At 37.5% G+C, this 121,896-nt stretch overlaps 7 protein-coding genes across 20 annotated transcripts; 5 read left to right on the forward strand and 2 right to left on the reverse strand.

The window, feature by feature from the left end:
* Window positions 1-5,804: 5,804 nt before the first annotated feature.
* On the reverse strand, window positions 5,805-11,093 carry Opa1 (Opa1 mitochondrial dynamin like GTPase). 4 transcript variants are annotated; one of them, XM_066745547.1, is made up of 13 exons: window positions 10,701-11,093; window positions 10,225-10,468; window positions 10,020-10,161; window positions 9,823-9,951; window positions 9,559-9,603; window positions 9,163-9,180; window positions 8,924-9,081; window positions 8,679-8,842; window positions 8,336-8,600; window positions 8,064-8,255; window positions 7,799-7,983; window positions 6,495-7,723; window positions 5,805-6,415 (listed from the first exon to the last, which is right to left on the reverse strand). In XM_066745547.1, the coding sequence occupies exons 1-13, from the start codon at window positions 10,727-10,729 to the stop codon at window positions 6,351-6,353; spliced, it is 2,865 nt and encodes a 954-aa protein (XP_066601644.1). In that variant the 5' UTR covers window positions 10,730-11,093; the 3' UTR covers window positions 5,805-6,350. The 4 variants fall into 4 exon arrangements, with proteins under 4 accessions (XP_066601644.1, XP_066601641.1, XP_066601642.1 ...); XM_066745544.1 differs by having other exon boundaries at window positions 9,163-9,249; XM_066745545.1 differs by lacking the exon at window positions 9,559-9,603 and having other exon boundaries at window positions 9,163-9,249; window positions 10,701-11,092.
* Window positions 11,094-13,809: 2,716 nt separating this feature from the next.
* Window positions 13,810-23,080, forward strand: SCAP (SREBP cleavage activating protein). 2 transcript variants are annotated; one of them, XM_066745575.1, is made up of 11 exons: window positions 13,810-14,357; window positions 14,955-15,131; window positions 15,208-15,441; window positions 15,523-16,936; window positions 17,283-17,556; window positions 17,736-18,775; window positions 18,862-19,021; window positions 19,090-19,273; window positions 19,373-19,512; window positions 19,584-19,795; window positions 19,877-23,080. In XM_066745575.1, the coding sequence occupies exons 2-11, from the start codon at window positions 15,016-15,018 to the stop codon at window positions 20,054-20,056; spliced, it is 3,954 nt and encodes a 1,317-aa protein (XP_066601672.1). In that variant the 5' UTR covers window positions 13,810-14,357; window positions 14,955-15,015; the 3' UTR covers window positions 20,057-23,080. The 2 variants fall into 2 exon arrangements, with proteins under 2 accessions (XP_066601672.1, XP_066601673.1); XM_066745576.1 differs by lacking the exons at window positions 19,373-19,512; window positions 19,584-19,795; window positions 19,877-23,080 and having other exon boundaries at window positions 19,077-19,181.
* Window positions 23,081-24,344: 1,264 nt separating this feature from the next.
* Window positions 24,345-31,451, forward strand: LOC136784693 (facilitated trehalose transporter Tret1-like). Its single transcript, XM_066745549.1, has 5 exons — window positions 24,345-24,913; window positions 28,688-28,911; window positions 28,998-29,411; window positions 29,764-30,338; window positions 30,396-31,451. Exons 1-5 carry the CDS (start codon window positions 24,879-24,881, stop codon window positions 30,717-30,719), a joined length of 1,572 nt encoding a protein of 523 aa, XP_066601646.1. The 5' UTR covers window positions 24,345-24,878; the 3' UTR covers window positions 30,720-31,451.
* A 499-nt stretch (window positions 31,452-31,950) lies between these two features.
* Rab3 (RAS oncogene family member Rab3) lies at window positions 31,951-45,733 on the forward strand. 6 transcript variants are annotated; one of them, XM_066745571.1, is made up of 5 exons: window positions 31,951-32,131; window positions 33,748-33,818; window positions 39,281-39,502; window positions 40,193-40,483; window positions 41,105-45,733. In XM_066745571.1, exons 3-5 carry the CDS (start codon window positions 39,281-39,283, stop codon window positions 41,258-41,260), a joined length of 669 nt encoding a protein of 222 aa, XP_066601668.1. In that variant the 5' UTR covers window positions 31,951-32,131; window positions 33,748-33,818; the 3' UTR covers window positions 41,261-45,733. The 6 variants fall into 6 exon arrangements, with proteins under 6 accessions (XP_066601668.1, XP_066601667.1, XP_066601669.1 ...); XM_066745570.1 differs by lacking the exon at window positions 33,748-33,818 and having other exon boundaries at window positions 31,955-32,131; XM_066745572.1 differs by lacking the exons at window positions 31,951-32,131; window positions 33,748-33,818 and adding an exon at window positions 32,561-32,872.
* A 4,620-nt stretch (window positions 45,734-50,353) lies between these two features.
* Stacl (Stac-like) lies at window positions 50,354-110,996 on the forward strand. Of its 5 annotated transcripts, XM_066745579.1 has the most exons (16): window positions 50,354-50,717; window positions 69,921-70,429; window positions 71,218-71,446; window positions 84,563-84,819; window positions 84,906-85,143; window positions 85,378-85,535; window positions 85,820-86,073; window positions 86,303-86,414; window positions 95,526-95,683; window positions 95,892-95,945; window positions 96,148-96,419; window positions 98,316-98,474; window positions 108,382-108,552; window positions 109,557-109,806; window positions 110,169-110,349; window positions 110,850-110,996. In XM_066745579.1, exons 2-16 carry the CDS (start codon window positions 70,250-70,252, stop codon window positions 110,994-110,996), a joined length of 2,820 nt encoding a protein of 939 aa, XP_066601676.1. In that variant the 5' UTR covers window positions 50,354-50,717; window positions 69,921-70,249. The 5 variants fall into 5 exon arrangements, with proteins under 5 accessions (XP_066601676.1, XP_066601679.1, XP_066601677.1 ...); XM_066745582.1 differs by lacking the exon at window positions 98,316-98,474; XM_066745580.1 differs by lacking the exon at window positions 95,892-95,945.
* A 60-nt stretch (window positions 110,997-111,056) lies between these two features.
* LOC136784716 (uncharacterized) lies at window positions 111,057-114,746 on the forward strand. The gene has a single exon (XM_066745586.1). The coding sequence runs from the start codon at window positions 111,057-111,059 to the stop codon at window positions 111,669-111,671; it is 615 nt and encodes a 204-aa protein (XP_066601683.1). The 3' UTR covers window positions 111,672-114,746.
* Window positions 114,747-114,883: 137 nt separating this feature from the next.
* Window positions 114,884-119,836, reverse strand: LOC136784715 (chitinase-like protein Idgf4). Its single transcript, XM_066745585.1, has 6 exons — window positions 119,769-119,836; window positions 118,590-118,719; window positions 118,215-118,468; window positions 117,803-118,106; window positions 117,098-117,260; window positions 114,884-116,816 (listed from the first exon to the last, which is right to left on the reverse strand). The coding sequence occupies exons 2-6, from the start codon at window positions 118,708-118,710 to the stop codon at window positions 116,354-116,356; spliced, it is 1,305 nt and encodes a 434-aa protein (XP_066601682.1). The 5' UTR covers window positions 118,711-118,719; window positions 119,769-119,836; the 3' UTR covers window positions 114,884-116,353.
* Between the last annotated feature and the right edge of the window lie 2,060 nt (window positions 119,837-121,896).

Consider the following 121,896-nt stretch of genomic DNA (forward strand, 5'->3'; position numbering starts at 1 on the left):
GGATAAACAGCGACGAAAAGAGTTTTGGGGGGGGGGGGGGGTTGGAAAGGGGTGGCGAAATGGAGAGTAAATTTCTTGTTTCGGATCACCCGATAGCGAAGTGCATGCGAAAAAGGGGCGGGGGTCTGATAACGTCAAGTGGCGAGAGTGTGAACTCGCACCCTCCTCCTGCCATCTAGTGTACTCTCACCTCCACCCCACCCACGCTTCCAACCCTCTCCACCCCGTAACGCCGCCCCCACCCCCTTCACCAAGTCAGCTACTATATTCACCCCCGCCACCCGCAGCTGCCTCATTGGGATTCTCGCAGCGGGAGATGGATGCGCACTCGTGCAGCGAAATGAGCAGAAAAAGAGACCTGGACACTTCACTCCGCAACCAGCGAGAAAATCACCGCTGAAACCCTCCAACCCCTTCGTAACGACAAAAATCATCAAGGCAAAAACCACAACGAGATAAAATCATCAACTGCGATCTTCTCGGTGAGAACTCTTCGTTCGTTATCGTTGTTGCAAACGAGCAATTTTAAAAGCTCAAACTGATTCTTCGATCCTACTAATATCGAATGATGAAACGTGAACAAACGTAGCGAAACATAATCATAGGTATTTTATGGTTTGAATCAGTATTTCGAGGCGTTTAAGTATGGAAATGCAGAAAATTCACTCGCGACCTGTAGCCCCGCCCCCTACAGGTTGCGAGTGAAAAAATCGTTAGGATGAGAAATTTTCTATTTCCTTTGTTCGTTGATAGTGGAAATTATGTCGAGGACTGAAAAGGAGTGAATTTTGTTCGTTGAGATATTTCGTGGACACCCGTTAGACCGAGTATAGCGCGAGTTTGATGTGGGCGTGAAAGACGTTTCTCACGAAGACGATGTGGGGCGTCGAAGTATTGTCGGCGACGCCAGGCGTCGCCGGATCCTGCCGCAACCAGCCGTTTCGTGACACGAGGCTCCGTTGACGGTTGCTCGGGGGTATTTGGGGGTGGCTGAGGGGAGTCTGGGTGCGCCAAGGGTTTCAGAGGGTTGAAGCAGCCAAGGCGCGCGGCTCATTTAAGCTTAGAAACCGTCTCTGCCGGGTTGAATTTCTGCGTGCCGCACGCGCTACTTGCCGCGCTACTCTAACGGGTGTCCTAAAAACTTTCACCAAACGGAAAATATCCAACTCCTTCTTGTTAATCATCCATCGTCCATCTTCTTCTTATTTCAACGCTGCTTCAAATTTAATAATTCCGTATTCCGAATAACGTCTAAACGAATCATCGATCGAACTTTTTATTTAGTTTTTATAAATACAAAGATAAACGTTTTTTTATCAATTTTGTGCATAAAGTTTCGTTTTTTTAAGAGTGGAACGTGAAATATATTTTAAGCTCATTTGTATGGTTCGGAGCAGTCATTCGATGAATAATTTAACGTAATATAATTAGAAAAGATGCTAACATAATGACACTCGTAACGAATGAGTTATTATTGCATGGATTCGCGGCGAGGTGAGATAGCAAATGTGAATATTGAAATTTTCTTAGAACCACCCTTCGAAAGACTCATTTTGAGAGAACCCCCTTGAAATCTAGAAAGGGTATGGGGATTCTGTTTATTGAATTTCGGCGATCCATTATTTGTGGGTTGCTGAATTCAAGCTCCAGCGAGTAATAAATCGAGTGGATCGAGAATTGCAGGGTATGGAGGAGCGAAGGGTTGGTTCACTACTTGCTATAAAGTGTATAAGTAACGCTCAAGCTCTCCCGCTCGAGAATTAACTATTCTCTTTGAAAATTGACGAGAAATATTAAAATATTCATTTCTCAATATTTTTTAATAACCTGCATTGACATAACAGCTATCTTACCTGGCAATCTACTAAAAAAAACCCTATTGGCATAAGAATGCATTCCCCATAGTCTTTTTGGTGCTAATCAAGAAAATAATCATGTAATTGAAAAAAAAATTATTAATCTCTACATTCATCAAGAAAAAAATACAATCTTCAGATAAAATTTAAATATTTTTATTATATTCCTCAATCGCAGATAAATTCTAACAAAGGAATACATTGGGAATAAAAATTCAATACATAAAACTTACTTAATTAGGCAAGATTTGGCGCTTATAAAATTGCACGTTTTTTAATTTACCACGTAAAACGAACGTGGTGGATAAAGCGTCGAGGCTTTGTTCATTTTTCCAAAACAAGTTATACGAGTGAGTTTCGGTGTACAGATCTCGCGTATATACTTGTACATTGTATCTATAACAGGTATACATGGGGTTAAAATGCATACACATACATAAGATATAGGTACAGATAAATGTCGACGACAACACGTCCCCCAGGATGTTCTACTTAACCCAGAAAATGGTGAAGCCGGAGTCGACCGGTATCGTCGCTCCTGCGCTTCAATATTCGTACTCTTCGTGTGTTTGTTGGACGTCCGTGTACATCTGTACATGTTTCCCTGTCTGTGGAAAAGTAGAGCGAGGCACGGAGTGGCGCGTGACACTTGCTCGTAGCTCTGATAGAACCCCCTTGCTACTGCTGCCAGCCACCCCTATCACCACTAAAGCGCATAACATTAATCTCTCTTTCTCTCTCTCTCTCTTTCTCTTTCTATATATATATATATATATATGTGTGTGTGTGTGTGTGTGTGTGTGTATCGCATTAATTAGTTTAAAATTATAAATTAGAGCACCAAATAATAATAATACAGAAAATTTTATTGGATTTATTTTAAAAAATAAAAGTCTTCCTGGGAGGTTTGCGCTTTGTCAATGTTCCGAGGAGGTTGGAAAGGGGATGGAGGTTGTCGACGATATAATTAGAAAAGTTAGCCGTCGGTACAGGGACGCGTGCCGTTCGAGAGTAACAAACATCGGACGCAGGATAGTGGCCACTGGGGATAGAGAGGGTGTGAGATGAATGAGAGAGACGAAGAGAGAAAAATACAGAGAGAAGGAGGGTGGATAAATGGACGAGTTGTGAGTTATCAGGGGTGGGCAGACTCCCTCAAGGGGGAAGGAGGATCCTTTCACGGGGAAGGGTGGGAGTGATCGATATGCCGCCATTGCGCACACCAACTCCACTATTTATCGCTGCCTGCATGTATATATATATATATAACCTTATTTTAATTCACATTAACACATGGCAATTATCCCTACGCACTTTAAAAACTAACGCACTGACAATAGCCGCAAGTCTCTAAAATTAATTAAACGTGTGTCGTACAATTTTAATGTTTCTTATAGTTTTAACAAAGGTCGAAGATAACAAAAAAGAATTTACAAAGAAAGCTTTTGAAGGATCTAGCGAAGAAACCACGTTATTCTCGCTTTAAATTATTTAAAAAACGAGACTTACTCCGCGCGTTGCGTGTTTCCATGTGATAAACAAAAAATAGTGTACAGGATCAGTTGCGTAGGACCAATGCGCTACGACATGGAAAGTTACATCGCGTTGCTTGTAAAAGATTTATCAGCTGTACACATCGATGCGTGCGGAAGTTTGTAGTTTGCATCGAATGCACACGCGCGCGCAGCCCAATTTGCGCGTGCCGATAATACGAATAGATAGATAATAGATAAGGTCGCCATTACCGGCGCACGTGGCCTCTAACCAAATCGACTTCTCCCTATCGATATCATCCTAAAATATCATTAACAATAATCTCGCTACTGCATAGAATTTCTACAATCTTTGACAATATTGACATAATAAATTTCCCATGTATAACATATTTAGTGGAAATTTCGCAAATTGTGTATTTTTTATCCGCAGAGAATTTACAGAAGACGCAATTTTGACGAAACACGACAAAGCTCGTTATGCGTTTCGTTGATAAAAACAAAATTATTTGGATGAAAGATGTCGCAGAGGCGAATTCGGTGGGTTCGCCGCAGATTTTACTGTTCGACGCGCGACTGGAACGATCGAGGGTGGTTTAAGAGGGGGGTGGAAGGAGGGGGGAGACCGTGAGGGTGGTAGCGTATGGTAATGGCGCGTAATACGATCTGATTGCATTTATGATGAATGGGGGTCGCTAGGAAGGGGCCAGGCGCGTGTCGGACTCATGGAAATTCTGCTTGCGGTTTAATGCCATTTCCCCATACCCTTAAAATGCCACTCAACGATTTTAACTCCCTCCTTTTACCCCTTTCTCCACCAACTACTTCTCCAATCACTCGTTCATTCTTCAACCAGTTACGTCATACAAAATTCTAACAGCAGACTCCCTAGCATATAGTATTGATTTTTTTCAATCATACTTTGTCATACCTTATTGATTGGAATGAAAGAAATAATGGATAGGAATACTTTGAAATACAGGAATTTGTACGAGAAGAAAATTCTTGAAGAATAATTAACGAGATAGATTGAAGTTTCGTTGAAGTTTCTGCCTTTCGAATTCTTGGCACGGTTCATGTGAGCTGCTTGGTTAAATAAAAGGGGTTGACGTTGCGTGCAGTGGTTCGCGTAACGCGTTGCAAGCCGCACGTTAGTCACGCGTGTATTCAAACACTCAGCAAAGTGTGTGTATATATATATATATATATATATATATATATATATATATATGATAAATCGTGTACGTGTGGATGGAGAAAATCAGTTCCTGGGCGTCTCCGGAGAGTGATTGAGTGGATTGGCTTGACGCGCGCGAAACTCCTCGCCTCCAAGTCACCCACTGCGATGTATACCGGGTGACCCATCTCTTCCACAAGAATAACCAGATTCTTGAAGCGAAATATCCTCACAGTGAAAAATCACATTCGACGTTACCGTTGCACGATCCAAGCCATTCTTCTTTACTCGTAGGGAAATGACTGAGATGCGTTCGTTGAGAAGCTGAAATAAAAATATTGTGTTAGAGCTATCGTTGTTGAGCTACATTTGTTAAGATTAAAGATATTGATTAAAAATGTGGAAATTCGATAAAAAGTAGGCAGCCAGTTGTGAAAAGAAGGGGACCATTCGGGGTTGACAGTGAAAATAATCGATTACTTATGGCCTTTTAATCCCACTGCGGAGCTCTCAAAAGAGGAGAATACGAGGGGCGTACGATCGCATGACCGACTCCTTTGACTTTGGTGCATTTGCAAATCCCAAAGTAGGTCTCCCTTCTGAAGGGGACTGCGAGCTCTTTCCACTGGCAATCCATAATTTTTTCATACCGTTTGGCAAATCCAAAATATCCTTATGATGATACGACGATCGTACCTTGAAATAGAAGTAAAAAATTTAAATTTGAGCACATTGATAATAATCGAAGAAAAGAAGCTTTGGAAAAATACTTTTTAGTGAAAATATTACCATGGAGAAAAATTGGGAAGCTTCGAAATTGAATTTGCATTCTGCGTGGCTAGGCCTGGACAGGACTTCGGCAAATATGACATAACGTGTACCATTTCCAGTGGTTTATTTTCTGGTTGGATCGCTTTGCTGCAGCACTTTGGTCCCTTTTTCTCTTGCCCTTCTCTCGTAGCTGCATGGCGCCACTCTCTATCCCCTGGAGAATTAATGTACTCGTGGCTCGCTCCCTTGGTCGCAGTTACCCCTTAATACACTTTCTGCTGTCCACTTGCTCTTTGTCTTTCCACTTCACACCCTGTTTCTCTCTTACTCTTTGCCTCTCAAGCAAATGCTAATTTGACTATTATTCTTAATTTTGTACCTTAATTTGTGTTTCAAACATACTCTCACACATAATGATCTTCCCTTAAAGATATTCTTATTTTATAAAAAAAAAACTGTATCGATACCTCTATTATTTATATCGTTGTTAATAAAGAACACCATGAGTCAACAATGAAGATTTTATTGTACCAATATCTTTCATTGATAACAATAATAATTGTAGAGAATCGCTGAGAAAGTAAAATTAATAGATCTATACGCAGTTTAGCTTAAAATAATAAGTTATAAATACAACGTTCGATTAGATTATTGATATTACTGAACGTTATCGATAGTGCTTTAGACAGTATAAAACTGTAGTCCGGTACTCAGTACGGATAGTTTTACATTATACAATTATCTACATGATTACATTAAGAGTTGGACTAGGAAACTCTCTTTCACTGAAGATTCTTTGGAAAATAATTTAACTATATGTATCACGGGCACAAAGTGTAGTTGGTAAATCAATTAAACGGCTGCGTGAAATGTATACTCAGTCGAATCTTCGTCCTATTTAACAAATTAAAAATTCTCTTCTTTCACTGCACACACACATCACATGCACATTCTTATCGGTTTCATCCAAACACACGCTTGACCATGAACAGCTTATCTGTGGATGAGGATAGCTGTTGCGTTATCATTTTTGCTTGTACACCTTTAAAAATCTCATTTCTCTTTGTTCAATGCTTGAATGAATTCCTCCAACTTTTCTTGAATCTGCCTTACACGTTCTAAATAATAAAATTAAAGGAATCAATCAATTTGAGCAAATCGATCAATAACGATGACATAGTTTTGTAAAATACTTACTAAGTTCTTCGGCCAGTGTAACTCGTCTGCCAGTCAGCAAATTTTGTTTAATCTCACTATCTTGACTGTAATCTTCGAGGACCTCTTTTATCTCTTTATCCAGCCTCCGAGCTTCGCGATTCATAATTTGTTGCCTGAGCGCGTTCGCTGTTACTTTCATCATCTGCTGAATTCTCCAGAAAAGAACGACGTCGTTGCACTCCATTTCGTTTTCGTGTCCAGTGTGATATAAATAGAATCCCTTTTTGCAGTCGTAGGCTCTCGCCAAACTCTGATGCAAAAAGAATCTTCTATAAACAGGATGCCAAGTAGTACGAATGAACTCGTTATCGACTTCCAAGCCGCTACGTTGCAAATTTTTCCTAATTGCTGTAAGCTCATCCTGAGTTAAAGTAGGCGCGTGTTTCCTGTCCGCATAAAGAATCTTGTCCAATTCGTTTTTGACAGCCGACCTCTTCTGCTGTTCTTCAGTCTGATACTTCCAATACATCCACCTCTCCCTCCTACTTGGACCAAACATATCACTCAAAATATGTTCGGTACTTTGAAGTTTATCCTTCACCGAGGCCTCCAGGAATTTCACTGCCTGATCCCAATCGCGTTTGTCGTTCACACTTCTGTCTTCTAGAATGTTCAACTGAATGACCCTCAACATTTCCGAAGCTTTTTCTTCCCAGGAATGCCTCCTCATTGCTTCACTCACCACCGCATTCTTCAGGTTATCGAAAATATCATCATGATCAGGACTTAATCTTGCTTGCGTCATGAATTTTTGAAATTCTTTCTGCAAGCATTCCCAACCGCTTTCGACGCTTTTGGCTGGCAATTGTTGCTCAGCCCATTGCCTCATTTTAATATCAACCGTTGTGTTAAATGTACTTGGATTACCACTTTGAGCAGCTGGTAAATAAATATTTTCAAATACGTGCATGCTGACTTTATCCCACATTCGCTCCATCAGCACCTCCTCCCAGTGTCTCGGAGATACCTGAGACAAATTTACAATCTCGTCCAAAATTTCTCCCCGTGCCTTCTCGAACAACTCATCCCTGTCTAACTCTCTCAGTCTTGGAAAATTATTCTTCCACTCCGTTTCTAAATTAAATCGCGTTGCTTTAAAAGCATCTGCTTGTTGCTCCACTGTCTCTCGTACCATTTTCCAAAAGCACTCAGCTACCGCCATGCTTAAATTTCGTGTAGTTACTTGACCTGACATCGCCAAACCGTCTCTACAAGTAAAGATAAAAATTAAATCGTGTTTTAAATGTTTTTTTTTATCATTATATCATTCGGTGTCTGCTTACTTGAATAGTTTTGAGTTTCTAAAGAATCTTTCTTCATAGTCTTTAATAGTTTGTATGCTGTCATCCTGTCTACCTCGTCCAGTAACTACAGCGAAATAGCCTAAAGCTTTCATAGGGAACAATTTTCCTGATAAAATTTTCTTTAAACGGTCGGGGTTGGCCAAGTTTTCTTCAGCCATATCAACCTGTAAATTTACCAAAATAAATTGTGCAAATAGACCTATGTGTGATGTTTTACAATAATTTTTAATAAAATCTTCTATACCTTCGTTAAAACGAAGATGGTTCTTTTGCCCGAGGGATCCATTTGAGCTACAAGGTCGGTCACGTTGCTTCTTTCAGCATCGACCGAGCCGTCTTGGATGCATAAGATAATCGCATTAGGATTACTCATGTACTGCTGAGACATTTGCTTAATAGCATCACGAGTGTCTTCAGCCATATCAACCGTGACTGTCTGTTTCAAGGCACATCAAAACATACTTACATACAATTTTCAACAAGTTTATGTAGCAGTGCGGCTTCTTTTATACTTACGCTAATAATTCCAGGCAAGTCGACTAGGACCATGCGCTGCAATCCAGGTCCCTTCACCGTCATCGAAATGACGTCTTGACTAACAGTTTTTCCATTCTTTACACTATTTTTCATTCGCAACTCAACTTCGCGTCTAAGCTCGGCTAATTCTGATTCCTTCGTCAAGTCGAATTCTCGAGAGCTGTCTTTAAATTGAGCTATATGGTAAGGTCCCTCACTCAGGGTTACCTTCACCGGAGCTCTCGTCATCATTTCACCGCCACCCCTGATTTATCAAAACAAGAATAAGCATGAAAAAATATGTACATGTATATTGACATAATATTATCACAAAAAGATATACCGTGGGAATATCCTAGCTTGTGCGATCATTTCAAGCACAGATGTTTTACCAGAACTTTGATCACCTACGACAACTACTCGCGGTAAATGATCTGCCGTAGAATAAGCACTATCGTAATCATTAAGTTCATCAAGAACATCGCTATACATATCGATTAATGATTTCTGTAATAATAAAAGTACAAACCATGATTAAAATTACCTAAATTTCCTACAATTATTAATTATTAACAATGAATAATTTACTTTAATTTTTTTACTGCTAAGCTTTTGATTTCCTTTTAGCAGCATTTGTTTTCTCAATTCTTTGTTCTCTCTTTCAAGTCTTTCCAATTCGCGCTGATACTTTAACTGAATTTGCATAACCTCATCATGCATGGCATCCAAACGCTGTTTAGACGATTCTGTTGAATATTCATTTTACCATAGATTTTTAATGTTTCAATAATTTGAAGAATAGAAAATAAATCTTTAAGCATACATACGAGCTTTTTTACGTTCTTCTTCAATGTTATCATTAACAAGTGGTCGAGCATATACAACAGAATTGTTTGTTATATCCTCTTTTGCTTCTATTTGAAAGAAAAAAAAAATAAATAAATAAAAGTTACTCATATAATAAAATAATAATGTGACATTCAAAAACACAGAATGCAATTAAAAAAATGAACAAGTAGTATATACTGAGAAAAGGTCTGTCCCATTCAGAATTTAATACTAATAATAAGAAAACATCCAATTTATAAAAATTAAAAAAAAAAGAAAACAAAAATAAAACAAAACAAAAGGAATAATGTGTTGTAATTGATACAGAAATGCTTTAATATAATCTGGAGTGTAAAATGCTGAATGGTCAGACTATTTTTGCATATTTTACACACCTGTATATATTTGCTTTACAATCGCAGAAATCGCTTCAACGATACCTGAACAGAACAGACCAAAATCACATATTTCTCTGAACACTAATATAGAAATTGTATTACATGCGTTAAAAGTATAATGAAATTTAATAAAATTAAAGTGTTTTCTTCAAAATTAAACATAAAAATGATTACAAAAGCTAAACACAATAGAGCTTGGAAAATTTCAAGTGTTAATACGGAAAAAAGCTCACTTTTCTATATCAAACAATAAATAATTACGTTTTGAAGAATAGCTTCCCCTCTCATCTTCATTAGTTTCTGCTGCTCTTATAGCATCCTGTAACCTCTGATTAAACCATGCTTTATACTCTAGATATTTAGCTTCTCCAATCTCTTTAAGTCTTGGATCTGAAAAAATTTATTAAATAAGTTATTCCTATTTAAAATAAATTCACAAATTTCTGTAAATTTCTTACCAATTTCAATCTTGTCAGAAACAGTATTTTTCATATTTAACAACCTAATACGTATATCTTCTAACTGTTTATCACTGGGCAGGTAATCATTTAACCATCCTAAACCTATGTCTGGTAGACTTTCTTTCCATTCTGCATATTTCTGTAATAATAATATGTTAATAAAACAGTAAGCAAGTTGAGAGAAGGTTTTATCCCAAATCACCCGTTGTGCGGTAACTCCCCCGCTGACTGCTCCTCCTAATACAATGTATCGAATTTTTAAAACTCCTCTTAATGCTCTCGCTACAACCATACCATAGGACCGATTTGGATTGACGAAATATCGTAATTGCGGCGAAGCCAAAAGTGGCCTGCATACTCGACCAATCTTTCCTGACATCAAATTGCGAGAAGTAATTATTGATACAGGATACCTTGACTTTGATGATACAAGGAAAACACTGGACCTAAAAATATATTTTTTACAATCAATAGATCAATTTTAACAACTTATATACAAAAGCTTTAACAAAATGGAACACCGCGGCATAACCTACAAAATTTGTAATCTGTAAAACGGGAGTAGTTTTACCATTGTGAAAATAAATCATAAAAAAATTAAGCGAAATAAATATTTAATTTTCTAATTTTCTAATTTTTTAAATAATTTTAATTTTCAATTAAATATCAAAAACTTACACCATTCTCCCACATAAAATTTGCTTCATATTCGCTGCTCTTTCTCTGCTCTTCTATCACAAAATAAAATACAAAAAACTACTTAACGTACATAAGTTACATTAAAATCAATTATTGTATACAACTAAAACTATTATAAAATCGAGCAAACTTAACGTTTGAGGTTATTTAGATCATTATTATTATGCTCCAATTTATTATATACCTACGAGAGAAGAGAATGACCGAAAAAACCACCATTCACCAGTTTGACCAACCCAAGACCAAGTCCCTAAAATATGTATGTATTTTCTCTAGGGCCAGACTTTCCAATGAGAGCATAGCACGCCTTATACATATAACCTTTCGACTGCCGAGTGCTCGTCGTTGATTGGCTGACAATGGTGATGTTCAGAAACTACTTCGTCGACATACCCGCTTATACACAAGTGACGTCACATTTGAATCAAACAAAATGTCGGACAGCTCTTTTTTTCTGTTACGTTTTACCTTTCAGCCCCCTCGCCGCCCCCGCCCTTTGTGGGACCTACCTTAGCGACTTGTTAAAAATCTGTTTTGCTATCAGTTCGTAAAGAAGCCTAACTGCTTTTATCGACTGTGTTGTCTGTGTTTGATTCGTACACATTAAAATTCTCAAGATCACTACCAAGTCTCACCAATGACCCGAATAATTATCAAGCATTCCGATTTACGTGATAAGAATCTAACAACTGGCAGTACTACTAGTATTATCCGATTTTTCAGAGGTTTAACGGTTAGAATGAAATATATTGACGTGCGAAAATAAGCTGCGTAATATCAGTGAGCTTGACACTTAGCGAACTTAGTGGTCAAGGTTATTACTGATGCAGAAATGTACTCCAACTCAGATAATTGAACATTGGATGCTGCAAACATTTTTATTTTTATTTATGCGTTTACGCACGTTTTATCCTGGTATAGATGGGTGCGGTCGTCAATTGCATGTAAATGTGAACGAATCATTATGGAAATTAAATTGATGTGCTAATTGACTGGTAAAGTTTTTTCTACCTATACGAATATATAACATTTACTATTTAAACTCAGCTGGCAAGTAAAGCAGATAAAAATGTGTTTAATATCATTTATATTTACTTCTAATTTAAATTCAATATACTATATGTATACCCTATGTAAAATTAGTACAATTTGTTTTTAGGTTATTCGTATAATTTATACATAACTAGTATAGTGGTAATGAGATTGGGGGAGGAGGGCAGAGCACTATAATTCTTGAAGTTAACGGTGTGTACTGTGTACAAAGGAATTTCGCTGTTTAGTTCCAGCACGGATGCTTGACCCCTGCGCGGCATTGACTATCTCACAGCAGCCTAATTTCCATTTATTACGCAATTGATGCAATTAGATACGTCAAACGGCGGGATAATGGGGCATAAAAGATCGGCGGACTCCGGCGAAGTCAAGCTGAACCGACAACTTCATCATACAAGCATCGGAACACGCACGGCCTTTGCAATTTTGACCTTGCACCTTTCAGCACATAATCGCACAACCTCCTGTTTTTCAATTAATTAGGAGAAACTCGCGCAAAGAACGATATCGAATTCTACAACAACATTTCGTCCATTCACTAAGCATAACCTGGTGATTTCTCATTAGGATAATCTACGATGCAAGAGAAATCTAACCATTCGTAAGTTCAAGTGCTCAATGATCTTGAAATTTTCAAAATGGAATAACATGAGTCTGATACGAGATGATCTCTGTCAACAGTCACTTATTTCAAAGAAAACATTTGTTTACTTAGATGGTTTTTTCTACTTAAGACGAGTGTCTTGTTCCATTCCATGTGTTGCTACACACATATGTACATACATGTTTACATATATAGCTTTACGTTATCACAGCAAGACGTTATTACTCGCTCTAAGGACAAGATCAAGCATGAAGTTTTCCATCCTCTCGATATTCTTTACATAGATCTATGATAAAACGTTTTAGAACTCGACGTATGTGTGAGTTCAATAACCTTTGCTGGTAGATTAATATATAGCTAACTCTGAAGAGCAGAGATTCCGGTCAAATCACGAGATGATCTAATAATTTTCAATGATTTCACGTGCAACCCCGATCGAATAGATTAGATTTCTGGCCAATGTGAATAAATTTTTCAATCTAGCAAATATATTGATTCATACTCGATGTAATGCGGATAGGTGTACCCGTTGAGAGCGTGGGACAACTTATCGGCGATAATTAAAAAACTGGTTTTTCTTTTTTTTCTTGTCAATCAGAGAGACACATTTAGTAATACTTTCACGCCTCTCCGTCTGTAACGTGTATAAATATCTATTGGATCTATTCTAACAACCGGATGTACGTATTTTCTTTACTTGAAAACTGGTTTGGAAATTTCGCTTATGATACTTTTTAAAATATTTGCATATAAGATATTTACGAGAAACGATTAAAATAGACAATTATCGACTTCAGCAAATTTTAAGAAATATTGGGTGAAAATGACCTGTTGGAGTATCACAATAGCAATTAAAACAAAAGTATACAACGTGGTTTGTGGGAAATGTATAATAATTGATCGTTTATCAGTGTGCAATAATTATAAATAGCAGAATTATGTCAAGTTATTAAGCAATTGGCAGAAATCAATTCGGCAAGTTGAAAAATGCGACACGATCGCTGTATTTAATAATCATATGTGCTACTTTAATTACTTTCTACGCGAAACTTTACGTTGCATGTGGTCTTGAAAATTATAACCTTTCTTGATCCTTGCAACGTCCTAAATATAAATTCGAACATGCAACTGTTTTATTTATCTGAAATAATCAAATTATAACAGCGTATATGATATTTAGTTGTGTTAAAAAAATTATATAAAAAAAATTATTAGTATCTCGGCAAAATATTTTTAATCCTTTTTTAAAAGATTATCTCAATTTGTTAATACTTCGGAGTGAATCTTCACAATTAAAGGAAAATTTTTGTTGTTGCTCCAAAATCATGAGAATTGATCGGTCAGGTAGAACGCGACATTTATCTCTTGTATATTACGTCTCCGATCATAATATGTGTCTTTGATAAATGAAATGCATGAGTGTGGGTGAGCATGTGCGTATTCAGTAATTCAGTCAGTCAGAACTCAGAGTCACTATTCACACTAACTAGCCAGTGCTCAGTGGTCTGGAATATTAGGATATGGTTCGGTTATGCAGAAATTTTTCTCTTTTTACCACGTGTGTGTCGAGCACACGTAGGCGGTGGATGTACCTGCCGATTGGTCGTTTCGCGAAGGCTCGTCCAGCCGTTTAAAAATAAATTAATGCTCGTCTGCGAGTTAAATTAAATCGGGCAGTGCACTCGAGACTCACACTAGGGTTTTCGTTGTCGTTTACGACACATCTACGTACTACAATCGCCCTGCACCTTACGTTGCTGTAGCGTAAAAAATACGCGAGGAACTTACATGCTAACACGGCATAAAACGTCTAACCGATTCTTGTGTGGATGTGCAATTTGTTCTTAGAAGTGCAAACCTAACCTGCAAACCGAGTCAGCCACACGTATATTTACACTAGCCGGCCTACAAATCGTCAGTGAATACGCACGTCTCCCCTCTTCTTCCCTTCTCTTTCTATTTTAATGCTGAAAAAACCGGTAAGCTACTCAGGTTCAATGATTTCTTTCGAATATTTCCCCCTCCCTATTAGCATTTTCGTCGTCTCTCTCTCTCTCTCTTTCTCCTTTTCATTTTTCTAACGTGCAATTTGTAAATCCCTTATTTTCTGTGTTAATATTATTATTAAAGGGATTTTCGATAAATATAACGCATTCTTTGATTGTTGACATTTCCAATGATTTACACACGCGCGCGTTTCTGCTTCTATTACTAATACTATGATATGTGTTCACCTTGTTTTAATATTAATTTTTTTATTTTCGTATTGCATCATCTATTTGTGTGTATCTATTCAACACAAGATTAAATCAGAATAGCTTGGCGAGTACTGCAAAAGGCATAATATGTATACATACCTTAATTATCAAAATTCCTAAAAATATAAGCTGAAACAAATTGTGCAATGCCATTGATAATTTAAGACAAACATATATCATTCTTTTTTGGATGTTCTTAAAGTGCAAAAGAATGATTCAAAACACATAAAGAGTATAGAATTCTTTAACACCCTTGTTTTAGCAGTTGCATTTCTGCTTCGTTTTAAATTCTTGTTTTAGAAATATGATATATTTCAGGTAGCTATTGAGAACTTATTACATGCTATGAGAGATGTTGACCAATTGGCCTTAAGGTGAAATGTCCCGCAGCTTACCTGACAGAGTGGCAGGGCTTTATTATGCCCATGGCCTGTTTTGCTCGTCTCATCCTATAGCTGCCATTACATTTGCTATTTCTGTTGTTTTACTATGCTGGTTTGTAATTTACTTATTCTCTTAATTTGTATTTTTGTAAATTAATTTGTTTTATGGTAATTTACTTTTGTTGCAGCTATCCCCTTGTAAATTTGCCCATGCCAGGCAATGCTCCAATGACTATGATAAACAACACTATTTTGCCAGCAAATGGTTCAGAAAGTCAAGCATTATACGTACAGCAAGTGGTCTTACGGACCGGAGTTATTCCATGGGCAGAAGATTTAACATTGGTTGATGCCTTTAGAGGACCATTATATGAAGTTTTTAATTTACTTGAAATCATACAAAATTATCAGCATCCAGAATCGTAAGTATATATTGAGAATGAAAAGAATAACAAACAGTGACTGTAAAATGAAATTTATTTATAAATAACAACTATTTTCAGATTGAAAACACTTGGACAAGTTTGTTTGCATATTGAAGCTGTCAAAAAAAGGAATGGGAAAAAACCAGAGATTTTACCAGAATATAATTGCCTAGTGCTCTCCCCTGCAAATCTTTGGCAACAAAGTACAGAGTTATTTGGGAAGGATACTAATCTGATTGGAACCATTTTTTCTTATCAGAACCTTCAGAAGGGCAAATTAAGTCTAGCGGAAGTGATGTTTGGAATGAGTCTGAAAGAGACTGGAGTCAAAAGATATCCCATTCGAGTTCGTCAAAGAATTCTGCAATATGCAGTTACAATTTTTCTCAAGGATTATGATCCTGAGTTTGTGAAAGGATTAAAAAATCGATTGGAAGCTTATTATTCCCTCAACCAAAACAAGGGTAGTGATTCTGCTTCTACAATTATAGATGAAACACTGCATATAATTTATCCTGGTGAAATCAATTACAGTGACTTCTTTCCTTTATTGATGACATTTCTTGTTTTGTTTTTTTACGTTTACTTCTCAGTAAGAAAAATTGAGTTAATTAAGTCAAAGATGGGAATGGCATTCAGTGCCAGTGTGACAGTAATAGCTTCATTGTCCATGACTGTTGGAGTATGTTTCTTTTTTGGCTTGACTCTCAGTCTTAGTGGAAAAGAAGTGTTTCCTTATCTAGTAGTAATAGTGGGTCTTGAAAATGTTTTGGTTCTAACAAAAAGCGTAGTGAGCACCCCGCCTCATTTAGATGTAAAGATTCGTGTGGCTCAAGGCCTTTCTAAAGAGGGCTGGTCTATAACGAAAAATCTACTAACCGAAGTGACCATTCTTACAATTGGATTATTCACTTTTGTTCCCGCCATTCAGGAATTTTGCATTTTCGCGATCGTTGGTCTTCTCAACGATTTCTTCATGCAAATGGTATTTTTCTCCACAATCCTCGCGATCGACATTAAAAGAACCGAGCTTTCTAATGAAACTTCTAAGTTCCACTTACCAAACATTCCATCAAATCGAAAACAACAATTCACGACTACTATAACGAATAGGAAGCCAAACATCTTTAGATCCAAATCTCATCCAAGACTGAATGGACTAACAGGACCCACCAATGTAATAGCACCAACCACACAGAACACTCATACACTGGTAAAGATACCAAAGAGGTTGAGGCTTGTTCATTTCTGGGCACGAACCAGGATTTTTCAACGAGCATTCATGGTCTGGATGGTCGTTTGGATTAGCATGATTATTTACAATTCCGGCTTTATCGAGCATTTCATTCACTTAAGCGATACTCTGAAATCAGATCCTGATATCGATGGATACACTATCAACCGACCTTTAAATAATTATATCGAAATGAATACTATGGAACCTGTCACCATGACTTCCGCTACAATCGCTCCAGAACATTTGACCAATCAGGTAAATATGAATTTATTATTAGTCTCTACTTAGCTATTTAAAGTTAGACCAGACTAATACGTAATTTGTCATTGAACTTTCATTCATTGCTTTTATTATGACTAGAAATCAGACAATCTGTAGTTGTTAACATCAAGAATGACAAAGACTTCCTATCAGAAACGGTGAATAATATTTAGGACATATATCGAACGCTTTATACTCATATCAGAACCAATGTTTTGTGTAACAAACAGCCAATATTTATAAACGAGCCCCTGATTTGATAATATTAATTAATAGTTTGAGCAATTATTTAGAAGCTGATAGAATGCAAGTAATTAAGGATGATATCTTTCTTTTTTAGAATGATGCAGCGAACAATATGACAGAGGAATTAAATAAATTACGGCCGGTGGATTTTCCACCTTGGAATCGATTGTCACTATATCACTGGTCTTCGATATTGTCAATATACAATATTTCTGTGGCTGGCGAGCGAATTATAATTTTGCCAACTATTAAATTATCACACGCTGTTAGTCCCCTGCTGGTGAAACAAATAAGTAATCCAAAGGATATACAGCAATTTCAATGGCAAAGTTTTGCCACTGCTGCACTTGACCCTCTGGACTTTTCAGGTTTGTGCATAACTTATGCTAATCCTGTTAATCAAATCTGTTCTATACTCTATTTCGTTTCTACTGAGTTTTCACGGTCTCCCGATGCACTCTATTTCTATCGAGTATTTGAAATACAAAAATTGTTGTGTGTGTTTATGCTATAATGAGATTAATTTAATTTTAATTTGATATTTTAGACATGGAAATTCCAACGAGATCAGATAGTCGTACGTTTAATACAAACGTACCATTTGTGCCATCCAGTCCAATGGAGATCTTCCTAGCTGCGGTTTTGTGTTTAATCAGCGTTATTGTGGTAGCCTACATGGTAGTAGTATTGTATCGGTGCATCTGCTCAAGAAACTATGCGGAATGGCGAGCCAGTTGGTTCCAGCAGGAGAAATATCATGAATCTGTGACCCAACTGGTTCTGGAAGCTCTTCCTTTGGTTCTCGCAGGTCATACACAAGAAATCGAATGCATCGCGACTGATGGCAATACGGTCGCCAGCACTTGCCTTGCTGGACACATAAGAATTTGGGATTCTTTGACGGGGGAGCAATTAGCTCATATAGATCGTAAACAATTTTTCAGCAGTCCCCAGAAAGACATGAATCGACCGATTTTGGATAACGACGAATTTATGTCCGATTATGAGAGTGGCTCTCCTCCATCTAGAGGAGAAATGGAGGCTAATAATTCTTTGGGAATGTATACAACGACAACGCAAAGAAAATCACCAGGATTTTATAACTTGCATGTAAGGAATAGCAAACGACATTCTACTGGTAATTCTATCGATTACGACTACCAAATTAACGAATCGTGCTCCGAGAAAAGAAAATTCTTGAGAAGAAGTTTGGACAATGCTTACGACCTTCCGGATTTAAAACCTGCTATCAATTTCAAGTTTTCTACCGTCAAGTACTCACCGCTTCAGAAGAATTACGATCAGGGATTCGATTTTGGTGATAAATATAGGCGGTTATTAGATGATCATAATCGGAGTATTGATGAAATGCAGAGATCTGAGAGTGGTGAAACTCTAAGCGTATTCTGTGGAAGAATGACACACACTTCCACCGATAGTATGACATCACTGAGTACAGACAAGACTGTACAAATGTCGCATACCATTTCACCAATATGGTGTATGGATTATCAAGAGAATCTGATTGTTGTGGGATGCGCCAATGGGAGTTTAGAATTTTGGGAAGGAACGACTGGTAGATTTAAGGTAATACACAAGGCATCATTCGCTTATCTTCATTTCAATTTCAACCTTAGTCTCATAACTTCATTAAATCAATCTCGATTGTTCAGTGTTTATTCGACGATGGATCAGGATTAGGAATCTCATCAGTAAAATTTGTTGGCAGTAGAGTTCTAGCTGCTAAATTAAATGGAGCTCTCGATTTTCTTCAGTTGGAAAGCTACAGCGAAGGACAACAAATCGATTGGGGATTTACTTCGTATAGAAGAAGTACGTGATTTAATGAAATGCTTTTAAAATTTCTTTATATAATTTTTAATCATAGCAATTATTTTTAGCTCATGTTAGGACAGGCAGTGCAGGCTCTCCGATGGATCTAAATAATATCACGCAGGCAGAGGAAGATCTACGATGCATGAAAATAGGCTCGCATCGAGCGCATCAGCAGGCCATAACTGTTTTAGATAGTGAAGGTGGGCGTGTGCTAACTGGCAGTCAGGATCACACGTTGAAAGTGTACAGGTCAGTGAATTAACTATTTCCTTTCTATAATATCCATAGATTAATTTAAGTTGAAATCAGCTCTATTATAAATTCGATTAAACGCGTTTCACTTAACAGACTAGAAGACCAGCTGCCATTATATACACTCCATGGACACTGTGGACCAATTTCTTGTCTTTTTATTGACCGAATTAGCCCCATGACATCTGGCAGTGGATCTCAAGATGGCCAATTATGCGTTTGGGATCTTCTTACAGGTAAGTATATCTAAGAGCTTGAAAAATTGACAATTGTATGTATTTGTATATTAAAGTTGATCCGATTACAGGAACGTGCATGTACAGTATCCAGGCTCACGACGGTGCCGTGGCAGCTATCACGTGCTCAGTCTCTTATGTAATTAGCATTGGAACTGATGAAAGACTCTGCGTCTGGGAAAGGTTTCAGGGACATTTATTGCACGCCCTTCCTGCACATAGGGCCTCTTACAGTTTACAGCTAGTCATGCTGACGCATCATTTGCTCATCACGAGCAATCAGGTTCGTATGCAATATTATAATTTATAATAATTATATACTTTTAATGGTAAACTGTTTATTTTTTAACATCTTTTTTTGCAGGGTTCATTAATAGTTTGGGACGTGAGGACTGGTGAGCCTGTTCGTGAAGTGCGGCTAGGCCACAAAGATAGTTGTATTTTTGTAAAGCAAATGGTAGCTTTAAGGGACAGTGTTGTGTGTGATTTTGGTCGGCAGCTGCGAATAATCAGATTTCCACTGGTCTCTGATAAGATGGATTAATTTTCATCTACATCCGTGTACATAATTTACATTCTCCCCCAACCCATCGTAAACACTAGAATTTATTCACCTTTAATAATGAAGTTTAGTTTCATTTCCAATCCTTCTATTGCAGAACTCTAAGCACACAATCATGGCTGAGTAAAATACTGTCGTCACATTGTAATTATTGTGAATGAAGAATGAATGAGAAAAGGGGTGTTTGTGTAGGATGTAGTATAGTACATAAAAAATTACACAGTGGCATTATATTTTACAAATCCACGAGTGAGATATAAGTGGATTCTGTTGTTGAATAGTATTCAGTATACTTAATTAGATATATTTCATGAATATATTTAACAACAGGCGCTGAATATTTATGATAAATGGTATTTCGTCCAATTTTATCAAGTAGCTTACTTTTGTTTTAAGGGACGTAGATTTTTATACGTCACAGATAACTCTTATTTTTATAGATGTCATAAGATTATCTCGATAAAATTTAAATCCCTTGACATTTCAGCCTGTCGTGTGACATTTGTATTATCGCGAAGCTATATGAGAGACTCACTTTTTTATCAACTTCTATTAGCAACCTAAAGAAGCTTCTAAAAAAATCCTGTAAATTACTTTTCGGAAAGTATTTCTGTATAGATATGTTGTTTTTTGCTAAATGTATTTTCACGGGTTGTTTAATGAAAATGATTTGAAACTCGAAAATAAATAAGATAATTTAAATAACGAGTGGCAAGCTTAGGCGCTTGCTGTGAATTCCGATTCGCCTTGTAGTTCTTTAGAGAAAGTTTAAAGATGGGAAAAGAATACACGCTATTTCTTAAAAATTCTTAACAAATAATAAATATGCTTTAGGCTCTACCTCTTCAAAAAGTCTAGATTTTATACGACAGATTGGAGAAATTAATCTGATTAAAAAAGTACTAATGTTTATGCGTATTTCTTACCTATTGAAAGAAAGAAATATAATTTCATAATAATGAAAGTTCATTTTGTATGGAAGAAAGTTTGAATAGTGCCTTTGACGTCCGTCTGATGCTTTATGTAATCTAAATAATGAAAAGACTATTGATCTCAATGTTTTGTTAAACGGTAGTAATATCAAACAATAGTTAGTTATTTACTACCGTGAAATGTTAATTATATAAATATTTGAATGTGAGGCATTATATATATATATATATATATATATAAAGGTATGGCCATACATGACCTTACTGGGTCCCAGTTGAGTAGTTTCTATTGCTTTTTGTTTCGGTCGAGGTCACGAACAACTGAAATCTGGCTCGACTCAGACGTGGCATGGTCATGCGTGGGTAGGCTCTAAGAAAGTGTTGCAGGTCTTGAGTGTAGAAAATAAATTTTGGACTAAAATCTGCGTTCTCTTATTGATGTAAATATTTTATAGCATTTAACTTAGTTACATTCATTGTCGGTTATATTCACTGGATCAAGATGCAATAAGAATGTGTTTAGGGAGAAGAAGGGGGATGCTATTTATCTTTGTCAACACTAATACGCATATATATTTTAAACATATAATATATACGTGTGTACAGTAGCGTTGATAGTGCTTCTCTAGACGTACCTAGTGATTATTGCTAATGTAACTCAGTGCGGATGATTTAACGAAAAGAAAACGTCATTAGAGACTGATACACTAATAAAAAAAAAAAATTAAGACCTGCATCACTTTAATACACAGGGCCTGCTGCTTAAAACGCCCCAAAGCATGCATGTGAGAATACATTTGTTAACCTTTCTTTGTAACTATTAAAGATATGACAATGTACGTAAGATGTTTTTGCATATAAATAGTAAGACATTTTTAAAATATCCAAAATGCTAAAGTATATAATATCTGTATAGTTACTGAGATACATGTATTCTTGTATCGGTGTTCTGAGTCGTTTTAAATGCTGGACCCTGTATAACGTTGCCCCTAGAGTAACATATCGAGTTGGATTTTGTTTTTCTTTCGGGTAGATTTAACTTATATTAGCCAGTCTACTCATTGTTGCAATAATTTCTGTTTAATTTCTTAATGGGTTTTTGGAATTATGAGCTAGCTTTTGTCAGGCTGTTTGACATAATGTAACACAATCACATATTTTAAACAAGAACAAATTTTGTAAGAAGATAGAGAGTGCTTTATTTCCTTTTATTGCGCATTTTAATTGTTACAATTAACAGGATTATTATTTTACACTATTTATATTAAATTTGTAGTATCAATTTTCTGAAAAGAAAAAAAGCATTATCAATATACAAATGTTGAAGATCTTTGGCTAAGGTATGATAAATGGAGAGCTTTTTAATACTACAATTTGATTTATTTATCAAAGAAACGTCAAATCAATCAGTTTAATCGCTATGTTGTCGTAACAAAGTTTTAATCATTAGACTCGATTCTGACCTAATTTTCTTCTTTTTCTTACTTTTCGCGAATTCAAGCGAAGCATGTACCATGTAATTAAACTGTAGCTCTTAGAACAATAATTAATTAGTAATTCCTCTGTAGACTGAGAATAATATTGAAAAATATTTTATTTTCTGACGTCCTATTTACGACTATCAGAATATCGAGGCGATCATTGAGATGCCGAGAATAGAATTTATAGTATATTTTTTCTGAACCAAAGTGAACCTCATCGGTCCTCGATGTATCGTTAAAGAAACGCTAGTAATTAGTAAGAATGATGCATACGATTATTTACCGTCGTTATTAATTTATTGTTATCAGCAGTTTATTGTTAATTGACGATAACAGTTAATTGGTATAGCAAAGAAGAATTTGTCACTTATTGTCATTCATTATTAGACTGTTAATGTTGTATTGTTATTAGTAATAATGATAGGTAAAATTGATAGATCAAAATGTGCTGAAAAAAAGTGTAAGTGCTTTTAGAAATGCCGTTGACTGGCAAACGATTATTTAAAAATCTGCGTGATTTTTATATTTATTTAATTTAATTGTATAAACATGTCGTATATCAAAGCTATCGTTCTTAATAAATTGTCATGTTTAATAAATCTTTGCAGATTTGTTTTTCTTTTATTCGTCCGATTACACGAATATTTACTGATTATCTTGAGATAATTTTTATAGTGTTTTAATTTTGTAATCTATATAAATATGTCGTATTACATAACTCTCACTTCGAAATTAATCTGTCGAGGTAAAACGTTTTATTAATGAAGACTTCTGCATGAGATTAAAATGCAGTGCACAGACGTGCATTTTACTGGTGTTGCAAAATAAGAATAGAGTTAGGTCTTTAAAGGCAATTTATATTATATTAAAAATGTAAAATTAACAAATTCGCGTAAGTTTACAGATATATATTTTAAATTGCCAGTTATATGTATTTATAGTAAATAATTTTTTTTTGTCAAAATAATAGTTTTAGTAAATTATTTGTGGAAGTACTTTTTACAGAAAAAATTGGCGATACAAATTCGACATAACTTATTATTCTTTCTGTTAATAAACATTAAAATTACCATCCCTATCAAATAAACTTCACACGTCATTTTGAACAATTGAATATTTTTATTAAAATTTCTGTTTTTATTTATCATCTCGTATTTAACAGTATTGGTATATCAAAAAATGATTAAGACCAAACTAACTCAACACTCTTCTCCTAATTATCCCGTGGAAATTGTCCACAATGTAGATACGGTTGAAGCGAAAGTGTATTTGCCCATTTCTCGAGAGATTTTCTTATCCACAATCGAAGGAAAATTTTGCTTGGAAATTTTGTACTTGTCAGAAGATAATAGCTTTGGGAAGGATGAGGTAAAAATTTGATAATTATGTTTCAAGAATGACGAAATCGATGACGCATGTAAAACCGAAGAAAATAACAAGGGTCTGCTATAAATTTTAAGGGTGATATGACGACGAAGGGTAGAATGAATTCTAAAAAAAATAGTTAGTACACTTTCAATACTTAAATTCTCACACGTTCCATTTCGTCAGTCTAAATTTTCAAGCAAAGTTCATCGTCTCTCCCAAATCACTTAAATCCATTAAAAAAAAAAGAGGACTATCGGATAATAGAGCTAAAAATCATTAAGACGATTAAGAATAAGTATCACCTGGAAAAAATAAGTGGAGCATGAAAAATAGTGGAGACTTTTATAGATCACTATGGTAGTAGAATAATTGCTGAAAATGGATTATGAGAGGGGGCTGAGGGTATTAAAAGTGGGGGGCAGGCCGAAAGTAATATCGGTTGTCGAGTTATGGAAGGAAGGTCCAGTCACGCTTGGTTCCTCGCAACAACAACACAAGAACAGTCGAGGAACAACACGGAATATCAAAAACGAACGAAACATCAAGCGATCGACTCGCCAAAAATTTAAATACCAGCACGCGAAGCTCGTTAAAAAAATTACAACGATCGGAAAATTAATCCGACGATAAAAGAAAAAATCAATTAAAAATTAAAGACCATACCGACCTTTGGTTTCTAAGGTAAAAAGAGAGTTTCGAAAAATTAATAAAATAAACCAAGTTTTGTATGCGTTTGGAAATGGCGCCTTGGAGAAAGTTAGAAATTAAATAAAATTGTCACGCTTTGAAAACTGGCCGTACTCTCCGGGAGTTTTTAAAAAGTTTGAGACTAGCGAGAGGTTTGCTTGTATTACGCGTGCAAAGGACGCACTTTCGCTTCCTGGAACATTCTGTGAGTGGCTGGAGGTGATATCGAATCTAAGAAAACGAGATGCACCGGGTGAGCTAAAGCTAAAAGTGGACCGTATCGAACTGTGCTGCGAATAGTATATCAGGTGCCAAAAGAGCAATCGGTGCAAGAAGATGGAACGCAGAGAGGCTGCTGACAACGTCACGATGTAAGTTAATTCCTACTGAAAAAATATTGTTTAAAAACTCCAACTTGCTCATTCGAATAAATATTTTTCAATTATCTTCACTTTCCTTTTATTCAATTTGAACAATAAAATTTTTCAATGTGATTAAAAAGTTAATTAAAAACATATATCGCTAAACTGCATTGGCGTTATGATTCAGAGAGTTACAATGTAATTTTTACAAATTTCCAAAAATTACGAAATGCTTTGTAGTGGTTATTTAACATGAGGAAACTGTCAACTTGTCAATGTGAAAAAACATAATTTATTAACGCAGTTCTTATCACAACTCGTTGCACCGTGTATAAACATTTATTTATACCAGAGATCGTTCGCATAAATTTTGAAGCTCGATTTTCAGAAATATGTTGTCTATAATTAAAATAATCCGATGTTATTCCTAAAGGGATTAATATTTGCATAACAGACTCCAATTGTTTTTCCCTCTCCCAGTCGATTCCAATTTTTCCTATTGAGGATTAATGAAATTTATTGGTTAATCCTGCAACATTGTCGCCACTCCACTTATCATAACGATTAATTAAAAGTATTAAAATTTCTTTGGCAATATTTTCACAAGAACTGTGCCAAAATAAACCTGTTATTAAAGCCAACAGACTCTCATTAACATTTAACATATTGCTTGCTGTTTTTAAATAGGAGAAAGGAATGATAATGAATTTTTTCTAACTGCTCTCGACGCTCCTAGAAAGAAAACTTCCTGTTCAAGGATGTCAGTAACCTGCGCAGAGAGAGAGAGAGAGAGAGAGAGAGAGAGAAGTAATAATAAAATAAACACATGTGCACTTAAGGCTATCCTTGCCAATAATTGATAAATCAGAAAAGTAATCGTGTGAATAAACAGTTTCTTGCATAGCTCCTATCAAGCTATATTTAAGTGTAATTTATGAAGAGGAATTTCCATCATTGGCTTCCTGTAACGAGAACAATTGCAATTTGCAAGACCCTCGACGTCTAATTGCAATTTTCACTCATAAAATGGAGAGGTAAGGCAGCTGTAAAAATAATACATTTTACAGTATAAATATCTCGCCCTTGGTAAGAAAAAAATTATATTTAATGGTTTTATAATTCTTGAAATAAAACAGTGATGGTCGTTAACGAAAACAGTAATCACAGGTTGCACATTTTTTTCGTTTTTAAATCGGTGTAATTCTCAAAATAATTTTTATTTCATTTTCAGTGTGAAAACACATGATCGTAAAATATTCCACTAGAATTGCTACATATGCTGCACACACAAAAATTTCTATACGTATTTCGTATGGAAGATTGAATCTCTAACACAACATTGAGTAATCGTTGTATTCATCAGAGTTCGGATGAAGAAAGTCATACACTATTATTGACGTATAAATTGTTTAAGTTTGGCTATAATTTTTAACTAATTTACCTCCATAAAAACTAAACTACAAAAATATTAAAGGTAAAATTCTATAAATTGCATTGAAATTGCATACATGCATTGCACGTACGTGTATTTATAACTGAAAACAAAAATAAAAAATGGGAATTGGAAAACGAGTATATATATGACAAATTATCATGGAACTAATGATACACAAAGATCTAATAAGGATTCATAGCATAGATTTACGTCGTCGAGGCCATCGAACGTAAATAATGCCCAGAGGTATTTTTCTATTCCGTTCACAATCAGTCACGAATTACCACAGTCACACGTCTAAGCCTAGTGACATTCCCTTACCGAATCGGTTATTTCATGGCGAATATATCGCCTATGGCAAATCCATTACATTCTCATCTCTATGCATTGGTGTCGGTATTTAAAAACCTATTTTAAATTCATCCCACTTTTAACCAATGCTATTATTTTATGCAATCAATCAAAGCCCGAGAATTCATCGAGTTAACTCAAAACCGAAGGCTGACAATTTTCCTAAATTTATGAAAATTGCGTTATTATAGAATCAAGAGGCACGGTAGTGTCTCGATGTCAAGTATACATATATATATATATGTATATACCATGAAGGAACTACTCTGCTTATACAATAAATTTAAGCCCCTTAATCTCAAAATAAATTTCAATCGGTTTTATTTAACGATTCACAGATTTACATGATTTTGACTATTAATTGTTATTTCACGTATGTCAGGAATAATTTTTTGAATAACAAAATTATGTCAAACTTGTTTTTTGAAATTGATAATATGAGTTAGAAATGATCACAGATTAGAAATATTTACGTTAATAGAATATAAGTACTTATCAATATTGAGGAAAGGATGCGTTATCTGCAAATCGTAACAATTAAATAAAAAATTATTAATCCATTAAATCTTAGTTGGATCAGTTTGAGGACGTTTCCAATTTAGCTCTTCCAAGCAATAATCTTAATCATCACCGATACTATCCCACTTTGTATGGTTATGCTACGCTCGTTGCGAAAACTAATTGCTTGCCTCTCCATTTTGCAAACAAACTCATTTTCCACACGAGTGGGAAATCTTCGCTATTGCAATTTGTACAAAATTTTCTTAAAACACATTGTGCGTGACTCTTCAAACTGGCAACATTTTTTTTAAACTGTATTATCTACAAACATTAATATCTGTCAAAGAGCATTTTTTATAACGAGTTACGCAATATAAGCTAAAAATCCTCGAAAGCAGGTGTTAAGAAACAAAAATTCTATATCGATAACACTGCAACATTGTAGCGATTCGACGAAAACCTTTCGATCAATGTTGCATCGAGTGATGATTCTCCCTCACAAAATTATTGCTAAATTATATTACCTCGTTAATTTTTTTATCGTGCAGACTCGAGGTTAAAGAAAAAATATATTTTCTGCAAAAGAATGATTTGTCTGAATATATTTGAGAACGAATTAGAGTTCTCGAGAGACAAGATAAATGGAGAACGAAATTAGGTGATTGATTTCAATTGAAGTCCTTCATTCATTCTCTCGACAGACCCAATTCACGTTGTCTCTCGCGCTCCTTTTGTGAGATTCACCATTTTTTCCGGTCGACACTCGTGAAAGGGCCTTGCGTCAGCCAATTACACTTACGCAATCTGCACAATCTCCCATACTGATTCTCGCCAACCGGTTCCAGCAACGGATTTTCATTAAACTTTCATACGTTTTCCTCGCTACACTCGACTGACCTCTATTCAAATTGCAGGAGCTGGATATTTGGATGATTCTATCGAATGACTCGCGTTGATCGAGCCTCGTTAATTAATTAATTAATATATATATATATATATATATATAATTATCTAATATAAAAATAATAAAAAATTATTTCCACACTTTTTGTAATTCTATTCATGAACCCATTTCTTAGGATTCTTCGTTGCTCCAATCTCTCTTTTATTATACGTTCATCGTTTCGTTATTAAATAATTCCTTGAGACGAATGCAGCTAGCGTGTCTCCGGAGTTTTTGCCGTTGCTGAAATTTTCAACGATGACCTTCGATCTTATTTTGTGACCGTTTCGCGTGCTTGTTTAGGATTTCCCAGTGGTGCTTTCAAAATATTCTCACGAGCTTATCATTTGCCCATCGACGATGCTAGAAATCATGAAGATCCAGACGCAATTATAGTCTCATGCATGCATAAAATTGAAACTATTCTATTTCAGAAAAATTCGAACATTGTAGTGTCAAAAAATCTACGCTGAATAAAAATATTAATAAACTTGGAAAAAAACACTTAATAAATAAACAATTCTTTAACGAATGCCGGTGAAAATGATTGCAGAAACGGCGAAAAAATCTCGACGCTTGAGCAAAATGGCCATTCGGAAACTCAGAAGAGGGTGTCGAAGCTACGTCAGGCGTTACCACAATGTTGCGCGGTGGGGGCAAAGAATCTATTGCTGCTCACTTTTGGTTCCACCCTGGGCTTCTCCACGATTTTGATTCCCGAATTGACGAAGGAGAACGCCGAGCCGAAAGTCAGCATGGAGGAGCTAACGTGGATCAGTAAGGACATTAATTCTTGAAGAGATTAAACCTGAAGAGTATACAGAAGACGTTTTTTCCAACACTGAGAATTCTCTCAATTTTAGGCAGTTTAAACTTGTTCCTGGTTCCCATTGGTTGTTTCGTGAGCGGACCTATCTCGCAGCTTCTGGGTCGCAGGAAGACGATGATGCTGGCTAATATACCCTTCGTGGTTGCCTGGGTGATGTTCCACTACGCCAGCTCTTCAGGGATGCTTTTCGCAGCTCTGGCCTTGACTGGAGTAACGGGGGGTCTGCTGGAAGCCCCTGTGATGACGTACGTGGCTGAAGTGACGCAACCGCATCTACGCGGAATGCTCTCGGCCACCTCGACGATGGCCGTGATCCTGGGGGTCTTCACGCAAATGTTGGGAGGAAAGCTTGCGACCTGGAGGACCGTGGCCATGGTCAATCTCGCTTACCCCATTCTTTGCTTCCTGGCACTGGTCATGGTACCAGAGAGTCCTCACTGGCTCGCGGGTGAGTTTTAAAATTATGATTCTGGTGCACGACTAAAAATCTCACAATTTTACTGAAGTTTATTCTCGAGGACTGTATACAATGATCAATGATTAAAAGAACAATTAATTCTGATAAAAACGATAAAATTACATCATTCGATAATTAGTATCTATTTTTTTTTATCGAAAATCAATATATAATCTTACGTTATATCCAGTAAACGACCTTGAAAAACTTGAAAGCTACACTGTTCGAGAAGTTGAATAATTTTTAAAACGAGAATCTCGAGGATGTAGCAGCTGTGTGTGTGTGTGTGTGTATGTGTGGGAAGTTTACGCGCTGAAAAATTAATTTTGATGGGATTTTGCAGCGAAGGGTCGTTTGAAGGACTCGGAGAAGGCTCTGTGTTGGTTGCGAGGTTGGGTACCAGCGAGTCAAGTGTCCGGGGAGTTTAAGGCGTTGAAGGAGACGGTGCAGAAGCCCGTGGAGGCGACGGGTGAGAAGGAGAGCAAATGGAAGATTTACTGCAAGCGAACCTGTTACAAACCGTTCATCCTGGTGTCCTTGGCCTTCTTCGTTGGAGCCTTCGGCGGAACGGCGACCCTCCAGACGTTCGCCGTTCTCGTTTTCGCTTCCCTCAACGCCCCCATCGACAAATACACGGCGGCCGTGTTCCTCGGTGTTGCGGAACTGGTCGGTACCTTGGTGTGCGTGCTGACCATCCACTTTATTGGCAAACGTAAACTGACCTTCCTGTCGGTCGCCGGGACTGGATTCGCATTTTTTTTCACCGCCGTTTACGGCTATCTCGCGGATGCTCGAATAGTCGACCTTGAGAGGTACAGCTGGCTGCCCACGACGCTGTTGATAGGAGCAGCCTTCCTGTCCCACATGGGAATCAGACTGATGCCCTGGATTCTCGCTGGAGAAGTGTTTCCTGTGCAGGTATAAATGTTTTTGAGCGTCATTTTGTTCTTGGGACTGAGTCCTCCACTTCTTCAGGTACGAAGCAGCGCCACCGGAGCCGCTGGCTCGATCGGTTACATATTCACGTCGATTGCCAATAAAATCTTCCTCTACATGGTCAACGGCATGTCATTGGCTGGCACTTTCATTTTTTATGCTGCTATGAATATAATAGGCGGCGTCATCCTCTACTTCATCCTTCCGGAAACCGAGGGCAGGACTCTTCGGGAGATCGAGGAACACTACGCCGGGATTCAGAGTTTGAAGAACCGGCCGAGAAAGGAGACCCTGCAGTTCAAGGAGAAGTGGGCTGCTACCAATACGGTTGTCGTTTGCGACGACAATGAGAGCAAATTGTGAAAAGACATCCGGTTTAGGTGGTTACGTTGATATATCGTTCAACGTACACGTATACGTATACCAGTGTTGTGTGATATAGTAGTATATCGTTGGTCTCGTATAAGTTATTACGCAAGATGGCAGTCTTGACTTTCATAATTTTTTTACCAAGTTTTTTCCTCAAAAACTTGTCAACTTTAAATAATATTAGATTCTAAGAGTTGGATCAGTTATCGTAACGATTCACAATTTTTACAGTGTCTTTTACAAAATGTAATTTTTATCTCGCAGTGCGACCTTTCAATAATGTTGCTAGATGGATAATACCTATTGGGTATTTTCCATTTCGAACCTTACCACTCTTGTACTCTTGTACCATCAGTGCTCATCCAAGGATTCGAATCGAGAGATAAATAGATTTGTATGGACTTCATTTTTAATCACTCCCCTCGTGTCACTATGTCGCACAACTGGGAGGTTGCACTGTGCACAGATTTTAACGGAGTGAGTTAGTGCGGTCCTTAAATTGCCACCGATGAAAGAAAAGTGTTCACTCAACGTTGTACGATTAAACACAAGAGATCTGTTTGAAAAACTGTAGCGAGATTCACTTTTATCGATCTTTGCTGATGTTCAATATTATTGCAAATAATTTTTAATACCAGAATCAATAGATCTACGTTCTTATACCTGTACATACGCCAATACCCCGACGCAATTCAAAGCCAATGAAATTATAATTTATGTTATATATAATCGTGTTGGAATAGAAATGTTTATTTTGATAGAATCCAGTGTTTCCTTCGCAAATGTATCATTAAGAATATTAATGACTAATTATTACAATCTTAGCGTTGAGCGTTGATAAACGCATTGAAATTGCGTGGAAATAAAGTTTTTCGAGGATTCTGTTTTACCGACGGAGCCTCGGGGGAAGCCCCTAGCAGGTAAAGCAGTTTCTTACCGGACCGACTGTTTTACCGACGGAGTAGCGAGCGATGCACGAAAATGGCGGGAAAACGTTAAAAATAGGAAAATCGTCTACCTCGCACCTTGCTGGTACCGTGCGAACCGATCTCGATCCGCGAACGCGATCACGGGTATCCCGGAACACGAACGCGAGACCGATCAACAAGTGTTGGGCATCCGGAGAACGCGGCTTCCACCCCATATTGATGTAGCTCGGGCTGCGCGTGCGTACGGTGTTTCCTCTCGAAATGGTCGATATTTTCGCTATATCGGGTCATAGTGGCGCGAGGCTTTCTCCCGAGGCCACAGTCTCTTGATAATCGTCGCGGCACAACCCCTCCGTCGTGTGTGCGCGCGCGCGCGAGACTCGTCAACGAGGAAAACGTGCGGGAACAACTTCACCATCGACGGAAGGTGCTCGTGAAAGTGCTGTCTGTGCATCCAGTGAAGGATTCTAGTCGGAGGTACGAGTCACTTGTCTGTCGATATCCAAATTATCACGCAAAACCAAGATTTTCTACTTTTATCCCCCACCTATCGACCCCCCACCCCCCCCGTAAACCCCCCTCGCTAGCGTATTTACATTTAATTCGAAGAATTAACGAGTCCTCGAGGAAAAACTCGCTCGTTCGTCGAGAGATGCAAGGTGGATCGTTCCTACGTGGGCCTTCGACGTTCGATTTTTACTGTATTCACGTTTCACCTCACTCGCACCGCAGCGCCCTCTTCTTTGACGAGTTTCTTATTGACTGTACTCGACACGTTTCCTCTGCCATTCAGCTGGAATTTCGATATTCGTTCCTCGTACAGGAATTACTTTTCTCGATATTACTTGGTTTCCATTATACGTGTATACACACCGAGATATACGTTTAACCTATTTACGATTGCGAGTTCCCTTACCGTTGCACAGTGATACGGGTCTGATAAGTTAGCTTCCTGCGCTGCGTCCCGTAGTAACGTTCGTTAGCGCTCTTCGTATACTCGTCTGGTCGGTGCCACTCCATACTCTCGTTTGCAAGTGGTCTTGTATTTTTATTCGCTTCGCGCGGTGTTTGATATCGTTTTGAAGTTTCGAGGTGGAGAGTGACGTTGACAAGTGAAGTGCGCCAGCACGAGAGCGCATTTTTACTCGGACTGTACCACCGTGTAGAATCCAGCTTTACTCAACGAACTAGTTGAAAGGAGATATCGGAAATTTTTGGGTGGGTGCATGCATACGGGAAATCGATTATAACCTAAAAACCTGGCTGCTAAAGGGTCGCTACTCCGTTCCTTTAATCATTTTCAGTCGAGTTTCTCTTTGTCCCTGTCATCCAATCAGTGAACCATTTTTCTCAATCTTAATTTTGTTTTCCAATTATAACCTCCCCTCTCCTTTTTCCAACAAAGATAATTTTTAATTTCGGTGTCCCATTAATCGTTAAGTTCGAGTGGTGAACGTCCATCAGTGCTTTGCTTATTGCGATGAATTTAATTTTGAGAATCTTGCAGCGATTCAGTCTCCCAAAGCTCGGCTCCGTATCAGCCATTTGGGATAACTGAAATCGAAACTGTCTCCGTAGGGGTGGTGGGTGGATGGATGGGTGAGAGCATATATACTGCAGAGTCAATTTATCCCATTCCCACGAAACGAATGGCGAAATTACGAGTGGGCTAAAGAGTGAGAAATGGGTATAGACGATCCCCTTAATGCCTGCAGAGGCTGACCGAATTAAAATGGCTCCACTCACCCATCTACTTTCTCCACTTTCCACTACCATTTTATACGTTCTATCGCTGTTACACCGACGCACACAACCAGCTTTGAAATCGAGGCTTTAAGGGCTGTGTGTAAGTGATAACGTTTTGCTAGTATATGGTACTTATGCGTGAATTTATCGCAGTGGAAGTTCGTGCGTGAATTCTAACACGATTACCAGCCTGTACAGCCTACGATAATTCACGTGACACTGAAATATTCGCTAAATCGTTTTATTTTCAGAATCACTCGAAAAACCTGTTCCATTTTTTACATTGTTATAAATAATCGATCGAATTACTAAAAATAATGATCAAAATTGTATTCGATATTTTACAGGGATCACTTTGTCCTGATAATAACAAGCTGCTTTTCGTTTCGGAGCACCGTGTATAAAGGCGGAGATAAAAGTACGTTTCACGGTATACACCGAAATCAAAACTGTGTGACTGGGGTGAGGGTGTGCTTGAGGGTAGGGTAAAAATCGATCTTCTGAAAATATTTGCTGGTAACCCCCTAAGGCATAATCGGTCATGGGGAATAAAGCTGGAATGCTCGCTAGAAACGACCAGGAATTCCAAGAGTGCTTTGTAACAATTTCAGAGAAGCCTAAAAACTCCTCAGGTTCTCCACCTGGTTTCCACTTTAACTCTTTGTTTTACCGATGCAGCTTTAACGAAAGGAAAACCTATACATACGAGTGTAACAATACTTCAATGGAGATTTTAATTAATTCGTATGTCTGGAGTAACAAGAGAGTGACGATAGTGTTTTTCGTAGCAGATGGTTTACTTTTTCATAAAAATAAATCAGTGTGAGAGAATTGTAAACATTGTTTCTTTAATTAAGCAGCCAGCTCGGTTTAAAACGATATCTTTTATCGCACTTACGAACCTTGTCCCACTTTCGCAATGCCATTTAACGTTGACAAGTGCCATGAGAATTTTCCACTTTAATTTTCACCGGTGCTCTCGCTTTTTGCCCAGCAGCCCTTACACAGCCACCCCTTTCGACCCTCTTGCCTCAAGATCGTTCGTTATCCTCGAAAATCATCCTTCGAGAGTCGCACCAAAGGAATTTCACAAAATCCACAAACGTTCGAGAAATGTTCATTCGACCATTGACGATAGACAAAAAATAACCTATTTTTCTTGGTCAAGGATAAATTTAACGAGGAGCAAAAGTTGGAGTGGCTCTGACAAATTTCTGATATTATTTGAGAGTTTTGTGTGACTCATGGTGTTGGCGAGGTATCAGTAAAGTGTACGTCTAACAAGCTGGAAGAATCCGACGTAGCTGTCACTAAAATCGATACGGACCAGCGAGTCTAAAAAGTAGCGTTCGTATTTATAGACAGATACTGGATTTATTTTAAGCTCCAGATGCATCGTTCGATAAACGTAGTCATTTTTTCACTCCTTATCAGTTTAGTAGAATAGAATCCTCGATTCAGGTATCATCGACAATCGCATTTTTAGATTTGGGCTTCGACTGTGATCCGCGATGCTTCGAACATTTATTTTACTGGTTTTGCGAGAGATAAGAATTTTTCTGCCACTCGCTATAGCGTGGATGATTAATTTTTTTTAGAAAACAGTGGATTCGAACATTTAACAGTGGCTTGTGTAATTTCACGTGGAATAATTGAGTTTACTCAAGTGCATTTTGAGAGAATTTGGTGGACAAGATTCTCATGGACCGTGTCCTATAATTTAATTACAATATTTTCCCTTCGATTATGGTAATTTTTTAATAATTAATTATATCTGAGCTACGAAAGAGCATGAGAAAAAAATTAAGTTTACCGAACATAACATATGGTTGTGGATGAAAATAATTTGTTGATTAAAACTAAACAGTTTGAAGGTAATAATAGCAGCTTGCAAAAATAAATTATACTTTTTATGTTCGTAATTAGATAAGGAAACTCGCGCTTTATGTACCGGGTGACCATGATTGCTTCACCATTACATTTGACCGATCAATAATTCCTAATCGTAAAGAAGTCTCACGCGAGCAGCTTTCTGCTAGAATATTTTGAATCCTCGATCGGTCAGTGACACGCCAAGCTTAAAAATAAATCAATGAGAAAACAATTTTGTAAAATGTGTAAAATTACTTTGTTCATTTTTGTATGCCGGGTGTCCATATTATTTCGTTAATGTAGTTCGAGGATCAATAATTTCCAACCGTAAAGGAACGCTCGTGCACAGGGGGCCTTTTGCTGTAGTATTTTGAACAATAAATCTGTTGGTAACTTGGTAAGTTTAGAAACAAGTCGAGGGGAAAACGAGTTTCACAAATTTTGGAAAATCGTTTTGATACTCTTCACTATTGGTCGGTGAAACAATTTAAAATATTGAAATAAAGATTATATCGTTGTATATTAAAAATTAATATAAAGATAATCTACATTCAATTTTTAATCTACTCGATTATTATTATAAATAATTTTGTCCTCTTCAATATCTTTCCTTCATCTTCCATGCTTCTATATAATCAACACTTTGCTATTTTACATACCTTGTATATCGAAAAAACTCAAAATCAACTTAAGAATGCACGTTCAATATTTGCATGGTGTATAAAAAATTCATAATTCCCAAAAATTGCTCAAAGGCCAATGATAAATCATACCAATATTAATGTTGAATAATTCTTGGAGTATTTTTCTTCCATTTTTCATGCTGGGTATAATTTATACTTTACTACTTGCTTTATTACCACTCTTTCTTGCTACAAGTCTGGGAGTTCCACGACCTCGCTTTTACGATTAAAGCCTCTAAGGGTGCGATCCCCTAAAACTTTTATCGCTTTGGAGAAAAATTTATTGCCATCAACAAGCGACGATACCTGGCCAGAAATTGTCCACACATATGGAAATGGGTATTTGGAATGTCAGTGGAAAAAGTACGTGGAAATTTGTTGTTTTCGACTCGAGTTTTGCAAATTTGCTGATTTCAAAATGAACTTTGCAAATAATTTACTCGAGCTCCAAATTATTTTTATTCGTTGCAATGAGTAATCTGCAAGATGGGGGGGGGGAGGATACAGTAGTAGAGATTGAAGAAAAGTGAGGAAAGTGGTATAAATAAAGCGAGTTGGAGGGTTAAACGAGAAGACCTTGCAATTATCAAGATTGCTTGCACAGCTGAATTATGCAACGTTTATCTGGCATGCAACGACTAACGATATGCACCTGCTGCTGCACAATGGAGAAGACCACGTGTTCCTGACGTATGGAACATACGAATATTATAACTGTAGATATAGTCAAGCCATGGACAACGAGTAGAAAGGAAACGAGATGATAAGCACCCACATACACACACACAAGATAAATAAACATACGTTGCTCTAATTCTTGAGAAAATTTGAAATTTCATCTTTCACCATTCTTGCATTTTTTCATGTATAATTATGACGAAAGCTCGTAAAAAATCGTTAAAATTTATAAAAAAAAAAATAGTGAATAATCGAGGGTGCAATAAACGTGATTGAATTATTGGGATAATGAGGTAGATTAGAAGGCTGATAAAAGTTTGAAGAAATTGTACAACAGAACTGGACGAATGAATTGTAAACGAGTAATAATATCGCTGCTATTATTTATTATTGGTCGTGAAGATCTCACTGGCAATTTTCTCGCTCGTTAGTAGCCTATTTCGGTCTGTCGATATCGCTATATGCTCGCTCTATCGTAATTCGTCCTTGTACGGTTTCTAGTTTCCTGTACTCCAGGTGTGTACCATTGTGCCATGGCGTTCTCGCCTTAACCTTTAAATATATACACCATTTAATCTTAAATTCCACACGAATCCTAAAAACAACACAAACGTTCTTTACCACAAAATTATTAAAATAACTCATACAAGAAATTTTTCAAATTTCCTCTGCAAATACACAATGTTGCAATATTATACGAGTTCCAGTAAACAATGATGAAATTGAATTCTTTGAAAAACCAGAGTTCTATTTTTACATTGAAAACAAAATAATTTAAGACTCTTGATTACAAGAATAAACTCGCTGGAATGACTAAATTTATTACTAGAAAATACATCATATAAAATTGGGAGTTTTGGGAGATTCAACGTGTTGGACTGAGAAAGGAAGTTGGTCGATGATTCAGGTGACTCGGGGCAGAATGGAGAACAATGGTTACGCACCTGTAAGCAAACTGGTCGAGGAGACGTGCATAGTGGCGATAGAGAGCGATAGGGAAAACGCGTGAAACGATAAGTAGTCGAGCTGCAAGTGGCAAAGGTACAGGCACAGTCACAGGCACAGGGAAAATTGAAGAAGAAGAAGCTGACTAGGAGTTGACGAGAAATGGCGACTGCCACGTCCGAGTCGAATGGGACGTATCGAAAAGATCCAGCTGGCGCGATGCCCGGTGATTTAGCATCAGTAATTAGCTCAGATTAACTTGGGAGGGGTGGGGCGAAGCAAACATGTCGAAGAGACGTCACGTTAAGGACTCGGTTCTTGTGCTGCGCACCAGGATGGCCCGGATGCTGTCCATCGTTGAGATTACCTCGCAGTCACACCATTCGGTACCCATTATTACGTCAAACCTTCTTTCAGTATACATATATATATATATATATATATATATAAATGTATAGAGATCTTTGTCTAATTTACTAACCTCTGTTTCTCTTCCTGAAAATTTTCCAAATTTATGAAAAATTTGTTTTGAGTCTTCAGCAAGTATTTCAACTAAACATTTGCTTTTAGAAACACTGAATTTTTAATAGGATTAGATTTTCGTTTAAACCATCAGGATGATACGTATGTCGCTTCGTGTATTTTTTGGTTTTGAGATTAGTTGATAAATTCGTCATTTGGTACTTAGTTTTACGTCAAATTTGTCAATGTATACATACATATATATATTAGTCTAGCTTATTTACTATGCTTTGTTTCCATTCTTCTGCATTTTCCAAATTTCTAAAAAATTATTCTCAAATCATCCGCAAGAATTTTATTCAAATATTTGATTCTATAAATATAAATTTTGTACATAATTAGATTTCGATCAACGCACCAGGATAACCCATGCCTCGTCCCATATATTCTCCAGGTTTAATACTACTCAACAAACGCACCATTCGATACCCATGCACTGTTACGTCAAACCCGTCGGCCTTGACCTTCATTCCACACACCACCTCCATTTCCTAAAACATTATTCCCAAAGCTTTCGCTAAGAATCGCATCGACACACGTGCACATCGACAAGCCGAAACGTCATTTTTAAGGCGTTGACAAAGTTGGAGAACTCGAAGAGAAGTTTTTGTCGTCTATCTATAGGAATTTCCCGGGAGTTTCGGTCAAAGAGAAATCTCGGGACTTTTGAGGTCGACCTTGAGGAACCCTCGAAACGCGCGAGTGTTTTGGTGCCGATGCGTCGTCGGATCAATAACGCTTTTCTCGTTTACGACGATAAAGTATCGTTGGCTTTTCCGCTGGGAAAGTTTTTCTCCTGATCCTGCAGACTCGAAAGGCCATCGTAAGTTGGTTATCGCTGCTCGAGTCATCCGAGCAGGATCCTTCGAGAAGTTGGCCTCCCGACTGTAGTCAGGGACCACGCACGATGCACGCCATACGCGTCATCGAATTTAATTAACACCCTGTAGCTTCCTGGACAAATCAAACCAGCTCGTTAACCGTTTGGTTCTCGCAAGACCCTGAAGAAGTCTCTGAACGATATTAAAAAATAGCCCGAATCTCATTTGTTAAAGCTAAAACGAGGCACGATACAAATTAATGAGATCACTGATGAAAATTTCGAGTGCGAAGCTTGATTCCCTTAAGGGGATCCTGGAGCTGGTGGGACGAGTAAATTAATTGATGCGACTGATTACAGATGGCGGGTCAGGATCCGAAATGGCAGAAAGATGCCGCGGATCAGAACTTTGACTACATGTTTAAGCTGTTGATAATCGGGAATTCTTCTGTGGGCAAAACATCCTTCCTCTTCCGTTATGCGGATGATTCTTTTACCTCGGCCTTCGTATCGACCGTTGGTATCGACTTTAAGGTGAAAACCGTCTTCAGACACGACAAGAGGGTCAAGCTCCAAATCTGGGTCAGTATGTCTTATAGCTTTCCGGAGCAGCTCGCTGCTCCTTTATCTAAAAATATGTGTCGATACTAGTGTAGTATATATATATATATATGTATAGGGTGTCTGGTTAAATTATACCAAATTTAAAAATTCACGTAGAGCCGATTATTTCAAGAATAAAATTCTTAAACCATTTTTGCATCTGGTTTGTAATTAAAAAGCTATTAAGGTTCGAAGGTTTTTAATTCGAGGCTTCTTATTGGTGGGAAACTGTCTTATCACCTTTTCTCATTGATTAAGGTTCGCTCGAGGAGTCCTAGGACTAATAGGAAGCGTCGAATATAGAAACATTTGATTGTTAATAACTTTTTAGTTAAGGACTGCATGAAAAAATGATATAAGAATTTTGTGTGTCTTCTTAAAATAACAAACTTTGATTGAATTTAACGATTTGACATAAATCTTTTCGGCACCCTGTATATATATACCATGTGTTGAAATCTAACTAATTCTGTGCCTTAAACAATAATAATAATAAAAAGAGACATTCTCATTGTTGAGATTTTATTTTTATATCTATATATACATAAAAACACTTTATAAAAATTTCAAAGTTTTATTGGAACGAGGTATGATTATTTTTAATCAATATCACGAGGAATATTTTTCGATTTTCGAGCGAGTTGATTGTTTCTCGGGTAACTTTTGCAGGATACGGCGGGTCAGGAGAGATACAGGACGATCACAACGGCCTATTACAGAGGTGCAATGGGCTTTATCTTAATGTACGACATTACAAACGAGGAATCGTTCAATTCCGTGCAAGACTGGATCACGCAGATCAAGACCTACTCGTGGGACAATGCTCAGGTGATCCTAGTGGGCAACAAGTGTGACATGGAGGACGAGAGGGTTATCAGCTTCGAAAGGGGCAAACAACTCGCCGAACAATTGGGCGTTCAGTTCTTCGAGACTTCTGCCAAAGAGAACATCAACGTTAAGGTAATCCACCGAGAAATCCTTATCACGTGTAGCTGCAAAAAAACTCCATTTACTTCAAACATACAAGGTGTACCACTGAATAGTCGAAAGAATATTTTAACATAAAAATTAATTCATTTTTGAAATGATAAAAAATATTAAATTTTTTCTCAAAACTTTTTTAAAATTCAGTAACGTAGAAGTTTTAAAAAATTATAAAAAATAATATATTTTATTGTTGCACGGAAATAAATGAATTCTCAAGTTTATATTCCAATGCGTCTTAAGTGGTACACCCTGTATATTCCAGACTCTCCCATTTGTCTCGTTTGATAATCGATTTATTTAAATGCAAATTTCAATTTCCTTGTCTTGATATATCCTGTGCACTTTTGACCCAGAAAGATCTCGCTTTATCCGCACATTCACGCAATGGGATTCTCCATTTGGAACTTTTAATCCTGTTGAACGGTTGGAGAAGTCTAACCGATAAATAAACAAAGTTAGAGACAGAGAGAGAAAGCACACACGAAGGAGAAACGAAACAAGATTTCACTCGAGAATTCGATAGAAAAAAAGTAGAAAATTATCAAAAACCAAGGACCATTAAAAACATTATTATTATTATTTCCGTTTTCCCAGGCGGTGTTCGAGTTGCTGGTGGATATAATTTGCGACAAGATGAGCGAATCGCTGGACAACGATCCAACCCTGATGGCAGGTGGGGCGAGCCAGGCAAAAGGTCAAAGACTCACCGATCAGCCGACCAATCCAGCAAACGCCAATTGCAACTGCTAAGAACCTGAAGAGTTTCGACGCTTGGTGCGATCGGTTGACGTGCAAATGCGAGATGAAGAGAGAGAAAGAGAGAGAAAGAGAGAGAAAGAGAGAGAGAGAGAGAGAGAGAGGGAGAGAGAGAGAGAGAATGAACGAATGTATGTCTCTGAGTAAGAGGACATAGGAGTGTCCTTGACAAGTCCACCCTCCTCGTTCCTTATAGCTATATATTTATTTACACCTCATTATCCCACTGTTTCGTTAAATAAATTTGAGCTGCCACTGGGAAGCAGGCAGAACGTTCGTTCGGATTTCTCGCTTTCACGATGAAGAATCCAGCGTGGCATATCAGGCACGAATTGGCAGTCGTATATATATATATATAACCAACCGTGCGATTTACGTGTAATCGAAAAGTTACGATTCCCGAAATATCGTTAAGAATTTTCTTCTCCAGTACCCCCCCCCCCCTACTCTGATTCTTCTACTTCGCATATAATAATAATAATAATTACCTGAAAGTTTGTCAGAATTGAAATTGGGAATTGTTTCGTTGAGGTTACACGTTCGTCCAGCACGTGTTCTATATAATATGTATAGAAGGGCTTTATATCGTTGTGTAAGTTGTGTTATAAGGCAATTGTATTGCGATTTAAAAATATTGCACGAACAATAGAAACGTTCGAGGGTTTCGCGTGACTCAAATATTAGCGTAGAAAAAATTGTATAATAGCTGGAATTCTATTGTTCAAACGATGTAAGATGTAATCTCTGATTTCAAAGCGTTTCTTGCGTGGTTTCGAGAGGACCTGCTTTTTCTCGCTCGAGATCGATGTAATAATTGTTTCGTCGCTTATGGTTTCTATGTAATATTCTACAAGGATGTGAGAGTATTTATACCGACGAGAATTCGCGGTCAAACGCTTTTTTTCGCAGCCTTTGAACTATGCAAATTTTTGGTTTAAGATATTTGCGATCAGTGCGTATACATATATATATATATATATATATAATTTCAAACGTTGTTAATATTTCTTTGGCTATTCGATGCGTGCTCGATTGAATTATATACAGCGAATTGTTGGCGAATTGATTTGAACGTTTATCGAGAGTCGCGATATACATATATATAGGTACATAGTATATCTCGCTGGAATCTCGTTAATTTTAGTAGCTAGAGTACTTATGTGTTCAATTATATTACTATAGTTAGCGAATTACTCTGTTACGTAAGATATATCATTTTAACGTTGTTAAAGCTATATTTATTCGTCGGGAAGCTTCCGCGTTTAATATCTTTCACGCCGAAGCAAACATCTGTTCGAGATCTCCCTTTAAACGATCTGTGCGATTAGAGAAAACAAATTTATCGAGCTACCGGAAGTAAGAAGAGGGAAATTCTTTGCAGTAAGAAAATAAGCGTGAAAAAATACGTAGGTTACAAAATTCTTGATTAATCGTACAGTTCGAAGTCCGTCGACCTTGCGTTTGCGATCTTGTCAATTTTTCACCGCCATTAGCCGCCATTTTCTTTGCCAGAATTGTCGAAAAAACGCAAGTGAACGCTCCGCTGAAGAATTATCAACGAAAAAGTGTTATTCGATAGTTGTATTCGCGAGTTCGAATCGTCGGAACGAGAGTATTCGAGATTAGACCGATGGTGGCGCCACCTGTGTTTTTTCGGAGACAACATGGCGGCCGCTCTCTCCGTATTTCACGCTGGAAGGTTAATTGCCCGAAGCTCGATTCTCCTCGCGGGCTTCCGCCGGGTTTATCGAGCCTTTTTCACCGCATTTTTGGCAATGGAACCCGTAGGAATCTCGCGAACGATCGGAATTCCCGGAGAATTCCGGTTGAACGGCTCGCATTCCACGACCGATCACCTAGGCAACCAACGATCGATATCTTCGAGGATCGATCGACCGTGAAGCATCTGGACTCGCGATGATAAATTTTCTATCGAGGTCACGAGTCTTCGGAACTCCCCGTATAGCACCAAGTGACTTAAAGACTTCTTTTAGACATCTTTTAGTCAAGTGTATACTGTATGGGCCCCGTAGCGTCGCGGAATCTAAATTTTGAGGTTATATCGACCGATTTTTCGTCACCGCGCGGTTCGCGCATGGCGCGAGGCGTTGAAAACGCACCTTGAGGAGAATAGAAGATTGCCGTTGGATGGAATATCGCTTTCTGTGGATTTTCGAGCTTCGTTCTATCGATGAACCGGCGACAAACCGGAAATCGACCAAGTCTGTTCTCTATTGCACAACCGAATTCCAGCCGGTGGAAGCTCCTTAGAAGCTCGGCCACCAGAGCACGATCATACTATTAAGATGTTGATAAGATTATTGTAATGGCTGAAGTGTACTGCCGGGCACGTTGAGTAGCAATAGATCGTCCGATTAGCTGTGCCGAGGGGCCAAAATACTTCTTACCCTGAGCAGCGTAATCCTGTAACCAAAACAATAATCCAGATCCCTGCACAATGGACTTAATTACCATTTTGTTCGATCTCCGAAGGCATATCTTATAGTTATTTGTATACAATTCTAATTAAACGATAACTCTTAAAACATAACGAGTGAATATATAGATTTTCTGAAATTCAGTCGTCACTGTGAAACTTGGTCCCATGAAAAAGCTTTTTCGTATATATATATACGACAGGGTGAAAATAAATTTGTCTCCGTAATAATTTAAGACTGACGCCAGAGTTCGCACGCTCTCTTATGAAACTGGAACGGCAACAAGCGAACAAAGTTGCTATACTTGTTCTGTTTATAGATATTCTACCGAATTACGCCCCGTCAAATTTCTTGAAATTCCCTCGAGAGTCCCTCGACCAGCGTAACGAGTCTAGTGCGTATCGCCTTGAAACATTCGAGATTCGTAAAATAATGATGATTGATAAAAAAGGGGGGTAGAAATTGTCAAGTTTAAAATTTACCAGGTTGGGTAAAATGTCCAATTTGCCGTTTTATTGCGAATTTGCAGAGTCCCGGATTGAATTGGAGAATTTGCTTTGAATCCACTCGATTATTAACGATATGAAACAACAACCTTTGGAACACCGAAGACATCGATCTAGCGTCAATTATAGAACAGCCAAAACGTGCCTGGGGCAAACTTCGGTCGTTACATTCATAAAATTCTACTAGGCAAGCTGCCCTCTGTACATAAGATTTAACAAACAAAAATGAAGATAAATAAACATTATGTATCACCGACTCCGTAAAGAAGTGTAATGTACGCGTTAATTATTCGTGTGAAAAATGCGAAATCCGTGCTGGAGCATCGCGAAAACCCCGTGCCACAAGCTCGTCGATGACGATTGATCCTGACGATGACAAGAAAATTCTGACTTTCCGCGATCGACGTGCTTTTAAATTATCGCTCGATGTGATTTTCTCTATTCGTTCATTTTTCTCTCTTGCAACGGGACGAGAAATGTTAAAAAAAATTACCACAAAAACCTTCCAGTTAAGTTTCAAACAATAATTATTTACAGAGTATAAAGTGACAAAATTAATAATTATAATTATACAAGATTTATCGAGAGGTTTGTATCCCTACTGGAAATTATATAAATTATCACAATTACTATAATTACTGTAATTTATCATTATCATCGGTCCTATCGAAGGAAAAAATTGTACGTACACGTGGCCGGGCACTTTGTATGTATGTACTGTATCGTATGTAAACTACATTATATGCCTAATATTTAAAACAAAAATAACGATATTTAAATAAAAAAAGCAAACAATAATCTATCAAACACGCATGGAACTTACTTCGCAGGCGTTACGTTGACCGTTTTTAAAAGAAACACAAATAACAAGAGAATTGTACAATTGATAAGAAAATTCACTCGAGGCTTCCTCTCATTTTTTCTCTTTTTCTCATATTATTCCCTATTCCTCCTTGCTCGATATAAAATCTTTTGGACTCTGATCCTTCCTCTTCTATAGGTAATCGTATCCCACGAGACGTAAGAACGATGCTCTTTCCTCTGTCAATGACCTTGAAAATCTTCAAAAAACACCTGGATAATTCTTCTGCAAAATGAGACAAAGTTTTATCAATAAGTTTTCTTGTAAATTGTACAATAAATGTAGCCGATGCCATTTATTTGGAGTCGATGTTTTCACGACAAACTTGTCGCTATGTATTAATTGTACGTGTATGTGTGCGACGGGAGAAAGAATGTTTGAGAGAGAGAAAGAGAGAATGAGAGAATGAGAATGAGAGAGAGAGAGAGAGAGAGAGAGAAGACGAGAACCTACTGGTATAAGCGTAGAAAAACATGTATAAACGAAAAAAAATGATGCAAAGTTACAACATTGTAGAGTATGGGACGCGTATATACATGTATACATATACAAATGTATATGTTTATATATATACATATATATATATAATCTATATAGAAAGAAAAGAACATTCTTGGTGCGCGATATATAAAACACTGGAGTAAAGCTATAATTTGCAATACTGTGTATACGAATTATTTATAGTCTCAAAATACTTCATTTTATACCCCTCCCCCCACTTTTTTTCAAATTATCCTGTGACTCCGGACAATCTTTTATGATTCTCGTTCTTTACAATGATTTTTTCTCTTAGAACAATGAATTTTTCGATTTTTTTTATCCACAAGTAGATAAAACCTATTTTTGACCAGACTCCCCTCTCCACTCACTTTTCCTCATGCCAGACTGAATTTTTTTCACACTTCATAAATTACTTCTCCAGGTAATTTTGGTTTCCAATTGGAGATTCTCCATTTTACGTCGAGCCTCGGGCTTAATCCCCATCGTCCTCCCCCAGAACTCACATCCTGCACGGTCAGCAAGGATCAATGGCACACAATGGTGATCATCCTGAATAAGGAATACGCTCCAGATTTCATCATTTCTACCTCGTTTTCGGGATTGGCGTGTGGTGGCCAGTGGAAAAGTCTGAAAAGGTTTAAAAACTTTTCAATACGTCTAGGATTTTTATAAAAAATCTTGAGAGTCGTAGAAAAAATATTTTTGAAGTAGTATAAATGAAAAGAATCGTAATTTATTTGGAGAATCAATTGTTGGAACGAAACAGATGATTGATGTTGTATTATTGAAATTTTTGGAGCTGCTTAAATATTTTATCGTAGAGCATACGAGTGCTGGTAAACACACGTTTGGACACGTGTGATTTTCATACATTTTGTCATTCGAGTCTTTCATATCTTGGCTCATCAATCTTGACACTGCGAGGTTAAGACAAATGTGTCACGTGTATACATATATATATATATATATATATATAGTTGCCAGGATATTTTTGAGAGAGTCCTCCCAAATTGAATTTTTTATCAGACGAAACAATTTCGATGAATAATTTATATAACGAGGCCCTACTGGATTAATTCATCAATGTCGATACATGGAGTAACATAATTGAGCTCGGTTCTATTACCGTCTGTCAAATGAAAATTCCCAAATTACTTATAAATAATTCAATGCTCTTAATTAAACACAAATTACTTTACTTTACGATTCCTTAAGCTTCGATGAGATGACTTTTAGAGTTTTCTCTAGCTTCGAATTGAATTTGTGTCTAGGATATAGTTTTGGCCTTGAACGTCAAAAAAGAGTGAGGCACGGTCGGAAATAGTCGCTTGGCAGTGAGATTAACCATGGAAAGGTCGATGGTTACCTAAATCTTTTACGAAATACTAGAAAACTTCTATTCATAGATATTTCTATTTTTCAAGCCAACTGATAATTCAACGTTTCTACTTCCTGTTATTTTACTGCTTTAATTAATTATTGAAATATCTGCTATTGCGATTTATCACTGCACTTGTGACAGGTAAGATTGTCAGAAAATATTTGTATTGGGGGAAAAGTAATTATCAATATTCCTTAATAAAAATTAAATTAAATTATTGGAGGTCTGTTGAATATAGATTCGTAAAATTTGAGTAGATCCAGGAAACTATAATTCAACAGTACCAGTCATAGAAAGACTTGGCTGATTATAACTGACGTACCTACTGGGACTGAGTGATCGATCAAGTAGAAAAGGACAGGACAGTGTTTAGTGTTAGTGTTTAGTCAGCCCATCACTTCTAGCCAGCCTTAACGATCTCTATTGTACCTTACTGTCATTCCCCCCTTGTCATTTCCATAATATTTATCTCTACTACTTATTTATGAAATATTTAACCATTATATTGTACATTTTCTCATTTACTCAACGACAGCTTTCGTAAGAAAAATCATCCAAATTATTACTGATATTTGGAGAAGAACTAGTTAATTTTAAATTTGCTTTCCACATTTTCCTTTTTCTCAATTAAATTTCTAAGTTTTACAAAATTCTTTTTTAATCAGGATTATAATTTTAAAGAATTATTAAAAGTTCTATTATTATTATTTTTTAAATATGAAAGAAGGAGGGAGGGGGGATCAAAAAGAGATTATATTTCGATAAACAATCGAAACGAGAGATTTTAATGCAACGGAGCATTGAATGTTCGAGTACTCCTTTTGTGTTGCATCGAAAAATTAGAGTTACCACTCAGCCAAGCTATTTCCGTCGTCGTTCATTTATAACACGTGGTTCACATCAGTTGGGAACTGCAGCTACGAGTGCAGTAAACTCGAGCAGGCAGCAATTATTCTCCACATTACCACGAAATAATCTCTGAAACACACGCGTCCTTAACTCAATCGATGCAGTCAAGTAGCTCGACTTAATTACATTTGAAAATTCGACCTATTCTCGATCCTCATGATCCATAATTTGCTCATCGCACGAATATTCGGAAATCTCGAATAATTAAATTCCAACTTATCCCTATTGGATGGAATATAGCAGTTGGACGAAACTTTACCAAAATATCAATTAAAAAGCACTCGATTCGATAATTATTCTTTATGTGGCCAAAATTATAAATTTTTCTCAAACATTCTTAAAATTTAATTAAATTTCTTTGGTAATATTTTTAATATGTAATATCCCTCCCTATATATATATATATATATATATAGTTCCTCGTGTGTGGACTCTTCTAGAAACCAGTCATATATATAACAGCAGAGAATTCGTGTAATACACTACAACACACACACGCACACTGCAGCTGTGATTACGAGAGTTGGTGCACGAGGAAGACTGCGAGAACGTTGAAAGCAAGTAATGCACTTGCGGATGCACTTAGCGTTGACCGACCCACCTTCATCCCGCGCAGACATCCGGCAAATGTCACTTAATTACCTCGTAATAATAATCACGTTAACCTACATTACGCAACCACACGCTTTAAAAATCGAATTTCGTCAAACGCCCTTAATTCGTCCGGAACCATTCGATCGCTCCAATTTCGTAGATAAACGATTCGCCGGACGCTAAACAAATCCACGTGAATTTTACATTCGTTCGGAGCCACTCGGACCAATCAGCATCGAGCATGCCGACTCTTTGCGATTATACAAATAATTTTCAACCAATCACGACCGTTCTCCAATCGAAGTCTCTTCGGCTACTCCCAGAGGCTCTCGAGGACGTTTAAAAATAAGATGGCGGCCGTGACTAGACTAGAATTATTTATTAATCGATCCTGCGCTCCTTCTCCATTTCCTTTGGATTTTTACTGCCGATAAATCGGGAGTCTGCACACATCGATTATGACCGAAATCTTACGAGGTGAAACGAAGCTTTACGACCTGCACGAAGAACCGGAAGCTCGCTATACTACCTTCTCCACTTTTACAGCTCTACGTTTTTCTCTTCCCAATTTTATTCACGCGCCATCGCGTTTCGTTCGAAGAAATGTATATATATATATATATATATATATACACGCGAGTGTATCGGATTTGGAAATCGCGTCCTATGAGAAGAAGTAGGAATTTTTCAAGAGATGTTTACTTCCGGTGAGATTTTTTTGTTGAGCAACATTTCTCTTTTATTCCATTTTTTACCCAAACGCTTCTCACTCAGTGGAGTGGGTACACAGTCACGCTCCAAGAAAATGTTGAGATTTTAAAATTGCGCGGGAAGTAAGCTAACCTCAATTTTCTTATTATTTACGCCAGTCGATAAATCCACTCACAGAGCTTATCCATTAAATCCTTCGGGACGACGAGCTTTCAAGCTCTCGATTATCCCTTTTGTGATTCACTCGTATATACTTATCCTCGAGCTTGCATTAAATTCGTCGAACTGTGTGCCTGAGATATGCTTGATTCTTTTCACTGGTTTACTGTGATTTTTTTGTTTAAATCGAAGAAAAACTATTTTACGAGCCTCGATTGGTTAAAATATAACTATATATACAAAAATGCTGTTGGATAAAAATGTTTTTATCCAATCGATTCTTTGTGTAGGTGCGTGAAATATGATCGTAGGTGTATAGAAGCGTCGGTTTAAACTTTTTAACTTCCACGCTTAACACGTGCGTCTCTCGACGAATATTAAACGCCACTGTACAGTGCCATAAATGAAAACCTTCACTCACCTCGCGCCTCGTCCTCCGAAAAAATCGACTTGTTCCATTTTCCCGCGAAAAAAAAATTTTTTCAGCAACGCGTTCGATAAAAACGAAATAAAAATTTTAATTTCCCCCTTCGACACCGCCAAGAAAATTGCGAAAAATCAAAAAACAGAAATTACAGAGACACAGTGGTACGAAATTAAAAAAGCAATTACAAAGACTGCCCAGTTATGCAAGAATTGCTCCAAGATGATAAAAAAAAGTGTAAAGAAAATTCTTCGTTAAGGGAAACGAGCGAAGGAATCGGAGTAAATCGTAAAAATTCAATAAAGTTCGTAGCACACGCGATACTCCGTATTCGTGTGTTTGTTTAAGTGGGCAAAGGCTGCGATGTTTTGGAATCTGAGGAACGAGCGAGGAAGAAGCGAAGCGAGCACGAAATAGGGTGAACGTGCGCATAAAGTGCGGTGGCACAGGTATACCCCCCCCCCCCCCCCGCCCCCATCGTAGGACGTTTTTACCCCCACCACGGGGACTCGTGGTACTCGCGTGTGCCTTTCAGCGTTTCAAGCGAGTCGAAGTCCGCTCGAACACGAACTGCGAGCGTCAGTCGGTGGAGTCGAGCGGCGAGCGACTACCACGAGGAGTCACGACGACTCACCACCACCACTACTATTACTACCACGAGCCGTTTGCAAATTGCACACTTTCCTCGCCTCGCGTTTCGGTTCAGTGCTGCGCGGGCCTTCGTGGCGTGGGGACACGTACGTGCGTACGTGCTTGTGTATCAGTGCGTGCGTGTGTATTTAGTGCGTGCGAAGGTATATTCCCCCCTTGGACTTTGAAAACTTTTCAATAATTTGTTATTTTTTTTTTATTAGTTTTTAATTTTGTCCAACCACTCGACTTTTTTGTTTGGTTTCGAACGTAAGAACCGTTGGCCCTGGTTGATTTTGTTCAAACTGATTGCCACGTCGTTTAACGTCGCACAGGGTAAGTGGAATTTTATTTATTTTTTTCTGTTGTAATTTAACAAATTGTGTAATGGTTTGAATACGCGAGAACAGTTTCTTTGAATACGGTTTATTTGTGTCCCTTGAAAATTGTCGACCCTTTCCTGACTGTTTTATTTGTCTGGCGAGCGTGAATACATTAATTTTTCATCAAAATGTTCAGTGGTTTGCAAAATTATTGGTTTTGTGTGTATGTGTGGGGGAACTGTTACTTTTGCTAACGTAGGTAAATATATACAATGGTATGAATAGAAATTTAAATTTCGAGGAATATATATAGTTTATGGAAGTTTTGTTTGGTTTTCCAGTTTATTCGAGAGAAAGAAAGAGAGAGAGAGAGAGAGAGCAGTCGTGGTGAAAAAAGTGTCCAACGACTTAGTTTCGTTAGATTCTCAGTCAGATATTAAAATTACACTGTTTATGAAGAGTTAAAACGTGGATGAAAAAACACATGTTTTCTTTTATGTTTGGGTCAGTTAGGGAACTGATTATTTAAAAAAAGAGAGAGAGAGGAACAAAAATTTACAGAGGACGATAAAGAGTGACGAAAAAACTTCAATTTAAAAGTCCAACTTCAAAGCATCGAGCTAATGTTTTGTGTTTAAATTAGCAGACCGCAGTTTACAGCTTTATTAGTGAATTCGTTTCAATGTTATTTTCGCTTTCATTACCGCTCAATAACGAAGAACGTTGCACGAAAATATTTCTAAAGGTTTAAATTAACCATGATTCTTACTCTCTGATCTATATTAAAAGTTTTTGCACGAACGATGGAGCTACGAATTTTTATCGAGGACCCGATGGACCTTAATTTTTTTTCTTGACACAAAAACAAAGTAATTTAAAATTCAGGTAAAGTGGGGGAGTGTTGGGTTCATAATGATCAGAAAATTAATGTTTGTCAGTGACTGTCAGGTATAAATTGATATTGCAACCAAGAATTAATATGAACATTGAGATTTTCTTGAAAATAAAATTACTCTACTTATATATATATATATATATATATATATATATATATATATAATACATTATAAAATAATTACATTTTATCGAATGCAAATTAAACTTGCATCCACTGTAAGTGTAAAAATATATGATTATGCAAAAATGTAAAACATTTAAAAATTTTTTATAACGTTTTAAAACGAAGTGGACTTTTTCGAGAGAGAGATTTTTATAGAAAAAGAAAGATAGAAAAAAAGAAAGAAACGCGCAAGGGGTGACTATTTAACCCTGTGATCCTCGAGCAGGCTTCTGAGCGATCATAAATTGATATTTCAAAGTGGAACGCACGCGAAGACCCACGGCGAGTGGTTCACGTAACACGCGGCGGCGGTGGCCACTTCACGGCTCGCACACAGTCGTAAAACGAAACGCGAATACATTTAGGCAGAGCCAGGCAGGCAACAGCTCTTCAACATCATCGAAAACTCCTACCAACACGGCTCGAACGTATTTTAAACCCGACGACCGAACTTGCCTCTTGCTCGTCGTTTTTGCCCTCGTGACGTCCCCCCCCCCCTCCTCCCCACTCTCTCCTCTCGTTCTTTTCTCTCTCCTCGCTCTCTCCCAATTTGTCCATCACCCCCGCCCCCCTCCCATACCTCGCCACCGACCAATCCTTGCTATTTCGTACCAAGCCCCACTGCCACCTTTCAGGAACGTTCTTTCTATATACACTTGGAAGATTCGTTCCACACGACACATTTTAATGATTTTATTCGTCAATAATACATGTTTTACTGTTAATTTTTTTAAATCCCACCCCACTTACCTTCAGTATCCTCATTTTACAGTGTAATACAGAGACTGTGATACAGAGAGATTATTATCGTTTTCTCTAAAAAAAAAAAAAAATACAAATTACGAGGCCTCGCGATGGATTTGAAAGTTTCAGAGTCACGAGAGACAGAAAGTGCACAGAATTTAATCCGAGATCTTTTTCGAGGGAATTTTGCGTTTTTGCAAATTTGACGAGGATATGAAAAATTCGTCGTATGTAAATTTTAATTTCTTATCGTCGTCAAAGGGGACCTAAAGCGAGGCTAGCATTAATCTCGTCGTTTTAGGCTTTGTGTTTTTTATCAGCTCGGGGCACTTTGTGCAGCTTTCGCGCGGCAGCTTTGTATTCCCACTCCTTTTTTTCTCCCTTTTATTCGGCTTCGTCGCAGCTCACTTAAAACTAGAATTAAGAATGCTTAACATTTTTCCAATAGCTGCTCTCGCTCTTCGACACATCCAATGGTCCCAAGAGAGAGTCTTTGGCCCAAAGGGAAACCGTTAAAAATTGAAAAATAGAAAAACGAGTGGCAGTTTTTTTAATGGAAAGTCGAACGATGCGGGAAATCGATCAGTTTTATCGAGATGCACGAAAGACACTGGGAGGAGAATATGCTCGAGATGGAAGGAGAGGGACTCGTTGGAATTCGATGGCCGAATTAGGTAATTAATGAATTTACGTGGATGGTATAGAAAAACTATTATCGTGAGTCCATCGATTAAATAAACATTATCCCTCGACTTTTTCCTCTTGCACTCTTTTTTCTCTCTTCGTTTCATTGGCCATTCGCATTTTATTTATTCTCCCTTCACGGTTATTTTCTCTCCCATTACAATTGATTGCCTGTCGGACATTCCAGTTGGTATCTTCCACAAACCGAAACTCCTCGCTTGTTTTTATTCGAGCGAATAAAATTTTTCCAGCTAAACTTTGCAGATATATCCTCTTATTGGCTCTTGCATCCGATTATTACCTAACCTGTAAAATTCTTATTTATAAAATCATTCCTCGCGTTATTATCGATGGTTCGGAACTTTGAAGAATGAAGAATTTTTTCTGCAAAATTTTTACATTTTATTCTCGAAAGAAATCTTCGATAGGGTCCTGTGTAGCTTCGTCGAAGCGGTGCAAAGGTCATTTAACGTTTCATGATTTCCGGCTGGAAGATATTCTCGATCATTCGATAAATATTAACGAGATCGTTTTCCATCATGGAATTGTACAGTTATGAAAGAGAAATGAGAAATTTTCTATGCGATACACTCGCGAGGGCTGTTTTAATATTTTATTAAAGAAATTGAGGATAAGGGGGGAGGGGGGAGGTGATAGAGTATAATATTGAATAAAAGATCGGAGTCTTAAATGAGAAATTTTCCAGACTTTAATTGAGAGAGGGGGATCGATCTTGGTTTTTATTCCGAGGAAAAAGATGCTGCTTGCTTTTTCAAACTAGAAGTAGATTTTTCCACTATCCACACACGACTCTCTCCCTGATGGACTGGCCTGCTCTATATATAGGTCCCTGCTATAAATAAACTGCATTAAATATTTAATGTTACCAGCTCTTCGACCGAGAGCCCGCCTTTTATTTTCCCCACAATTTTCCTCCCACTTTTCGCACCTGTTCTGCCACCATTGCACTTTCGAACTACACCATTTCTCCACTCCCATTCTCTTTTTCTACACTTATTTATTTATCGCCAATTTTACGTCCCACTGTTCGACTTTAGTTTCAATCCCCCCCCCCCCTTTCATCAGTTCCAAATTCCATAAAGGAAATAATATTTGAAGCAAAGCTGCATTTATATACTAGTTGGATAAACGAACTTTTAAAAAGCACTCGTTAAAATTGATGCGCGAAGTTCTTTCATGGAGTATAAAGATATAAGTGGTATAAAAGTATGAAGTAACCGACGGGAAGGGGTGAAGATCAAGCAGGTGCCAGACTACCAAGTTCTGCTCAATTTCCTCTGACGAAATCTTCTCACGAAACCGATTCTCCACTCGTTCTTCGTCACTTTCCTAATCCCCCTCCTCGAGCATAACCAACACTTTATCCCTCTGCCTCGTCCGAAGGAGCCACTAATGAAAAGCAGCTCGAATCAATCTGCAATGACCGAACGACGTCAAACTTGGAAATATTCCAACTGAATTATTCATTTTCGTCAAACGAGTCGCGAGGAGTCGTTGAATAAATGAATGATCTTGCCACGACTATATATATATATATATATATACACATTTCATCGATAAACCCCATTGGCAAATTGAACTAACGTTAATTTACAGATACACGAATAACAATCTGTACAAAATAAAATCGTTGTCTCAAGATTCTCCAAAGCAAAAATTTCTTCCACGTGAGATAAGGCGAAGTAGGCTCTCCTCTGCTATTGGTTTGACCTTTGAACCCAACATACGAGCCTCGGTTAAACTTTGGCAATTTCTTGCCATCGATGGTTACTGCTGGTAAGCTGAAATTGTAATCAGTGGCAGTGGGTTATCGATGGGCTAGTGGTGTATATATATAGGGATGCACAGTATACGTCTAGGAAGGTCCAGGAGCGACAGAACGATAATTAGCTGTCCCCCAAGGACAATAAGGCCCCTCAGGCTTTGACTCTGAATGCAACCCTGCTCTGCAATCCGGCCATTTCACGTGCGACTTGATTGAATCATGCATAACACTAAAGTGATTCCCTTCTATGAACCAATCCAAATCCTCGTTACGTATAAGAGATATTGCACACTACTGGGGAAAAAATCATTTGATTCGAATAACTCGTGCCTTGAATATAGTCTCATTCGAGTCATTTGACTTTGTTTTAATGAATTTTGATTCAAGTGGATTAAATTCGATGTGAAAATTAAAATTAAAGACTTATGTGTACGTGTGCAGTTATCTCTGTTAACGAACATGCACTTTTTATTTGTATCATTACTGATTTAAATTCCTTTCGATTTCTTCATTTTTGCATTCTTCTTGTATCGTTATTTTCTGTTAAATTAATTAATAGAATAGAAAAATTCTCTCTTTTAATTAAGGAAGAATATCTAAATGCTGTCACCACATTGATCGTAATTAAAAAAATTCTAATTGCAGCTGGATACACCACTGTAGATCCTATACACTGTGTGGAATAATCAAGGATTCTCCCCTAAGCAAATTACACGATTCCGTTTGTCACTCACGGGAGCACTCAGCTGCAGTGCTTAAAGTGTAGCTTTCAGTTTCATTATTCCCTGGTAAATGTCATTCCTCTAACTCTATTTTCTATGCATATCCACACGTATCCCAATAATGATTCGTTGCACAATTTTATTGTCAAATTTTAGGAAATTCCTCTCGAGTAGTGTTTCACTATTATAAGGCCACCCCCACGATTCTCGCGATTCACCCCATTTTAAATTAATTCCATCATTCGGTAATTCGTTAAATAAGCAATTTGATGCTTGGTGGAATGCGTAATAATTAAATTTCGCGAATAACGCTCGATCCAATTTAATAGGATTCAATGATAAATGCAATTTCATTTTTTTTTCTTCCGAGGAATTGGTGAGGCGTTGCTTTTTCTTTTGATCTTGGGAGACTGGAATGAATTTTTAGCGAAGGCGAATGGTCGTTCTGGATCGCACTGAAACGATCTCACAATTTTCTTCTATCTCTACTTCCTGTCTGGCCAGACACGATCTGTCACTACTGGAATGATTATTTCTCTTGTTATTCTCCTTACTCTCTCCTATCGTTCTAGGCAAGAGCGCTAAAAAGCAAGGAATCATCCGTCTTTTCCTGAGAGAAATCAATTTTTCTCCTCAACACCGAGAAAAGGACCTCGGATACTTTAGGGATAAAACACAAGTACCAAATCATATACCCTTATTCGTATTCCCTGAAGTATAGGTGTAGTAGTGTAGGCTGATAAATTAAGAAAATTCATGAACACTATTTCCTCACTTGCGTATTATTACTGTTATTGTTATTACTATTATTATTTATCCTTCTCCAGGCAAATTTAATTAATCAAACGAAACGAGTGATTCGACGATACAAATATTTAATAAACTAATAATTGCTTTATAAAGCAGCAAATATACAAGTTAATAACGTAGCTTAATGAGGCTTTGCTGGATGGAAAATTTCAATATCTAAATTAATTTTAAAATTGAATCGTGGAGCAGGAAAAGCAAGGGTGAAACAGGAAGGTGAAAAATATTAATGTAAATCTTGCAGGGTAATGCATTACGTGACGCGATTATGAATCCTCACTGCTTATTTTTTTATCTGGTTAGAGCCCATGCAAATGGCTTCCTCCTGAAATCTATATATCTATATAATAACACAGCAACGAATATTTTATATAATCAGTCAATAATTCTCTGTTCCGACGGATTTCCATCTGTTTCTGTCTTCTAATTCAATTTATCGACATGCTCGCTAATCTTAACTACGCTTCTTTATTTATTTTCTTTTTCTTCGGAATTTTTTCATTTTATCGGTTAATTTGTTATTTTCTTTTGTTGCAATTAAACTGGTTATATATTATGATAAAAAATCTGGTACAAACAATATATTATTCGTTACGAAATTTCATTAGGTTTTACTAAATATATTATATATAAGGTGAGAAGGCAAAACCTACCCCTTTTCGAGGCTGCTGAATCAATTTATTCTTGTTAGTCTAGTCAGGCTCGGATTGGTCCGTTGAATTAATTCGCGAGAGGGGCCAGATTAATCGCTGGAAGACCAGAGGTTCTTGTGGATTTGTTTGGGTTTTGTACCAAATTATTTATTGCTATACTATTTTTTTTTAATTTATACGTATATATACAAGTAAACAATTCAATGTATATAAATAGAAGATTTAGGTATATGTATATAAACGTGTTTTACTACCGCGTAAAATTCTCGCCCGAGTCTTACACCATACATCGATATCGAAGCTTTAAATCGTAAAGATAAAAGGTACAATTGGAACTACAATGGAATTATCCTTTCTATACTCTTTAAATCTTTCAATGACTGTCGTTTTTTCTCTACTATGAAATTTATCCTTCGTACTATATATCAAATGAAATGCCTTTAGTGACATTCCTCCTCCTGTGCTATATACATATAACTGTCAAATGTTCCTTTAGAAATTTTATCAACAAATCTTTCAAGAATTCGTGCAATTGCTGCAGCCAAAACTGAATCCTTTAAATTTGATCCTTGCACGTAACGTTCGTCTTCGAACCTTGCCAAGAATTCTCCATGAATTTTTGCAAAATTTATGCAATTTCCAAAAATAAAATGCAGACTTATTCGAATCTGAGGATTTGTCACTAGAGCTATAAATCATTTCCAAACAAAATTGGAGACATGAAGAGGGAGCGTAGGATAGTGCGACTGTTCCAATTTCGTATTATACGAAAAGTAAACAGAGGAGGAAAAGTAAACGCGAGTATAGTAAATCTGTCAATAGACATTATTGGCCACAATGAAACTGTAATGAAATACAATTTCCAACTTGCTTCTCCTTCTGGAGTTTTCTCTCACTCTTATCGATGTTTACAGTGAGAAGCGAGACTGCAGGATGAGAAACGATTTGTTTTTGAGTGCTGAGTAGCAGCTCATTAAATTTCTATCTGCGTTTAAATGTCAGAGGGGGGGGGGGACCACGTTGATCCCTAATTGGCCTGTCCCAGAAAATCTTTCAACACAACCACAAGACCAGCTTCATAATGGATTTCCCCAATAGCAATCGTTATATTCCCTCTCGCTGTATCTCTCTTCCCCCTTTTGCCCTTATTTTATATTGGCTCTAAAAAAACTTGGTCAATCGAGCCCCCCCCCCTTATCTACCTTCCCGTTCATTCACCAACTCCCCCCCCCCCCCCCTCCTTATCTGCTTCACCTTAATTTTCCTCCCCTCCTCCTATCCACGATCCATCAACCCCAAATCTTCATTCAAGACTCGCTGGTACTTGGATTTTTATCGAGCAGTGTACATTAATGCTCGAGAATGAAATACGGGATAAGTTTTCGCGAAACGACGCGTAAACACGGAATAACTCGTATCTCTCGAGAATCTAATGGAAAATACTCAACATCTCTCGATGGCTCTTGGAAAACTCGTTTGGTCAATTCCACGAGTGTGACTGGTGCTAAGAAAATTCTTAATTATATATAAAACATAAGGATTCAAAGAAAAGCCTAAGAACGCAATTAAATTCACTGAATTTTCTCAAAACCTCGCTTATTGCCAGTGATAAATTGTTCATTGTTAATCGATTCCACGAAATCATGATCTACGAGTCGTTGCAATTTGTCGGAACTATTTTCTAATGTTTCTATACACATGTTTTCGTGTCCCCTTGCACGAGTGCGCAACACATGGCGTCTAATATTGTGCGTGAGAGGGTCATAAAAAAAAAGGAGAGACAAAAAAGGAGGGAAAAAGTGGGGGGGAGGGGGATTTGGGGCACGACGTGGAGATTTGTACGAATTAATCTTGTAAATGTATGAGTGGGAGGTAAATTTATCATTGTAACGGGGGAGAGGGAAGGAATCGGAAGAATGCTGTTATATATATATATATATATATACGACGTCTATTCTAATAGCTTCTTCTTTCCCTTAGCTAAGAATTTCAAAATCTTTTTCATCCGCTTCATTATTCAAATTATTCCGAGGCGTCAGATTTTCTTGAATTGCCGCACATTTATTAGTATCTTTCTTATCTTTTTTTAATTCATTCACTTTTTCATTCCCCCCCCCCCCCCCCCCCCAACGCTTCTCACGTTAGTGACTCGCCCTGGTATTTTGCTCGCTACTTGGCAACTTGGCAATACAACCGTCTCTACTCACACTCTGATTTACTTTATTCCGCAACACACGCAAAATGCAAAAAGCATACTTTTCCCCACTCGATTTATTCTCAAATTTCCTTATCCTGATCTCCGACTAACCCAGATTCGCTTGTATATAGAATATATTTTCCTTCTCTCTCTCTCTCTCTCTCTCTCTCTCTAGCACACAAACACACATACAGACACAAACACGCACACTGTTTTCTCACCAAGTTCATACATCGGTGAACAGTCTCCCGTTTATGTTCTCGACTGTAAAATAGCGCGAGCGAAAACTTTACACCGTATCTGGACGAGTAAAGAAGAAGTCTGAAATGAAAAATATCCTCGTGAAATTTGAAAGGGATTTTTATCCAGGCAAAAAGAAGATTTCAAAGCGGATTATGTAAGAACGATAATAAGAAGAATCTTTTCCTCGGGCCAATTAGCTCGGTGAGGCGTGACGAAAGGTGGAAGAAAAACTGTATAAATCAGTGGGGCGCGATTAAGGCGAAACCAGCGATAAATTTTTATCGTCCACACTTCGCAGTGTTTTTTTGTTTACCCCCCTCTCGCTCCTTTTTTATTACTGTGCGTCTCTTTTATCGAAATGTTTTTTTTTTCGAAACTTCATTCGTTTTTCTCCCATCGGTCGCGCGAGCCTCCTTCAAGGCTGACTCTATTTTTGCTTTTACTACTGCCGAGAATTTTCAGTAGTATATATAGATGACTGGGTCAACGAACTACTAAGAAAGCTTTTTAAACGTTCCTCGACAGTTTTTTCTCAATGCTTGCTGTATATATAGGTGCGAGAGTACCTCAGAAGGAAGCGGAGAATAATGTGACAGGAAATTGGGCGGCGTGGATATACATTTATTTGGATGTTGGTGAAATTTACCGAAGCACGTAGTACCTTAAAGAGAAGTCGCTGGGTGCACGAGAATTTCGTTTGTACTTGCAAATAAGCTCAGAATTACCATTGCAGAAGCAACCCTCAAAGCCACTGCAAAAGCTCCCACTACACTCTTTCGCCTTACTCCTTACATCCACCAGTTTTCTTAATCCACGTTTTTTCCCTGCCAAGAATTTTTTTATCCTACCTACCCCTTTGTACTACCCCCTCCCTCTTTTATTGCAGTACAATACCTTTACGAATTTTAACGCAAAGCGAATAACAAAAGCGATTATTTTGAAATTGCGTGGAAGATCTCATCAGCGTTAAACTCGTTTTAATAGTAACACCGTGTGAATGTGTGTACAAACCGAAGGTGAAATTCATAAATTAAGCTGCAAGATCTGATAATATTCCGACGCTGCCGCTTAGCTAGTTAATAAATTAGTGGTTTGCGTTAGCGTAAGGTCTAGTGGTATAGGCACGTTATTTTCGTACGCGTTAGCTCGTTCCTAATAGCACCTGGAAAATGTTGAAGAGATTCTGCGAGATATGTCAATCGTCTCCCTCACCAATACAAACATATCCCTGCTCCACTTTAAACGTCTTTGTATCGAGGATAAATATAAATGGGTAATTTCATCCTACATCCTTTTTATTCGTCGAAACACAAAATTCTTTCAATCTTGTCTGGAATCGTTTATAAAAAACCAATTTCCATTATTTTTTTGCAAAATTAGTACGAGTGTGTTAAACGTAGTATAGATGAGATAGACAAATTGATAAATCTTAATTAAGAAATTACAGAGAAGCCTAAACTGTTGAATTCCTATTTCTACATGTATATATATATATATATATGTTGAAAAAATTCTCGTGACTTACTCCTATTCGTTAGAAACAGCCAGAATAATAATTTAGCAAGTTTCCAGGAGTGAAAATGAAATTCAAAACTGGTAGGGAATTTTTTTATTTCACGAAAGTGTATAATATAATCGCATTATAGAACGTGACTAAATGCAAAAGCCAATTGTTCACGGCTCTTTGCCACGTATTCCGAAAATACTTTGCTTCAACCTCGACAACTTTTCTGAAAAGCTTTCCCACTTGGAAATTATTTAACCGAAATGATTTCAAAGGCCTCATCCAATTCGCCCTCCAACTACGACAATGCTATTTGGCCACCCGCTATACGTACACACACAGCCTATTTGTTACCATTCCGAATCGCTTTCTGGCCGAAATCCGATACACGTCAGAGGATTTGATATAAACTATATAGGAAACTTGTGACTATAGGGATTACCCTAATTAATCATTGCTAAAATAACCGTTACTCATGCAGCAAATTATTTTAAAACCGTTCTCCGACTGACGGAATAAATTAAAATACTTGACAAATAGAGAAATTTATTATTTCTTTGCTTTTCATTTTTTTTTTCTATAAATATAATTAGTATAATAAATTTTCACGCTGTTCCGAATAATTTTTTTTAAACGTGTTTGGACAGCTCGCAGAGTACAGATTTTTAGCAAAGTATTTCTCTTGAAATACTTGTGAAAGGAAATGACGAAACGTTATATATACATAGACATTAGCTATAGTACGATCGACGATTTTAATTATCAGCTTATCATCGTATCTGTCGAATAAATCTCATCTTATTTTCCGCCTCGAGATTAATTTCAGGGCTATTCAGTCCCAGCGCGTTCAGTCTCGCGTGGCTGGTCAAGGAGTGCTTTTTCCACTGGAGCTTGAGGACATTTCACAAAGGATTGAAAGGTACAAGGTCAAGAGGATCTCGGTCAGCGTGAAATTAACGAGTAAACCGTGAGACGAACTCTTCGCGAATCACGAATATTCTCCGGCATCCCCAGAGAGTGCCAAGTTTTTCCACCCCTACCCTCTCACCCCCCCCCCCCCCTCCTTTCAACCCCAAAACTCTGAGAATGATTTATGGAATTTCGTAACTCTCGAGAGTCTTCCGAAATAACGAGGTGTGCTTGAAATTTTGTTTGACGCACAATTTGAATAACAAATAAGCAATGGTGGTTGAAATTAATTGTGTCGAATGAAAGAGCGACGAGTAATGGGAAAATAACGAACGTCGAGAGGTACCGACTGAGTCGACCAAAAGTTATCAAAGAGAAATTCTGTACTATGAAAATTCATTGGATGAGAATTAGTCGATTGGTCGAATAAAATATTTGCTCTTTTAAACTATTTATGACGAGACGAAATTTGCACGAGTTTGCGCTAGCCACAACAGGTGTCCGATAAACAGAGGAGAATGCCAACTATAATGTTAGCTACATAATGCTTTTTGCGAATCGTTGTTCAACAGGTGCAACCAAAAAATGCAGAAATCGTCGCACGAGAAAGCATCAGGAATCTTTGTAAATATTAAAAAGCAGGTAGAGACGTATCAAAATTGCAGCATTGCATTAATAAAAACTTTACAACAAAGTGGTCTTTGAAATAACTATACAACTGAATTGATTAACATTTGAAAAAGTTTCTGAGAAAAAATATTGTTTGGTAAGAAAGATTTTTCATTGATTTATAACGCTGCATAATACAGATTTCACGCTTCTTCGTTAAATTTAATTAAAACGCGAGATGGGGGTGTTCGAATAGTACGAATGGAAGATAATTCCTCCTATGGTCAAGGTCGAGGAGATAATTAGACCTACGAACCAATTAGACCAGTCAGAAATTCATTTAGCGTCGATTTATCAGGAACCAGTAGTAGTGCGTGAAATAAATCAGCCATTGCAACCAAAGAATTTCTTATCGCAGGAAAAACCTTGGCTTTGTAGCGTGGGTAATTTCGCGATGGATCAATTAATTCGACTCGGAACTTCCGATAATTCCTACATCTTCCCAAGGAAATCCTATTACTGGTAGCGGTCAGACGTTAATTGATGCGATTATAGCTTATAACTCTTTACACCCTCCCCCTCTCTCTCTTCTCAATTTTTGCATCAAAATGCAGTGACAAATTCCACTGGCGACCCAACGTAAATCTTGATTAGCCCATCGATTAGCAACAATACGTTCGTCCAGTGAAACTTGGACCATGCCCAGTGAAACGTACACGAGTTACATCCATTTAACCCAATTACATAATTAGGCTCGGTTTTGGATGACCCTTTAATAACACCAGCCTTATCCATTGCTATATTTCCTCCATTAGGAATTAAGGTCATCTTCTTGTGGCAACGAGAATAGCTTTTTTGAATGACAAAAATCATTCTGAATTTCACAAACGTCCAGAGATATTTTATCACTGTCGAGGGTTCAATTTGCCGAGCGGTACGAGCTCTTTAGCAAATTATCCAGAGGGACGACATTTTCTAAAAATTTTAACACAGGTGGAGAGGGGCGAAGGGATAAGTGGCTGTAGGTAGTGGTTAATGTTAAAAGGTTGTAATAATGGTTTAAGCTCGTTAATATTCGATATTCGGAGCTTTTTCTCACCGGAAGTGGCCGTTTCACCGTGGGAAAAAAGCTCTTTTAACGCGATATAGATCCAATTTGCTTTAACCATTTCTGGGCTCTGCTAAATGATTAATAAAATCGATCTAGTCTAGTCGGTGGATAAGTCACGCGAGAGTGAATCAATGTACTATGATTTTCTCATTTTTTCCCACATTCTCGTTCAATTAAGATGTAGCTGTCTGAATTTTATTGCAAACGTCAATTTAGGTGCGAAAAAGAAAATATTCTTTTGTATGAAATGGAAGGAAAAATTTAATTGAAAAATATTGTTTTTATTTTGGAGGGAGGGGGGGGGGGGGATTTTTGCGAATAATAATTTGGTAAATTTATTGAATAATTAGGAAAACTTACACTCTTGTACCATTTTTATAATATCAGAATTAAATCGACGATCGTGAAAATTGTCTCTTGGTGAAAAATGTAAATTTTCAAAAATCTCGATTCCAACTTTCTTTATTTTACACGAATTCGTTATACCGAGCCTTTTCCACCGAGGACTAGTAAAGTATCCTTTAAATCCCCGAATACCGAACGCAGGATTGTAAAAATTCTCCGGCTCGCCAGATAATTCTATTAGTCGTCTAGCACAGCGATGCCAGTTTTTTTCTCAGCTCTTTGTTAGATTTTTTCCAAGTACTCTTTTGCAGTAATTCTTAGTTAAAAGCTGGAATTTTCAAGTTAAAAATTCAGAGCTGGCAAGGGCTCGTGAAATTAACTCGAGCATCAGTTTGTTATTTTCAAGAATACTGCTACTAACGCTGATAAAACGTCTTTTTACTTGAGATAATTTTGTATGTATATTTTGGTCTCATAAAACTTTAAGATTTCATCAGTGGAATTGATTTCGATCCTCCGATAGTTAAGTTTAAGATTGTTGGACTCTGAGGAAATATTTTCCTTTGCCAGTTGCTTCAGGCGTTGAATAGTATTTGGTTACTGGAGCACACCAACACACTGGCGACGATCCAATTCAGTAGGAAGCATCGCGTTGCTTATAGGCACGAATATCCACACACCAGACGAGTGATTCATGCTTGGAGGAAAATCGCTTATTTCTCGAAAGGAAAACGATCGTCTTATGAATTAACATTTTTCGTGTAATCTAGAAAAAATAAATAAGAGTGGAAGCATCTTTGGTGGTTTTGTTGATTCTTTCTGTGTTATGCTTTCCTATGAGTTATCGTTTAAAATAATTATTTTGAATAAAAGAAAAAAAAATTATCAGAGCAAATATAGAAAAAAATATTAAACTAATCAATTTCAAGAAAATTCAGATTTATTAGGTTAATTACTTTCTAATGAATTAATCTTGCCTATCGTTTATACAGAACAGTGTATTACTCGAGGGAAATAAAGCATCGATGATCAATCAGGAAAAGGATTATTTTCTAAGAATGAAATAACAGATACTATACAAGATTGAAAATTGGAGTGTGAAGCAAATTGGGACAATCGTGCTTTTTCCCCCCATTGACTCCGGAAGTTTGAATTTAATTAACTCTCGATTAGCTCGTGCCAGTAGTTTTTGTTGGTTAATCTTATAATTCTAGAATGAAGCAGTTAAATGTTAATTCGAGTAGTAAGGAAGAAATTAGTGGGATGGAGGGGGGATAAAGCTGCAAATGGTTTTTACGATTCGAGATAAATCAACAGGTCGAGGTTTGAGATAGAATAATTTGACTGTGTGCTCTCGTTGATGATTTAAGAAGACGTGCTTTTGGGTAACAGGCTTATTTGAGAGTGATGAAGTTGAGGGGCTCGAGGGAGGGGGGTGGGGAGACGACGCGAAATGTTATATGAATACCTCCAGTCCACGATGCTTTCTGCAAAATTGGAGTTAAGCCAACTTCAGAACTCCAGTGGCGATATATAGAACGAACACGAGACTAATAAACCAGGCCAAGACTCTCCTGAAAGCAGCAAACGCCTTTGCTACACGCCATTTTAATAACAATTCGAATATTCATTCATTTTCCCTCATCCCCCCCCCCCCCTCTATCTCACTCACACATCTCCTTTTTCTCATCATACCAAATTTCCGCCATATTATATATACGAGAAAACAGCCAGTAGTTAGTAATTAAACTTTGTAATTTCCTGTTGTAAATTAAACTTTTAATACTGCATCATTATTTTCGTTTATACCAATCGTTTTCTCTTTTTCTTCAGAAACCTTTTTCCAAGCCTCGTGCTAATTAGGAAAAAAACGACACACTTGACAGCTCTCTCAGAATTCTGTGTCATTTATTAAATAGACTCAACGACAACTTAATTTACATGCTAAATGTACTTCGAGCTTGGATACCGAATGGTACAATTGCTCGATATTAAACTCTTTATTAGTATTCAATCAATTTCTGTCTCTTCATTTTTTGTGTGCTTTTAGAAACTCGATTGAAAACTAATTAAAAAACACGAGGTTGATTTATTTTCTCTATGAAATTCTTTAATAAGACAGCTCCTTGTTTTCTATAGTGTTGTCTCTCGTATTCTCATTTTTCCAATTGAAATTGGCAAAATAATTATATTGACCAATTTATCAGCTCTGGTGTGAATTTGTTATTGGAGCAAAGGTATTTGTTCTCGTTATCTTTGTGACAAGCTTTGGAGCTTTCTAAATTATTAAGGTGATAGGGCTTACAGAAAATAATTGATATATGGTAAGTGTTAATTAGTCTACTAATTAAACTCGCTGATAATGGGGAGGGGGTGACGTAGGTGCCTGATTGGACTCCATGCATGGCAAATGCTGGCAATTTTAGCAAGACAGAAACATTTTGCTTGGCTCCAGCAATTATATTCAATCTATGCTTAACAGTAATTATAAGCAACAATGAATGAAGTTTTTTCATTTACCATTAAAATTTGCTTCAAGAAATTCACTCACTCGAAATTTTTGTAAGAGCCAATTATGAAAATTCGTTGTTTTCCATTCGAGACAAATTATTCCAGAATTTCCACTGTGGTATACAGTTTGCTTTGTAATTTTTTACAGTATTGTTTTCTAGTTTCCCACGAAGTAGTATGGGTGCAATTAAAACGCTTTGAGTTTTCTTTCCATGTTTGGACAGCCAGCTAATTGTACATGTTTGTTTGTTTGATTTCCACTATGAATCTAACCCTGGAAAAATATCTATTGTCTCGCGATGAATTTGTTTAACGTCGTAAAGAAATTACTGAGGATGTTAATTTTCGTGTGACAAGGGTACTTTGGGATATAATAGCCACTTTTGGGTGGATCTGATAGGGTGACTTAAGTGTGTGTGTGTGTGTGTGTGTGTATTGCTTCTATAGAACAGAATACATAACGTGAATTAATGGTGAAGCCTACATGGGTAACTATTTCGTGCTTACATGGCTATTTATCGAGTGAGCTTGTTCCTAATTAACGAAATACTTTAATATAATTAAATTTCAGTCTTGCAATTAATACGATTACGTGCCACGATAATTTTTTAAGCCAGCAATTAATTGATTATTTATGCAATCAAAACACTACTATTAAAATAATATTGGAACAAACGGAGCATCAACGAGGTGAATCCAATTTTCATAAGAAAATCATTCGAATTTATTTGGAGAAGAAGATGGTTAATGGAGGATTGATTAAAACCGGAATGGATTCGTTACAACTAGAAGCTAAAAGATAATCTCGAAAGAAAATAATTTCTACGAGTACCGGAAGATTTATCCTGATAATATTCCATTTATTTCATTGGGAACGACCTCGAGCCACTTTCCACGTTTGCTGTATCAATAAAAATCATTTCTGTTCTCTGATCTAGAAAGGAGCTGGAGCGCTTTCCAGTGATCAATGTAAAACTGGGACAGACGTTCCAGAATATATTAAAAACTATCTCCCAAAGAGCAGGGAGCCAATTAAAAATCCTTCGCTCTCTCCGGCTTGAAAAAATTCTGAGTAATTAAACGTTTCGACGAGTAGAGAAGAAAAGGGAGCTTGAGATCGATCTCGCTCCTTTCTTCACCGGGTGAATTTTCGTAGGACCAGGACCAAAAGGACGGTGGAAAATTTCCTGTTTCGGCGAAGGAAAATTGAGTAAAGAAGGATGAGCATCAGGGATGAAAAATTCGCGGGGGTCGAAAGTTAAGGTCCGAGTCAACTGACAAGCTTAATAAATTGATCGTTCAGGGATTTCCGGTTGAAAATTCCGGTTCCACGAACGCGTTAGTCCTTTCAACGAGCTGATTGATGAACGACCTGATTACGTTGAGGGGAAAATCTTTCGGATGACCGAATGGGGCGAGGTAAAAATTCGGAGCTGAAATGCAAAGGCAAACGTCGAACTTGTATTACCTTGTTTATACTGTCTGCGCGACGCGGGCTTTATCCACTTTTTCTCGCTCCGAACGCACAATTTTCCTCCCCCCAGGGGCTTTCCCATCCCGATTTTCCACTGATTTTCCTTTTCGACGCTTTCCCCGTGCCAGTTGGACGAAATTTAAAAAAATCCTTGAACCCACCCCTCGATTTTTCTTTCCCGTCGCTGTTTAGCATTGACTCGTACTACTTAACTGTAAGCAATACTGGAAAATTTGGGGGGTGAGCTACATCCCAGTAGGTTCAACGATCCTTTAAGTGGAAAAAAAAGAAGGAGATATTTTTCCGAAGGAATTTGGTCGGTATCCAAGAGTAGTCTGGCCACGTACGGGTGATACGTACTTTGGCCCCACTTTTAGTTTCCGAGAACGTCGTAGGAGGACTTACGAGGATACTTGTCCTCGTTCGGGCCGTGTAGGCTCTTTTCGCTCGAGTCTTTCGCTTTTCAGGAGGCCATCCATCCGCAACACGTGCCAGCCCATGAATTATACCCGGTGCACCAACCCCTCGAGGCCTCCCCCCTCCCTCTCACTCACTCAAAAGGAATTTTAACTAACTAGTAAATCCCCCAAAACCAACCCCCTCGCGAGTCTCCATAATTGAGAAATTTTCTCCAAACACCTGAGAATCGTGCAAAATTTTCCAAAAGCTCGTATGAAAAACTTATATTTTTTTTAGTCTATTTTTAAACCGTTTAAGAAGCCTCGATTAATTTTTGTATAATTGTACGAAATAGGGTGGAAAATCAATTTGTCCAATGGGAAATTAAGTAATTTCGTTAGGGGAGGTACTATATATATATATATATATATATATATATGAATCGGTGTGTTCGCGTTGCGCGCAAAAGTACGAGGAAACACGAAAGAGTCACGAAGAGTCTTGGTCGTGGACGGAAGTGGAGGGACTCGGTGGTAAATTCGCGTGTAGTTTCGCGCGTGAGAAGCAACACGTGCAGATATTCGGGAAGTGATCAATCAGTTGGAGTACCATTTGGGAAATGGTCCTCTTTCAGTCTGTTATCCCTATAACGTCGTGGAAAAACCTTGGTGCAGGATCCTCGGGGAATCGATTTATACCAGGAAACATAAACACTCCGCGAACTGACCCCCCTCTCCCCCCTCTTGGGTCATAAAGCCTGACACCAACAGTGCAACCGAACAGTTGCAAAAGTTTCTGGCTAATCGTGAAAAGGGCTAAAAATTGGAATAATAATAATAATCACTGCTCGAGCAAAACTTTATTATTCGTTTAACAAGTAATGTACAAATATCGAATAACCACACACATACACACACAGACTCGTCGATCTTGACAATTTTTTAAAGTTGAGAGAAAAGAAGTAGTACGAGTAAAGTTACGAGGAGGCAGTGATGCGAAATAAATTATACGCTCCACTGACAAAAATGGCTCGTAGCCTTATCGCCAACAATGATCCAGTAGTCGACGCTTATTTTTTCCTGTTTACTCAGAGATCCAAGCTGGAACTAGCACTTTTCTCCTCCCGCATTTGTCCTCTCTACCTTGGACTAACGAGGAATTTCCAAAATTCAGTAGTAAAAGGAAGACACGTACGGACACGTTTGAAATTATTCTAAAATTATTCCACTACTTTTTTATCGTTCCATTCTCCCAGAGGATAAAGCCAATTTTTGGTTTATAAATATTTATGCCACTTGGGACGCTTTAAATTCTTTTTTCACATATATATACCATAGTATCTTATATATATATATATATATATATATATATTATAATATAATCGATATCGGAAAAATTTGGATAAAGGAAATTTGTAGCTTTTCCTTCCTAAACCAGCAATGTTTTTTTTTGTTTCAGTGGAAACGAGAGTTTGGGGAGATGGAGCGGGGGAAGGGAAGGGGGGAGTAAGGGGCAGCAGAATCGACTTCCGGTAGTGGACCGGTTTCCGCGGGAAAGATGCGGCTCCGCTTCCGGAATTTGTTCGAGGTGGTGCTCGACGATGAATTTTTACCGGGGAATGTTTTTGCGCGGGGTAAGAATACTCTCGAGGGTGAGGAACAGGTCGATGATCAGTGGAGAAGCGGAGAATTGTTCGGGCAAGGAGAAAAAGCGTGGAACGAGGAAGGAATTTTGGGCAGGTTCGATCAAGTGGAGAAAGTGGGAAATAATTGCGCCGAGTTCTTGGCATGTACGTCATCTTTCCGGTGGACGAGCTCCTGCGAATTCATGAGAGGTCAGCTACGAGTTCATTGACTCCCGCAGGAGCAAACAGGAGTCCTGTCTGCCTGCCAGTTGTCGACTCGCGTCCCTGCGCGTGCCAGCTCAAACCAGCAGACACTGTCAAACCAATCGGATATCACACGCAAGTAAGTCTGACCAATTTCATTATTACTACTTCTTCCCCTTGCACGATTTCTCCTATAATCCTGCCTCCACTCGCTCTCTCTCTCTCTCTCTCTCTCTATATATATATATATATTTTTTTTCACACTTCCTCCCCCTCCCCCCACCTTTTCATCCCTCTCATTCATCCGCACCATATTTTTCTTCCATGTTTCTCCGATCTCTCTTTACCTTCTATATTCTTTTCTAAACTCTTATCACCTTTTCACCATCATTTCCCTTCTTTTACTATTTCCAATTTTTTCCTCGTCATCCATCAATCTCCCCTTTGTGAGACTCCATTCCCTTCTCTCTCTTTCTCCAGGAATAACCACTCCACCTCTTTCCTTTTTACACCTCGAATTTTATTCACTCAGCGTTTATTCCTTTTATTCGCGATTCAAAACCCTCGTATACCAACCCCTCTCATCCTCCTATCTCCATTTTCACTCAGGGGCTCCTTCCTTAATTTGGCGTTTACATTTGTCAAACTTTTTCCCTTCACCTTAAACCTCTCGTCTCTTACGCGAAACACTGCTACTTCCTCCTCGTCTACATATATATATATATACACACACATTTAATTCACATTTTCCAGTAGCCCACGTTTCGCATCCATTACGCTTCGGATCTGTCTGACTTGTCATAAGCCTGTTTCACTAGTTTCCCCGTTTAAGCTTCCTTTTCGTCTTTTCCATCGAATTTTCAGCGTCAAAAGGGGGCGATCGCTCTGGAGGGTTGAAAAGGGATGATTTTGGATATTTCTTTGCAGATTAGTGGCAAGAAGAGTAAGAAAATTAAGCAGCGGCACAACGAAGCCGCGAGGAATAAAAATAACGTCGTGCAAGGAGGTCGGCGAACCGACGAACACGACAAGACTATGCAAAACAACCGGAGCGCCGGCGAGGAGGCCGCCAACCCCCTCAAGGACCTCACCCAGCCTAACCTCAACGAGCCGCTCAAGCAACACAACAGCAATGCCCTTAAGCTCGTGCAAACCGGTAAGCTTTCTCCAAACACTTGCATCCACTTGAGGGTCTCGAACCCTTATCCCCCCCCCCCACATACCAGCTTCCACGAAGCAAAGATTAGCGATTTTCATAGTAAACTTTTCGCAACACGACCAAAACCTTCCAAAGGTACTCGTGATCTTTTGTACCTTCTTCGAGAGAGCCTTGCAAATGACGATATTTACCAAACGTTCATCGATCTTCCATTTTTTCGACCACTGCACGTCCCAGTTTTTTGTGGCCGGTATTATTTCGTTTATTTGTTTTTTTTTCGGTCGATTTTTTTATATCCACTTTCATCCCTCTGGTAAACGAGCTTTGCTACTTTAATCGACTCAAACTTTTCCTGCTATCCCTCAATCTGATTTGTGCGTTGAATTCTCTTATTGTCCTGCTGTTTTAAAGCGAAAAGTCTTGGAGGCGGAACAAAAGAGAGAAAGACAGAGAGAGAGAGAGAGAGAGAGAGAGAGAGAGAGCTTAGTGAACCGAAGCCTCGACTAAGAGCTCCAGGAAAAAAGGAAACAGAACAATAATAAGTTTTGCGTTGCTGCAACTTATATAAAAAGTTTCAACTTCCAAATATCATGCTAATCTTCTTTCGCAGTTTGCTTTTTAAGCTAAAATTATTACAAATTTGTAAGATACTCTAGTAAACTATATATATATATCAAACGTTTATCATTTTTTCATTTAAACAAAAATTTGTTATTGATATAATTGTGAATTAGTTTTTAATTAAAAAAAGATCATTTTTCTTGGAGAAATCTCGAATTTTTAATAAGAAAACCCCGAAGTTCTGCAAATGCAAATTTATCATATTTTTCTGCATTTGCTTTGGAGATGATTTTCGCCAGGAAAAACGCAGTGGTGAAATTCGACGTTGGAATATGTCGTTTTCGATTTAAAGGATTGGTTCGTTCGCAGGGGGATGGTGTATGGCAATTCGAATGTTACAAAATGACGTCACGTGGTACCATGCAACGCACGTTGGCTGTCCCAATCTTGAAATTGTGCACCTGAGCTTTTCCCTCGTTACGCGAGGGGATGGATCCTTTGACAGAGCGTAATCGTCTGAAATTCCTTTGCAAAAAACACTCTCTTCCCCCCTCCCCCCCTCCACCTACCTTGTCGCTCCGCATACTCTTAAAAATATCCCAAAGCACCTCCAAAGCTTTCAGGCAGTAATCGATCTCGAGTGCAAGCTCTCTTTACATCGATAACTTTAATTTTAATTAACACACTTTTCAAATTCCTAAACGAAATTGCAGAATCGTTGTTCAGTGGATTAAACGAATGCACATGCGTTCTCCAATATTAAGCTGAACATCCTTTCGATAAAACCATGCAACTTTAATTGGTTTCTTTACTTTTTAATTAGTACCAAAAATTTCTGAAATTCTGTGCATTGGGAGCTGTTTTGTTGCTGGATTTACGAACATTGCTTAGTTTTCTCAGAGTCAATTTCATGGCAAGAAAAGATTCGAGCAGAATAGTTGTGAAAGTATAAGAATTGCTCGAGACGAAAATTTGATTTTTCTTTTGGAATTAATGGAGTTTGGTGAATGAGGTTTATCGTGGGTGAGTTGGTCCGTAGCAACGCGTTCCTTTTTCCCTTCGGAGTCGAGGCTTTATGAAATTCCACGATACTATATCGACGTGCCAAGCAATATCTATATATGAAAGGAAATCAAACAAAAATTTCTACCTTTTACATACATTTGCACTTATTTTTATATCCAGGTATAAACCAATCAAGCTGGAATCACTCGTTAAATGGATCCAGTCGTCGTAAAATTGCTTCGAATATTCAGCTTTATCGATACTTCATTATTTCTCACAACCAACGATTCAAATAATCATTTTCGCAACTCTTAATATCGATTCGAAGTAACGTTAAAGCGTTTTTTGCCAGAATTAGGGATAATACACTTTTCAAGTAGTACGAGTCAACGCCTGAAAATAAAATAATGGCAAGTTTTTATCGTACAGCTCCATCGAGCTATAATTATTCTATCAACTCTGTGCGATAAGTGATAGGATATCACACACGAATGGCCAGACATTTTAGGTAAAATTTTGCTAGGTTGGTAAAAATAAGAACGTAATATCGAATGGAGTGGCGTCGTCGAGTGGAAGAATGTGGTTTTATTTATATCGAGATCGATATTATAAAATAGTAGGGACTAGGAGTCGAGTTATGGAAAGTCACGTCGAAGCAAGTATAGTTTGCCAAACAGACAACGAGTATATCCACTACGTGACGAAGCATCGTCGAGTTAACGCGAATAACGAGCCGAGGCAAATCTTCGACTAAGACACGAATATTAATAATTACCACCCCCTGTAGTCGACTATGCGAAATCAACAAAATAAACACGTGGAGAACCGAAGAATCTTAAAACCTTCGAACGAAACGGGACTGATTGCCAGGAGCGATTCGATGGGACTGAAGCAAACTTATAATTGTATACACAAATCTCAGTGAGCGATCAAATATCATAAAATCCACATGGCGTATATACAGCATATGATATATATATATATATATATATATATATATACGAACGTACGTGGAACGTTTCAAAGTTTAATCGCTGTAACCAAGCACGAACGTTGATGAAGAAGAAACGATTTAAAATAATTTTTATGAAAGTTCCACGATGATGATTAAAAAAAATAAATCAATAATCCTCGACAGGTCCGTTGGAAGGGGTGCAGCGTGTGACAAAGCTGAATTCTGACGTGAATAATTGAGCAGAAATTCGTTAATGCATGGCCATTGGAGAATTTTCGCTGCATTTTGCGCAGAATTGTGAGGAAATATAGGGGGGAGGGGGGGGGGGGGGGTAGTTAAAAACCTTGGGGAAACTGGGTATTCCCGTTTTTTAGCGATTTATAGCATCATAGAGTCGAACGAGCTTACTTATGCCTCTATACAGGTGTAGCCGCGTGTCGTAACGACCGTTTAGGAATACGATGCAACAATTTATGCCGTTTTTACACACCAGTCGACACACTAATATCTTTCCGAAGGTTGTTATACATTATTCAGACAATAGCGTCGCTCCCCTGTACCACCCTCCGATTCGTTTCAATTTAATAAGAGGGAAAAAAATTGTTCTCACCATTTTTTCTGCACCAACGGATGTCTGTGCTCGCCCCCGCGAAAATTTGCAATTTATCGAGAGAAAAAAAGCTGCTTTCCTTTGACCATTCCGTCGGCTTATAACAATTGGCTTTTTAAAGCATCGTAAACTTCTTCTCCCTTGCGATAATTTAACGCGATATTTCTGTTTTCTGATAATACTGCTTCTCTCTCTCTCTCTCTCTCTCTCTCTCTCTCTCTCTCTCTCTGTTTCGTGAAATATTTTACTTTACATTGTTTCCACAGCGAGCATTTTATTGATATAACTTAAAGACTTTAAACGACCTATATTTCTTGCACTTTTATTCCTTTACAACTCTGTTACACTGCTCGGTTTTTTAACGTTGATGTAATTTTTATTCGCTTGTCTTTGTTTTGAATTTTCAAGTTTCCTTGCCATTTGCTATATTTTGCAATGACAGATTGAGGTCATTGACCTTACACTCGTGGATAGTATTACAAATTTTTGTTTTTGACGTAATCGATATAATTTAAATCGCTCCATCAGTGTTCGTATAGTAACCAAACAGAGATCACACTGTAAATCTTGGTGTATTCTGATTGAAATCTTCGTTATTTTGTGTTTATCTGCAAATAAGTAAGAGTGTAGTGAAAAATAAATATATGCTATATATAGTGAAATAAGTGAAACAGAAATTCTATACAGTGTATACGTTGCGAGATGGTCGAACGATTCATGAGACACTCGTATTCGAGAGTTTAATTTAAACGTAATCCTGAGCTTTCGATGAATTCGGATTTGGCTCTCTTGGAGTGGATGAAGGGTAAAAAAAATGCCACGTGTCGTCACACTCGTGCGAGGGTTTAATTCGAACGTCACATTTTGAGCTCTCGATGAATTCGGATTTGGCTCCCGCGAGGTGCACATTCCTTAAGTGCGTTGAGAGGGGATAAAGGGAAGAAAAAAAGAAGATTGCTTCGTAGTGTCGCGTGACACACGTGGAGCTTAAGCTTGTTTCCCAGCTGGATGGGATTAGTGCTCCAGTTTACGACAAGATGACAGTAAGGGGAAGCCCTTTGTGGTGAACTTAGCTTCAAACAAGCCGGAGGAAGACTAATAATAATTAAATTGAGCCGCCAAGTAACCGAAAACCGCCTGTTACTTTTCTTCTCTTTTCTCAACGAGCCTGCTACTCGGTGTATCAGTGTGTGTGCACGACACACTATTTTATCCAAGCAGAAATCACTGCAGATTTATCAAGCATATAAAACGATCAATTTTTTATTTTTAAATTTAATCACTTTTCTCATTGAGTCTACTAATCGGTGTATGAGTGTGTGTATACGACACACTGTTTTATCGAAGCAAAAATCACTGAAGATTTATCAATCATATGAAACGATCAATTTTGAAATTAAAATTTTTTTATTATTTTGATTAAATTTGTTGGCAAAATATTTTAAAGATCGAGTGGCCAAGGTTAAACCAGAGACTCGGGAAATCAGGCAACAAATTTTGATCAGTTTCAGCACATTGTTTTTGTGTCTGCGGAACCTTTTGCCAACTGTCAGTAAAATATCGCGAGGGCACCGTGCACTGGCCAAATACTTGGTCGACGGTGGCTCGGAGCCAAGTAGTAACGTTCAATGCTTGGAGAGACGCTGGCAGCTGCAAAACTCAGTAAAAAAACTACCGTTACTCGCCAGACTCGCGACTCGCTAATCCTCCATGCAACTGCCTGGCAGCATCGAAACTTTCGTTGTAACTCGTTGAGAAAAATCAATGATTTCCAGTGCAAAGATCATCGCTGAATTCGAGAATACAGAAAATTGATAATAATATCGGGTGATTAAAAATTTAATAGTCAAAAATTAATGACTAGTTTTTCCTGTGGAAATAAATAAAAATTCATTGAATAAAATTTTAAACAAAATTTACACCGAATGTTACGTCACAACAATTTAATCAGACTTAACTACACACACAAACACAAATTTTTAAAAATAAAATCGTAAAAGTGTCGAAGTAATTTTTGTTCCACTATAAAACAAGTGAAATTAGCTTACTGTGTTATTTCTTACGAGCATTTTTATAATCAAGAGCTTTATGCGTTTTTATGGCATGGGAGATTAGGTCAGGTGTGTGTCGGTTCTTCAACCCTTTGATCAAGGTCAACGACAAGCAGTGTACGTACGTGCGAGTGTGTACTTGAACAGTGCTAGTAAAACAGGGGTGAGGAGGGAGAAAAAAGATGAAAAGGAAGCGAGGAGACGTAAAAGAGGAAATGATAAAAGGTAGAAATCGTATAGGGGTGTACTAAATAAAACGAGGGATGAAAGGGGTGGTTGGTAAAAGATGGGGGGGGGGAGGAAGGTTGAGAGAGAATTGGGGATAGATATAGCCTGGGAAAAAGAAAAAGTGGATAAAGGTAAAGTAGAAGAGGTAAGAAGGAGTCGGGTGACCTGGCAAGTAGAAAAAGCATGCAGAGTCGACCTCTCTTGGGACGGAGAGGAGGAGAAAGTTTTGTCCTGTTGATTCTGACGAGGTTGCAGGACGCCTCCTGTCCGACTATACAGTTCAGGCTTCTCCTGCCTATTCACCTGAACACTCGCTTCAACCTGCCACAGGTTATATATTTAATAAAGCAAGGAGTCTGGTCGCCATGGTAACCGTGAGGGGAACAGCCCAGGTATTGATTCACCCCACCTGAATTCAGGTCAACCCCTGACTAAACAACTTTTTCATTTTGTACGATCTCTTCCTGCTTGGCAGATTCAGTAAATAGTACTTTGTTTTCATCTTCCTACGTTTCAAAATCATCACTACCACCTTTGGCTTTCTCTAATAGCACTAAAAGCTCGTGTACAGATTTCATCCCCTCTTTGCCTTATCTCTACTTTTCCCCCACTACTTATCCACCACCCTTAATTTTATTCTCATCGAAAAAATTGACAGTGTTGATAGTAGGTTGTAAAAAAGAGTAATGTCTTAAAATTGTCTTTTTGTTTCTTAATTTTCGTACCTGTCCAGAACCGAACAGGATTCACCACCGGAAGGTTTGGTTTTCACCGCAAGCACTCGTGCGCGATTCTAAATGTCACCCCGTGTAAACGCCGTACTAGAGCTGACCTGGTTCAGTAATTTCACCTCGCGACCTCGATTTTCCGCAATTGTCAAACAACGCGGATCAAGCGACGATACAATCGCCAGTATTTTTTCCCCTAATTACTCAAAGCGACCAAGGAGAATGAAATCGATAGAGCGTGATATGAATTGGGAAAGGAAATTTGGTGGATATTTTTGTTTTCAACTGGAGTCAAGGGGAACGATAAATAATAATAATATTTTGCATTTTTTTTAAGCACGCAAAGGTTGAAATGCAAATTGAAGACAGTGGCATTAAAGTCTTAGTTAAGCCAATAATCCGTTGTTCCAGGTAAAGCTTACGCCTGTAACTTTTCTTGCAAACAAATACCGCTATATTATTATTACGTTCATCCAGAGATTTGCATATCTTTAGTGCAATTTGCGAAATAGCTTTATTATAATTTCTAAGGCCAGTCCATCAAGATACATTTTGTACAATTGAAACATTTCTCTCCTCTGTTAGAAGAATTTTTACGAGGGATTAATTGATAAAGAACAGAGAAAAATAATTAAATCGTTTCCCTGTAATTGTCCTGATTAAAGATAACGTTGATAAAGAGAAATAATTTTGAAATTATTGCATCGACGAGTGCTGCGATCCCATTGGTATTTGTAAGTGGAGAGGCTAGAAATTTAATGTTATTAGCAATATATGGAATGTGCACTAGCTCGTTGGTGCATCATTTCTCGTGTATGGTTTATCTAGGTAGTTTCTCTATGCATAATACATAAAGCCCTATTCTACGCACGTACGCGCATACAGACTAATAACTATTCATGGCAGCGTATGTGAACCTCGAAACAAGTTCAGGAGCGAAAAGAAAGCTCCGATCGACGACGATATTTACGAAGCTGTTTTTCAAAATATTGGCATTGGTTAAAAAAAATATATCTTTGACAGTGCTCAAAGTACTGTCAAATATTTGCATTTCGAGACAACAGTGTGTTGCATCGATCACTCGAATTATTCTCGTTTTTTTGGTACAGCTGACCATCGTTGTACTTTGGACAAGTTGTAAATCGTTTAATTTGAAAAATAAGGCAAAAAGCAACAATTTGTAAAAATGGTAGAAATAATTAAAGCTCTCTGGTACTTTGCTGACAATTAGCTTGATTAATCAAGACGGGAAATCTCTAGTGATTTTCGTGCAAGTTTAATAAATTATTCATAAGAAAAAAATAGAGGAATCCATTATGGAAATTCAATTAATGATACGATACGATAAACTGACGAATTCTTAATCTTCGTTATTGCTGATTTTTATCGTTAAACACCATTCACCGATCCTTTAATAAACTTCTGACTTTGAATAGTCATCCTCGTCGGATTAATTTTATTTTGCACTACTAGTTTCACCCCTAATCGATTCCCCAAATCGAATTAATATCCAGATGCTAAAATTTCTTAGCGAATAATCTACACTGAATTTCCATCGATTCTTACACGAATATTTAAAACTGATTTATCGAGATTCGCTGGTTATAAAATATGGTTAATGTTATCTCATGGTCGAATCGTTATTTTTACATTCGCTGAATTAATTTCTCGCCCCAATTTCGGTCGCAGCTCTTTCGAATTGGAATTTCTCGTTGGATTTTTGCCCATGGTTCTCGGATTAATACGGAAGCTTTCCAGGAGTTTTTGCTTGTACATTGTAACCAGAGGCCATGACTCGCTTTCTCGATTAAGCGAGCGCGATAATGGGCGAGGGTGCGAGAGAGCGGATGGCTGCTTGACCTTTAAAAATGCTGCTTTTCATCGAGACCGAGTCCATTAACACGTGTCACCATTAAGCAGGAAGTGAAAGGCTTTGCACAGCCGATAAGACAAATCGATAAGTTTATCGACGTTTTCCCTCTGCCAGCGATTGATTCTGCCCGACCAAACAACTTCATACCACTTGAATACCCATTAAATTGCATTAAATCGAGAATCACGCTAACCAGTATCGCGCGACTCGACATTTTAATCTTAATAAATACAGTAGGATAATCCACACGATCGCTCGTGAATGTGTACGTTAATTATCAAATATTTATTATTGTATCGAGATGAAACGATTGTGAGCAAAATAACATTTTTGTCAGTGATACGAATCGAAATTGACGAGACTATTTCACCATGGAAAAACTCGACGAAATTTTTCAAAGGAGGGATTTGGTAAGTGGGATTAAAAAGTGGAGGGGAGGGTGGGGGGTTCAGTGGATGTATTCGAAAAAAGTTTCAGATTTTTAGCACGTGTTCCAAAGGGTAGGTACTCTCATCGTTGCTTAGGGATTCTGATGACATTTCCAATGAGAGATGTTTGATTACCACAATTAGAGCAATCATGAAATATCAATCAACTACAATTAACAAAACGTATATTGGCTTTTATACATGCATCGGGCCATTATCTACCCTGCCAGCATTCACAATTGAACTATACCAGCAGAATAGTCCAAAGGCTTCGGTTGGAGCAAAGTGCACTTAAATGTTTATTGCATTCCTATGCAGAAACTTATTCTCACGATAAACTCACGTGTAGAAACTCTGAGTGTGTTATAAATTTAATTCTTTCCTATGTTGAATCAATTGCTATTGTTTAAAAAGAATTTATTGATTGTTGTATAGAGATTTTTATTATTGTTTATTTTTTTTTTTCTTTTTTAGTATTATTGTCCATTGAGAGTTCTTGGGTCGAAGGTGATTTTTCCACGCTCGACAGAGTTGGTAACTCATACCTGAAATTTTAATGAGGGGTTTATCGTGGAAATGATACCTAAGTGGATGGGTGTAAGGTAACCTGTGATTAAAATCGAGCCTGGATAATGAGGAGCTTCCATTAAGAAAACTTTTCCTGTCCATCTTTTATTTCATCTTTTATTCCATCTAGAAGTACATCGTTTAATCTATACATATTATATATACCAACTCAGCTGGAACACACCATACTGCCTTAAGAGAAAAAAAGAAAAATGCCAAACTTGTGCTTCCAAGAAAGTATTGAAAAATTACCTTGAAACTTTATTTAGACAAAAATTTCCACCAAGTTTTCCTACCAAATCTTTTTATGTACTTTTTGATCGATGTCTTGGGATTTCTTTCCAATGTTTTATGGCAAAATTAACTGGGTAGTTTCTCCTGCAAAATTTTCCAGTGGATTATACAATTTTGAAATATTTAAATTTATACAGCCAATTTGATAGATCTTTCTAAAATTCGTCACTCGCATTAGCTATATTTATGGGATGTCAGTGGATTTCCTTGTTCGTTCCACTATCTCCGTTGCATAAAGGCTGACAGTGACGGAAGCTTTTTGTTGCATAAGCTGAACGAGGATTTAAAACAATTACGTAGCGATGAAAATGTTCAATATGCAGGAAGAAAAATATCGCACAATTTATATCGTTAAAGTAAAAATTGAATGTGGAATAAAAGGTTTCAATACGAAACCTATCTTTTCTGCAACAAATCGAGACCTCCTCCATCATACGTGCAAAATTCTCTTTGACGGTGACGAAAAAGTTGAAATCTAAAACAATTTTCCCAAAGTATTAATCGAGTTTTTCCCAGATTTCCACGTTTAATCATAAAATTTCAAAAAATACTAGTTCCTTTACAACCCACGATAAACCTAAAAAATTGCATATTTTATCAATAAAACGACGCAGAGCTTTCCATCAGAGCTAAAATATTAATATAATCTTGATGTGCACGTGTTTATGATATTTCATAATTCAGATCCATACTCATCCATCAAAAATTCAAAATTCTCAACTCAACACGTTCCACTTTTTAAGAGGTTGATATTCGATGAAGAGTATTTTCTTGAGATAAGAAATACATGCTCCAACAGGCAAATTTCCTGAAATAGCTTTCTAAAAAAAAATTAGAGAGAGGTTGGTGTCTGGTTTACCATAGATGCTAAAATTAGTTAAAGAAAATTAATTTGCTGTTGGGGGCGTTGAGGATGAAGATGAAAAATGAGGAGGGGACTGAAAGGTTGGACAGTTACATTGACACTATCTGGACAGATTAATTAAGAAAGCTATTAAGATTGTCAGAAAAAGGAAAAACTGTGCATTTCCCTTTGACCAAATCAGTTGGCAAATAGATTGGTGCTAAACAAGCCAACACACAGCTACACACGAAATGGTAATTCGTGCTTTTCTAAGCAAGTGCTTACGTAAACGTCTAATGAGACCCAAACCAAATCCTTTGGACGACCCACCAAGTCAGCTTCCCATCCCCTACCACATCCCTTACGATCCACTATCAACAAATCCTCGTTCACCCCAAATCTCAACCCCCAATTGAGAAATCACCCTCTCAATTACTTCCCTGCTTTTTATATAAATATTTCAACCAACACTTTTATCATTCCCCATCGACCAATCACTCGAATTTGTTTGGATCAATTTGAAGTGTTTAATTAAAAAGAACAACTAAGAGGGTGGGGGTGAAAATAAAGATAATAGAATTGTAAAGGAAAGTCACGTGGGTCTGAAAGTAAAGATCGAAGCAGAGTGAACTATTCGCGAATTCCAGGAGTGACTTAACATGAAAGTTTGTGCGTGCACCATGGCGTAAGAGAGTTGGAGGGTCCTGTAAATATTTGAGGAGACCATTTGGGGAAGTTGCGCGACATTGCTTGGCCGCAAGGATAATCGATTTCCGTTATCTTGGCAAATATATCGACCCAAGGCTGATCAACCGACGTCCACAATGAAAGCTATTCGACGAATTTGCGAACAAACCACTCAACCTGCGTACCAGTTTCTCCAGCAGCATGCCTCGACTACTCTGACGTCATTCAACCAACTTACAACCTCCTAACAGACTTATTTAAACATCCCCACCAACAACGTCCTCTTAACTTTGAAGATTCTACCATTGAATTACCGTCGTCTCGTAAAACAAGTTATTTCCAGATATTTCCTTGCGAGCTTCGATTGCAGATTTCTATCGAAACGGCTCTTAATTATTGAAATTTGCAATATAATTAGAAAGAGAGGGAGGAAGAAGTGTTTTTATTATACCTGGAAAATAAATTGATACACGATATGCTAATATGCGAGGGGTAATAAAATCTATTTATTATTACAATATAATATATATATATATTTTATGAATATACTAAAATGAAAAGAGTGAGAGAGAACGATCAGTGAAATGTTCACAGGGAGAATTTCGTAATTGGCTTGAGCGTTGTAGCAAGGTGCGTAATTTTTTAATAAAACTTGAAAATTGGCTTGGTGAGAGGTATTTGCCAGGAGATAATTGCGAGTCTGAGAAAGCGAGGTGTTTATTGGTAAATTTAGAGTCGGAGTTGGAATTGCTTTCAGCCTTGGGGGTTACTTTGCAAGAGAGGTGGTAAAAGAGATACACGATGGTAATAAAGTAACTGGTAATTATTATTAAATGACGAGTGCAATTGAAGGCAAAATGGTAGAGTTAAATTAATAGGGAGGAGGAATAATCGTGGAGTTGTAGAAAGATAACAAGAAAGTGATAATTGGAAGATAACGAGGAAGATGTGACCTACGTGATTCGAATTGATAAATATTTTACTCGATGGAAAATATTCACTGTACCTCTTCATCTTCTACCAAGGATTCGTGGAAAAATCTTAAACAATATATATTTTAATTTTCCACTCGTAATTTGGGAGATATAAAATATTACGTAGGCTGGATATCAGCGTAGTTTTTGTATGTAAAATATTCAGCAAGGATAAAATGTATTATATTTATCTTTGACTAAATGATATAATTATTGCAAAAAATTATTGAAAAATCAGGCTATTTATAGGTTCTGCGATTTAATTATAATTAATCTTGGCCAACACGCTGGGTGAGGAATATATATAGGCTATATTTATTAATTCCTTGATCGAGACTCGCGAGACTCTAAGCCAGCTTAACGATGAGAATGACGTTAGACGGTGCAAAGTCGACGTGATCCGCGTCCGGAAAGATTTGTCGCCAGCTAACTCCTCCATTTATCATCATTTTACCACGAAAAACCTTGGCGGACCAGCTAAAATATTCCTTGCCTCCCCCCCCCCCCCCCCTCCTTTTCTCCACATGTCTCTTTTTCAGCCACCGTATTCTCATACAAATTATGTACCCTGTAAAGAATTAACTGTAGCATTTGCTTTCTCTCACGAAAAAAACACAATAATTCCTCCCCTTTGTCAATTATTTTTAATTCGAAACAATAACGTTTCTGATGAGCGAAATAAAACTTCGTTCGTGAGAATCCATGGAGCGGCAATGAAAAATTATTATCTCATCATTGATATTTATTTGCCAACAATAATGTGAGTTTTAATTTGGGAAAAAGAGAAATTATTTGGCCGGAGTGGAAATTTTTTATGAAAGAAAAATTCTTGGTTTTTGGTGAGAACGAATGATACGGAAGTGGCTCTGACCCCATGGGACTCCTCACCTCCACCCCCTGCCCTCACCCATGTATCTCGGAGTTATTTCGTGGCGTATGGTCCTTTGAAATGTGACCATGCGTACAAAGGATCGGTGCCAACGAAGAACGTTCAATGAGAATATTGAATTTATGCCAGAGCCACGCGAACACCTATCGACTTCCTCTGAAAAGCTCAATTCCTCAACGATGAAACGGACAATATCCAATTAAAGCGAGCTAGTATATATTCTCAGGATATCCTGCGAACGTCCCATCCGTTTCCCGACGTTTCTGCACACGAAAATAGTTCGATTCCGCCGACTTATTTACCAATTCGTCGAGGAAAATCTAGGAAAATTCGACCGAGCTTAAAAAAGCTCAGGTAACATCGATTTTCCGGATATTTATATTTTTCATTCAATGTGCTTTATTTTTCCTTCTTCGCAGTTTCGGAGTTCGCGCAGGAGCTGGGTGCAGCTATGGAGAGCCACTCGGCGAACGTCAGAAGACTCGTTGACGAGTTCCGGAACCGAACAGGTGAGTCCAGGGTGGACACAGGTGGAATGCGTAGGACGTGGGAGAGTTTGCTGCGCCAGGTCGAGGCAGATGCAGCCGCGCATCTCGATCTGGCCGCAGTTCTGCAGCAACAATTTTCCAGACCCACTATCGAGGTCTGTTTCCACCGAAAGCTCCAGTCCAGAAAGGTTAGTTCCCCCCCCCCCCTCCCACTTTTCTGTTTATTCAGTGGAAAACAAAAATGGTCGACTACTCACCTGCAAAATTTCCTCAGGTGTTCAGTCATCGAGAAGCTTACGAGCAAGTTGTGAGCAAAACCGAGGAAAAACTTCAACGGGCTCGTGCAGATTACAAGCGAGCTTACGGAGCTTTGCTCACCTGCGACGCAAGCTCCGACCAGGATCACCTGAAACGCGCATATCTGGAGGCCCACAACGCGTACGTGCTGCAACTTCGGGCCACCAATGCCATCACCGACAGATACCAGCATCACTGCCTCCCAAAACTTCTAGGCAGGTTTAATTTTGTTGCCGAAAGCTCGAAAAAAAGGGAAAAGCTTTCGGAAAATTCCATTTGTTTACCTGTCACGTGTAAAAAGCTCGGTGGAAATTTGTTTCTGAAAAAAGCTTTCGGTGTGAAAGTCGAAAGATAGCAGAGTCGAAATGCGATAAAAAAGTTTTGGCAGCTTTCGAGGAAGGCTGAAATGCGATTGGGTGTGGAAAGTGACGAGCTTTCGCGTGTTTCAGGTGAAATCGCCGAGGTCTACGAAGAGTTGTGCACTCTTGCTTGCAAGTGCGTGGCAGGAATTTCCGAAGCTTCCGGGGAACGTGCCGGGGAACAGGCGAAGAGATATCAAAATCTTAGCAAGGAAGCTCAGGTGGTTGCGCCCTTGAACGACCTTCAGGTGAGCTTTTTCTCAAATCTATTAGTATCTTCGAAAGCTCTCCCTTTTACCGTCACCAAACTCTATTTCAACATAAAGCCCAATGTGCTTGAAAGATCCAACATGAATTTATTTGATAAAAAGCTTTCCCAGGTAGTTTTTCATCCGGAAAATTCGAAGCTTTTTCTAAGAATTTCCTGGGCTTTTTTTTCGACTCTTTTCAGGAGTATTTTTTTTTTTTTTTTTTGACGTAGGAGTATTTTACATTTTTGTGATAGTGATAATAGCGAAGAAATAAATGTTAGATCCTGGCGAGGAGTTTAGCGTCGACTGGAACTCCTCGAAAATCGACTAGACGACTTTTTATGGCACCCCAGCCACCGGAACAAGTTTTACCGGAACGAATTAGTCAGGTGCCAGCCTTGAGGGATGAATTGGTGCCTACGGGGACCAGCACCCTACCACTTATGGAGGAGCTCAAACGGGATTATGATACCCTTACTCAGGATATTGGACGCCTCCAGGACTCTCTGGACGCTCTCCTTCGAATGCAACGCAAGTGAGTCGAAAACTCAAAATTCAACATCGTACATATCACTTCAAATAATTTAACATTTTATGCTTAACTCTTATAAATATTCATCAAAATTCACCATAAAAAGTCAAAAAATTAAAAGCAAAAAGTATACTGTATTTAAATTGAATTGGAATGGAGGATAAGAAAGGAGGAATTTTTATTTTTGGGTACGAATGAAAAATTGAATACACGACTAAATTTCTCCCCACAGGAGCGCTGAAAGTAATCTCTATACAAAAGTAGCGGAGCTACAAGAAGATATTTCCATGAAACGATTCGACTTGGGAGTAGCTCACCTTCACCTGGCTGCCGTGCAAGCTCAGGTAAGGCAATCTGCAGAATTTCTTTGAATTCAACTCCTGCATTGTACTTTTTTTCATAAAACATTTCACTTTCTGAGAGATCACTATGATCATACACGAACATGGGTGCATGCTTCTATACATTGTAACGTGTCATATTGTACAAGAAAATTTCAAGCTAACAAAATACAAGCATTAAAAAAAATGCAGTATTTCAACCAGAACCGAACTAAGAAATTTTTAATAATTTAAATAACCAAAAACTTACACTACTGAATAAATTCTTCGCTCGAAAGCAGTTTTACAAAAATTATTTCATTGTTTCCATATTGGAAAATTGTTTTTTTTTTTTTAAGTTTTGAAATATGATGAGCTTTAATTGGAGGGAAATGGAATTATATAATTAGGGTTTTTAAACAGTGAGTAAGGCAGGTTCGAGCAAGAAAATGTTTGAAGGGCTGCCGTGTAGGATCAGAGAGAAGGAAACGTGTTAATTTAGACACGCCCGGTTAGCAAGAGAAAGGAAGAGGTTTTGTGTTTGTGTGTGTGTAACACGTGGCATTACGTATGGAAATTTGGGTTACGTGAGTTAGCTATTCGAAGAGCCCTTATTTTACAGCTAACTCACAGTTTGCCAAACGAATTGACTCCCAACCAGATTTCCCATATTCACTACTACCTCAACTTTTCTAATAAGCTTTGCTGGTTCTCTGGAGAGGAGGGGGGGAGGCCGAATAAAGCTCGTTAGTAAACTCCTGAATCATCAATTGTTTTTCAACGATCCTTAACTTAAAGGTTAAAAGCCTCTTGGAAAATCAGTCTATATCTAAAATTTCCTTCGATACTCTAATTATTCCTACAACTTTTCAGTGAACTCTGTGTACTTATAAGTTTAATAAACAAAATTCCCTAGTAATTAAATTTTAAAATCAATCGAATTGCATTTAAATGTTGCAAAATTTCAACAATCTATATATATATATATTAAAGTAAATAGCAGCAACAAGTTTTTCACCCCACCACAATTCTGTCTCATAGCATCATGAAAATAGAATGGTTAGCACCAGTTTAATACTATGAAATTATTAACGTAGCATTAACATTTTCATTAGATACTTTTTCTTTCTGGGGGATGTTGGTAACAGGATGTGTCCCTGAGGTGAATACTTTTGATCCTATTTCCTTGCTGTTTTGAATTCAGTCAGTGGTAGTCTCTGGTCTGACTCGGAAGGAACCTTTTTCACTTTTTTCCCTTCCCACTGTTTCTCTCTTTTCTCGTCAAAACTCGATGTATAACGTAGCTCCGTGTACGACATGTTTCTCGCATGGAACGAGAAAACTTTCCCTGATTTCATTTGGGAGTCGCGAAATATGCTGAAATTATTTCCTCGTAAAAATCCATCCTTGCTCTCTCTATCTCCCTCAGCAAGATAAAATTGTATTCGGTTGAAATATTTGTACCCACATCCACGTACATTGTCTAGCAATTTTTATAAAATATAATATCAGTGTTGAATAATGATTTGTGCATCGTAATTCGCCATACTTAACCAACACACCTTTGCACCTTTTTACGACCCTTGAAGACCTTAAACGTATTATAGTTTCGCTTCTTTAATATCACAAGTTGGGAATGCTCGTCGAGGGCTCTCAATATAGACTCCAGTTCAGCTTTCACAACACGTTATTTCTAGGTGTAAAATGCACACACTGGTCCCGTTTACAGTGGAGTTTCCGGGAAATATTAGAAAAGTTTTTGCACGAGTTTTGGAAGAAAATCGGTCCTATCGCAGCTCGTCTCTTTGGTCGTGCAAACTGGGAGCTTCCCTCGCAACGTGACCGAGGTATCGAGTTCTGTCTCTCCTTCTTTACGTTCCAAGGCCAAAAAAATGATAAGAAAGGTATAAATTTCTACCGTTGTCAGGTTTCTCATCGAAGCACGATCATAGTGGATTTTTCAGTCGAGGAAAACTTGACTCGAGAGAGGAGAAAGAGTAAAAGGCTTCGTGGTAATATTTGACTGATGACAAACGTGGAATGATTCTCGAATTTTTATTGTAATTGAATCGCAGATATGAAAATAATTGTAGATTTTATATAGCGTTAGGTTTCTTTTTTTGCCAATGTCTTATAAAACACTAACTAGTCATTATATTTGTACAGGTGTGCAAGTTCAGGGGAAATATTTGATTTAATGTGAAACGTGTGTTTTAAGAAAAATTTTATTGATTTTATTAATAAAAAAATAGATTTATTGGATTTTTAGTAATTGAGAATTCGTTGGGAGATGAACAAACAGCTATATAGAAAATGGAGTTCTCAGGTGGTAGAGGTAAAGGGGTACGAGAGAAAAATTGCAGTCTAGGGAAATTTCACAGTGCAAGAGGGCACGAATTAAAATCAGCTCGAGAACCTCCAGTGGAGAGGCACACTTGGCCCATTGTTTCCTGGCACGAGCAAAAAACAGGCACAATGCACTTTTCAGATACAGCTGTCTGCATTACAGTCGATAAAATATTAAGATACTCGATGAAATTCGTTATGAAATCTGTAATTCAGGATCAAATCGTGCTAAATTGATAACGAAGTTACCAAATTCAAGGTTTCTCCAAGGGTTTTCAAATAATTACTAGTGAAAGTCGATAAATTATTATTATGATTCCTGCACGTTAAATATTTCTTCAGGTATTTCTGTTCACTCGAGATAAAGGTTTGCTTTGAAATGAGAATTATTTGTATTTTGTAATTAAAAATGAAATTCTCCTGTTCTTCCATTTTTTTTTATTTTTTAAAGCGAGCTAAATTCAACAGGTATAATATATTACTAGAGAAATTATGATATTAAGTTTTTTAAAGCACACACAAACGTAACGTTATCTGTTCGCAGAGACCATAATTACTTTCTTGCCAACTAAGTACAGAGCAACTTAGTTTCCCAGATATACTTTCCTATAAAATTTCTTAATGGACTTTTCTATGGGCAAAGTTTCGCTAATTAAGAGAGAGAAAATTTGATGAAGTATAGTAAAATGTTAGCACGAAGTGTAAAATTAAAAGTTTTGCTGCATCTTTTCCATTACGTATCAATTGTTTCGTATAAAATCCAAGGTATCGTTTATAATTCTGTACATGTTCGAAGATCTGTAATCCACATTGGTGACGATATTGAAATAACGCAAGTCTGACTGTGTATTCTCCATTTGTACATGGAAATGACAAAAAAGATGAGAGTTTCCAGAATATCCTCGTTTTAGATTTATTGATGGAAGAATAACGTCGGGTCGTTTGCCAGGGTAAATCATCATTTGTTGGGACTGTGCTCATCGTACCCTGAAGAACTGGAGTCCTCGACATCTGCAGTTTCCTAAAATACTTATATCAAATATCAATACAATTTTCTATACAAAAATTACACTCTCATTCATAATTATTTGCACTAAGCAAAATTTGGCAAAATCTTTCTCAGTTTTTCTAAGGATCTTTAAACTACACTTACCAATCTCGTTGACAACGATTTCAAAAGAAAGATCCACTTGTATATTCTTCATTTTTATAAGAAACTTAAAACAAAGTTGATAATTCGCTACTCTTCAACAATCCTCATTTTAGGTTTCCTGGTATTGGCAGTAATTGAAGAAGAAGGTTGGGTCGTTTGCCAGTGGAAAATGTCGTTTGTTTTGTGTGCTGTGTCCATCAAACTCTGAAGGACTGGAGTCCTCGATATCTGCAGCTTCCTGAAATTGACGGCGATCCTCGAGCTCGTCAAAGTCCTCCGGATTGTTGACAAATAGTATAGCAGATACGGGACTTCCGTCTCAACGCTTATTAATCTGCACGAATTTGCAGAGATTTGCACGAAATACCTGGCAAGATTAATGAGCGAGCGTCGTTTGAACTTAACAACCCCCCCCCCCCCCCCTATATATCCCGATTAGCCTGGCGATTTACCCAACCGTACTCGGAAATTCTCCTTTAACTGGCCGTTGCCAATTATCTATGTGACGTCATCGCCTCTAATCTTAGCCCAAAGCGCGCTCGCTATCTTCATTTTTACGTGGGTGCAGCTTTTCCCCAAAATAAATTTGATTTTACATTTATCTACTCGGGAACAATTTACCTTCCTGATAATAAAATAATCATTTTTCTGCATAAACAATCATTGAATCGCGTAAATATCGATAATGACAATTTCATTCCATGAATTTGATTCGTCCAGAAATTAAAAATCCACAGAGATTTTTTTCGATTGAATATTCTCGCGAAAAAAGCTTCAAAGTCAACTCGTCTCGATCGGTATCATCCCTCCTGATTCTCGCAATATATTTTTTTTTTCTACAATTTTATTATCCTCGATAAACAAAGGGCTATTGGGTGAGTTGAAAAAAAATTTGTACGAAGAGAATTTTTTTTTTTCATAAATTCCGACAAGTTTTATTTGTCCAGGAATCGAAAATGGTAAGGGATGATTTTCTTCCACAATGTACTAGCTGAATTCTCGCGAAGAAAGCTTTAAAGATAATTCGCGAAGATCCGTATCATTGGTAAAGTTGAAATCGTGTCACTTTTCTAAGAAAAGTCGTAAGTACAAATAACCGACGGAGCTTTTATTCGTGGCTTCATACGAGAAAACTTTTCAAGTGTAAGCTTTCCATCAGATTTCTTGCAATGAATTGCACTTTTGCCAATGTTCAAATAATGACTCAGTGATATTGGTAAATACTTTATCGGACGTATCGTTCAACTGACAGCAATCGTTAATCACGTTAAATATATTGCATTATTGATGTTCCTCTGCAACTAATTTTAATTTATAATTGAGTCTTGTTTCGTCTGATTGATTAGAAATATATAAGATCGAGGTTTGATGAAAAACAGGTGAAAAAATGTTTGGAACGAGAACGACGTTAAATGCAGGATTAGGGAAGAATCAGTGAGGCATTGACAGGTGTTCCAGAGAAAAGGTAACTTTTTCACAGCAGTGGTAAATTGAGTATATTAATCAGACATTGACGCGAGGCTTACAGAGCTCTCACAGTTTCTATTTGTATTGTAATACCACATTGTCGAAGAGCAGTGGGAGGATTTGGAAAGAAAGGGACGTGAAATGTGGAATAAGGGAGGAAGCAGGTTGGCCCTTATCGAGGTTTCTTTAAATATAGCAAAACGTACAAGCTTAATTTTATTCCTGCAGAAAGACCTCTTTCTTGTGGTACAAAAGAGGTACAAAAATTTGCAGTGAAAATGGTCTTAAATCCAGCATTAATTTAGAGACGAAAAGGATAACGATAGTTGTTCGAAAAGAACCGATGAAAGGTTCATAATTGAAGAATTAGTGGTTGATTAAAATTGGAAAGGAAAATAGGGTAGGGGGTGAAAAAGACGTTAAATGTGGTATCAAGTTCAATAGGATGAGGCAATTGGTCCAGGTTCTCGAGAAAGAACAGGTTTAATGGTGGTCGTAGATCAAGTGTGGTAATCAGACATTGACACGAGGTTTACAAAGCTTTACAGTTTCAATTTGTATTATAATATTACAACGTTAAGGAGCAATAGGAAAATTAAAAACGAAAGGGAGATGAAACGTGGAATATGAAAAGAATAATCAGACATTGACACGAGGTTTACGAAGCTTTTAGAAATTCAACGTGAAGTACGAAATAAATAAAGAAACGAGTAATTTCTTATTCACCTTTTCGTTTCGATAAAAAAATCTTATTGCAGTGCATTAAAAAAGAGGAAATTTGCAGTGAAAGAGTCTTAAATGCAGCGTTAATTTAGAGATAAGAAGAATATCGATGGTCGTTCGAGAAGAGGTAATGAAAGGTTCGTGGTTGAAGAATTAGTGGTTGTTTAAAATTAGGGAGGAAAGTAGAGAGGGGGGGGGGTTGAAAACGACGTTAAATACGGTATCAGGTTAAATAAGACGAGGCAATTGGTAGGTGTTGGAGAAAGAATAGGTTTTATAGTGGCCGTAGGTCAAGTGTGCTAATCAGACATTGACACGAGGTTTACACTGGGTAACTCGGGTAAGGGTGGGTTATTGAAAGGGGTAGGTAAGTGAGGGATGGTGGTGGTACGAGTGGGGGTAGAAAGAGGGTGAGGGGAAGGGGTAAATGGTGAATAAATAGTAGCGCGCAATCGCGCGACATGCGCCCTGGCAACTGGGTCAGCCTCGAAGTTGCCGAGCAAAATCCATTCCGAGTCCACCTACCTGGGTCAACAGGATCGGAACAACTCGATTTATCCTGGCAAAATGGGCTGGACGAGGCTGAGGACTCGAGTCGTTAGTATTTTTTCTACTTGAACCCCTCATCATCACCCTCGTTCCATTCATGCTTTTCACCCTCCCCACAGCTTACTCATCTCTGTGATTTTTCGTCTCATGGTGAACCATTCTGCAGGACCTACCCTCACCATTCACCAAAGCTCATCAAGCATTAATCGCTCCAATATTATCGTTCATGCGAGCCTATGGTGCTTTCAGTGATTTCATTCCTGGTGAACCTTGACAATACTTTCACGTTCTCACTATTTTTAATCATTTTTATTGAAATTGTTTTTTTTAGTATAGATTTTCAAAGGAGTAATTTTGATTTTGATGGTTTAGTAAAAATTGGTGATTTGAAATTTATAGGAGGTTCTGTGTTAGTATTAATTAACGTGGGAAGAATGTTGGGGGTTGATTAAGGGGTAAAGGTGGTTTCAAGGGTGTTTCAGTTGGAAGAGAGCGAGGGGAAAGGACGATTAAGATTATCGTGATGGATGGCAGGCCATTTTCGAATAATTCAGCTGGACGAAGGAGTTTTTCGAAAGGAAAGTGGCTGTCCGAAGGCGATCAGGCTAATTCGTGAAAAGTGAAAATGACTTTAATGAATTACTTGGAAGCACGTGATGAGCTTTTAGCAGGAATTTGTCGGTGCATGCGCAAAGCTTTTCCATGTGCGCGTCGAATAGACTCGTTCCATTTATCCTCTACCACCACTACTTACCACCACCACCACCACCAACAACGCTACCACCACCACCACTATCATCATCATCACGAACGAGCCAAATAAAAACCAATTGCTATCACTCTCGTTAAATTTCAACAAAAACACGATGAAATATTATCCAATAACTTTTTATTGTTGCATCGAATGTCAATTTGTCCCTCGCAAAATTTCACTGGCATAAACCATTAAAAACAAAGTTTCATTCTACGATACAAGTTTGATCCACAGAAACACGAATAAATAAAAATCTACGTTGTTCCATTTTTAGAGACAAAGGGGTGTATCAGGGAGGAAAGATAATTCGAGAGAATGTTTAATTTTCGAGAAATAATTTTTAGGGGAGGTTTATTGGATCGTTGGAAGATCAATAATGGAGGAAAACAAGATTATTTTAAGAGCTTTGAAGGGGAAAATATTGGCTATTGCCACTACAGAATTAAACGGATTTTTAGCGAGTCGATGTTTTTATATTGATGACAATGACAAAAAAATAGGATTAATATATCGATCCATCATCGATTACGATTGTTCCATGATTCTTTTGAAAATGGACAAAAAGAAAAGTGTTATTTTATTCTACTTAAAAAGTAGTGTGGATCAATGGTGGGACAGTAATTGTTGGTAGGGATAGAGGAAACCAGGATTATTTTAAGAGATCGAAATACAATCGGTTTATGTGTATAGGGGAATCCAATTAATGCATTGTTGGACCCCAGCATTAAAATTGCACGGGCTTCATTCTCGGATTGCGATAGACCGTCAGTCGGTCGTGTTCTTTCCTCGGAGGAGGAAGCTTATTTTTCACTCCGTCTTGAACGATCATCATTCCATCGTGGCATCCCGAAGGCGAAGCAACCCCTTCCCAATGATCCTCAGACGCTTCAGAAGATTTCGTTCCCTCGAGGAAAGAGGGGAAAAATGGAAAGTGCGTGAAATTCAATCGACTAACCATTTTTTTTCGATAAAACTCGTTGATAAATTATATATGTATGTGTGTGCTGGAAAAGAATTTGTTGGTAAAAATTGCAGTGAGCTTTTGGTAATCAAGGGACGTATTGTTAATAGTTGGAATATTTTTTGGTTTTGAAATTAGATTTTGGAAATATTAGTGAATTTTTCTGATTCTTTCGTGGTAAAGTTAAAGTTTGATCCTTTGAATATAGTCAAACAGTTGACGATATGTCTCTTGATTGATAAAAATTTACTGCAATTTTTAATGAAAAATTCTTTCTATATTAAAGTATAACAGTGATGTGAGAAAAAAATTTAAAGGTGCATACACAATTTGACTGAGATTTTTTTTTAAATTGCTGGTCTCTTGCTTAATTACAATTTCCTGGAAGCTAATTTTTGGAATAATTAAAATACTGATTATAGGCTCTGTAAACAGTAAGATTGTTTAAATTTTAAACAAGTGGAACAAATATTTTGTGTTTTTTAATTCCTCCAAGATCGACATAGGATTTTTTGATTCAAAGTATTTTGATGATAATACAAAAAAATTACTTCGACTCTTGAAATTCTGACGTGGTTCTTAACAGTAACGAAGAAAAAATGGGAAACGAAAAACTTCTTTAAAATATGAATAAACTTCATTAGAGTCGCTTTCACTTAGGTACAAAGTGAGCAAATAATTTTTTAATTGTTGAAAAGTTTAGCTTCCACGTAACTGAAATCGAGTAAGAGAATAAAAATTTGTTAAAAAAAATATTCACATTGATATTATGCACGCACCCTTCAATTTGGTCCCACGTCACTGTTACGCCCTGTATATATATATATATATATATATGCACACACACATTATGCAGAATTAATATATAAAAATAAATTTCTAATTTTACGAGACAGCCTACGCAAGCTTTTTATACAAGAATAAATACGAGGAAGAGCTTTGTAAAAACCTTAACGCTATTTCTTATTTTATAGAAGGTCGTTTAACATTTACCTGTCATACGTTAACACACACGTGTTATCCTCTTTACGACAGAATTTTTTCGAGATTTTATACCGTAAGCATGTAACCATTAATAAATCCTGAGGTGAAATACCAGCTGTTGGACGAGTTCCTTGGTATATTTTATCTCTCTTACTTTAAGTGTTTCTTTGTTTAAACCGGAAACACGTGTGATTGCAGAAGGAGCTTTTCGGTGGAAGCGAGACGAACCAGCCGGATGGCGTGGCAAGCCGGAAGATGTCGAATGGATCAGCAGGAAGCCCAAAGCACAAATGGTTGAAAGCTTTCAAAAGCTTAAAAACCACCTCGTCGCCCAACACACCCCCAGTGGCAGAAAAGTGAGTCATTTTTCACTAATAAAATTACAACCCTTAATCGCTCCATCCCCCAAACATTCCTTCCATACTAATTTTAACAAAATACCATTATTATAAAAAAAAACATCATTAAAACCTTCTGATAAAATTCCACCCCCTGTACAAACACCACTAACACAACTCAAGGTTTTACGACTAATAAAATTTGTATAAATTCCAACTAACACAGGGGTAAACAGGCAATGTACCACGCAGTATCCACAGTAGTGGCAATGTCCAAAGTGTAAGTAAAAATGGAACATTGAATTTTGGTGAAAATAAAAAAATTACAAGACGTACAACGAGACTAGAAAAATATTAGAAAAGAATAGCAAAGTTATTCTTCGGTATTCTTTCTAAAATTTTTCTTCCTTTTTGAACGAGGGTCGAGGGTCGAAGAGACTGGACAAAGGGGTGTTGTTCTAAGGGTGGAATTGTTGATTTAGGAAAAGCTTGGAGTCTGCTGGTGGACACTCCTGGTCAGAGTACACGTATAAAAAAATCACACCCTGCGACGCCTGCGAGCAAGTTCTTCGGGGTCACAGCAGACAGGGTTACAGGTGCAGCAACTGCAAGGCCAATGCACACGCCGATTGCATAATGCTGGCCAAGCCCTGTCCACAGGTATCCGTGGCACCCAGGAAAAGTGGTGGACTTCCGCTTCTACGACGACAAAAAACACAGCAACCCGTCGAGGATCAACCCCCCACCGAGCACAGTAAGTTTTTCTCCATTGGTAGGCCACGAGACACAGGCATACACACACACACGCATACTTCCTTATTCGAACCCTTATTTTCGGAGTATTTTGGAACACCCCAAGCTTGCGTATGGTAGCTGAGGGTTGATTTCTATTTTTTACCGAAAATCATATTTTTTCACCCCTTTCCAAATTTTTTTTTCTCTCGATTTTTCACGTGTCTTGGATCGAGGAAGAAAATGTTGCAAATTCTCGCGAAAATTAAGTTTTTGTTCCGGGAATTCTCGAACCTTCAGCTACCGTGCCTCATCGATCTCTTTAATTCTAGTCATATTAGAACACACCAGCTTTAATTCCAACCACTACGAATCGAGTTTTACCCACTTGAACGTAGAATATTTACAATTTAACGATTTTCAGTTACAGATATATCGTTGTTTTGATATATCACATAACTCAGGTTTTTTAGTTTCTTGTGATTCTCAGTCTCCTTATTACTACAAGGCTGTTCTAAAATATTCCAAATATAGCGGTGCTACTCGGGCTAATTTTCCGCTCGACTTGCTCCGGGCTTTGCAAATCGTTTCGTGATTTGCAATTTGCTTCGGGGAGAATCGAGACGGATTTTCGTTTTTTTTTTATCTGTTTTCTGTTTCGGAAAGATCGTTTTCCAATTCTCGATGCAGCTGATCGTTCGATTAGGGGATTGGGTAATCGTTAACCTTTAATTATGAAAATTAGTTATTAATTGCGACTGCGAAAATATCCAAAGGCGACGCACAGTCGTGACGAAGGATCGGAGCAAGGATAAATTTTGAATACAAAAAAATAGACTATATATATACTTAGGAACATCGCATTATACGATGAAACGTTTAAAAATATTAACGATAAAAAAACATTGTTTAAAATTAGAGACGAATGAAAAAACTAGCAACTCTATTTAAAATTTGATTAATATTCGAGATAAAATTACAGTGAACAAAAAATTCGATCGAGTTTGCAATTCTGGTATAATAGCCATCGAATTAGAAAACCAATGGACACGTGCGGTGAAAATATGGGAAAAAAGGGTGGGTTTGGTTTGAGGGGGAGAGAAAAAAGGGAATGATAAAAAAAATACTAGGAAGGAAAGTAGTGGCATCGGTTTTGGCCATTTTAATGGTAGACATCCAAGTGGTGGTGTAATAAATTAGATCAGCTAGTGGAGGGTTTGGGGAACGATCGATCCATTAACCAGCGATGTAAAACGTCTCTAGAGACGGAACCGTGCACGAAGTTTGATTACCAGCCTCGTTTTTTCTCATCGTCTCGAGCGCCAAGTGCGAAAGTCACGCTCGAGCTGCATCAATAAAAAATGGTAATAGCTAATAATCAACTGGAAAGCAACAAACCTTTAACAGATTTCGCCTTGAAGAAAAAGAATATTTTTCGATTCATTTGCATCGCAGCTTTATTTCTCGCTCTTCTTTATTTCTTTATTTCTCTGTCTCTTCTTCACACAAACACACACACACACACACACACACACACACACACACACACACTATTTTGCTATCTCTGTCACTGTCCGGTCTCTGACTCCCCCCTCCTATTCTCATATTTCTCTATCTCGACAAAATCTGTCTAAACATCCCTACCCAGTAACTACGCCTACTCCCACCCCCACTTCTCACCGTCCAAACAGGAAGGAACCAAGGATCCAGGAAGAAGCTTTCCAGCCACTTTGATTTTTCGTGTGTTAAATCAATTGAAAGAAATTCTGGAATTAACATCGACTGTAGTATTATTTGAAGAGAAAGAAAATACATTATTTTGTAAATCGTTAGAATTTTTTCTGGAGAAATATCAAAGTTGCTGGATAGGGGTGGCTTCGAAGGTTATTTTTTTGACGAATCTGGGGTGTGGACACAGACGTGGACGCCATATACCAGGTGCTGAAGCAGGCCGGGGAGATCCGGGGGAATTCGACAAATTCACCGCCCACGCCCCCCACAGTGGATCATCCCCCCTCTGGTGCAGTGCCTTCTTCGACGAGGGCCTCCTCCCACCCCTGTTCCTCGTCCACTTCTGGTAAGGCTCAATCCCCCCGATCTAGAAAAAGAACCCTCCCCAATTCAAAACGAAAGTCAACCCCCTCTGTGTGCTCGAAAGGACCGATAATACGTCGTTTCCACTCCTTGCTTTTTGCAATTTTCCCCTTTATTTTCCCACCTCGTTTCTTCCTCGTTGCTATTTTACAACATTCAATTATCATGGGAGGGATCGCGTCTCTCTTCAGGGTTTACGACGAAGCTCGCCTTGTTCACCCACGCATAATATATTTCTTGACTTTTTCCCACAGTATTTTCCGCAGTTTTCCTTTTTCCCTGCTTACGTTACACCATCGCGATTATAGATATTTTGCATCAATCCCTTTACGAGCAGGCACGACTCGTTTGAAACGTGATTGCACGTGGGAATGGAAGCAGCTGGTGATTTTGTTTTGCGAATGATTTCGATTTTATCGGATTGTTCGTGTGGAGGGGGAGGGGGTTGTCGAAGGAATAAATTGGATGAAAGGTGGAGGATGGATGGGGGGGGGGGAGAAAAGGGGGTCGATTTAAGAATGGAAGTTGCGAGAGTAACGAGGCGAGACGAAGAGAGAAGGATGAGGGAATTTGGATGTGTATGGAAATGAGGAACGATAAGGAAGTGAAAGGGGGGTGGGTTGAAAAAATGTCCAAAGCGGAAACGAGGTACGTTATTGGTCCAGTCGAGCATTTCGGGCGATACTTTCAATATTTTCCCAGGAGAAAAACCTTTCTTCCTCCTCGTTTTCGTAATGTGTAACTCACGTGCGTGACGTTTGACTCACGCCAATGTGTAATGTATATATATATAGTATATACGTGTGTGTCGCACAAAACGCGAGGAACGATCGTGGGAAAATGCCAAATGATGCGTGGTATATTTTGTACTTTGCAAGGGTGATCATCGGGGAGACGTATTTACGAGAAAACTTCGTATCGAACCGTGATAAGCTATCTCGTATACCCCCTCCCTCCTTTACCACAATTCCTTGTCCTACGTGCGATATTCTCCCACCTTGCTCTCGTTAATTTTACGAAATATCCCGGAAATCACCGAGGCTCCAGTTACTCTTACAAAAGCACGAATTTTGCCTGCTGAGTACGTCTGGATATTCCTAGGACGTTCTCAGTATCTACCGTGTAAATTTGTGCCATTTCAACATGTCACTCTTGTAGTATTGAAAATTAGATTTTTTTAAAAATGTAAACACCTTTTTTTAGAATAATATCGAACCGTGATAAGCTATCTCGTGTATCCCCCCCCTCCCCCCACTTTTACCACAATTCCCTATCCTACGTGCGATATTCTCCCACCTCGCTCTCGTTAATCTTACGAAAGGTCCCGGAAATCACCGAGACTCCACCCATATAGCACACTTGACTAAAAGTTGTCCTATAGACATCTTTTAGTCATCCAATTGACTAAAAGACACCTAAAAGATGTCTTTAAGACATTTGGTGTTTTATGGGCAGTTACTCTTACAAGAGCACGAATTCTGTCTACTGAGTACGTCTGGATATTCCTAGGACGTTCTCAATATCTGCCGAGTAAATTTGTGCCATTTCAACGTGTTACTTTTGTAGTGTTGAAAAGTAGATTTTTGTAAAAATGTAAATACCTTTTTTAGAATAATATTGAACCGTCGATCAAATTAATAGCCCAGCACTCGAATGGGACAATAATTTTTCTAACGTATTTGCAGGAAACAGCACGAACGCTTTTTAATATTCATGGGGTGAATTTTCCTACCGGAGTATATATACATATATAATATACCATGTATCGGGCAATTTTCCCGCTTCGAGTTGCACGGTCTGTCGTAAAATTGCCATGAATAAATTTTTCCGGATCGAAGTGACGAGTGAAAGTGGAGAAAACCTACGATAAACGTTCACTTTTACTCGGAATAGACGTCGGTGCGTTTCGAGGATATTCCAAGAACACGAGAGGCTTAAAACGTGACAAAATAATCGAACTCTGCATCGTTGCTGGATTATCCTCGCAAATTTATTCCGACGTAAATCGTGCAATTATTGACATAGATGGACTTATGATTTTAGATTTGGCAGAAGGAGAGAAAATTTGGGAAATAAATGATTACTTTTCTCAGGCATAGCAGATTTTTTCGACAGGGGGTGCGACTCGTTCGTTCGTCGACAAAATTTAAAGTTTGCACTACTTTCAAAGTATTTTCGAACACTTATAGACTTATTTTAGATGATTCTTAAGAAAATATTCAGGGACACGACTCGTGTATCTTTTTCTGTGAAAACTTTCTTCTCCCTTTTATTATATTTTGGTATATTACCCCCCCCCCTGTCTACCCCCTGTATCTATCTATATCTCTCTTATCTGTTTCCAATGTCCTCGTTCTTCCCCTCCCCCCATTTTTCAAATTCCTTTAATTGCTCCCTGCGAATCTCACCCCCCTCCCCTTCCCTTTCCCCTCGTCCACTCGTCATTTTATCACTTTTTTTCTAGCTTCTCATGCCTCACCAGCATCTTATTGCGCTTCGATGTTGAGTTGCAGCTCTGCATAAAGATATCAAATCACAGATTTGCACACTAAAAAAAATATATATCACCAACCCTTCACGCTTTTCCACTGGCACGAATTCGAAGCATCGATGTCTGCTACCAATCAAAATCATGAACAATCATAGTTTCATTTACATGCATGAAAAAAAACACAGATATCAGGAAAAAATTTGTATACTAACACTGCAAGAGCACAGCGAGAAATTCCCGATGATTCTAACAGTATTAACGATAACCAGAAAATAATAACAGGAATTTGACGAAGAGTGTCGAACGAAAACAGGAAAAATCTCTCTTAACACTATCGAAACTATTTAAAGAATTTGATAATAACCCAATTAACGAAAAATCGTATTAACGAGGAAACTTAGCAACGAGATTAATGAGAGAAAAGTGTAACAAGGATTTTGACGTGTGTGCGAGAGAGTTAGAGAGAGACTAACGCTGAGAGTGACGCTGCTTAATGGGGGAAAATTTGGGAAAAGCAGAAAATGACATATATGCATATATATAGATGTTGAGAAAGGATAAAGAAAGGTGGAAAATAAATTGATACGTAGGAAGAAGGGGCAGCGGTGGATCGACGACTGGCACGCGTCCTTTTGGTCAGCCACTGGTGTTATTGACCCCGGAAGTACCCAGGTACCCCTCGGAACGTCCTGTCCTACGACGGGATCGCAGCGTCAACAAAAAGCGATGACATCGACGAATAACTTCTCGACCAACCACACACACGCACACAAACGATCATGGAAATTTTGCGGTCCTACGCCAACGCTAAAACGTCCAATAAAAACAAACCACCCTTGGAAGCCCTTGGTAAACCAGAAACACCCCCCACCCCCTCCTCCCTGGAAAAACCATCACGTGCCCTGCAATTTCACCGGAAAACCACGAGGGTCTGCGTCATTCCAGCGAGAAAACCAAAAATCCAATCGAGTTTGCGGCAAAAATTGAATTTTTAATGCTGGTTTTTTTTTGAAATTTTGGGATAGTTTGGATTTTAAGTGGGGGTGGTTTGGCAATCGTTCGATGGTTGGGGGGAAAAAAAGAGGAATTTTGACTTAGAGTATGGGGTAAATGGGTAAAGGTGCATTGTTTGGCATGGAAAAATTATTGTCTTGGAGAATTTTCGTGCAGTTTTTGAAGAGCCTGCTGTGGGTAAAGGGGGAAGAGTTCTCGTTTTCTAACAGATTTAGTTGTTTCGCGAGATGGGGATAATAAATTTTGCACGAGCAACGAGAGAGTGCATCAAAGTGTATCCAACATTTTACTACGGTATAACGACATGTCCAAGTGGAATAAATCTTGATAGATGAGAGTGCAATTTGCATGAAACTGCATGGATGGCTGCAAGGATGTTTGCGAAATGCATAAAAATGCATGAAACTTGCTGAAAGTTTCGCGAAAACTCGCGGCGTTTTTTCTTTGACTTACGTAATACAAACGCCTCGAAGGGTGCAAACGAGTGCTCGGGGGAAAATGAATAATGGCAATTGTGAAACAAAATTATGACACCTTTGCAGAGTTGTTTCTGAGGAAACGTGGCAACTTGGTTAAAAACTAATAATCCAGAATTAATTCAGGGGATGAAGAAAATCGTAAAATGATTTTGTGGAATGGATGAGAAATAATTTCTATTCGGCAATAAACAATTTAAATAATAAACTCAGATATAATTAACAAGTAAAATCCTAAAAAAAAAGAATAAAATGTTCGTTTAATATATAATACAAAGAAAATCAAGTACCAAATAAAATAGGAAAATTCAAAAGGCTGCGAGGAAAAACTGAGTGGAGGAAAAATTAACTCGAGAGATGTTCTCGTTATTAAAATAATAATTGGAATAAAATCGTCTGGAGGCAAAACTTTATCCGAGACGAGATTCAAGTTTATTCGAATTTATTCTGTCAAATAAGTGGAGTTTATTTAACGCAACGAATGCTAAATGAGAAAAATACGGAAAAGTGTATGTTTCGTGGGATAAATGTGTGGGGTGTGTATGAGTGTGCGTGAAAGGGGACGCATATGTGTGTGTGGGTTCGTGATAGTGTGTGCTTGAACGAGCTTGTAGGGTGGAGGGGGAAGGGAGCGCATTGATAAGAGAAAGGGGTTATTTTCGTAATAAATAGAGGAAGGATTGAAGGTGAGGGAGTGGAGAGGGGGTGGGGGTTAAGTGCAATTGCACTGCATCTAATAGTGATGCGAGCTGGAGCCAAGAGTAGTGAGGAGGGGGGGGGGGGGGAGGGATATATAGCATAAGGCTGGTATATCCGGAGAATCTTTGGGGGTGGAGGTGGGGGGGGGGGTGGATGATTCGCCCACGTGCAGATAACGCACGCAGGAAGATTCATCCGCCTGGAAGATTCACACCGATTCGCGCACACCTACACCGATGCACTTGCCTACTCACACCACGGATCACTGCGAGTGAACGGAAGTGAGCTTTGAAGCGGCTTGAACGACAGGAAGTCCGGCCTTTTTCCACCGGTTCTTCACTCTACTCCCCCGCGAAAATCGGTCGAACGTGTTTGATGAAAAAAAAACGCCGAATTCGTAAGAACCTCGCGTGGTCTTTTTGACATGGAGCGAACTCTTTGATGGTTATTATTATTTTTAGATAGAAAAATTTATAACGCTAAAAATAGAGGAATAATTGTTTTTTAGTGGTTTATGTGGTTTGATGGAGCTCGTGGGGAATTGACGATAAAGTTTAAATTTGTGGTTATTCGAGAAAAAAATTAATGTTTGTAAAAATCTTAATCGTCTTTGCCTTATTATCATTTTAAAATGAAAATTGTCTCAATGATATAAATAGAGAAACAAATGTTAATGTAATCCGAAAGCTCGTTGGAAATTGACGTTGATATATGATAAAGCTCGAATTTTGTGTGCTTTCCAGAGAAAATTTGGAAAAGAATAAATGTTTGTAAAAATCCGAGTCTTATTTACGTTCTCTCGTGTGTATTTGTAGAAAGCAAATGGAGCATTATTGGCACATAGGACGGTTGGATATCTATGTGTTCTCGCAGGAAAGGATCAGGAGTGATCGAATGAAATGGGGAAATTGATAAAATTCAAAATCTTTTATTTCTTTTGTTAAATCTTCAGAGAGAGAGAGAGAGAAATCGGACGTTATTCGAAAGCACGACGATTGAAGTTGAGTTCTTTCTTGTATCCTCGTATAACCCACTTGGGAAGGATCCAGAATGATCTATAAAACTGTTTGGGGAAATTGATACAGCTGAAAATCTTGTCTATATTTGCTCGATGTATCCTTTCAGGAAAAGAGAAGCTTGTCTGATAAAATTCTCAAGGCTTCTGCAATTGAAAATCTTTTCTTTACTTTCTTCCAAAGATTGATAAAATTCTCAAGTCGAAAATCTTTTCTTCGTTTATTCCTAAGAGCTCCGTTAAATCTTATCGAAAATAAAATTTTTTCTCTATTCATAATCTTTAATTTAAAACTAAATTTGTGCCATTTAAGGAGGATCCAGAATGATCTATAAAAATACTTGACGAAATTAATATACTTTAATATCACGTCTATATATATATATATATATATATATATATATATATATATATTTGCTCACTATATTCTCCCAAGGAAAAAGAAAGCTCGACTGATAAAATTCTCAAGGCTACCACAATGCATCCCACACTTTGAGGAAAGATCTATAGAACGATCTATAAAACTGTTGGACCAAAGTGATACAGCTAAAATTCTTATCTTTATTTGCCAGCACTTCAACAGCCAAAATTAGTTTCTCCATTTTCTCTCAAAGCAATTCACTGCAGAATCGAAACTTATAACCAATCAACAAAATCTGTGCTGGAATCATGGTCCTATAGACAAACCCTGATAAAAATTCAAGGTCACAAAAGCTAAATTAAAATCAAGATAAAATTTTGATTAATTAAACAAACCTTACAAAATGTACATTTCTGTAGAGCGAAAGAGCAAAGGAAATAAAAGGTGGAATAATTTCTCGAATTTGTCCAAATGGTTGGCTTTTCACAGGTTTAATGGTGTATGTTCTGCATTAGCAGAAATCAAAATGGGACTATTTGGCATAGCTGGCCATATTGGCAGTAATGAAGGTCCATTTAATGGCCCTCCGAGGGAATTACTATCGTTGAGCGAGTCAACACTGATATCACCAACTATATATATATATATATATACAAGAAATCATTCCTCGCATACAGTTGTATAATTATTACTAACACTAATACATACATGTATAGAAGAATTTTCAGATATTTTTATCGAGAGAAAATAATAATAATTTGCTCCCTTCATTCGGAACAGATTTGCAATTGTCACGACGAGCTGATTTTTGATTTTGTAAAATTTGGCATTCCTCGATTCGATCAGAATGGGATTCCCACGTGGCGACGAATTTTAATGCAATTCGCGTATCATTATCCAACGACCCATGCAGATCCTCGTCCATGCGCGACGTACCGCAGCAACAGCTACAATTTTCCCCTGGAAAATCGATACGAGCCTATTTACTTGATGTAAACACGAGCAACCATGATGAAAGCCATCAAGCAACTTAAATAGTTCACGATTATGAAACCGATCTATCCCTGATCGCTTGATATTATAGCCACTTGCGAATGGAAAGAAATTTATCAATAAAGGATAAGCTCTGGAAACATTTGCAAAATGTGGGAAATATTAATTCAAGGAATTTTGAATGAAAAAAAAAGAGATAAACTGGTGTTAATATTCTGATGGATTACGAACAGAGAGTCGTGTTATGTGGAACTGTGGAAAATTATTGAATAGTGTTTTGAGAAGTATAAATCAATTGAGAAATAATGAACAATGAGTGTGACTGAAAATATTTTTGATTATTTTAAATAAATATTACTTTTTCTTGCAGAATGAATAAATGAAGATGCATTGTGTGTCCATATATAGTATTAATTATATGCATCTAGCTACGAAGAATAATGGAAGTAAATGGAGGAAGATGTTATATATATATATATATATAGCTGACAGAAGCTACACAGGAAATAGCTGAGAAGAAGAATCGTGTGATTGAGTTAGTGTATCAATTTCGAGGAAATTGTGTCGATAATCTAATGAGTCTCGCATACGCCTTCTCATGCTCATTAAGACAATTAGCCAAAGGCTCCTTGCTGTCGAAGTGCACTTGAAACCCGAGGTGACAGCAATCCATTTCTAAGAAGCATTTCAGCTTCTCATTAGTCAGCTTCGTCTTGATTTTCGAGCCAAACCACCGTTAGCCCTAACGTAAATTGTAATAATCGTGTGAAAAATGATTTGATGAATCATCGAAAAAGCAATTCGTGTTGCATACTTATTGCATTATTGCAATAGTTTAAAATCGTTCGTTCCCATTTGAAAAATCAGAACATTCGTGAAACGATATTAAAATAAATTACTGAACAATGATGGATTATATTTAATCTAAATAATTGATTGATACACGTATCAGTCAATTTTCAAATATTTCGCTTTTCTTCGAGATGAAAACGAGTTTGTGTGGTAACTATTCGATTTTGTTAATTTTATTTCTTTAAATTTGAATAATTTAACTTTCCTCTTATCTTAAACAAATAAATGTTATTTTTTATTAAGAAACCGCAAACTTTTCACCTTAAAGGTCAAAAGGGTCACAGTGCATTATATTCCAAGAATTTTGTGTTAAAAATTTATTGTAAGATTATGGTGTGTCGATAAATGCTTATTGGATAACACGAGCTTCAAGCTTAGCTTATGCTAAATGTTAAGCAAACGAACTAATAATATGTTATGTATATAAATGTAATAAATGTGACAATTATAGGAACAATTAAAATGGAGAATACTTATAATTAAATAAAATTCACAGTTGCTATATATACTGAATTTGAAAAGTGATAAGGAATTGTGACAAGAAATTATTATTGTTGAAAACAAGAGAGAGAGAGAGAGAGAGAGATGGTTGGAGAAAAATACATTATTAGGAATTTTTGTGAAGATTGATTAATTGTTTAATAGGTGAAAACTCAAGTCGCATGTATAACGTATATCGCATGCTACGCACACGTATAACAGAAACAACACGTGCACACACAAATATTCGCATAATACACGTATACATATTGTAAATAAAATTAAATCTGCAAATCTCCACATATCCCACTATCTTATATACTTTCTCGCGCGAGTCGTGTCCCGTGACTTCCGGTTTCCGCTTCTCTACAAATTTTCTCTGGAGCTATAATAAAATTTGACCAGTTCTTAAAAAAAAAATACCAGTTATAATTTCATAAAAGCAACGAGATCCATCGTTGAAGATTCATTAATTTTTTTAAGAATTGACAAATTTCTGTGTTAAATATGTGTCGTCTGTATATACCTATATAGTGTCAATTAAATATATCGTTGCATGGATAAATATTTTCAGTCGACGTTGATGTTAACAGCAATTTTACAATAAATCTCCAACGAATGGCAGGATTTAAAAAATTGTAAAAATTATTTTCCCTCGTGTTAATTTTTCGTAATGAATATAATTTGATAAAATATACCATATATATATATATATATATATATATAAACGATGATTTATATATCAAAGAAATATATACTTATAAGTTTAGTTGGATGAAAGTCGACTGGGAGCTATAAATAATAGTTAGGTATTAGGATGGGTCACAGGAAGAATGGGGGGAGAGGGGCTTTGGATCTATTTATCACAGAGCTCGCTGGTCTTCTAGCCTATTACCCATGTAAAGCCCTGTAATCATGTTACGGAAATAAAGTCAACCAACGAACATTGGAGATTGGACGATGGCTGCCTATGGGACCTTTACCGAGACTCTGGCTGATGCTCGACGATCTGGACCGAACGTGAGCCAGAAGCCAAATCGACTAGATTCGACCATAGATGCAACTCCCCCCTCCCCCTTTCTCATATCACTACCCCTTAGTAAAACAAGAAATCACACTCAGTCCTTTCAACACACATCCCTTCGACGAATTCCTCTGTAATTCCAAAACTTTCTTCATCCAACTATATAGACACACTCAATCCACACTATCATCCCTCCACACCCTCACCTTACATCATTACCAATTTTTGCAATTTCAAGAAAAATATAAACGCACATTCGAGGATAAGCAACGTGTACAAAAATATTCAGCGTGTCGTTCGATACGCAGTTTGGAATTGTTATATATAAAATAAATACTTGAACTCAAAGGGGTGAGAAAATTGGGGTGGGTTGGGGTAGCACAGAGTCAGGGTGAACTGCCATTGGTTGGATATGTAACACTATAAGCATCAGCGTCGACTAGCTGAGAAATCAGTGAGTGATCGATGAATGGTGGCACGTAAAGCGCCACACAGTCCACAACGTAGACGAGAGATGTTAAGCCTGAGGATGAAGAGTCTCAGCTTGGATTCGCCGGAAGGATCTGCCCACGTGCGACACCGCCCACGAGATTATTATTCCACCCATCGAGACTCGCCACCAAGACACTCCGACAGTGGTAGCATCAACAGGCTATGTAAGTACTCCCCTAACACTAACAGTACATATATATATATATACACATTTACCCAATACAACGCACCATTCGATTCACTCATTTCACACTCTTAATTTACACCAATCCACACTAACAATCGTGGTCATTTACATGGATCTTTGTGCTGATTTGGAAATTAACATTTTAGCACTGCAATCTACTATTTTGGATCTAATTTATAAAGACAATGAGGTTTTATAATCGTTGATGTAAAACTTGGAAATACATTGGAATCACGTTATTACATTCACACGAGAAAACGAGATTTGTATATACACATACACAGAGTCCCTACAAGTTAGATTTTCCTCAAAGTCTAGAGTAATCCTTGTGTCAAGTGTATCGCTGTAAATTCTAGCGAGTGTAAACGGTAGATTCGAGTTCCTTCCTTGTAAATAAGCAATCTGTGCTGTGTAGGAGTTCTAGGATATCGTTGTTGCGATACTTGTATGTATGCGAGTCCCTCCTAATTAATCGTTTGATCAATCGCTCATTGCAAAACTCTGATTCACCGCAAAATGTGGTATCGTCAAGGTATTCCACAGTATCGAGAAATTACTGGTAATAAAATTGAGGAGATTCGTGAGAATCACTGTTGGAATCTTGCGGATTTCAAATACGAGCAATTTTTAAAAATTGATCGGTGAAGAAGAGTTTTTTGGCTAGTATAGTAATTCTAGATATAATAATTCCATATAGCTCGATTTCCATTTGCATTCTTGGTATAGATAATTGATAAAGTGGGATAAGAATTTTTACAAAAGTTTCATTAATGAATATAAAATACATTATTGAACATTGTTAGTTTTATGGAAATTTTTAAAGTCATTAGGAATGGACCCTTTTAAAATTTTCTTTATACGATATTTTGACTTTAGTCAATCTCCATTGAGCAATAAAACTTCCAAGAATGGATTATGGATTTATCCTGCTATTTGGAAAAATATGAGTTACAGGGATTCAAATAATCTGCTTTGATTCAGCACCCTGCAGTCCTAACCAAGGTCACAGTGTTCACAAGCATACGAGGGGAGCCATCAGGATGTCCAGCATGGAATTGCCAGATGAAAATGAGAAATCATACTCGTCAGCCAGCACCTCCCCTTGTCCATCACCGCACACCAACAATCAGAATCATTTGAATCCTCCTGGGAAAAGGGTATTGCCACCCAATAACCTCTACGTGGTGTTGTACAATTTCGAAGCCAGACACAGAGATGAACTGGACCTCAAGTGAGTGGAAACACCTGCTGGATAAAATTACAATTCAAATTTGATTTAAATGCCACATTACACACTATTATACAATTTCTATCCACTTACCTGATATTATCAAATTTCTACAAATATTAATTAATTCTTTGTGAAATTGATTTAATTATTATCATCCTTATAAGGATTTAAGAACGATATAAGGTATCGACCAAATTTTGTTTTTTTCTTATTAAAGTTCAAGGTCTCTTTCAGTGAATCCAGTGTTAAATTAGTAATCTATCGTTCTGATTAGTTCAAAAGTTATTAAACTCTCGGAACATGTAGAATTATTTGAATGGAAATACAAGTTTGATCGACATTGGTAAATTTTGGTGTTTCAGAGCTGGTTACAAGGTGACGGTAATCGATAAATCCGAGAAGGATTGGTGGAAGGGTAAATGTCTTGGGGGTAGAACTGGATATTTTCCTAGTGCTTACGTGATGCGCGTGGAATCCGGTCAGAAAACCCTCCAAGTAACGAGGAATCTGCAATTGGCCGAGACTACATTGCTACGGGACCAGGTACTATATCATAAACCGATGAAACCCTCCAACTGAAATGAACAATTCAGTATTAGCACGTGGGAATCTGATGGATCTCTAACATTGATGCTTATAAAATAATAAACCATAATTACTGAATCGATACAGCCACCTCTGTACTATACTATACCTGAACGTTACTTCATAATTAATCCTAATTAATATTTCAAACCTATATTAATAGCGATGGGTGAAGATAATTAATTACAATTAGTCGTTTAACCAGCTACCCTGCAAACTATCGTAGTTTGGCCAGAACTTTCCTGAACAATCGCTTCTGTAACGTTCCAAATTACACGACGAACGATAGTTCACAATTTTTTTCTTTGCCTCGTGAAAACAATTTGTACTCTGTATGGAGAAAAATAGTATTAATGAAAAAATGAAGTAATCCACTCAAACGAGAATAAAGAAAACTTGACAAAGATATTACAAGTGTCAGGCAAATCCTTAACGAGCGATTAAAATAAATTTTGCAGATCGTGATTCAAGTAGGCGAGGAGGTGGACGGTGTGGCGATGGTACGTTGCGCAGCTGACGTTCGTTCGGCAGACCACATCGGCAAGGAGGGCGACGTTTTGTACAAGGAGACCCTGTGTCCTTTAAAATTCCTGCAGGAGGTGTGACAAACGCTACACCAACGCAACTTCCGCCGGAAGTTCTCGTCGAGCGAGCGTCGACGACCAATGGAGACCTACTACGATTGCCTTCAGTGTACCGATCACTGCTACCACTCGACCTTGAACACTGGTACCAATGTCAACAGCATCTGCAACAACAACAACAACAATCAGGACCCAGTGAGGTTGAAGAACGCGAGGAACAGCTTGCCGGAAGTGTCGAGTCTTTCGATCAAGGACGAACAGTTGAAGCACCTGTTCCACCAGGAGTTGCTGAACAGATCGAATCTGGCCAAAGCGTTCAGGGGTCAAATAGAGTTGACCCCTGCGAGGAAAAGGTCATCCCTGGCCCGGCCAGTCAGGGTCCACGACAGTTTTCAGCAGCAGAAAGGCTTGGTGGGTCCAGGATTCGTCCTTCAACGACCCAGTTTGGACCTCTTCGACGAGGACGAACGAGCGGACGTTGAGACCGGTTGGTCGATTCGCCTGAGACTCGAGCAGATGCTCGAGCTCACTCTACCCCAGAGCAGGAGGAAGAGGAAGAAGGCAGGCATGATGCTCATGCAGCATCAGAGGGTCAGGAATGGCTTCAAGGACACCGAAAGGCTGCTCAAGGTATTTAGCATTAACAATGTGGACCAAGATACTAGGTACAACGTCGACAGGTGTGCCGTAATGTAAACAAAGGCTCGTCCAATGCTAATGGACCAGCCCTACGTTTCTTTCCTTCCTTCCAACTGTATCTGCCTTTTTTCCTCTTTTTTTCTCCACGCGTGACCTTGACACGACTCACCCCACTTCCGTGCTCCTCCGCTTCTAATTGCGATCTTTGAAAAGCTGTTTAACTGGCGAGAGCAATTTTCGGAATAGAATCGAGCTGCTTAACGGACAATTTTTGCCTTTTGTCTCTTTTGAGGGATAACCACCGGTGGGGACTACTGGAGGAGGAATTTTAGCGATAACGAAGAGGAGAAGGATACTGTTTTGTGGTCGGTTCAAGGTCACTCGTCCAACTCGTTTTTCTACACGTTCAAACGCATTTGCCATTTACTTTTAAAATCCGGTACTAAACGAAGACTAATGATCCGCCATTTGCCACACGATGAGAATGAACAATTTATGGGAGAACGGCGAGATTTTTTATAACGATAATAATAATAATGCGAAGCTTGAGCCCCCTTTGACCAGGGTGCTAGTTTTCAGACGGAACTTGTTAGTTTAGAGATATTAGAGCTTATATACCTTTGGCGAGATACTGCTGACCTAATTATTTTGTACTCGTATAATATTATATAGAACATACCTGCAAGCATATAGTATGCAACCTAGCAAGAGCACCTGATTTTTAGTGTTCTAACAAGTTGATATTCAGGAAATAATATTTTAGGCATCACCCCCTTCGTCAGTGTATAATCTTTAAGAATACCCGCTTTTTTGTTTTCTTCTTGACCCTTCTAGTCTTTTCCTTCGAGCTCTTCCTTTCTGTTTCCACTCACATGACCTTTGCATCCTGCAGAACATGCGTTATATATAGAGATCTATCCAATTTATTTAACAACTATTAATATACGCTTAAATGGCTAAACATCACTTTGTTTAAAACTCCGTTTTGTGCATAAATCCATGCTCTAGTGCATTTATGAAAATCCTAACCTCACTTTTTTCATCGATGCTATATAACTATACGTTGTTACTTTTATCTCGCGAAAAACTGCGAGCACATCGTTTACAAGAATTTTACGATATACGAGGATTTACTAGTTGTCGACAAAGAAATAAACAATTGATATTGATATATAGCAGGTTCTATACATATACAAAAAGAGCTATTTTCTATAGGTTTTTGTTGTTTCTGAAGAGTAAACTGTAAATCCTTGTGTCGAAGGAGGAGCTTTGGTCTTTGTGTGGAATTAAAACACAAATTGATGCGATCTTAGGGAAATTTTGAGGTTAGGATTGGGATAATCGAACGTTCCACACGAGGCAACAGCAACAGCGATTTATATCGTATAGTAATAGTACATATATGGCAGTAGTGGTAGTAGTAGCGGTATGTAGTGCTACCACTACTAAATCGTTATAATTTATATATATTTTCTAAAATTTAGAGAGAAAGAGAAAGAGTATCGCAAAAACCAAAGCTACATGCCGATTACTGTTATCTTTACGTAGTTGTTACGTACTTAAATTGGCGGGGTTCCCCGAGATCAAAGATTTGCAGGAGAATGTTAGGCGATCTGTGACAATGGCAATGTTTTCCTCGTGACAAAGATCGATCTGATAAATTCAAAGAGATTGCATTGTCCTATTTGCTCTCAGGGTCTACACGAGAATAGGATAAGAAAATGACGAGCTCGGTGAATCCCCTTAGGCGACCTTCTAAGGAATTTTTCTCGTGGATTGGAAAAGCGAGAGAGAACACGAGAGAAACGAGCTAACCAATAAAAGAATAGTGTTAAGCTTCGGAAAGAGAAATAAAAACTTAACGTTTATCGTACGTTGTAACGCTATATATTGTATATTACATTATATTATATACGAGAAATTATATTTACGAATACCCTTTCCCTGTTAAAGTGTATATCGAATTATTAACTGTACCATAGCCTGTAAACTATTCCAACTACCATGCCCAGTATTTTCTAAGTATTAAATATGCAGCAAGATGTACCCGTGTGTTATATATATGACCAGCCTCACTTTTATAGACGCCTGTATTAATTGTTGCACGAGCTGGAATTCTTTGATCTCATAAATATTTATTTCCTCCCAAAAAAAATGACTTGCCCATACAGCACCTAGAAACTTAAAGGCATTTTTTAGGCGTCTTTTAGTCAATTGGATGACTAAAAGATGTCTATAAGACAACTTTTAGTCAAGTGTGTGCTTTATGGGTCCTTATAAATTATACAATCCTTCAAAGTAAAATCGATACAACCTATTGTGATCAATGTATAGGCAACCGTACAAAGCTACGAGCTTAAATTAAATGTATAACCAAACTACTCGAATCAATTAAAAACTCCTACTCTATTATTAAATAATGTATTAAAATTAAACGAATGCCTAAAAATCATCGCAAATGACAAAATGCTTTACGCCAAGAAAAATTCACAAACTAACCTATAAACCCAATTAACGAGAGATAAGAGAAGAAAGGTTTAGAAAAAGTTCCAAGCAATCCGATAAATATTTGATATCAAAGAATTCTCTTCCCCTGATGGATGAACTAAAAGTAAACAAACTAAAAGAAAATCGACTGATTTCGTTGACCAAAGAAAATCTAACGGGAGAAGTACCTACTTTGTTTTTTGCAAAAATGGCAGCGGATGGACTTGAATGTTGAATCTCGTGTGCCATAACCTCTTAGCGTTTGATATTACTACATACAGTTTAGTCCATTTACAATAACCTTTCGTACACACCCGAGCAATCGTGTTTATTCGAATAGACTGCACGAAATATATTATCTATATAAATAAATGATTCTTGCGTAAATATTTTACCTCAATCCTCTATCCTTTTAATATCTCTTATGCCATTACATTACAGCTCGATCCCTACAGGCACCGTGCGCGAAATCAAACGTTAATGAAGTGAAAATATCGCTGTGTATTTATATATATGTAAAGCACAGTGAAAAACTTGCCAACAGCCTTGTCTATCGTTAAATTTTTTTAATTTTTCACTATGCATTCGATGTACATATAAAGCAAAACATTCCCATTTGTCTATCGTTGTATTTCGCGTGCACGGTGCCTACTGAGGGCACAAAAATCTCTTTTTGTTTTGAGGATTAAATATCTTGTTAAACATGCTTTTAATGAATTTCGGGTAACGAAGTTATGGGACAAGAAATAATAGGATTTAAAAAAAAGATAATAATACTGAAATAAAATTATAATCATTTAATAAATTTGTACTTGACAATTACCAAATAATAATGTACACGAATATGATAATATTGAATTTTTCGTTGATCGACGTTTACAAGACCAGTTTCTGACACAAAGGATGCTTACGAAGGAAGAGAAGATTTATTATTGAAGTGCGAACGGAAAATACTAAAGATTCTGGATTTTCAAACTACTTTTGCAAACCCACCATCTTACCTTCCAAATTATTACGCCTTATTATCGGAAACACAATGGCCTGGATACTCAATTGGAAAAATTATATTATTGCGGTTCATACATTTTAATAAAAACTCTATTTATATTCAATATCTTTCACTTAAATATTTATACATTGATATGCTCGATTTTGTTGTCTTTGCTTTTATCTATACTCTTCATTAAAATTTTAAACACTCAGTGTAACAAAATATACAATTTTTGTGAAAAGTTCAAATAGTACATATAAACATCTCATGCACTAATATGACAATAGTTGAAAAGTTTCTTCTTATTTTGTATACAGATCAACGTATCTTTATTAAATGATAAATTTTATGATGTACCACCATGTAAATTAGCTTTAATAATCGCAGAGATTATTTTGCCTTCGTTCGTCAAACCAAAGGAATTCAGCAACGATTATTTGTGGAATATATTGAAACTATCTATCTTAATTTTTAAATGGATCGACTAAATCGAGGTAAAATATTGAATTATAAAATGCGGTGTAACTTTGATAATCGAGCAATTTCACTTGGTTTCTTAAAACGTTAAAAATGAATATAGACGCTCTGAAGCAATAACAATTTATAATGAATACTATGAGTTTGGAAAGTAAATACTCCATATATCATTTCGTTTACAAAAAATATAAACTCGGCCGATACGAAAAAATATCTATTTGGTTCATGAATAAATTTCTTGGAATAACATGTTACATGCTTGTAAATTGAACACATCTCATAATTTTTATATTTTCACAAATTTTAAAATAACTTCCATAAACAGAATGTCGAAGAATAAATTTTATACCTATCACATACAATTTTTCGTTAATTTTTGTAAAACAATCTTATAAGTAGTAAAATTGTTGTATTAACTTTAAAAGTTATATATTTAAAAATAAATCTTATCATGATCGAATAATCTGTTAAACTTTATTTTCAATCAAAATTTGAGCTGACCTCTCACAAATATATCAGTTCTGTATATGTATATAGTTTATTATTTAAACTCAAAAAAACTGCACCAAGAATAGTATCCCTACAAGAAATTTCTCGTTTATCAAATACATTGCTGAATGTTATCAGCACTGAAATAGATGACGAACGCTCGCTGTTACCAGTAAATCTTACAAGTAACGACAGAAGAACTATACAAACGGAAGTCTCGATAGTCGACTGGAGAATTTCATAGAGATTAACGAGTCTGTAAGGATGATCGAGTACATAAACAATAAACAGTCTTTTAAAGCTTGAATTTGGCAGCCTTGAGGATGGGGAATTTATCGCCGGTGCACGTGCCCCGGAAGTCGTCCAAGGACAAATCAATGATGGCGACGCCACCGAGACTCTTCGCCTTCGCGTAAGCAGCTTTGTTTCCGGCTGCATCAGGGTCCTCGTAGCCGACCCAAATTCCATCAGCACCGGTGTCAGAGTTGTAGGACTGGAAGGCGTAGCTGCCATATTTTTTCGACGGGTCACCGACCCTCCTGAGGCGACCAACGGCGCTCTCGGTTAACCTTGAGCAGATCTCGGTGAAGGACAACAGTCCTTGAATGCCTGTGTGAGGTCCTTCCACGCCAGGACCCTCCGCGACGAGTGGAGGAACTCCGGAAATTTGGCTCTCGGACGTCAACTTCCAGGTTCTGGCGAACGTGGGAATTCCGACCACGATCTTCCCACCCGGTACTCCGTTCTCCAACCAGTACCTGAATAATAATAATAACATTTTAGTGAAACGTCACAGATGGACCATCGATGAGACTGTTGCTGTTGAACAAATCCTTGTTCTTTCTTTCTCTCTCTCTCTTTTTCTCTTTATACAACCTTGCAACCAACCAGAGCGTCAGGTACTTCCGGTTCCCTCATTCGGTTATTTATTTCGATCTGATCGTTGCACTAATGTAACGTCATCGAACCAAAGTAACGTTTAATTTACAATTTCTACAAGACTGAGGCTAAACACATTTGATCCTGAATTTTTGTTTACCTCGCAGCAGCGTCAACGTTATCCTGAGGAACCCTTCCGTAGCTCTCGTATATCGGGGCTGGAAAATCTGCCTCTTTCGGGTTCCTCTCTGGTGTTTTCTGATCGAACGCCCACAAATGCACTGCATCGATGTTAGGTGACAACAATCTTGCGTCATAGTAAACTGTTATAAATATTAAAAATAATGTTTTTAGAAATTGTTTATCAAACAATTTTTTATAGCGTTTATAGATGAAATAGAACCATGGATAAATTTTTTAATTCTTCAGCAGTTATTGTTCATAACGATGAAAATGTCACAACAATACAACAGTGCTGAATTGTAGCACGTGACACGCGACTGGTTTACTCTAACGTGCAAAGAGGGTCTGGCTAATGATTGTCACGTTCTCCAAATATTGACCGTGAATGACGTGGAAATAAAATGTTGTTTTCGATATTATTCACAGGGGTCGAGTATCCTGTAAGGTAAGCTATTGAGTATGTTAAAACGAACCAGAGGGATCTATAAAATCGTTTTACTGGCCGTTGATCAATATTGAATCCAAAATATAATAAACAAATAAAAACTGACAATTTAAAATTAACATTTGAGTTTAAAATTATTAAAACGAATACAAAAGACTTTCCTATCGAAGAAAATATAGGGGGGATAACGCAGAAGAAATAATATACAAAAAAATATATAAAGAAAACGCTGCTCACCACTAGCATTAACGTGAGGCAAAACAGAGACAGTGAGAGACTTTAGTCTGGATCTGAGTTGAGACTTGAGGTCTCTGACCAAAATGGTGAAACCATCTCTGTGCTCCTGCTCCTTCTCATCCTTGAACTTGCCATAGCCAAAAGTCTTTTTGAGGCCTTGCCAAAAGCTGCCCAAAGCGCTGCGGTTCTTCTTTACTTTGACTGGTGGGAATTGCCAGGCTAGATCAATACCGTCGAATTCGTAGTCGTTCAACAAACTGGTCACAGAATTGATAAATCTTGTTCTGGACTCGGAAGTCTCGGTCTAAAAAATACCGATTAAATTTTAATATTTTTCTCTCCATAAATATGATTTAATATATATATAGATAATTCTTTTTAAATCAAAACTAATGAACAAAAAATTACTAACCAAAGTGAGGTACTTGTGAGTGTCCTCGTAAGGATCTGCATTTCCACCGATGCTGAGGTAGACTTTAAGTTCTGGAAAGGCTCTCTTGAGTTGGGGAACGATTCTGTAGAAAGCGTAGCCAGCTCCAGTGTCCAGTGCTGGATTCAAAGGGGTAGCCTCGAAGCTGGTTGGATTTATACCGGCGTATCCATAAATTAAATGCGTGCAGATGCTCAAGGCTGGACGAAGGTCATCTACTTGGAATTTTCCTGGTCCTGAATAATTGTGAGAAGAAAATTAAATTATAGTCGATCGAAAAAGAATTATTAAAAAAAGGGGAGTGGGTTATGAGAGGAATAATTTCAGAGAAAGTGAACTAAACGTTACTATGTTTACCTAAACGCTCGAAGGACGTTGAGTTCCAGTAGCAAACGACTTTGCTGTGCTCGTGAGGGTCAACGCAGATGACTGCCTTGACACACAGCAGCGCCAAAACCGATAAAATTAACACCTTCATAGTCGCAATCTGCAAAAATCAAACTTTTCTAAAAATGCCTCTAGCTGGCCAAACAATTTATTCAACCGTGAGAAACTTTTCATCCATTTCAGCCACGTTTCGAATAAGGCGAAAAGTACATAGTGTTATATATATATATATATATAGTTGGTTTTATACGTTTCTTATAGAATTTGAACGCTTTATGCATGAAACGAAACGTAACTCTCTCGTATACAATAAAGCTGTAGGACGAGGAATTGTAAAACGTTAAAATTGATTGAAAGAGAGCTGCTGAATTGGAATTAAAAGTTTAATCGATTAGCGAGTGACGATTGATAAAGAATGAACCAGAGTATGCTGAAATTGAATTTTTACAATTTCTTGTTAATTTAATAGATGATTATAGGAAGCTTTCCAGGAGCTTTCTAGAGTTTTTAGTGAAATTTGCAAAAAGTCAAACTCGTTGGAAATCTCTTTGTTTAGAAGATTAAATGTCTTGGTAAATATGCTTTTAATGAATTTTGAATAACGAAGATGTTAGGTAAAGAATTATAGATTTTTAACGAATGATTTGAAATTAATTAACATATATTGTTGTTGAAATAAAATTTAAAAAGTTTCGTCAATTAAAACGAGATAATTGATAAAAAATATAAGCGAATATAATGAAATACAGTGAATCGTTTTGTGAACTTAGAATAGACGTTCACGAAAATCCTCTGAATTTGTTAATAAAAAACAGGAAAAAAATAAAAATTACCCCAAAATCTAATAAATCTATAAAAATATTATCCAAAAAACTTTAATCAATTTCGAGCAATAAAGTTATCGGACAAGAAAAGAAATTATAGAATTTTTCCAGTATAATGCAGAAAGAGTTGATACTATTAGTAAAATAAAATAAAAAATATTTAATAAATCAAAACATGAAAAAATTATTAAAAAATAAACATGAAAAAGCTGAAAATGAGTTTCTCGTTAATTTAATTGACGTTCGCAGGGCGGTTACTCAAAACTTTGTTAATTTTTTAATAAAAATAAATAAGAAAGGGTATAGCAAAATTGTAAAGACTTACCGATTCCGAAGATAGAAGACGACTGTCGGTCTAGCACCGACTGTTGAAGACTTTGATAGGATGGTTTTTCGTGTTAGTGGGGTGAGGGGGGGGGGGGGTGAAAGGTCTTAGTGACGCCATCGCCCGATCTCAGAAGAAGCTTATTACGCATTGACAACAAACTGTCTATGTATTGGCAGAACCAACCATGAAAAATCTCGAAGGGCACTAGCTTGGTAAAATTTGAGATCAAAACAAACTCTCCAAACTGTTCCACGAAGTTGGTCGAAGCAAATCAAATAATAATAAATACATATTTGCTGGAATAAATTCCTCTCAAACGCAGTGCTCTCCTTCGCAAACAGACTATTAATTTTCTATAAATGCATAATTCTCTTACCGTCCCTTTCATTTTTAATAACGTAACGAGTATCGATATTCTAAATTTTCATACAAATTGATAAATCACGAGAATGCAATCAGATAAAATAATCTAGGGGGGGGGGGGGAGACATAAACAATAAAATTTACAAATTATCTTTGTAACTATATTTTCTATTTGAGTCGAAGCTCCCATTGAATAACATTGTGTACGATTGGAATAAACCGCGTAGTCCTTGCCTGAATGCAAAGTTTCGTTTCAAGGACAAACGCTGAGATTTATGTTTAGAGACTGTGTTCCACTGTAGGAGCCACGCAGATATTGATTCCTAATCGTGATTAATGTCCCACAAAAACTCGATTATCTCGGAGGGTTTATCTCTTTCCAAGAACGTTTTTAAAATCTCGTATTTACCAATTTGCATATTTCTTCCTATCAAACATCCCCCCCCCCCCCTCTTCGATTCAACTTCCAACACTTTCCATCGTTCTATCATAAAAAAATAGTAGAAAATCAACTTTACTATTATTATTATTTCCTAATTTTATTACACAGTTTATTATAATTATTTCTGAAATAAATAATTGCGTTAGAAAAAGACTGCAATTTTTTTGCAAACATTTTCCTCTAGCTGACCTGCAAATTCGCTCGTGATATCGTATGTGCTCCACGAGAGGGGGGGGGGGGTGGTATTCGAGAAACATCGCTCTCATTAATTTGCCCGATTAACTCGACTGTTCTTTGACGGTTCCCCGCGCTATCGTTGAACTCTCTTCGTGGAAAGTCACCGCGTGCACTCTCCTAGACCGATTCATCATTGCCTCATTTAGCAATCGATTAGCGCGACGCCAACAAACGGAAAATCAATTGACCGATAAATCATTAACGCGAGTGGCTTTCCAATCAAAACGAACCAGTCGAATTTAATCAAGCCGCAATTTCAAACACTCCCCGTAAATTTTTCAACGACGGATAATAACTCGCGCAGCTTGAAATTTTAACAATGATTTGGCGCGAGATTTGAATTTGAGCGCTCGATCATCTTCTTCGCGAGGTCACGTGCGACGAATTAAAGAGTTATCGCTCTTTCAAAGGACTTAACAACGACGATCTTGGATTCAGGTCGTATCCAAACGATTCTGATCATTCGAACGTGCCAATTGGCTCATTTCGTCACGCGCAAAATCCGCTCTATACGAATTTCGTCATTCAACACCTTGCACCGATTCGGTTTCACTCGTTGGGTTATTTTGTCATTGTTTTTATTCGAATACCAGTCAATTTATTTAAACAATTTTTGTAGATATAAATTTGATTTTTTTGCAATTTTTTGTTTATAATTTTAAGCGTTGAATCGTTAAATATATTTTTTAGTAATTTTTAAATATAACAGAGACTGAATTTTTGGAATCATTTTCTCCAATTTTTGTGTGTATAGTTATTTCATAATTTTTTTGTAATTAATTGTTTTTTATAAGTTTATTTTGATTTGATTATTTAAATCAAGTACATACACGCGCCGTTCTGTTTGTTGTTTTGACTCGTTCTGAATTTCCAATACGATGATTCTATATTATTTTATAGACGCACACACACACACACCCACATATTTTTATTATTATTATTATTACAATATTTCAGGTTTAACGATTTAATTCTTTAAGCCTGTGTCCTAACAGATTAAATATTGACAGTCTGGATCAAAGTGGTATAATTCAAAGTGTAATAGAAACTGCACCACTTTAAACCGGAATTTTTCAATATCCA

This window comes from Prorops nasuta, unplaced genomic scaffold (genome assembly GCF_024137725.1).
Source record: "Prorops nasuta isolate Cenicafe-Biocafe unplaced genomic scaffold, Cenicafe_Pnas_1.2 PNAS00065, whole genome shotgun sequence".
NCBI lineage: Eukaryota > Metazoa > Arthropoda > Insecta > Hymenoptera > Bethylidae > Prorops > Prorops nasuta.

Coding starts and splice junctions, on each gene's coding strand:
- LOC136784715 (XM_066745585.1), bottom strand. CDS start 118,710: ATGAAGGTGTTAATTTTATCGGTTTTGGCGCTGCTGTGTGTCAAGGCA. Junction 118,469..118,589: donor AACGTCCTTCGAGCGTTTAG/GTAAACATAGTA, acceptor ACAATTATTCAG/GACCAGGAAAATTCCAAGTA. Junction 118,107..118,214: donor CTCACAAGTACCTCACTTTG/GTTAGTAATTTT, acceptor GGTATTTTTTAG/ACCGAGACTTCCGAGTCCAG.
- LOC136784693 (XM_066745549.1), top strand. CDS start 24,879: ATGGAACGCAGAGAGGCTGCTGACAACGTCACGAT. Junction 24,914..28,687: donor GCTGCTGACAACGTCACGAT/GTAAGTTAATTC, acceptor AAATGATTGCAG/AAACGGCGAAAAAATCTCGA. Junction 30,339..30,395: donor GAGAAGTGTTTCCTGTGCAG/GTATAAATGTTT, acceptor CCACTTCTTCAG/GTACGAAGCAGCGCCACCGG.
- Rab3 (XM_066745565.1), top strand. CDS start 37,863: ATGTCGAAGAGACGTCACGTTAAGGACTCGGTTCTTGTGCTGCGCACC. Junction 37,965..39,280: donor CCTCGCAGTCACACCATTCG/GTACCCATTATT, acceptor GACTGATTACAG/ATGGCGGGTCAGGATCCGAA. Junction 39,503..40,192: donor GGGTCAAGCTCCAAATCTGG/GTCAGTATGTCT, acceptor TAACTTTTGCAG/GATACGGCGGGTCAGGAGAG.
- Opa1 (XM_066745544.1), bottom strand. CDS start 10,729: ATGAAGCAAATTTTATGTGGGAGAATGGT. Junction 8,601..8,678: donor CAAGCTAGGATATTCCCACG/GTATATCTTTTT, acceptor TTGATAAATCAG/GGGTGGCGGTGAAATGATGA. Junction 7,984..8,063: donor CCATCTTCGTTTTAACGAAG/GTATAGAAGATT, acceptor GTAAATTTACAG/GTTGATATGGCTGAAGAAAA.
- Stacl (XM_066745579.1), top strand. CDS start 70,250: ATGTACGTCATCTTTCCGGTGGACGAGCTCCTGCGAATTCATGAGAGG. Junction 86,074..86,302: donor CTCCTTCGAATGCAACGCAA/GTGAGTCGAAAA, acceptor TTCTCCCCACAG/GAGCGCTGAAAGTAATCTCT. Junction 108,553..109,556: donor TGGTAGCATCAACAGGCTAT/GTAAGTACTCCC, acceptor GCTTTGATTCAG/CACCCTGCAGTCCTAACCAA.
- LOC136784716 (XM_066745586.1), top strand. CDS start 111,057: ATGGAGACCTACTACGATTGCCTTCAGTGTACCGATCACTGCTACCAC.
- SCAP (XM_066745575.1), top strand. CDS start 15,016: ATGTCCCGCAGCTTACCTGACAGAGTGGCAGGGCTTTATTATGCCCAT. Junction 16,937..17,282: donor CAGAACATTTGACCAATCAG/GTAAATATGAAT, acceptor TTTCTTTTTTAG/AATGATGCAGCGAACAATAT. Junction 19,796..19,876: donor TGCTCATCACGAGCAATCAG/GTTCGTATGCAA, acceptor CTTTTTTTGCAG/GGTTCATTAATAGTTTGGGA.